The 112,415-nt window shown below is 46.2% G+C and overlaps 8 protein-coding genes, 1 long non-coding RNA gene and 1 pseudogene across 16 annotated transcripts; 3 read left to right on the top strand and 7 right to left on the bottom strand.

Annotated features, from left to right (window-relative positions):
* Positions 1-6,853: 6,853 nt before the first annotated feature.
* Positions 6,854-16,660, bottom strand: LOC137534821 (zinc finger protein OZF-like). 6 transcript variants are annotated; one of them, XM_068256476.1, is made up of 5 exons: positions 16,614-16,660; positions 11,203-11,316; positions 9,189-9,323; positions 8,981-9,104; positions 6,854-7,989 (listed from the first exon to the last, which is right to left on the bottom strand). In XM_068256476.1, the coding sequence occupies exons 1-5, from the start codon at positions 16,656-16,658 to the stop codon at positions 7,094-7,096; spliced, it is 1,314 nt and encodes a 437-aa protein (XP_068112577.1). In that variant the 5' UTR covers positions 16,659-16,660; the 3' UTR covers positions 6,854-7,093. The 6 variants fall into 6 exon arrangements, with proteins under 6 accessions (XP_068112577.1, XP_068112581.1, XP_068112579.1 ...); XM_068256480.1 differs by lacking the exon at positions 16,614-16,660 and adding an exon at positions 16,277-16,485; XM_068256478.1 differs by lacking the exon at positions 16,614-16,660 and adding an exon at positions 16,281-16,485.
* On the top strand, positions 16,626-59,094 carry LOC137534827 (uncharacterized). The gene is made up of 3 exons (XR_011024383.1): positions 16,626-16,691; positions 26,106-26,215; positions 59,018-59,094. It is a non-coding gene; the product is annotated as an uncharacterized lncRNA (long non-coding RNA).
* LOC137534817 (zinc finger protein 585A-like) lies at positions 21,327-38,128 on the bottom strand. Of its 3 annotated transcripts, XM_068256471.1 has the most exons (8): positions 31,498-33,087; positions 31,278-31,403; positions 29,383-29,502; positions 29,046-29,177; positions 28,837-28,960; positions 28,657-28,748; positions 27,691-27,832; positions 21,327-24,280 (listed from the first exon to the last, which is right to left on the bottom strand). In XM_068256471.1, the coding sequence occupies exons 3-8, from the start codon at positions 29,458-29,460 to the stop codon at positions 21,948-21,950; spliced, it is 2,901 nt and encodes a 966-aa protein (XP_068112572.1). In that variant the 5' UTR covers positions 29,461-29,502; positions 31,278-31,403; positions 31,498-33,087; the 3' UTR covers positions 21,327-21,947. The 3 variants fall into 3 exon arrangements, with proteins under 3 accessions (XP_068112572.1, XP_068112574.1, XP_068112573.1); XM_068256473.1 differs by lacking the exons at positions 31,278-31,403; positions 31,498-33,087 and adding an exon at positions 36,276-38,128; XM_068256472.1 differs by lacking the exon at positions 31,498-33,087 and having other exon boundaries at positions 31,278-31,487.
* Positions 39,317-58,887, bottom strand: LOC137534818 (zinc finger protein 3-like). The gene is made up of 5 exons (XM_068256474.1): positions 58,822-58,887; positions 46,158-46,335; positions 44,838-44,935; positions 44,443-44,725; positions 39,317-41,718 (listed from the first exon to the last, which is right to left on the bottom strand). The coding sequence occupies exons 2-5, from the start codon at positions 46,189-46,191 to the stop codon at positions 40,439-40,441; spliced, it is 1,695 nt and encodes a 564-aa protein (XP_068112575.1). The 5' UTR covers positions 46,192-46,335; positions 58,822-58,887; the 3' UTR covers positions 39,317-40,438.
* Positions 59,095-92,139: 33,045 nt separating the features above from the next.
* Positions 92,140-97,582, bottom strand: LOC137534822 (17S U2 SnRNP complex component HTATSF1-like). Its single transcript, XM_068256482.1, has 3 exons — positions 97,541-97,582; positions 95,600-96,119; positions 92,140-92,666 (listed from the first exon to the last, which is right to left on the bottom strand). Exons 2-3 carry the CDS (start codon positions 96,093-96,095, stop codon positions 92,239-92,241), a joined length of 924 nt encoding a protein of 307 aa, XP_068112583.1. The 5' UTR covers positions 96,096-96,119; positions 97,541-97,582; the 3' UTR covers positions 92,140-92,238.
* A 3,287-nt stretch (positions 97,583-100,869) lies between these two features.
* On the top strand, positions 100,870-102,307 carry LOC137536919 (histone H1B-like; annotated as a pseudogene).
* Positions 102,308-103,107: 800 nt separating this feature from the next.
* LOC137536917 (histone H3) lies at positions 103,108-103,518 on the bottom strand. Its single transcript, XM_068259094.1, has one exon. The coding sequence runs from the start codon at positions 103,516-103,518 to the stop codon at positions 103,108-103,110; it is 411 nt and encodes a 136-aa protein (XP_068115195.1).
* A 1,633-nt stretch (positions 103,519-105,151) lies between these two features.
* On the bottom strand, positions 105,152-105,562 carry LOC137534826 (histone H2B 1.1-like). The gene has a single exon (XM_068256485.1). It carries the CDS (start codon positions 105,549-105,551, stop codon positions 105,171-105,173), a length of 381 nt encoding a protein of 126 aa, XP_068112586.1. The 5' UTR covers positions 105,552-105,562; the 3' UTR covers positions 105,152-105,170.
* Positions 105,563-105,972: 410 nt separating this feature from the next.
* On the top strand, positions 105,973-106,299 carry LOC137536916 (histone H2A type 1-like). The gene has a single exon (XM_068259093.1). It carries the CDS (start codon positions 105,973-105,975, stop codon positions 106,297-106,299), a length of 327 nt encoding a protein of 108 aa, XP_068115194.1.
* A 1,767-nt stretch (positions 106,300-108,066) lies between these two features.
* On the bottom strand, positions 108,067-108,378 carry LOC137536915 (histone H4). The gene has a single exon (XM_068259092.1). The coding sequence runs from the start codon at positions 108,376-108,378 to the stop codon at positions 108,067-108,069; it is 312 nt and encodes a 103-aa protein (XP_068115193.1).
* Positions 108,379-112,415: the final 4,037 nt, after the last annotated feature.

The following is a 112,415-nucleotide window of genomic DNA, read 5'->3' as shown; positions in this document are numbered from 1 at the left end:
GTGGCCATGTGCAGTGCGCTGGTCAATGTGGCTGATAGATAGATCCTGCTCACATCATTATCTGATCAGAGAGGGATCTTTCTGACTGAATCCCTCCACACACTACACACAGCATTTCAATAGATTTCAGCACAACATCTATTGAACATCTCTGCACCCCGCCCGATGGGTCACCAGGAGCGTACATTTGAAATAACCATGAGCAAATTTTAGCCCAGGGTGAAGCCGACCGACAGCTCACCCTGCTGCAGGCTTATTCCTGGGTGGTGTTAATGCTATTCCACCTCCAAGTTGTCACAACTTTGGGGGATTACGGAATTCAGGCACCAGCTACTGCCGGCGGCTGAATTACTGCTTTTTATTTGAACTCTGGCTAATGCCAACACCGAAATTAGTCACTGAGGGCTACTATAGCTTTAATTCTTATTACTGCCTATGGTGGCGCCCAAATGACTGGGTCAGTGCTGCACTGAAATTAGCAGAAGAGTCTCCCAGAAACTGCGGTCATACAGCCACTATTCCAGGCACCTTGCAGCAACCCTCCTGACTATAATCTAATGGCTCAGGCTAACCCTATAATGCCCTCTAACTGCAGATCCTAAAACTTGCAGTCATACAGCCACTATTCCATGCACCTTGCAGGAACCCCCCTATCATCTAATGACTCAGGCTACCCAATAAGGTCCTCTAAGACTAGCCCCCCCCCCCCCCCATTTTTTTCCTAAAAATGTCTTTTTTGCAGCATACATTTTCAGTCAGTGGTAACATATGCTCAGCCCGTGGGGGGGGAGAGGCAGCTGCCATGCTGGGGGGTATAGCAAAACTTGTTAAACTGTAGAGCGGGGAGCTTACCTTCTCTTCCTCCGCTCTCCGTGTCACTGCCTGCAATGCTGCCCTCTATACTTTGGAAGGGAGAGGGGGAGAGAAAGAGAGGGAAGAAGGGAGAGTGTGTGTGTGTGTGTGTATATATACAGCCCTGTCTGTTGCAGCTGGCCCTTGCTATACTGTGGCAAGCCCAGCACGGTCAGTGCATCCCTTTCACTGCATCTGTGTGACTGCACATTTCATTATACCAGTCAGTGAGTGCATATCTTTCACTGCATTTCTGTGACTGGAGATGCCCCTGATGAGTCATTGATGACGAAACCGGTAGGGTGGGGTCTCAGGCGCGGTGTGCGGAGACGCTGGTTGAACGGCGGCAGAGAGGACATCCTTCTTTTTGAATATGTGCATTGTTTTAAACTACATGTGAGTGCAATACTGTTTTACTCTTTGTAATATTAAACGGCATTACGCTATGGCTGGCCTGTCTTTTGAGTCTAAGGTGCAGCATTGAACTAAAGGCTGAGAGCCCAGACAAGCGAATACAGCTGGTCAGCATTGGATCAGCCATAGCAGCTGGTGAGCGTTACACTCTGTCTATTTTACCACTGTGGTGTGGGGATTGACACACTGAGCACTGAAGGTGACTGCATGGGGTTGTGCAAACAGGATTACGCTATGTTGTTGTATCCCTGTCTCTGAGTGATATACAGGAGGAGCGGATACCGTGTGAGAGGGGAATCATATCACATCATCCAAAACCGTTTCTGCTGATCTGTCAATCAATCAGCCATTTCTGTTGGTAAGAGTGTTCTGGCATCTTATATGTGTGAAGAAAGTTAAGCTGACTTTGGAATCGAGTGGTTTGTGTGGACTTTATGAACTATTGCCACTGTGCAGACTGAAGTGTCTGTAGAGTTTGGCAACATTGGGACAATTGTATAAGATCTATGCTGGTTCAAGGAGTTTAACTCCAGGTTATGTGCTGGACTCCGTGAGGAATATTAATATTGTTGAGATCGTGGAATGTTGAGCGCTGTACTTTTTTGTGCAAGTAATTAGACCTGCCAGGTAGCCTGCCTCTGCCTTTTGTTTTGTCCATATTGGGGGGGGGGGGGGTGAAGTGAAAGGTATGCACTGACTTGACTAATACAATGTACGGTTACACAGGTGCAGTGAACAGGTATGCTGTGACTGCTGGTACAACAATGTGCGGTTACACAGGTGCAGTGAACAGGTTGCAGTGACTGGTATTACAAATGTGAAGCTGCCTGTCACACACACACAAAGGTACCCTAAACAGGTGCAATGACTGGTGGTATTAAAAATGCGTGCGCTCACGTAGGTATAGGTAGGTAGGTGCACTAAACAGTGAACAGGTGCAGTGATTGGGATTACAAATGTGCAGCTGCCTGTCACACACACACACACGGACTGTAATGACAGGTGCAATGACTGGTGGTATTAACAATGCGTGCGCTCACGTAGGTAATGATATAGGTAGGTAGGTGCACTGAACAGCGAACAGGTGCAGTGATTGGGATTACAAATGTGCAGCTGCCTGTCACACACACAGGCAGTCACTGAATGTGCTGGGCCTGGTAGTGGCACAGTAGGAACTAAGGTGCCAAAGGCCAGCTGCGACTGACTGACAGGGCTGTATATAATGCAAGTGGGCCACAAAAAAAATAAAAAAAAAATAGAACACAAGAACAGCTCTCAAAAGAGCTGTTGTGGGGTGCTTTTTTAGCAATAAGAATCAGCAAGGAGCAAGCTAACAAGCCTACAAGAGCCTAAGCTTTCCCTATGTGAGTGTGCAGCAGCTCTCCCTTCTCTAATTACTGCAGGCACACGAGTGAGTCCACTGCCTGACGCTGCCTGCGTTTTATAATGGGGGGTGGGGCTCCAGGAGGGAGTGTAGCCTGATTGGCTACAATGTGCCTGCTGACTGTGATGCAGAGGGTCAAAGTTGACCCTAATGATGCACTACGGGGGCGAACCAAATTCCCACAAAAGTTTGCGGTTCTCCGCGATCGCGAACCATGGAAGTTCGCCGGCGAACAGTTCGGGCCATCTCTATGCGGGACCAATTACGGTCCGAGACAATGCAGCAAATCTGGACTGCCCGTACACGTTTTTAAAACGGATCCCCCTGAACGCAGACGGATCCGTTTTTTTTTTTTTTGAGTGAAGCTGGCTTCTATTTTCAACATTAGTATCCATGGCTCTGTTTTTGATCCGGGTTGAAAAACACAGCCACGGATAAGTTAACGTACCAAGTGTGAACCTAGCCTTACTGCAGATCCTGGAACTGCAGTCATACAGCCACTATTCCAGGCACCTTGCAGCACCCCCCTGACTATAATCTGATATAATTCAGGCTAGCTTCTATATCAGACTACCCTATATTGTCCTCTGACTACAGATCCCGAAACCGCAATCATACAGCCACTATTCCAGCGAGCGATGTTAAAACAGCGCAGGAGATTTGGGCGCAGCTGGCGCCACCGTAGGCTGTAAAAGGAATTACGGCTATCGGTGCTCAGTGAGTAATTTAGCCGTATTACATCACTCCCCACTATCAATGGCGGCCTGGAGGGGGAATAGTAATTAACGCCACCGGGCGTTGTGCAGGAGCAGGATCAGCCGTATATTGGCTTTATCCTGCGCCCAAATCTCCCGGTGGCATATTCATAGGTATGCTATTACAGGCACCTTGCAGCAACCCACAAACTATAATCTAATATGACTCAAGTGACCCTATATTGCTCTCTAAATGCAGATCCTGAAACTGCAATCATACAGCCGCTATTCCAGTCACCTTGCAGCAACCCCCTGATTATAATCTGATATGAGTCAGGCTACCTTCTAAGTGCAAAGTGTAAAACTGCTATCGCATAGCTACTAATTCACACTCAATTCTTGCCACCCCTAATAATGATATGACCCAGGCTGCCCTCTCACTGCTGATGCCACAAGTGAAACAATTGAATTCAGTCAGTGATTATTTTGCACACTTTGACAAACTTTACCATGATAAGATATGACCCAGACTACTCTATGCCTGCATATCATGAACTTCCAACCACACAGCCATTAACACACACAACTCTCAGTATCCTTACTATGATTTGATATGACTCAGGCCCCCCTCTATCTGCATTTGCGAGCAACTAACTCATTACAATGGTCTTATATGATCACGACTGCCCTCTAGCTGCAGAGACAGCAACTGCAGTCACACAGCCAGTATTTCACACACCTCTCACTATATACAATACAATACAATAACATTTCTATAAAACGGGAGGATAGGAGGATGCCCTGGAGGGTACTCATGCAGTGGCTTGTGAACCAATGGGTAAATATAAAAGAACATATATAATAAAAAATACAGAAGATATATAACGATAAACCAATAGATAAGTAATGGTTGCTATCGATATATACACCAGTGGTGAATATGATAGTTTCAACAAATTATTGTTAAAAAAATATGGAATGATCCTACCTTAATAAGTAGTCACCCCCAATATGTAAGAAATTAATGCTTTAATAGGGCACTTAAAATGACAACGCATTTCGCGGTTCAAACCGCTTCATCAGGTCGTGTGTTGTGCCGGAGTAGAGATTTCCCCAGGGTCGGGCGCCTGCAACATTAACATTTCTATAGCGCTTTTCTCCCATAGGACTCAAAGCGCTTAGGCTCTCTCAGATTCAGTAATTGACGTGACCCATGTTCCCCTTTAAAGTGTACCCAATGTGGGAGTCATATCGGGGCTGCCATGTTTATTTCCTTTCAAACAATACCTGTTGCCTGGCAGTCTTGCTGAGTCACAACCATGAAACAAGCATGAGGCTTGTCAGAGCGCCTGATCTGCATGCTTGTTCAGGATGTGTGGCTAAACGTTGTAACCCGGGTCTTCCTCTAGTTGCAACTTCATGCAGCCATTAATTCACAAACATCTCATCACACCTCACTTTGATCTGATATGACCAAGTGGACAGTAGCAACTCCACCACTTAAAAAAATACTATTGTGGTCCACTACACTATTGTATGTTTATAGAGTACCTGTGTATTCATTGTACATTTGTCAGAAGAGTGAAATGCACTAGGACATATCTGAATTTTGGACAGATTTTGGACTGAAGTTTGGTTAGTAGAAACTATTGGACTGTCTAGGTACTTTGGCTGTGAATCAGCCATTGATTGGTACCTGAGGGTTTTTTAGGCTAGTTTCACACCAGGACGTTGCGTTTTAAGGGACGTTATGGTCGCATAACGTGCCCCCTAACGCAACGCCTGGTGCTCTCTGGTGTGGACGTCGGATGTGAGCCGCGTTGTGCAGCTCACTCTGGCGTCCGTGATGCCGTGATGCGTACTCTTGGACGCATGCAGCATCACGTGGTCCCGCCCGGCCAATCGCCGCACAGAGCGGCCGCTCCATGAAGTAAACACTGCACGTCACTGAGTGCAGTTGAATATTAATTAGCCATGTGCCCGGCCGCTCTCCGCTCCTCCCCAACATTACTGAGCATGTGCAAGCAGTCTAACGCGGCTCTGCCGCGTGTAAAGTACTGCATGCAGTACGTTGTCTGGTGGCGCAGCGTTACAATGTAACGCAACGTGGGCACTGTGAACAGCCCATTGATTTTGCATTGCTGTGTGGTGGGGTGCGTTACAGGCTGCTCTAACGTGGCCTGTAACGTCCCACTGTAAATCCAGCCTTATAGTACGTTTTTATGTTCCTAGGTGGCTTTTCCTGGCTTCATTCTGTCCAGATATATCCTATGGATATATTCTGGTACCCTGTTTAATTGTATTTCTGCCTTTAGTTGCTTATGCTTTATACTTTTACTATTGTGTGGCACTATCTTTTCATTCCTTTCATCACCCTTTAAGAGTGGCTTTGGTTCGTTCTGTCTCATTCTTTGTTTTATTACACTGTGTTTTTCATCAACTCTATTTTTCCATCAGTTCCAGTTTAGGTCATTTTTGATCAGAATGTAAAAATATTTTAAAGATTGTGTATTTATTTTTAGATATACATTGTATTTATACAGCCCAAAGAAGGGTCACTAAACGCGAAACAAGTCGGCACGGTCACCTAAGAAAACACAGTTATAATATATAAAGTTTTATATAATTTCAAGCTTTAATGGGCCTAAGTTGCTTATTATCCTTATTGCATGGATAGGTTTATCACTACTGAAGAAAATATTTATGTATTTTTGCATTTAATAATATTAAACATAAAAGTCTATTTTTTTGCATTTGGTTTCTGGAGCACTCCTTTTACCTGCATATTCTTGCAATCCATAGATTTTAGACTAAACAATTTCCTTAAAGAGATTCTCAGGGATTAATTTACATTTCAAAAGCACTACATGGATGGCAGCGGTACATTCCAACTGGCAGAATAGTGAGCACAGGAGGAGACAGGCTTTCTCAGCACCATTGTAAACGTCCATTCCGGGGAGAGCTTTTGAAAAGGATTTTTAAACCATGAGGAGATGAGCTAGTCCAAAATCTGTCAGGATCAGTCAGCTTTATACTGGATTTTATAAATGAAAGCTACATAGGACAAAAAAACAAAACAAATTGATGGTGTCGTTACTCTGGGACACATGTACAACTAATACACATGTATTTTAAATAATACACATTTTTGCGTAGTGGTCCTTTAATAGCAGACAAGGCTTACTGCATCACTAATAATGGGATGTTTACAGATCTTTTAGTAAATCAGAACACTTTTTTATCATTACATAGGCAGCCCTCAACCTGGATCATATCAAACCCTAGTGAGGATTACTGACTGCACCTGAAGTTACATCCACTGACAGAACTCTGTGAAAGCAATTCAAGCGGTCTTGTGGTAATTTAAAAAGTTCTGACTGAAGGTGTGCATGACTGAAGCCACAAACCTATCAGCAACACTACAATCTGATATGACCCAGGCAAAACCTTTATAAGAAATAATCCCCCAAATAACACTGGAAGTCATTCAACAAAAAAGTAACAAAAATGTCACAAGAGTCACCATTTATTCTGGCTTATCATTGGCTCATGCATTATGTGTCCGAATGTTTTGTTATTTATTGTTGTCAGGGACGGGGAGGGTAATGATGTCAACACCGCTGCATCTGATTGGTCCATTTCCAAACTGCGTATGTTTGCACAGAATCAGTACACAGTTTGCATTAATTGCGCATGTGTGTCTTTTGATGTATCCCTAGACAAGGACACTCCAATGGCAATCTGGCAACTACTCTGGATGATCGCTATGTTTACGTCTCTGGTGCCTGAGAAGGTTTCCCTGCTCTGAGAAACATAGCCCACACTCTGAGCATGAAAATGGCTTTTCTCCTGTGTGAACTCTCCAGTGTTTATCCCGTTTTAAACTAGTTAAGAAGGATTTCCCACACTCTGAACAGGAAAATCGACGCGTTTCCGTCTGCACATGTTCAACAAGGCTTGCTTTGTCTGAAAACGTTTTCCCACACACGGAGCAGGAAAACAGATTTGTACTCGCGTGAGTTCTCTGGTGTCTGACAAGTTGCGAAGGCGCTGGAAATGTCTTCCCACACTCTGAACATGAGAATGGCTTTTCACCAGTGTGAACTATCTGATGTACAAGACCAGTGTGAACTCTTTGGTGGCTGCGTTGCTCTGCTTTTGACGCAAATGATTTCCCACATTCGGAACAGAAATAAGGCTTCTCTCCAGTGTGACGTCTTTGGTGCATGAGGAGGTCATATTTCTGTGAGAAACATTTTCCACACTCTAAACATGAATAAGGTCGCACCCCTCTGTGGTTCCGCTGGTGCCTTAGAAGGTTTCCTTTCTCACTGAAGCATTGCTCACACTCTGAACATGAATACGGCTTTTCACCAGTGTGAACTCTCTGGTGTGTCACAAGTTTTGATTTTTTTTGGAATGATTTCCCACACTCACATAAAAAGGACTTTGTGACGGGGTGATCTTTGGGGTGCTCAGTAGGACCTGGTTTGGACGATGAGGATTTCCCACAACCGGGAGGTGAAAAAGGTTTCCCACATTCTGAGCTAGAGAAGCCCAGCTCCCCAGTGGGCTCTTTCTGATGCATCTGAAATTTGTCACCTTCAGAAGACCAAAGTTTCTCATCACCTCTGTGTGACATGTCTGCAGAATAGGAAAGAAAAAGAGACTGTGAAATCTGAAATGTGTTTATGCTGTAGTCATCAACAGAAAGACAATCAAAGATAATTGTGCGCACTACCTGTGCATTTTGTATAATTTTTTTGTACAAAGTGACAAATGTTGCACAGAACAGCAATATGGTGCAATTGTACACGTGCTTAGTAAGTGGAGATGTTCCCTTTGTATTTGTTACCTCTCCCTCAGTGTGAGTACCCCTACCTGTACAGCCCACCATACAGCCCCAATATTCTGTGCAGCACTTTCTGTGAGGCATATACCTTCCTCCGTGGCTCCTCTTGAGTGCAGGGCTGTGTAGTTGAAGTCAAGAAGTCAGAGGAATTTTTGGTGTTGGAGTTAATGGTTACATAAACTGAGGAGTCGGCCCTGGTTGTGTGTCCCTGTTCTTTCTATGTGCAATGGTGGCCATGGCCCACCCTAAGCTCAGCAACCTTGTCCTGATTGGTGGCTGCCGAGCTGGGGGCGGGCCACAGTCCCGCACACAGAGGTTTACAAAGACTTTTTACAGTCTTCGGAAACATGGCTGCCGCAGACCCGAGGAGGGGGATGGAGCGTCATCTGTGCCCGAAGACATCAGGATAGGTACATATTTAACCCTGGGATACCCCTACCCCCCATATGATCTCATTAAGAAAGTTAACCTCAAGTACTCTTTAAATATATGTATTTCTCTACAATGAATATGTTATTGTAAACTTCAGTCCCATCCTGTACATCGAGTAAAGCTTATATTAATTTTAATACATAAGAATAGTAGTAAAGAAATAGTGGATCGGTGTGGTTTGAATAATGAAAATACATCTTTGGTCTGATAATGTCTTTATGGTATGCACAATTAGGGGTGTGGGGGGAATGGGACTGAAGGTATGGCAGGGCAGTCCCTTAAAGGTGTCCCTCTTTCTTATCTCAAAATGTTGGGTGAGTACAGTAGCAAGAAATGAAAGTCTCCTCTTACCTGTAGATGTCAGGAGCGGCCAATTCTCCATCATGACGTCATGATAGAGGTCCTTGTGTCCTTCTACATACTGCCATTCCTCCATGGCAAAATAGATGGCGACATCCAGAGACCTTATAGGAACCTATCACACACATTGATAGTCACCATAGAGACATGCCCCTTTAGTTTTACTGGATAATGTCCCATAATTCCCAGCACTGCTCACCTCTCCTGTCAGCAGCTTTATCATCTTCCTAATGACTTCCAGGACCTTCTGTTTGTTTGGTTTCTTAGATCTCAGGGAATGTGCAGGGGGCACTGTGATGGTTACATAATCATCAGACTTCAGCAGAGGAAAACTCTGCAAAGAAAAATCAACAATAAATTCACATAACCCTCCCAAAATCCTACTCACTCCTCCAGTCCGGTGTGCATATCTCGCAACCATCCCAATTTGCCTGGGACAGCCCTGGATTGGGAGGCATGGTCCGCGGCACCTTTTCCTTGTGTCCCAGTGCGCTCCCTGTCCTGTGCTCCCCCAGCTCAGTTTATGCAGAGTATAGGAGCAGTTGTAGCAGTGCTTCTCTCAATTTCTTGGGTCGCCAGCAATGTGTGTCTATCCTCGCAATAACGAGATGAGCACTGCTACTACAGCACTCGATACACTGCATAGACTGTGCTGGCACTAGCACCACCAGGGAACCACTAGACACCAGGGAAGCTCTATGGAGTAGAGTAGAGAGGAAGGGGGGATGCCCTAGACCACCAGGAAAGATATATTAGGGGAGCAGCGGAAGCCCTAGACCACCATATAAGCCATATGGAGTGGGGGGAAAACCACTAGTCATCGAGTAAGGTAAATTGGAGAGAGAGGGGAGGAGCTTTATGGGGGGGGGGGATCCCTAAACCACAAAGGAAGCCATATGAAGGAGGGAGCACCACTAGACACCAGGGAAGCTATATTGGGGAGAGAAGAAGCACTAGGCACCAGGGAAATTTTATTGGGGAGGGGGGAGCAATAGACTACCAGTGAAGCCATATGGGGGAAAGAGGGGGGAAGCACTAGGCAAGCTTATATTGAGGGGAGCACTAGGCACCAGGGAAGCACTAGGCACCAGGCAAGCTATATTGGGGGGGAGTCTATATTGGGAAGGGGGTGGGCACTAGGCACCAGGAAATCTATACCGAGGAGGGGGGGGGGGGAGTCACCAGGGAAGCTACATTGTGGAGGGAGATGGGGGAGAGGGATCACTAGACACCAGAGAACTGTATAGGGGAGGGAGATGACTAGACACCAGGCGACTGTATATAGAGTGTGCCACATACAAAACTGGGGTGTGACTAAAGATGTGCCAGGGGTGGGTCTTAGTGTCCCTTTCATATGACCTCCTAGATCCTTCTTATCCCTCTGATCAGATGTGTGTTTTATCAATAGAGATGAGTGATGTCATGTGACCTCCCAGAATCCTCCGCACCCTCCTGGTGACTTTATTAAAGTGAACCTGAAGTGAGTAAAAAGTGTGATAAATACCTAAGTAGAGGGAACGCTCTGGATACCAAAGAGCCTTCCCACCCATTCCTCAAACAGTCCCATCGTTCTCACACCTTTGACCTGCTAGGTTGAATAGGTCTTAAGTACTTCTTGGGCAGCCTTCAGAATCACTTGTGCTCCCAAGTAGTTCAAAGACAAGCACATCTGTATTGCACGCAAGCGAGTCCAGACTTGCACACATGCAGTACAGATGTGCTCATCTTTGGAAGTACTCAGGGATGCCAGTAGCTTCAAAGGTTGCCCTATAAGTACTGCAGAGCTAGCAGGTCAAATAGCTTTAACCAGTGATGGCACAGGGACAACAGGACAGACCGAGGATCAGGAAGGCTCTATGTATCCAGAGCCTACCCCAGGCATGGACAAACTTGGCACTCCAGCTGTTAAGGAACTACAAGTCCCACAATGCATTTGTCTTTATGAGTTATGACTGTGGCTGCCAGACTCCTGCAATGCATTGTGGGACTTGTAGTTCCTTAACAGCTGGAGGGCCAAGTTTGCCCATGCCTGGCCTACCCTCTACTTAAGTAAGTATCAAACCTGAAGTGAGTTTCCTCACTTTTTTTGCTTTAATACTGAGAAGAATGACATCATGTGGCTTCCCAGAATCCTTCTCACATCCATGGCTAGCGGTGTGCTTTTTTAACGCAGATAAGAGTAATGTCATGTGACCTCCCAGAATCCTCCTCACCTCTCCGGTCAGCAGGGAGATGACCTCCAGGGTGAGGTGTAATATGCTCTCCGTCATGTGACTCCAGTCCTCCTCCATCCTTGTGTCCATGTGACCTGCCCAAAAAGGTCCTCCCTGTAGTTGGAAAATATGCTGAGGGTTAACTGGTCTGCACTGAGATTAATTATTTCCACACAGTTTCCTTCCACAATTCCCACAGCATTTATTATACCATTATTGCAGGCCTTATAGATCCTCGTAACTGAGGTAGCCAACGTTATATGTTAGATGTACCCCTGTTGCACATGGAAGGCCCCTCCTCCCTTGTCCTGCTGTCGAGAACATTATTTCAAGTTTGGGTACTTACATATTAGGTTGTGGACCAGCGCGCCTGCTCTGCATTTCCTTAGCTTAAAGGTCTAGTGTCAGGTAAGCTAGCAGCTGATTTGTCACAAAACAAACAGCTGATCTCTTCCACGGACAGCAGCTCAGTGGCACTAGTCTACTTTAGGGGACCCAGCAGAAAACCTCATAGGGAAATTCCACTAACCTGATTGGGTGGACTGCACCCTCTCAAACAGCTAAGTTTCCAATAGGTTGTAGTAAACTATGCCCACATTATTTGGACAATCAGAACACTTTTTGCTGTAGAGGCTGCTGTGATTGGAGAATGGTTTCCTATGAGGTTTCCTGCTGGGTCCCCTAAACTAGACTAGCGCAGCTCGGTGCTCTAAATAAACTCTTAAGGCCTGGTTCACACTGCAAGAGCTTTTTAAAAGGGGTTCTGTGGAGGGGGTTAAAAGGACAAAATCTGACACTTATCTGGGACTTCTATTCGCCCCCTGCACCTGTCATGTCCCGCTCCATCCTCCTCCAAACCTCTGTTCCCCGCCGCCGGTCCTGGTCTAATCTTGCGTCTACCTAGACTGCGGCTGCGTGCAAGCTCTCTCCCGCGCGCGTCATCAGAAGCTTACTGCGCAGTGCAAGAAAATGTTGTACTGTGCCTGCGCAGTAAGCTCCAATTCATGCGTACGGGAGCAAGCACTATTTGTGTAATTAGACGAATATTAGACCGGGACCGGCGGCGGGGAACGGAGGATCATAGGAGGACATGACAGCAGCAGAGGGCGGATAGAAGCCCCAGGTAAGTGTCGGATTTTGTCTGTTGAGCCCCTCCACAGAACCCCTTTAAGCAATAGCGATTTGAAAAGCTTTTGCTAATGCAATGCTATAGGTGATTAAAATCACTTCGCTCAGGTGAGAACATACACATTACCAAGAGCTTACAAAATCCTCTTGCAGCGTGTACCATTAACAAGCGCTTACTAAATTCTCTTGCAGTGTGTACCATGTCTAAAATTGCACACCAGGACCCTCGCCCGTGTACTTCAGCTGCTGGGCACTCGCTTCGGCTACCACCTCCACTTTACTGAAACAACTGCAAGTTTACTACAGTAATTCTCTTTGGTTAGTTTCCTGCTGGGTCTCCACACCCTCAGGAGAGACTGATCTGCCATCCATGGAATCAAGCTTCTCATCTTGTGTCGAATCAGCTGCTATCCCACCTCTCACTAAACTTTTCTGTGATTGGGGTGGGGGGGGGGGGGGGGGATACAAAGCTAGTGTCCTGTCCAAACTATCCCCTCCTCAAACTGACACAGATATTGGAGCTGCATATGGGGGGTATTGCAGCCTTGTGGGGGTCATGGAAACAGCGATGGGGCACCAGTAGAAAACCACAGTAGCCTCTTACAGGTAAAAAAAATAGCCATTTATTACTGCACTACAATCCCCAGCCAGCCTTTCTATATCCAGTATGGGGGCACTACAGTCCTCAGCAGCCCTTATTACTGTACTACAAGTCCCAGCTAGCCCTCCTATAGCCTGTATGGTGGCACTACAGTTCCCAGAAGCCCCTATGACTGCACTACAGAATCCCCAGCCAGCCTTTCTATATCCTGTATGGGGGCACTACAGTCCCCAAAAGCCTTTTATCACTGCACTGCAAGCTCCAGCAGACCTCCTATAGCCTATATGGTGGCACTACAGTTCCCATCAGCCCCTATTACTGCACTACAATCCCCAGCCAGCCTTTCTATATCCTGTATGGTGGTACTACAGTCCCCAGCAGCCCTTATTACTGCACTACAAGCCCCAGCCAGCCCTATCTGGAAGTACAACCCGAAATAGTAAGAATATTTTGACGTCCTGCCCTATCAATTGACCCTACTAGTATAACTCATCAACATAAAATAACTAGACAGAACAGCCACCATCAGAAATAACTACTTACAACACAGGAGAAAATGTCTGATCTATACTTCCTCCCTTATTATAGTCAGTCTCTATGCCTTCTGTCCGACCAAGCTCACATCGCCATCTTGTGGGACGTATGCTAACTGCAGCCCACATTCATTTTCCTGTACATTTTCACACAGGAGATGCTTTGGAACTTTACCAATAAAAAACCCTTTCAGCTCACAGCTAAAACAAAAGTGTGCTTTCCTAAAACAGAAAGAATTTGCGATAATTCAGGTTGGAGTGAGCTTGACATGTCTCTCAGAGCATCACTGCTGAATATATGCAAATTAACCATTGTACCCTTAGAAGCTAAACACACCTCCAGAACCGCTGGAATGCAATGATGTGTCAGCTTACAGCTAAAATTAGTCAAAATAGTTTGTCCATACTCACTTACATTTGATATTTGTTTCTAATACTCATTCTTAGAATAATTTCACTTGCTGGATAATACACATGTATTATTAATTTACACACCACTTAGCTGCCCATACTATAATGATATGGCCCTAGATGCCATATAGCTGTAAATGCTGTAATTGCACATGGCCACTAATTCGCACTACTATCGCCAACTCTGACTTTGATCTGATATGGCCCACACAGGGCATGGACCTCCTCCATGATACTTACTGACAGTTTATATGTGGCATTTGTGCCCCCATATGCAGAGGCGGGACAAGGTCCTCCAGCACCCAAGGCTGAGACACCAAAGTGCGCCCCTCCATCCCTCCGCCCCAGCCGTCACACACTGATTGCTATTAGACTGAGAGGTGCCACGGGGCCCACAACCTCCCCAACACCTTAATATCTAGTTATCTGGCTTGCAGTCACTGCCATGTATCCCCTTTTCTTATTTCTTTCTGCTTAAAAACAATTAGGAATGACAGCTGAATGAATTGTGCGCCCCCTCCTACACTGCGCCCTGAGGCTGGAGCCTCTCCAGCCTATGCCTCGGCCCGGCCCTGCCCATATGGCTAATATTATGTGACCTTAGTGGTGGGGTATTAGATGGTCTTTGTCCCCTCCCTTCTATGTACTATCTCATCCATCAGTAAGCAGTATTATGTGGTCTTGGTCCCCCTACCTCTAAATATCGGTATTAGATTGCCGTCCTTCCCCCACCCCCAGATAGCTTTCTTTGCTTGGTGGTCTAATGCCTCCATACTTACAATCCAGGACAATGAGATTTTGTGCTTCCCAGAGGTTCTCTAGATCCTTTTGCAACCTAGCAATGTCATTAACGTTCCTACTAAAAGTAAGGCCCTACACAACATTAGTTTCAGTTCATTAGTGCTAGTAAAGACAGGTTCTACAGAGGAATTAGTACATTGTTTCCAATAAAGGGAAGCGCTACTCAGTAGAAGTATAGCATTCCTAATAAAGAAAGTAGTATTGCGTCAAATGTTCGCATCCAATTCGCTATTTTTGATTTTGGAAATACATTGTATTTTCACAACATGGTCAATGATATCATAAAGTAGCCGCTTTTATAATATGTTTGCAATTTTTTTTTGCTTAAAGAACCGTAATTTGCTGTTAACTCAAACAGCACGGCAGTACAGAGCGCGCTCTTGTATCGTGCATGCGCCCCATCCGCATTGAGGTGTATGCGATATACAAAAGCACGCTCTGTACTGCTGTGCTGTTCGCGTTAACAGCAAATTACGCTTTTTTAAAAGCAAAAAACTACGTTTTCCAAAATAATTTTCAAAGGCTATTTTGTTGAATTCGTAATAATTTTTGCACAAAATTCATGCAAACAGAAAAATATCACTAAAAGGGAGGCCCTACCCAGTATTGGTATAGTCTTCCCAATAAAGGGAGGCCCTGTCCAGTGTAAGCAGTGTTCCCAATAAAGGGAGGCCCTGTCCAGTGTAAGCAGTGTTCCCAATAAAGGGAGGCCCTACCCAGTATTAGCAATGTTCCCAATAAAGGGAGGTCCTACCCAGTATTAGCAGTGTTCCCAATAAAGGGAGGCCCTACCCAGTATAAGCAGTGTTCCTAATAAAGATAGGCCATACCCAGTATTAGCAGTGTTCCTAATAAATGGAGGCCCTCCCTGCCCAGTATTAGCAGTGTTCCCAATAAAGGGAGGCCCTACCCAGTATTAGCAGTGTTCCCAATAAAGGGAGGCCCTACCCAGTATTAGCAGTGTTCCCAATAAAGGGAGGCCCTACCCAGTATAAGCAGTGTTCCCAATAAAGAGAGGCCCTACCCAGTATTAGCAGTGTTCCTAATAAAGAGAGGCCCTACCCAGTATTAGCAGTGTTCCCAATAAAGAGAGGCCCTACCCAGTATTAGCAGTGTTCCCAATAAAGGGAGGCCCTACCCAGTATTAGCAGTGTTCCCAATAAAGGGCGGTCCTACCCAGTATAAGTTTAGTTCATCCACTCCTGAAGCTCAGCTAAGCATGTGTTTAGTTTTGGAATCGGGTCTGTTAAGTCAGGTTTGAATGATACATATTGCTGGGTGTCATCAGTTAAAGCACACCTGAACTGAAAGGGATATGGGATATTGGCTAGCAGTGTGTCTGTACAAACCTCAGACTGAACTGCTGCCTGAAGGTACTCATTATATGTGTGTACTCAGCTTGAAGTGAGAGGGATAATGAAGCTGCCATACATATTTCCTTTTAGGCCCCTTTTACACTTGTGGCCTGCGTTGCCCCGCAAGAGCAATGTAAGTCTATGGAGACTTGCACACTTAAACCAATGCGATGCGGTGCCCGAAAATATCCACACAGCTGCATTCCCGACGCAAAGTCTGCAGTGCGTTCCTGCATGATCCATACCTACCGCATAGACTATGCAACAATGCAAGTCAATGGGGGACGTAGTAAGTGTAAACGATGGGAGCGCGGTGCGAAGTGGTGCGCATGCTCAGACCGATGGGAATTTCAGTGACATAATTCCTGCCTGCCCAGTGGGGAGTACATCACTGAGCGGGGGCGGTGCTATGCATATGACCTAGTTGCCGCACAGTGGTGCTGTGGCATATGAAGGCTGGTTTCCATGGTGCAATGCAGGGGGCGGTGCTAGGCATATGACCTGGTTGCTGCACAGTGGTGCTGTGGCATATGAAGGCTGGTTTCCATGGTGCAATGCAGGGGGCGGTGCTAGGCATATGACCTGGTTGCTGCACAGTGGTGCTGTCATATGAAGGCTGGTTTCCATGGTGCAATGCAGGGCTTGCACAGCAAACTACAGGTGGACACACATCATAGGATTTTTTAAATTTCATTTCAATTCAAGGACCACAATTAATTTTTCTGATTAACTGCAACATTTGAAAAATCTGACCAATGTACCACACACCTATGTTCAATTTTTCCCCAATTCAGAAAAAAATTATTTAAAATGCTTGGGTGTATATACAGTACTTAATAAATTGACAATCTACAACACACTATTCAATTTTCATAAAAATTTATCAGAAAAATCCACCACTCCCGATCAACTTATATTGAATAAAAATGGGATCGGATTTCTTGCTCAAATAAAAAAAAATGCTTTTGATTTTTTGGGGAAATACAATAATTTTTGTAAAATCGGATCATTTTATTGTATCGTGTGTGGCCACCTTTAAACAATCCAAATTGCCTGACTGTCCTGCTGATCCCCTGTCTCTGATACTTTTTAGCCATAGGCCCGACCCTGAACAAGCATGCAGCAGATCAGAAGTTTCTGATTGAAGTGAAGTCTGACTAGATTAGCTGAATTCTTGTTTCCGGTGTATGATTTAGACACTACTGCAGCCAAAGAGACCAACAGGACTGACAGGCATCCAGTATTGTTTAAAAGGAAATAAATATGGCAGCCTCCATGTACACCTCTCACTTCATTTGCTTTTGAACTAATTTGAACCACATTCAAGCAACATGACACAGAAATAACCAACTGCACCTAGTATAGAAAACAGTCTCATCTCCTTCTCTTTTTCTTACACTCAAAGAACAAACATAAGGGTTGATTCACTAAAGAAAATAGCGTGAGTAACGTCCTGTTACTCGCGCAATTTCCACAGCGTGCTTTATATGTATTGTGCTGCACTCTACGCGCGCTATTGGCCATCTATAGCGCACATAACTATTGTCAAGTGACAGGCAGCCTATTGGGCCAATCAGAGTGCAGGGATAACATCCTCTATAGTGATTGGACCCGAAGGGGCTCAGGGCGGGAGGAGAGGAGCACTCCTTTTTTTCCTGGAAGGAGGTAATAGCATTCACTATGCTGCACTACCCACAGCAGATAGCCTATAGCTACGCGACCAATAGAGAGCGTAGCGTGCAGCACAATACATTTAAAACATGCTGTGGAAAAAGTGAATTATCCCCAAAGTGCAATAATAAGACTCCTGTCTCTGTTTCCTCCAAGGTTTTCAGGGTCTTCCATTTGAGTGCACCATCTCATTTCTCTTTTCTACTGAGGACTAGTAATTCCAAGTTGATGCAAATTCTATCATACATTTCTCCAAATGTATTCAGCTTGGAAATGGACTATTTCTCAATTATTTTGCATCGTATGAGGTCCATACCTAAGCTGCATAAAATAATCATAACATTTGCATCAACTAAGAATCTTCAGCAACTCATTTATCGTCATCTGTTGACTAGGTGTTTTTCTGTGCAGATTGCAAAAAATACAACATTCAAAAATGTTATATTTCAAAATGAGTTTAAAGAGAAATTCCACTTAATGCATATACAGTATAAATTGTACTTCTATGGAAGTTTAATGAACACATTACAGAATTTAACAGCGTTTTGACCCCCCAAATATTTGAATAACAGGTTTTTCTCCATTTCTGAGTATTTAAAAAAAAAAAACCCTCACAACTCAGGGCTGGTGCACACCATGGGGAATGATTCTCTAAAGCGTGATAACTGATATCACAGCAGTTATCACACAAGCTGTCGCGCGCAAACCTTTGTGCGCAGCAGCTTGTGTGATAACTGCTGTGATAGCAGTCATGAACAGCGTTACTTTGCGTGATAAGTGAAGGTATGCACACGATCACGTGCGCTAAAGCACACGTGATCGCGCGCAAATGTTTGCTTATCACACGAAGTAACGCTGATCACTCATAAACCTTTGCGCGCGGCAGCTCGTGTTGTAACTGCTGTAATAGCAGTTATCACGCTTTAGAGAATCAAGCATCAAGAGCGCTTCTGAGTGCTTTTAAAAATGCCAGCGCTTTGAAAAGCGCTTGGCTAATGTATGTGAATGGGATGGATCACACCAGAGCGATGTGCTTTTTTCTCAAATGCAGCATTTCTGCGCTTTTCTGAGGCGATTAAGCCTCAATGTTAAGTATAGGAAAGTGGAAAATCGCTCTGAAAAGCGCTAGATCAGAGCGATTTTCCAAGTGTTTTTGTTACAGAAGCTGTTCAGTTCCAGTTCTACTGTAACAAAAAATAAAAAAAGCTACACCAAAACACTCCAAAAATCGGAGTACATTTGAAATCGGCGCCGGTAGACTTCGGCGCAGGATACAGCAGTATATAGCTGATCCTGCTTCTGCACAAGTCCGGGCCGATTTAATTACTATTCCCCCTCCAGGCCGACATGGATAGTGGGGGAATGAAATAATTCGGCTTCCAGCGATTGCTGGAGGCCGAATTATTATGTTTTTCAGCAACTTCGGCTCCGTCTGCTGACGGAGCCGACGTTACTCACTGAGCGCTTCAATAGGAATGATTCCTATTGAAGTCTATGGAGGCGCCGGCTGCGCCCAAATCTAGCAGCGCTGAAAAGCACTTTTCCTTGCAAAAATCGCTAGGCACATGCCTAGAAAAATCACTTCAAAAAGCGCTGAGCGTTTGCGATTATGCTAGTGCTTTTTGGTGTGCACTGGTCCTCATTTCTTTTTAGAACACTAAAGCTGCGGTTCTCAGGTGACAGTCTAGCTTTTGTACATTGCTCCCTAACCTCCCCTTTCCATCTGTCTGCTATGTAGTGCACTGCTCTGTCGGCCCTCCTTCCTCTCTGCAGCAACAGCACTCGTCGCTAGCTTATTGGCTAGCAGTTTACCTGTACAAACCTCAGCCTGAACTGTTGCCCGCCACCCGAGAGTGCATCGTTACATGTGTACTCAGCTTGAAGTGAGAGGGATATGGAAGCTGGCATATTGATTTCCTTTTAACCACTTGAGGACCCAGCATTTACCCCCCCCTTAAGGACCAGCGTGTTATTTTATGATCTGTGCTGGGTGGGCTCTGCAGCCCCCAGCACAGATCAGGTTGCAGGCAGAGCGATCAGATCGCCCCCCTTCCCCCCCCCCTATAGGGATGATGTGCAGGGGGGGTCTGATCTCTCCTGCCTGCCTGGGTGTTGCGGGGGGGGGGCACCTCAAAGCCCCCCTCTGCTGCGAAATTGCCCCCCTCCCTCTCCCCCCGTCCTGTGCAGCCTGTGACAGGCTGTCCTCTGTCACATGGCGGCAATCCCCGGCCGCTAATTGGCCGGGGATCGCGGATCTGCCTTATGGCGCTGCTGTAGCAGCAGCGCCGTTCAATGTAAACAAACGAGACATACGTCTCCTGCGTTTACATTTGGTCTGCGAGCCGCGATCAGCCCCGCTCCGTGATCTAACAGGAAATGGCCGCTCGCGCGAGCGGCCTTTCCTGATTAATTAGGGAGGCACCTGGCGACGCAGATGTGCGTCGCTGGTCCTCCAGCTACCACTTTGCCGCCGCACGGTATGAGTGTGCGGTCAGCAAGTAGTTAATCAATGCAGATTGCCTGGCTGTCCTGATCATCATCTGGCTCTAATACCTTTAGCCATAGACCCTGAACAAGCATGTAGATCAGATGCTTCAGGTGTGTGATTCAGACACTACTGCAGTCCCCAAAAATGTTTTCCTTCTAAATTTGCATTGTTTAGAAGGAAACAAATATGGCAGCCTCCGTATCCCTCTCACTTTAGGGGCTTGATTCACTAAACCTTGATAACTCATATCACGGGCGCGCAAACGTTTTTGCATTTTGAAAAAACTGGAAATTTGACTTTAGCCAAAAGTCTGAATTATAAAGGAGTGATTATGGGGACCGGGGGGGGGGGGGGGGAATGAGGAGACAAACAGACAATGCACAGGTGTTTCAGCATCGAGGGAAGGAAGTGTGGGGAAATGCACAGAGTTTCTAACAGAAACTGGTGTATAGAAGAGCAAAGTTTTGCCTCCATCACTGGATTATTGTATCTTCTGTACCGATATGTACAGCGCTACGGAAGATGTTGGCGCTATAAAATAAAAAAATAATAATAATAATAAAGAGTTCATAATAAGTAACAAAAGACCTGCTACATGAAGCAATGGTAACATTCCTGAGCACAGGCAGTGCATGGCCATTTTCCCAGTAGTAATGGCAGTGGGGCAGCACATGCTACCCATTTAGCGCAGCCAGGGTTAGGGGCACATTGCTATGGTAACGCGTGGTACACTAGTGGTCTACCACATGTTACTCCCACAATACCTGTTGCGGTAATAGAGTAATGTGCGCTGCCCCTTTTATTAGTACCGTAAAAGTGCTGTGCGTTCCCTGCTTCATGCATCAGGCGCAATAGCCCTCCTGCTTTGAGCAACCAATTATTCTACCAGCACCTGGGATTTTCCAGGCAGTCTTTACTCCAGAGAGAGGAGAGTTGCCATGGTTACAATGTGGAACAATTTTTATGCTTATTACCAGTTTTCACCAGGAATTCTCAGCTGGCTACAAATCAAATTGGAAAGATGATTTTTTTTTTTTTTAATAGCAATTACTTCCAAGCCGACCCATGCAGTACTGATTTATGGTTATGGCAATTTTGTAAAAAAAAAAAAAAAAAAAAAAAAAAATAGATAGAAATTTCACTTCAAAAACTGCTTTATTCAGTTTCTGGGTCCTTTTCAGCCAATAATTTATATTTTCCTGTTGGCGGATAATGTTACTATTGGATGTGAAGTTCAGTATAGAGCTGTATAACGTCAATCAATTAATCAATCAGCTGATACAACAGCTTGTCCCCTATTGAGGCCAGCCACACACACATCTCGCAAGCAACTGGTCTGTAGCAGCAACCGGTTTCCTATCTTACACAACACAATCAGCTTCTCATCAATAAGCTAACACTGATTTGAGGTTTATCAATTGGGCGTGCATCAGAAGCTCATGGAGAGATCCGATTAAGGTGACTGAATATGCCACAAAACCATCCTTAATTGTTTGTCATTGAAGAGGTGGAGTCATCTGTCCAAACATAATAATTTAAAAAAGTAACTTTAAAGCACCCTGCACACTGCATGTGATTCCGATTATTTACATGCGATTCCGTTTAATCGTTGCTGCATGCTGCATTTTTCAGCATTTTTCTGTTGATAGCATTCAGGGAAAATTGGAATCGCAAATCGGAATCACAAATCGGATTTGCAGTGTGCAGGAAGCCTTTCACCTATTTATATTCCGAGTAGCTGAAAATCAACACACACTTCACATTAGAGAGTCCAAATCAAGCAGCACTACAGAATCCTCATCCTGGGTTGCAGGCGGCGCATGCGTCTTCTGATGCTGAGTCAGACTGTCTCTCTGTGTAAAGCATTTGCCACACTCCGAACATAAAAATGGCCTCTCACCGCTGTGACTCCTCTGGTGCCGAAGGAGATCATTCTTCAGCAAGAAACGTTTCCCACACTCTGAACAGGAATAAGGGCGCTCACCGGTGTGGATTCTTTGATGCCTGTGAAGGTTTCCTTTCTCGGTAAAGCATTTCCCACACTCGGAGCACAAAAATGGCCTCTCTCCGGTGTGAATCCTCTGGTGTTTGATGAGTTTCGAATTTGTCCGAAATGACTTCCCACATTCTGAACACGTATAAGGGCGCTCGCCCGTGTGAGTCCGTAGGTGCTTACGAAGGTTGCCTTTCTCATTGAAACTTTTCCCGCACTCTGGGCAGGAGAACGGCTTCTCGCCACTGTGGACTCTCTGGTGTCTCACTAGTTTTGAAAGTAACTGAAAGGAGCTCCCACAATCTGAACACGAAAGTGGACTGTCACTGGTGTGAGTAGTCTGATGCTTGGTAAGATTGGATTTCGATGAGAAGGATTCTCCACATTCAGGACAGGAGTACGATGCCCTACTGCTGTGGCTTTTCTGGTGCCTGAGAAGGTCGATCGTCTTTAAAAACCCTTTCCCACACTCTGTACAGGGATAAGGACTTTCAATCGTGTGTGTTTGCTGATGTGTGAGCAAGTTGCCTTTCTCACTGAAACATTGCCCACACTCTGAACACATAAATGGCTTGTCAGCAGGGTGAACTACCTGATGTTCAACAAACTTTGCTTTTGTCCTAAATGTCTTCCCGCATGCAGAACACGAGAATGACTCTTTAGCAGTATGAACTCTCTGGTGGTTGGTAAGGTCTGATTTCGATGCAAAGGATTTTCTGCACTCACTACATGAAAATGGTCTCTCCCCTGTGTGGCTTCTATGGTGTCTAAGAAGGTCATTCCGTTGGGAGAAACATTTCCCGCACTCTGAACACAAGTATGGGCGCACACCAATGTGGGCTCGCTGGTGTCTGAGAAGGTTGCCTTTCTCACTGAAGCACTTTCCACACTCAGAACAGGAGAAGGGCTTCTCGCCGGTGTGAACCCTCTGGTGCGTGACCAGCTTTGAATTGGTTACAAATGACTTCCCACACTGGGAACATGAAAAGGGCTTTTTCCCAGAGTGACAACGCTGGTGAACAACAAGAAATGATTTTGATGAGAAAGACTTCCCACACTCAGAACATGGAAATGGCCTCTCTACAGTGTGGACTCTCTGGTGTGCAACAAAATCACATTTCTTTGTGTACGACTTGTCGCAGTCTGAGCATGAATAGATCTGCTCCCCACTATGGACCTTCTGGTGTCTTAAAAATTCAGATTCTACTGTAAATGATTTCCCACACTCTGCACATGAAAAAGACAGCGAGTGAATTTGGATGTGGGCCATTAGGTCGGCTTTCTCTTCAAACCTCTGACCACACTCGGGACATGAATAGACCCCTCCATCCATGTGAATGCTGAGATGCCTGAGAAGTACTGACTTCTCTGTAAAACATTTCCCACACTCTGAACAAGAATAAGTCCGCTCTCCACTGTGATATCTCTGATGTCTAGCCAGGTGTGAGCTAGACCGGAAACACTTCCCACACTCTGAACAGGGGTACGGCCGCTCATCTGTGTGCATCTTGTGGTGAGTGACCAGATGTGACTTATACATAAAACGTTTCCCACACTGTGAGCAGGAAAAGGGACGCTCATTTGTGTGCAATCTCTGATGAGTTAAAAGATGTGATTTCCACATGAAACATTTCCCGCACTCTGCACATGGAAAAGGCCGGTCACTCGTGTGTATTCTCTGGTGTATGAGGAGAAGACCTTTCTTATTGAAACATTTCCCACAATCAGGGCAATAGAATGAACTCTCTTTGGGAATGATCTGGTATGGGAGGAATTCTGGGCTCAATTGAAATGCTGTATTATCTTCAGCACCTGGGAACATCTCATCCACTCTGAGAAAAGAGTCCTCCAAATTAGACGGATCTGCTGCTGACTCTGCAGTGTGACATGACGGAGGGATATCTGACGTAACAGATTGTGATTTTTCATTGGACATCTCACCGCTAGAGGGAGCTATTCCTGTATCAGCACTGTGGCCTCTGTGATGGGTTTTTCCAGTTATAGGAGAATACTGTGTGACACCACTGTCTTCTGTCCCATTGTCATCTGGATGTGACATAAGATGTCCCTCCGAGGTGTCCCCAACATACCGTCCATCTGTTGGAAAGAAGTGTTACACTCTTCTTAACAGACAAGACAGATAAGGTAGCAATTATATATTTCATATATCAGAATAGCTAGACTGCTTCACTTCCTTTATTAAGGAATCGGGAGCCTCCCACCTATACAATATGTTATCTATCAACAACAGGTGTTTATCATAGCTGTGCAAGAATTAATCAAAGCTCTCTAGTTGGACTTGAAGGAGGGATGTCTTTTTCAACCAAACTAACTATGTAACTGTGTAACTTTGTGAATTAACAAGTAACAAGATCCAAATAACCTTTGGATGTTTGCACAATCATTGTATAATAATGTATAATATAGATGGTCCTTTAGATTGTCAGTCTTTGACAGCCCCCCCCCCCCCCCCCTTCCACTTAGTGTGTCCTTCTTAACCCTCCTGGCGGTTTGTCAAAATCTGCCAGGGGGCAGCAAATACGTTTTTTTTTAAAACCTCGTCTCGCTACATGATAGCCGCTGCTCAGCGGCATCCCCCCCAGCCCCTCCGATCGCCGCCGGGATCTCCTGGAGGGCCATGGCGACGGGGTGGGATGACGTCTGGGGGGGGCGGCTGCAGCGACGCGTATAGTGGCGGGTCGGCGGGTAATGGCGGCGATCGGGCACTGCACGCAGCTAGCAAAGTGCTAGCTGCGTGCAGCAAAAAAAAATTATGCAAATCGACCCAGCGGGGCCTGAGCGGTGCCTCCCGGCGGCATAGCCCGTGCTCAGCACGGGCTTACCGCCAGGGAGGTTAATCATGAAACCCCAGCAATGACACCCTTCTCATGGACTAACTCAGACTTGATTTGCTGGGTCTCTGTAGAATCACATGATCATGCATCTTATACCCTATTTGCATGTACAACCTTGTGTTATGTTGTATAATGTTTTCTACCTCTCTGTCTGTCACTCCTTGGTCCCTTACCATCCTCCCGGGCCATCTGGATCCTCCGCTAGATAGTTATTCAGCCAGTCGGGGTCAGTCAGTGCAGGCGCAGATGGCCATGCGCACTCCCCCATCACCAGGAGCATTCTGTGCCTGCGCAGTAGTAGCATGCTGCTGGCTAAGGGAGTGAGATAGGGGGCGCACGGCCGTCTGCGTCTGCACCAACTGGCCCCGACTGGCTGAATTACCTGGCCGCCTGCGCCTGCACCAACCGGCCCCGACTGGCTGAATTACCTGGCCATCTAGCAGAGGATCCAGGCAGCCCGGGTGGATGGCAAAGGACCAATCAGCATGAACAGGGCTGGAGGAAGCCTCAGGTAGATTTACTCAGATTTCCTTTAAACCCTATTCTCTATTTTGCCCCATTTCACATTTATCTTACCTGGTTTACTTATTAAAAGTAAATAAATGTATTAACGTCTTGCCATTAAAGTGACACTGAAGCAAAAAAAAAAAAAATGATGATATAATGAACTATATGTGTAGAACTGATAGTAAATAGAACAATAGTAGCAAAGAGAAGAGTCTCATATTTTTATTTTCAGTCATATAGCTTTTTTTTTTTTTGCACCATTCTCTGATATTTGCAATTACAAGCCACACTCTGTATTTTAAACTATGAAACAGAGCAGAGCTAATGACCCTTTGAAATCTGCCTCTGTTTCTTTGATGTATAACTGCTTCAGAAAATAGGACTATCTCAGACCCAAGTTGGGTTGGAGGGCTCAGATAAGTTCTTTTGCATAGATAACAGCTGAAGTTTCTTCCTGTACTGGAAACAATATGAGACTTATTTTCTTTGCTACCAATGGTCTTCTTCTTAGCTGTACTACACATACAATGCATAATTTCATATGTTTATTTTCACTTCAGATTCTTTTCAACAGCAGTATGAACATTTCACAATCAAAAATGTAAAAGTTCCAACATGACCACTGATGAAACCATAACAGGAATGTCAGAATAAAGATCTGGTATGAAAGGTAACCAAACCAACTATTCTATGCTGATGTGAATAAACTATTGACAGTATTTTAAGGAAAAGAAATAGACCCAACTAAACATGTACCTGAGACATGGATCTCTCATATGGTGTTCAGTGTCTCCTCATTTGTTGGTACTATGATGTTACACTGAGGAATAGAGATGGGCCTTTCATATGGTGTACAGTATCCCCTCCTCATTTGTTGGTACTATGATGTTATACTGAGGAATGGAGATGGGCCTTTCATATGGTGTACAGTATCTCCCCCCCATGTGTTGGTACTATGATGTTATACTGAGGAATGGAGATGGGCCTTTCATATGGTGTACAGTATCTCCTCCTCATTTGTTGGTGCTATGATGTAATACTGAGGAATGGGGATGGGCCTTTCATATGGTGTATAGTATCCCCTCCTCATTTGTTGGTGCTATGATGTTATACTGAGGAATGGAGATGGACCTTTCATAGGGTGTACAGGATCTCCTCCTCATTTGTTGGTAGTATGATGTTATACTGAGGAATGGAGATGGGCCTTTCATATGGTGTACGGTATCTCCTCCTCATCTGTTGGCACTATGATGTTATACTGAGAAATGGAGATGGGCCTTTCATATGGTGTACAGTATCTCCTCCTCATTTGTTGGTGCTATGATGTTATACTGAGGAATGGAGATGGGCCTTTCATATGGTGTACAGTATCTCCTCATTTGTTGGTAGTATGATGTTATACTGAGGAATGGAGATGGGCCTTTCATATGGTGTACAGTATCTCCTCCTCATTTGTTGGTGCTATGATGTTATACTGAGGAATGGAGATGGGCCTTTCATATGGTGTACAGTATCTCCTCCTCATTTGTTGGTACTATGATGTTATACAGAGGAATGGAGATGGACCTTTCATAGGGTGTACAGTATCTCCTCCTCATTTGTTGGTGCTATGATGTTATACTGAGGAATGGAGATGGGCCTTTTTATATGGTGTACAGTATCTCCTCCTCATTTGTTGGTGCTATGATGTTATACTGAGGAATGGAGATGGGCCTCTCATATGGTGTACAGTATCTCCTCCTCATTTGTTGGTGCTATGATGTTATACTGAGGAATGGAGATGGGCCTTTCATATGGTGTACATTATCTCCTCCTCATTTGTTGGCACTATGATGTTATACTGAGAAATGGAGATGAGCCTTTCATATGGTGTACAGTATCTCCTCCTCATTTGTTGGTGCTATGATGTTATACTGAGGAATGGAGATGGGCCTTTCATATGGTGTACAGTATCTCCTCCTCATTTGTTGGTACTATGATGTTATACTGAGGAATGGAGATGGGCCTTTCATATGGTGTACAGTATCTCCTCCTCATGTGTTGGTGCTATGATGTTATACTGAGGAATGGAGATGGGCCTTTCATATGGTGTACAGTATCTCCTCCTCATTTGTTGGTACTTAGTATTTACGGTTTATTACACACCTGTGCTGATCTCTGTAATTGTATCCTCCTCTTTAATTGTTCTCATGACTCCAGACTTCCCCATAGTCTTCCAGTCATTCCAGACCAAAATGTCCTCTTCTTCCTCCATACACTCAACCGTCAGTTTGATCACGTCCTCTGCCTAAAACCATGATTGAAAATAAAAAATTTATATATGAAAATACATTCTTTAATCACTCAAAAAAAAGACCCTGTCAGGTCTGATACAGGCCTTTGTATGATGCAGGATTATGCAAAGTGTATTCAAATGTATGCAGCTTGAAAATGACCAACTTAATCCTAATAAGGTGGAATTTGGTTGGTCAGTTTTCATTAATATACAAAGTTTGCATAATCTGGCATTAACCGAGGATTGTTTGAATCTCATTGATCGTCCCTACCCATAATTTCTGCAGCAGCAAGCGTGGAGGGGGCTGCAACACAAGCAGTCACTTTGAGTTAGGCCTCATTTCTATGAGCAGTTGATAGGCAGTGAAAAACCTCTCACAACTGCTCACTGCTGCCTAGTAACTGCTTGTTGAGTACATAGTTTATCTGCTCGTAGAAAAGTGGCCTTAGAGGCACCATGGGGGCCGACTCCAGAACCTTCCTTAAAGTGTCCTCTGATGGACAACCAAGAGGTCTCTCCCGATTTGCCCCTTGTAAAAGGGAACCTGAAGAGATGTTTTTCAAGCAACATACCAAAGTAATCAAAGATGAAACCCTTTGCATAAGTACACAGCTCAGGGCGCTTTCACATGGGCAGCTGAACTGAACACTCCGTGAGGAGTTACCAAGCAGCAGCAAGCAGTTGCCAGGCAGCAGCAAGCAGTTGTGAGAATTTGACAGTCTTTTCACTGCCTATCAACTGAACTGCTCATAGAAAAGGGCCCTTACTGAAAAGTTTCTAAATCAGCCCCATAGTCTGATGCCATTTATGAGTTTTAATCATTCACTCCCACCTACCTGATAATGGTAGGGGCTGGTGGGATCTTCCTGTGGACAATCCTGAGAATAAAGAGGACCTTTGCATCTCTCTGGTGGGTTACTGGATCCACCTGTAGGAAACACACTGAGTGATTACATTGTCTAGGTGGACCCTCCGTACTGCTCTCTCCTTTACAAGAAATGAAAGTCTCCTCTTACCTGGTGATGTGAGGGGTGTCTTGTTCTCCATCATGACATCCTTGTAGTGGTCCTTGTGTCCTTCTAAATACTGCCACTCTTCCATGGAGAAATAGAGGGTGACATCCTGATACCTTATAGGAACCTGACACACACAATCATACAGTCACCACTCAGAGACATATCTCACTAAAACTGTATAATGTCCCATAATTCCCACAACTTCTCACCTCCCCTGATAGCAGATGTGTGATCTTATTGGTTACTTCTAGAATCTCATTGCTGTTGTTCCTCTTTGTTCTGCAGGAGTGAAGCGGTATTTTAACCGTGACATGGTCTCCATGCTTCACTGGAGGTAAACTCTGTATGGAAAGACCAGTGATAAGATTATATAACACTGCCGGAGGCTTCCTCACAGCTCTGGTCTGGTTAGGTGTGTATTTTAGTAATGAAGATTAGAGTGACATCATGTGACTTTCCAGAATCCTCCTCACCTCTCTGGTCAGGTGTGTTTTTTATTATTAAATGTAAGAGTGCTCTCATGTGACCTCCCAGAATCCTCCTCACCTCTCCAGTCAGCAGATAGATGATCTCCAAGGTGAGTTCCAATATCCTCTCAGTCATGTGACTTTGGTCCTCGTCCATCCTCTTTGACACGGTCACGTGACCTGTATAGGCTGCTTCTATCTGTAGAGGGATAGTGTTAGAATTAGCTGCACAATTAGGCTACATTGTGTTATTTTTTGTTTATGTTTACTCAATAGTTTTTCCCAGAGAAAAAATAACATTCTCATTAGTTTGTGAAAAAAGCACACCAGGTGTGATTTTGTTTCAGTTTCCTACACAGCATCATTGCACACGAGTCGGGTTATTTCGGCCCCCACTCTGCGCCACGCAGCACCTGATTTAGGTGCCGCTATAGGCTGTCATTTTAATCAGCCTATAGCGGTGCAGCCCATATTATGATAAAGTACTGTAATTCAGGAGGCGGCAATAGTGGGAGCTGCTCCTCTGGCCCCTCACCCGTACATGCACCATCTTCTCCACCCAACCAGCAGCTTTTTGTAATTCCCGTCAGTGTCTCTGTACTCACACCCACAGCCTACATCTCCTGACATGCATCGTGGCAGGTGCATATGTGACAGGAGTTACATAAGCCAGAAGTAGATGGCGATCGGGTGGAGAAGATGGCGCTTGTATGCCCCAGGGGCCAGAGGAGCAGAACCCCGTAAGTAAGTACTGATGTTCCACCCAACGCCGACACACACCGTTACAAACCTTCCTTATGGGCAGTTTCGTTTCCCCCCCTAAATCCAGTTCTAAGGTCAGTAACTCTTCCAAAGACTTCCCTCAAACAGTGGACAAATAATGACCTGAATGGTTGAATTACCTCTGTAGAGTGGAAAATGTCAGCACTATATAAGGGCACAATAACAATGTACTGTACATATCCAGTGTCATGGAAGTAATGGATGCAGAGTTTGCAACCACACAAGGGCCCTTGGACCTAAAGGGACCTCCTGCATTAGTTATTTTTGACGCTGTAGTGGTAAAGATCACCTCTATAGGTGCTTTGAATAGTGGTAATCATTAACAAACCATTGCTATCCCTCTGCTCACACGTTCCACTTTTAGTCAACCGTATGATGCAATTGTTACACATACGGTGCAGCAGATTGGGGAAGGAGGCAGAGTCTTATGTAATGTGTACCCTCGATAATGTGATGTGTAGAACCCCTCCCGGGTTCACCTATTTGCCACCATGCTTCCTCCCACGACTCAAATATTCTCTCTATCATTGCCGGGAGCACCTGAACCTGGTGACACATGTGTGACATCCTACATGCCATCAGGTCACAGGGTACAGGCATCTGCCAGTAATGTAGAGAAGACTTGGGACACTGGAGGAGATGCACAAGCAGATAGGTGAGCCCAGGGGGTACACATTACACATGGGGGAGACCAAATGGAGGTTTGTCAATCTTTAGTACATGGAACTGCATTGCTACCACAACTCACCCAACCGAGCCGGTTTGAGTGAGATCTTTCCAGTATGCCGGATGGATCGAAATTGCGATCGGGTGGCCACATTGCAGCAGCAATCTCTGGCAGATTCAATTATTATGATTGAATCTTCTGGATATCGATGCCATAAATCAAGTAATGTGGGGACACCTTGATGGACTCTGACAGACATTTCTATTCACCCCTCAATAAACATCAAACCAATATCAGACAGTTTAGCGATTTAAAACGGATACGTTTTGCAGGGCATTGGGCAGTACAATAAAAAGCACAGTAGAAATACAATACATGTTTTATTAGATGTCGGCTAAAATCTGATGGAGATCAATTGCTGTGATCATGTGCAGCATTGCTCTTTAAATCCCAAAACATTATTTATCAGAGAGCAATAGTTTTCAGATTGGAGGTGTTATTGACCCGTGCAGAGCTGTCTTTACCTCTCTGTTTTTTTTTCAATGAGATCTCTATTAGCTCAGTGATCTTCTATAGGACGATCTCTGCCTGGGAGGGGGAGTCACACAGCTCCTTCCCCCCCTCACCCTGTGGCCATCCACATCACACATCTGCAGAAGAGAAAACGTCACAGCAGCTTTATGATGGGGAGACACATTCACTAGATTACTCGGGTTATATATGGAATAATATTAATATTATTACCTCTTCTGCAGCAGCTGCCAGTGCCACCAATGTCTGCCCTCTGCTACTCCCCCTTCAGCTCTCACTTCCTGTCAGTCTATGCGTTCCACCCGGCATAATTCACGCTGCCATCTTGTGGAGAATGTGCTAACTGCAGCCAATTTGACGCATGATTGAGAAACAATGAACTGAGCTTATATGGAGTGCTCAGGAAGCATTAATGTATGCAAATCAGTTATTTTGGAAGTTTTGATGATATAAAATTTAATAGTTAAGGAATATTCCAGTAAAATCTAAGCATGTCTTGCCAGTCACCAGACTTAGCACTGTGATGTTCTAGCTATAGTACGCCTCTTGTAGACTCTTCCTCGCCTGACTGCCTTCTAATGTCAACCTACGATGCAGACTTGCTTGTAAACTACGCCAGTGTGAATTTACACGTCGTAGTCCACAACTACGCATTGTAGTTAGTAGGCAAAGTTTAAAAACTATGATTACGTATTTACGCGTAGTCGTAGTACAGCTATTCGAAGCTTCGCCCGCTACGTATAGTTGACGTATGTATTGCGAAGTCAACTACGCGTGCGGTAACCGCGTCTCTATGGATCATTGTTTGTAATTGCGCATGCGCAGAAATATTATTGCCCTTCTATACGTATACAATTCCGCATTGGAAGAAGGAATGTACGCATATATTAGTTCACGCATGCGCATATTGAGCGGATTAATGCAGAAATTCTTCCGCATAAGGGCATAAGCATCAACATACACTACGCTTCGCACTACGCGAAGCTTTCTTATTTTTACGCGTAGTCTACGAAATGCAAACGTAGCGAATGTTTTGATTTCAAAACTGTAGATTACGAAGCTTAATTGCGTAGAACTACGCGTAGTTCCAGCGTAGCGAAGATGGCTGACTACGACCATCCCTGCTATGATGTATCATTTATATAGTGCACAATGAAGTAAGCTAATGCAGCGCGCCTGTCAGTGTAGCTATGTTAGAGTCCAGCACTTGTCCAACTCTGGCGACACCCACAAACTCCAGTGATACACATGAACCAGCAGTATAATGCTAAGCAATTATTTTTTTTTTTTTTGGGGGGTGGGGGGGGGGGGGATCCGGATACCCAGTAATACAGATAAAATAAACAATTTACCTTCTAGCAATATGTTCTAACAGATAGGTCATAGCATCTGAACTCACAGTTATGGCAATAACGGAATACCAACAGTTGCTTGCAAAGGAATGCGATAGAGAATGACACCTCCAAAGTCTCTGGAAAGGGTTTGGCCAACAACACCAGAAAAAAAAAGTCAAATCCCAAAAATCACAGTAAATCATTAAGTGCACTTTAAATGACAAATGTATAAACAGTTTGTTATAATCAAACTCAGATAAACATTTAAGCTAATTTCCCTAAACATTGGCCAATGTTTGTCTAATCAGCAGGCCGGTAGTTGGAGCTCAGTATTTGTAATCCACAAAGGTGTAGGGGAAAGCTTCACTCAGGAGTAGAGATGTAGCGAACGGTTCGCCAGCGAACGGTTCCGGGCGAACTTTGGGGGTTCGCGTTCGCCTGGACCAAGCAAACTTTTGCGGAAGTTCGATTCGCCCCATAATGCACTATGAGGGTCAACTTTGACCCTCTGCATCACAGTCAGCAGGCACATTGTAGCCATTCAGGCTACACTAAGCCCTGGAGCCCCCCCCCCCTTATATAAGGCAGGCTGCAGCGGCCATTAGCCTCACTCGTGTGCCTGCTAGAGACAGAGTAGGGACAGCTGCTGCAGACTTGTTCTTCTAGGGACAGATTAGTTAGGCTCTTGGTCTTGCCTTGCTCCTGGCTAATTATTATTGCTAAAATAGCACCCCTCAACAGCTCTTTTGAGAGATGTTTTCCAGATGTTTTTTTTTGTGTTGCTTACTGACATTATACAGCCCTATCTGTTGCAGCTGGACCTTGGTAATTGTTATTACTGTGCCAGCCAGGCCCTGCCTAACTATCTATACTGGGACACCTACCTATGCCTACCTAACTACTGGGGCACCTACTTACCTACCTATACTAGGGGACCTACCTATGCCTACCTACCTATACTGGGTCTCCTACCTATGCCTAGATAACTACTGGGTCTCCTACCTATGTCTAGCTAACTACTGAGGCACCTACCTATGCCTACCTACCTATACTGGGACTCCTACCTATGCCTACCTACCTATACTGGGACTCCTACCTATGCCTAGCTAACTACTGGGACACCTACCTATGCCTACCTACCTATACTGGGACTCCTACCTATGCCTAGCTAACTGCTGAGGCACCTAGCTATGCCTACACTCCCTATACTGGGACTCCTACCTATGCTTACCTACCTATATTGGGACTCCTACCTATGCCTAGCTAACTACTGGGACACCTACCTATGCCTGCCTACCTACCTATACTGGGACTCCTACCTATGCCTACCTACCTATATTGGGTCTCCTACCTATGCCTAGCTAACTACTGGAACACTTACCTATGCCTACCTACCTATACTGGGTCTCCTACCTATGCCTAGCTAACTACTGGGACACCTACCTATGCCTACCTACATACAAGAAGATAATAAGGTCGTTGCTTCATTGTGGACAGACCAAATTTGATCAGCTGGACAGTCACTGTTGTTCTATCATTGAGCTACCACAGCCCGGCGACCATATGGGCTGGAAAACCGCCATGGCCTGCACTCTCGCCATGATGTGCACCAGTCCAGCACGGCCGTCACTACGCAAACAGCTGTTTGCGGTGCGTTACACAGTGAGTTTGGTGCGTCAGTGTGAAGCAGAACTCTAATTACACTCCCTGATTGATGTATACACATGCAAGATGTTTGAAAGTACTTTAGGCCTGCATTTTAGCATTCAATGTCATTTCTGCCCTTAAGCGTCACATCCAGATTTTTCCCCGGGACTTTGGGCATGTATCCCACTCCGCCATGCCTCCCTCCAGGTGTTAGACACCTTGAAACATGTTTTCCATCACTTTTGTGGCCAGCAAAAATTTTTCTATTTTTCAAAGTTCGCATCCCCATTGAAGTCTATTGCGGTTCGCGAACTTTTCCGCAAACCGAACCTTCCGCGAAGGTTTGCGAACCGAAAATCGGAGGTCCGCGACATCTCTACTCAGGAGAGCAGCAGCAGGAAGATGACACAAGATGGATTATTAAATACATATGAACGATCCTCTTCTGATAGGCCTGGACACCCCAGAGCAGATTGTTAGGCCAATATGAAAGTTTTTGTCTCTAGTGCTAACTAGAAACTGCGTTGCATAAGACCCTGGGAGGCCTAACCATGTGGAAGTCACAATCCAACAGGAATCACTCACTCAATTCTGGCTCTGGGAACCTGCAGGGCTGCAGTGCAGGCAAATGATAAGACATACCAATAAACTGGATTCACTATCAGCCAGTCATTGTGGTGAAAGTAGCTTGCTTACAGTTCCTTCAAATGAAGCAGCTATGTGAATTAGCCTGTCACACTACTTCAGAAAGGATGCAGTCAGTCACAGGACACTGTAGAGAAAGGATTTCACCTCCAGATAGATCAGCAGCTCTGAGTAAAGCTCTCCTCTTCATAGCTCTATCAGTTCTTTCTCTGCTATCTCTCCAGACAGTTCAGTTCTGTGTGTGGAACACTGTGTAAACCCCTCAGATCTCTCAGCTCAGGCTCACTCTCCCAGTTTCTAGCAAGAGTTTTCTCTCATTGGTTACAAATCTCCACAGTATAAAAGCTGCTCTCCTATTGGTGACAGGCATTCCCCACCTAGATGTAGGAGGGAAAACTGCAAAAAGCAAACTAAGCAATTAACTGTTTCAGAGCGGCTTCATAGAACTCCAAATCCCAGATATGAACACACCGAATATACTTTGTATATGTACTGAATAGCCATGTTGGCAGGATGGCTACACAAATATTCAGATTTGTCAGGAGTCCACAATTAGCGTACCTATTATTCAGCCGCCGGGAGATTTGGACGCAGGGTAAAGCCAATAAAAAGCTCACCCAGCTCCTGCAAAAGTCCCGGCGGCGTTAATTACTATTTCCCCCTCCAGGTCATCATAGATAGCGGAGGAAAGATGTAATTCGACAGCTAGCTATTGCCGGTGGCTGAATTACAGTGTTTTTTTTTTAGTAATTTGTGCCTAGTCTTTTGACGGCGCCCAAATTACTTACTAAGCACCGCTATAGCTGTAATTCCTATTACGACTATGATGGCACCGGCTGCACCCAAATCACCTGCACTGTTTTTACAGCGTTTGCACAATTAGCAGTATTTGGTAATCATATGAACTCCAATTAGCAGTCCAGTGAGGCCTCCCCCCCCAAAAAAAAAGTATTAGATAGTCAGATATGCACCCCAGAAACACACCTGAAATAGTATTAGGCAGCTAGAGCCACCCTACCACCCCTCCAGGTATTAGATAACCAAAGGTACTGACTTCAGTATTCGTCCCCCAGTATAAGGTGGCCAGAGGTACCCCCCCCCAAACAATAGGTAGCCAGAGGTGCCCCTCGGTATTAGGTAGCTGGATGTGCCCACCCAGCATTAGGTAAACAGAGGTGTCCCTTCCTCAGTAAAAGCCAGACAGAGGCACCCTCTCTACCAAGGAATTAGGTAGACAGAGGTGCCCCCAGTGTAAGGTATCTAGAGGTACCCCTCTTTCCAGGAATTAGGTAGACAGAGGCGCCCCCAGTATAAGGTAGCTAGAGGTACCCCTCAGGTATTCAGGTAGTAGTCAGGTTTTCCTACCCAGTATTAGGTAACCAGAGGTGCTGCTTCCTCCAGTATTAGGTAGACAGAGGTGCTGCTTCCTCCAGTATTAGGTAGACAGAGGTGCTGCTTCCTCCAGTATTAGGTAGACAGAGGTGCTGCTTCCTCCAGAATTAGGTAGACAGAGGTGCTGCTTCCTCCAGTATTAGGTAGACAGAGGTGCTGCTTCCTCCAGTATTAGGTAGACAGAGGTGCCCACCAGTATAAGTTAGCCAAATATACCCTCTTCTCCCCAGGAATTCAGTAGACAGAGGTGTCCCACAGAATAAAGGTAGCCATGGGTACTCCCTCAGGCAGTGATGTAGCAACAGGGATTGCAGAGGTCTCAACCCCACTGGGGTCCTTGGGCCAGAGGGGCCCCATAGGGCCCTCCCTCAACCGCAGAATTAGCTCTTTATTGGTCCTGTGCTTGTAATGATCACTTCTATGAATGTTTTGAATGATAATTATCATTAACAAGCTGTTCCCCATCCCCTTCTTGCACCTCAGACACTGTAGTTGTCGTCCTTGGCAGGTTTTGGTGCACCGTATAAATTGTTATGTATAGAGTGCTGGGGGAGGGGGGTTGAACGTAAAGCTTGCACTGGGGCCCACAGCTCCTTAGCTACACCACTACCCTCAGCAATGAGGTAGCCAGAGGAGCTCCCCAGTAATTAGGTAGTCAAAAGTGCTCCCTAGTATTAAGTAGCAAGAGGTGCCCCCAACATACGTCAGCCAAAGGTAGCCCCCCATAGCAATTCGGTAGTCAGTAGTGCCCCCCAGTATTAGCCAGTCAGAGATGCCTACATGAAGAATATAAGCTAGTGGAGTAAGTCATCACTCCAGGCTTCAGCAATGAGATCATCTCCCTTCTCAGCAGGGCTGCCAGGCTATGTGCATTGCTTAAAAATAAATAAATATGGCAGATTCATATCCCTCTCACTTCAGTTGTCCTTTAATAAAACCCATTTTCTGGTAACATTAGACAGATACATCTCTTCAGCAGACCCATGTATAACCCTGTGCATGGGATAAAGACTCCCCTCCCAGTAACTTCCAACCTAAAATAGTCTGGAGTATTTGTTCCTCCTACTTTGAGTGTCACATCTGATTGACCTGCCCACAGCTGAATACAAAGAGGAAAGGATGAGAGCTGCAATATAGTTTGACAATCACATTTGGCCCATCAAGCTGGGCTTTATTGCCATGGAGATCCAAAGGAAAGGAAATGGGGCGGGATTTTCCAAACACTTTTTTAACCTCTGTTTCACATTATCCAAAGCTAAAATAAGGTTATTTCCCTGGTTGTGATCACAGATGGTCAATGAGATAGTAATACTCCCAGCTTGCATGCATGCTTATTGCAAATTGTATGTAGCGTGGAATTGAGCCTTGTTAAACCTAAGTACATGCCAAAGTCTGCCCCCTCAGCCCAAATCCCCGCCCACTCCTAGTGGCTTTATAACACAAGCTGACCTACTGAGGGAGCACTCAGAGATCTACTGAGGGAGCACTACTAACTCACTGAGCAGCGCCATCTGCTGGCTCACTGTGCGTTTCTGCACTCTCTGGGTATTCTTAGCTTTTTGTTCTGTTTATATCACATTCTGCACACAGAGCAGGAAAACAGGAGCACTTTTATTTTTATATATATATATCAGGGCTGTGGAGTCGGTCCAAAAATCCACCAACTCCGACTCCTCAGTTTAGGATTCCACCGACTCCGACTCCACGACTCCGACTCCTCTAATTTGCATATTACATTTTTGTTGATTAAAAGTATGTAACATGAAATTCGTCTCTTAACTGCCAACGCTTAGGAATTTTACAAGACAACTGAAGTGAGAAGGATATGTAGACTACTATATTTATTCCCTTTAGACTAAAACTAGTCCTTGGTAAGAGTACTTGTAAAAGGTACAAACCGGAACAAAGAACATCTATCAGGCCCTAGGCAATGTAAGTGTGGGTACATGTAAGAATGATGTGCAGGTACTCTGCAGGGGAATGAGGAGATTGTAAACAGACAACACCTCTGTGTTCAATGTGCACAGCATTCTCAGTGGATTCCCTGCAGCTCTGTGGGGAGTGCATATGTAGAGTATAGTACTACTGTGTAACAAAGTAAACCTGAGACAGATGAAATTAAAGTTTTATACATACCTGGGGCTTCCTCCAGCCCCCTTCAGGATAATCAGTCCCTCGTTGTCCTCCTCCACCACCTGGATCTTCTGCTAGGAGTCCAGGTACTTGAGCCAGTCAGGCGTAGTGCGCATGCACACACTCCGCCGCCAGGAGCATACTACACCTGTGCAGCACTATTGCGCAGGTGCAGAATGTTCCTGGCTGTGGGAGCGGCATGCGACCGGACAGCGCTGACTGGCTGAATTACCAGGACTCATAGCAGAAGATCCGGGTGGTGGAGGACAGAGAGGGACTGATTAGCCTGAAGGGGGCTGGAGGAAGCCCCAGGTATGTATAAAACTTTACTTTTCATCCGTCTCAGTTACCCTTTAATTTGTAGTGACCAAACCAAATTTTAATAACATATCACATTATTTGATTTCATCAGCAAAGGGAGTGCATGCATTTGCATAAATCAGCATCAATGCAGAATTATTTCCATGTCATTGACCATCTCTATTAGTGACACAGCTACACATCAGGCTTTATTCTTACAGCATAGATGTTATTTAGTATATATAAGAGATTCCTGTGTACACATCATATATACAGTCACAATCAGATATGTATATCTGACCTTAAAAATACAGGGACTGCTTTATTGCAGCAGCACAAGTAACTAATTTTGATTGGTTTATTTCATTTTTGTGGACTAAGCTATTACTGTATATATACTGTATATATACATTATTTTTAATGACTAATATCTGAGAAATAGAACATTTTATCATATTTTCTATTTTAATTACAGTTACAAATTCATTAGGAGTCGGAGTCGGTGCATTTTTTCCCGACTCCGACTCCGACTCCAGGCACCCAAAATTGCCCGACTCCACGACTCCGACTCCACAGCCCTGATATATATATTATCTTTTTATTAAAATATATGGCAATAAACATGAATACTGATAAAGGGGTCTACATGAAAAGGGCGCCGGTAAAAAAGGGCGCCTCATGGAGCCCATATACATACCAACTTCGGCTACAAAAAAGGCGCCTGGTGTAGCCCATATAAAGTTTGGCTACAAAAAAGACGCTTGGTGCAGCCCATATAAAAACTTCGGCTACAAAAAAACCAAGGTGCCTGGTGTAGCCCATATAAAAACTTCGGCTAGAAAAAAACTCCGGGATGTGTTAATTACTATTCCCTCTCCAGGCCGCCATGGATAGTGGGGGAATGAAATAATTCGGCTTCCAGCGCTTGTAGCCCATATACAAACTTCGGGTAGAAAAAAACTCCGGGATGTGTTAATTACTATTCCCCCTCCAGGCCGCCATGGATAGTGGGGGAATGAAATAATTCGGCTTACAGTGCTTGTAGCCCATATAAAAACTTCGGCTACAAAAAAAGTCAATAATATGGGCTACAGAGGGGCACCTTACTGTAGCCGAAAAAAATATGGGCTACAAGGGGGAGCCTGCTTGTAGCCGAAAACCTTGTAGCCGAAAAAATATGGGCTACAAAGGGGAGCCCACTTGTAGCCTATATCAAAACTCGGGCGCCCTTTTCTACACCTTGTAGCCCATATTTCCAGAAATAACATTGATGTCTATGGCGGCGCCCTTTTCATACAGGCAGCTCGGGCGCCCTTTTCAACCGATCCCCTGATAAAGATATGTAAGTTGCTTGGTGCACTATTATGTTTTCTAAAAGCTCTCAAATCCTGTGAATCACACACAGTAAAAGATAAGAGCCTTTTAGGTCCTTTTACACTTAATCAGTTGGTCTCAGTTAGACTAAAAGAAAACTAATTTTCAAAGTATTGTCCATGTTTCCCTAGGCCTCAGTTCCCACTATGCACATTTTAACTGAAAGCTTTTTCACAATGCACTGAGAAAAAAAAAATGCATCCTAAGTGTAAAAGGACCCTTACTGTTATTATTTTCAAAAATTTCCAACACTCAACAAGGGAAATGTGGTCTGCTGTGTAACAGTTTGTCCTCCCGCATCTCCACACTCAGAACAGGAAAAGCAGCTTTTAGCTGATGTGAACTCTCTGGTGACCGACAAGTTCTGACCTTGATCTGACTGATTTCCCACACTCTGAACAATGATAGGCCCTCTCACGGGTGTGAACTCTCTGGTGAGTAACAAACTGTGACTTGATTCTGAAAGATTTCTCACACTGTGAACAAGGATAGGGCCTCTCGTGGGTGTGGACTCTCTGGTGGATAATAAGTTCTGATCTATTTTTGAATGCTGTACCACAATCAAAACAACGAAACCGCCTCTCAACTGTATGAATTCTCTGGTGATTAACAAGTTCTGATTTTGATTTGAACGATTTCCCACACTCAGAACAAGCAAAGGGCTTCTCGCCGGTGTGAACTCTCTGGTGAATCACAAGTTTTGACTTTACCCTGAAAGATTTCCCACACTCAGAACAAGGATACATCCTCTCATCAGTGTGGACTCTCTGGTGAATAACAAGTTTTGCCTTTGCTCTGAAGGATTTATCACACATGGAACAAGCATAGGGCCTCTCACCAGTGTGAACTCTCTGATGAATAACGAGTTTTGACTTTGCTCTGAATGATTTCTCGCACTCAGAACAAGCATAGGGCCTCTCATCAGTGTGAACTCTTTGGTGTTTAACATGGTCTGACTTTGCTCTGAATGATTTCCCACACTCGGAGCAGCCATAGGGCCTCTCACCAGTGTGAACTCTCTGGTGAATAACGAGATCTGAGTTTGTTCGGAAAGATTTCCCACATTCTGAACAAGGATAGGGCTTCTCTCCGGTGTGGACAGTCTGGTGTTTGAAAAGTTCTGGATTCGTTTTGAACGATTTCCCACACTCAGAACAAGTATAGGGCCTCTCACCAGTGTGCACTCTCTGGTGTGTAAGGAGTTCTGATTTACATCTAAAACATTTCCCACACTCTAAACATGCCACTGGTGACTTCTGCGAGTGTGATTTCTGGTGCACAGCAAGAGACGCTCGAGATTTACACAATTTGCTGCATTCAGGACATGGAAATCTCTGATTGTCTCTGAGCCAATCACAATGTGATGTTTCAGATGGAGAATCCTGCAGATTGGATGGAACTGGTGCGATATCAGCTCTCTGGCATGGCATATGCAATGCCACAGATTGTATTTTCTCATTTTTTGAAGTTGCGTTTCCTCCAATGTAATGTCTGTGATGGGAGCTTCCAGTAACAGGAGAACGTTGTGTGACACCATTATCATCAGCAGCATCATCTGGATGTGAAATAAGAGGTCCTTCCATGATGTTCCTGACATCGTGTTCCCCTACTGGAGAGAAAACAATACAGTTATATGCAAACTGCTGTTTCATATTTCGCAGTCAGAAGTCATGTATGTTGGTCTTATAGTCACCGGTGTCACTTAAATCTGTCATAAAACCGTCACAGCAACAATTATTATTATTATTGATCTATATAGCAAGCTCATGGTGAACTAGAACTCCTAGGAGTGTGTAAGGGGCTACAAAGGACCAAAATACCCTCTTACTTAAATGCTATGCAAAAGGTTTCAAGTCCTACCCCCATAGAGCCACATTAATCCATGCCATGCACTGGTGAGGATCAACCAATCTGAAACAGTCTGTATGCATGTTGGATTATTGTAGCTCTGTACAATTTCAAGCTGACACATCATTGCATTCCAGCAGTTCTGGAGGCGTGGTTAGCTTACAGGGACAACAAAGGGATGAATTGAATATTCAGTAGTGATGCTTTGTGGGAAACATCATATTCTCACTTCAACCTGCAATATTGCAAATACCTTCTGTTTTAAATTCAATGTAGAGAAAGAGGGTCTGCACTAAATGCTTTAACTGGCAGTAAATAAGCTGTGCACTTCTCAAGGTGTGCTCCCGCAACAGGTAAATCAGTGCAAAGTAGTAGAAGGCAGGCAAGGCATCAATCCTTGCCATTAAGATTTATTTAGGAATCAGCATACAGGACATACCAACCACGTAGGATGTACAAACACCAGCCTTACAGCCGTTTCACTGAAGTACTGCTTCCTCAGAGACCAAAGGTATACTTTGATTTACTTTTGATTTATATAGCGCCAGCATCTTCTGTGGCACTGTACAACAGCATACAGGGTATAACAATACAAAATAAACAATACAGCATTTAACAAAACAAGACAATCGCGGAGTACAACTGATACAATGAACAAATCAACTACAGATTTTTTCATAATGGTGGAAGATATACACACATATTACACAACATTGTGAGACAAAAGAGGAAGAGAGCCCTGGCTAAAAGGTCTTACAGTCTAAAGATTTAAGAGATAGGACAGTAGGTGAAGGGTAGCTGTGCATTCGATTGTAGAAATGGTGGCCAGTGGCCGAACTGTCCTAGGTAGGAGAGTATGCTTGCCTGAAGAGGGGCGTTTTCAGGCTGCGCCTAAAAAGAGTAAGTGTGGGTAAGAGGCGGATGTGTTGAGGGAGAGTGTTCCAGAGGAGGGGAAAGGATCAAGAGAAGTCTTGTAAGCAGGAGTGAGTAGAGGTGACTAGAGGAGAAGACAGGAGAATATGGTTAGTAGAGCGGATACTGCGTGTAGGATGGTATCTGGAAATAAGTTTATTTAGATAAGAAGGAGCAAGGTTGTGGAGAGCTTTGTAGGCGAGAGCGATTTTATATTGTATCCTTTGTATAACTGGCAGCCAGTAAAGGGATTGACAGAGGGGGATTGGGCAGGAGAAGTGGGAGGAGAGGTTGAAGAGTCGTGCAGCAGAGTTCATGATAGACTGTAGAGGGCTAAATGGTTGGCAGGGAGGCCGCAGAGGAGAGAGTTGCAATAGTCTAGTTGTGATAGGTAGCTGGTAATGTCCTATGTGAGAAGGTGGAGACTAGAGGAGGATGGTTTGTCAATGTGCGGTTTAAATGAAAGACTTGGGTCCAGTATTACACCTTGGCAGCAAGCCTGGGGGAAAGGCATTATTGAAATTCCATCAACAAAAGTAGTGAAATCAGGCAGGGCTTTTGAATTGTGAGGTGCTGAGATTACCATTTCAATTTTGTCCATATTGAGTTTTAGAAAATGGGAGGACATGAAGGAGGAGATTGCATTGAGATCAACAACTATGACACATTGCGGGAACAGTACAATAGTGACTTATGCAGGGGGATATGAAGGCAGATATATGTTTTTCCTTTGAAACAATGCAAATCCCTTGGTTGTCCTGCTGATCCTCTGCCTCATACACTTTCAGCCAACTGTAAAATCCTACCTTACGCCAGTTTACACTCAGATTCATCAGTGATGCAGCATCTTTACTGCTGGTAGGGTGAATCACTGTGGAATGTTTTTATCCCTCTCTTTGAAGTGAGCATGGACATCACATGATCTCCCAGAGTGCTCTGGGGTAGAAGGCTGCATGACATCATTGCCTAGGTGAAACATCACTGGAAGGGAAGTGCCACAAACCAACAGGCAATAACATATTGGGCCTGATGTCCTAAAGTCTGTTAATGTTGCTGTGTGCATTGAGCACATGGATATTTCACTGTTACTAGTGCAGGGGGAGCACCGGCCATTAACCCATAGGAGCCATGCACAATACTGGGTTAACGTGTGCGTTGCTATGGTAACACCATAGGGTGACTGTTAAGGGCTCTGCCTCTGACACAGTAGACCTGGGTTCAAATCTCAGCTCTTCCTGTTCAGTAAGCCAGCACCTATTCAGTAAGATGTTCTTGGGCGAGATTCCCTAACATTGCTACTGCCTACTGAGTGCGCTCTGGTGACTGTCCCGCAAGCGCTTTGAGTCAGATAGGAGATAAGCACTACACAAATACAGGAATTATTATTTATTATAATCTTAGCATGTTACCACGGTAATGCACGTGGTGCTATTGGGTTTACAATCAGTGCCTCCCCACTAATAACATGTGCCCTACCAACTTTACCATTTACCAACTTATGTCATTATTTTCTTTTAAGTTTGCAGTTACAGAAAACATGAGAATATTTCTGTGTTTGGAAGTAATTACTTACTTGTAATGATATCTACAGAATATTTCTCCTCTTTAACATTCTCCATCGTTTCTCTGCCCCTCATGGATTGCCGATCATTCCTTGCATATGTCTTCTCATCTATAATTGTCCCAGTCATGTTCCCCTCCTCTGAAGATAGATGATCGCCCCTCACCCATGCCTCTTCTTCTTCCTCTTTAATTGTCCTCCTCATGTCCCCCTCGTCTGCAGAATACTGATCATTTACCATATACGTCTCTTCTTCCTCTTTAACCTCAATTTTTATAGTGGTCAGTCCATCAACCTAAACTCACAACAAGATCAAAATACATTTTAACATAGAGCCTGCCAAAATGAGTTAGGATAGAAAAAAATAAGCTCATCTATTTTTCAGCGCTTATGAATCTTACACCTACCTGATAATGGTGAGGGATGGTGGGATCTTCCAGTGGACAATCCTGAGAATAAAGATGACCTATATGTCTCTCTGGTGGGTTCCTGTTACTGGATCCATCTGCAGGAAACACACACACTGACTGAATACATTGGCCCCAATTCACTAAGCTTATTTTTGTCTTTAACAGTGTTTCTGAGCTATTTCTAGTGTTATCACTGTGGTGATAAGGCATTTAGTATTCACTAAACAATTTACCTCAGGCAAACCTAAACTTAACTCTTCTGTCTTTAAAGGACAACGTAATGAGAGGGATAAAGAGGCTGACATATTTATTTGATTTTAAAGAATACCAGTTACTTGGCTATCCTGCTGATCCTCTGCCTCTAATTCATTTAGCCATAGACCCTGAACAAGCATGCAGCAGATCAGGTGTTTCAGACATTATTGTCAGACCTACCTGACAAGATTAGCTGCATGCTTGTTTCTGGTTGTGTTCACACACTACTGCAGGCAAATAGACCAGCAGGGATGTCAGACAACTGGTATTTCTTAAAAGGAAATAAATATGGCAGCCTCCATATTCTTCTCACTTCAGTTGTCCTTTAATTTAAGGAGAGATCTCTTAAGTTAATGTTTCAATCCTTAAAATAACTACAGAATTCTAAAGTTAAAGAAGATGTAAAAATAACTACAGAGGAGGTAACTTAAGAACTGAAGTGATAAAATAACTCTCTCACTGTAAAAAAACTTATCTCTACGCAAGCTTCTTTAGGCTGATTTAACACTGAAAATACCGATCGATGTGTGGTCGTTTCTCTTGCCTTATCTAAGGCAGGATCTTAGTGAATTGAGGCCTTTGTCTCTAGGGGCTTGATTCACTAACCGGCGCTAAGTGTTAGCGCCATAGCGCCAGTGTGAAAAGCCACTTAGTGCCCCATAAGTAGCTTTGCGCACACTAAAAGTCATGCAAAGTTACTTTACGCATAGCAGCGCTCAAAGCGCGCCAGTATTAGTGTGCAATAAAGTCACACTTGCTGCATTAATGCGCCGCTTCGGGGGCACCCGATGTGCTGTTTTCGTTTACAAGGCAGCGGTTGCGACGTTATCGTCGCACCACGCTGCGCGCACTTTGAACGTGACTATGCAAAATGTGTGGCCACTATCCACTTAACTCAGTGGTTTGCGCCCGCTGGGTGGTAAGGCTCACTAACCGGCTTAGAGCCGGTTAGTGAATCAAGCCCTATGTGTTTATCAGATGATGGAGGCAGGGGAAGGCGGATTTAGGTGGACCCTCCATACTTCTCTCTTTTTTTTAAAGGGAAAGAAAGACTCCTCTAACCCAGTGATGTGAGGTGCGTCTGATTCTCCATCATGATGTCCTTGTGTTCTTCTAAATACTGCCACTTTTCCGTGGAGAAACAGACAGGGACATTCTAACATTTCCTCTCAGTCACATGATTCTGGTTCCATTTCATCCTCATTGGTGTGGTCATGTGATCCGCACAGGACACTCCTCTCTGTAGATTGATAATAAAATGAGAATTATCTGAACTGTAATAAAAAAAGGTGTACACCGCTTCATTTCATAACTGCAATATATCTGCGCTGCAGAAGATGTCAGTTACATAAATACTTATTAATGATATGGAAGGTTTTAAAGGTGGCCATACACTGGTCGATTTGCCATCAGATCGACCAACAGATACATCCCTCTCTGATCGAATCCGAATCTGATCAGAGAGGGATCGTGTGGCTGCCTTTACTGCAAACAGATTGTGAATCGATTTCAGCAGGAAATCGATTCACCATCTGTGAAGCTGCTGCCGCCTCCCCCCACATACATTGTCTGGTCCGGCCGGCGCGAGTCCCCGGTCTCCGCTGTCTTCTTCTCTGCACTCGGCTCCTCCAGCTGCACTTCACTTCCTGCCCAGGGAAGTTTAAACAGTAGAGGGAGCTCTACTGTTTAAACTTCCTGTCCCTGACAGGAAGTAAGTGTAGCCAGCCGGAACCCAGCGGAGAAAGAGCAGCGGTGACAGCGGGGACTCGCGCCGGCCGGATCAGGTAATGTATTGCCACTAGCGTCGGTTGTCGGACATTCGACCGCTGCTATCGACGCACTCCCGACCCGCTGGCGATCAAGCAAAATCTTCCGCACGGACAGGAACGATGGAAACAATCGATTTCGGTCGGAAATTGATCATTTGGTCAGCGTTTGCGTATCGATTTCACAGCAGATTCAGTCACAGTGATCGAATCTGCTGTATATCGGTGGGAAAATCGTTAGGTGTATGGGCCGCTTAAGACTCCTCCTCAAAGGTCAGTCAGTGACACTAGTGAAGCAAATGCTCACCCCCAGCCAGCACCCTGCCAATTTATATTGATCTGCAGACAGCCAGTCAGCCAATGAAGTGCAATAGTATACACCCGTGTCTGCAGTACCAAATCTAGCAAGAGCTGTATACCTTCAGCAGAAAACAGGTGGGGTTCGATCACACATAATCTTAGACCATGTGAACAGTAGGCGGCACCATGTGCAGGTAAACCTCTCGCACCCCCTCCCTACACTATCCTGCATTTGCATACTAGAAGCTGCAAAATGGAAAAATATAGAAAATGGGCTTGTTTCAGACAAATAGCATGCCTTATCAAAGTTAACACACCTTATCAGAGTAGCATAGCGAGCACTACAAACTTATGCCTGCTAATTGGCAATGATGAGAGCTCCACTCGTCTTGCCCTGAGCCCCTGCGGGTTCGTAGCGCTCGCTATGCTACTCTGATAAGGCATGTTCACTTTGATAAGGCATGCTAACTTTGCTTAAGCATGATATTTGTCTTAGTGAATCAAGCCCTATGTATTCAGTCAGCCAGTGACATCATGGACTCCATAAACTGATGTGGAAGATTTCAGCACTACATAAATATACAGTACAAGTAGCAATAATAATGATGCAATAATGATAACACTAAACAGAGCCACAAAATGACACAGAAGATAAAAGCCCTGTAAAAATCCTTATTAATCATACGCAGGATGAACATTTTGGGCAGATTTGTATACCCCACAAACAGGTCATCAGTATACATTTTTGTTGATTGGATAATGGGGATAGATACAAAGAAGATGTACAAAGCTAACAAATCTACAGTTCAACTGATCAATGATATGATTTTGACTAAAACCTGATTGAGTGCAATGTGGGGCATTGATAGTTTCTCCCCCAAAGATTTTAAATCTTTGAATAACTATTTGTCAAATTGGGCTGTGATTAACAAACAGCTAACGCCCATAGGCGTCAGCAGGTCTTAAGTGGGTTACCATGGAAACGGCTGCTCGATCGAGCGGCCTTTCCATGTCAGTTCACGGAGGGTGTCTCCGTGAACAGCCGGAGAGCTGCCGATCGTGGCTCGCCGGCAAAATGTAAACACGCGGGGAAGAAATCCCAGCTGTTTACATCATACGGCTCTGCTGCGCAGCAGCGCCGTAAGGCAGACCGGCGATCCCCGGCCTCTGATTGCCTGGGGATCGCCGGCATCTGATAGGCGGAAGCCTATCCTTCAATGCGCAGGACGGAACTTCGTCCTGCGCATTACGGAGAGAGGGAGGGAGGGAGGTAAGGAGGCAGAGGGCGGAAATGGCTGCGGAGGGGGGCTTTGAGGAGCCCCCCCCGCAAAATGCAGATGGCTGGCGGCGATCAGACCCCCCCAGCAGGACATCCCCCTAGTGGGGAAAAAAAGGGGGGGGGGAAAGTCTGGTCGCCCTGGCTTCAAAGCGATCTCTGCCGTGGGCTGGAGAGCCCACGCAGCACAGATCGGGCCAGCATAGGCTGGTCCTTAAGTGGTTAACATGTACAGTGGCTTTACTTCTGCACTTTTAAAAGTCCCTGTTAAGTGGCAGTCTCAACTAACTGGCATGCCGGCAGTCTCAACTAACCGGCATGCCTGAGGGAATAATGGGGACTGTTTTCTGCAGTTTTGAGGCTTTTTAAAATACACACCAAGCTTCCAGCTACATCTAGCAGCCTTCCTGCAGCACCTAGTGGGCTCCCAGCTGCTTCTAGCGTGTGTGCGGGGAAGCTGGAGGCTGACAGGAGCCCGCTAGGTGCTGCAGGAAGGCTGCTAGACATCGCTGGAGGCTCAGTAAGTAATTGGGGGGGGGGATGGGGGTTGTGCTTCTTAGGCCAGTTGCTCAGGCAACCGGCAAACACCAGGCAATCCTCGCTGGTGCCGGATACTAGGGACTCTGCTCTGCTGTACTAAGCAAAGGGTGATCTTATGCACAGCCACACATGGGCCAGTTCACACTTAACCTCCTTAGCGGTAATCTCAAATCAGGTTCAGGACTGAAATCCGCAGCTCAGAGCCGTAATCCCGTGCCTAAGTGAGTTATATGCTGCGGGTGCTGCAGATTTCTCTGTAGTATGTTTTTATTTCTTGTTTTTAGGGTCTAAAAGCTTGTGAAAAAATTGCACAGCTTTTAGACCAGGCATGGGCAAACTTGGCCCTCCAGCTGTTAAGGAACTACAAGTCCCACAATGCATTGCAGGAGTCTGACAGCCACAGTCATGACTCATAAAGGCAAATGCATTGCGGGACTTGTAGTTCCGTAACAGCTGGAGGCCCGAGTTTGCCCATGCCTGTTTTAGACCCAATAGGCTTCATTCACTAAGACAAATAGAACGCCTTATCAAAGTTAACACACCTTATCAGAGTAGCATAGCAAACTTATGTCTGCTCATTGGCAATGACGAGAGCTCCACTCGTCCTGCCGAGTCCCTGCGGGTTCATAGCGCTCGCTATGCTACTCTGATAAGGCGTGTTAACTTTGATAAGGTGTGCTAACTTTTATAAGGCATGCTATTTGTCTTAGTGAATCTGGAAATATCATAACCAGGGCTGTGGAGTTGAAGTCGGAGGATTCATAAACTTATGAGACGGAGTTGGATGATTTTTGTACCGACTCCACAGCCCTGATCATAACGCCAGGGAGGGTAAAATGCAGTTAGAAAGCAGCAGCTTCTCATTCAACAGCCAATCAACCAGGAATCCTATATAATAAACAAAGGTTGTAATTATGCATAGACACACTGGTGGTTGTGGTGTGTGCGTGCAGGCTTTAGTGTGTGTACATGCAGACCTTGGGCGGTGGTAGCGTTCATACTGTAGGCGGTGGTTGTGGCATGTGCATGCAAGCTTTGGATGAAGGTGACATTCACGTAGGTGTCGATAGTCATGTGACTGCGCAGGTCCGTCATTTAGTATATAGGATTACTGGCGATAATCTATTTTAGAGGACCCAGCAGGAAACTTCATAGGGAAATCTCATTAATGTGAATGGCTGGACAGCATCCTCTGCAACTTTTAGGTTTCAGATAGGTTGCAGTAAACTCCGCCCACACTATTTAACCAATCACAACGCTTTGTACTGCAGAGGCTGCTGTGATTGGAGAACTGTTCCCTAAGAGGTTTCCTGCTGGGTCCCCTCAACTACAATAATACCAGATCATTTGGACATTTAAAAAAGATGTATATACAAATATGAAGTACTCCTATCAAATGTATATGCACCAAGGGATACTTGGAGATGGCGCTACTCTACAGTAGGAGTTGTCTTGGCCACGGCAGGCATTACTGAAGTGGTACTTAAAAGGAACCTTAACTTAGAGAGAAACTTTTAAACAATACCACCAGGGCTGTGGAGTCGGAGTCGGGGCAATTTTGGGTGCCTGGAGTCGGAGTCGGGAAAAAATGCACCGACTGACTCCTAATGAATTTAAACTGTAATTAAAATAGAAAATATGCTAGAATGTTCTATTTCTCAGATAATAGTCATCATAAATAATTTATATACATACAGTAATAGCTGTGCTTAGTCCACAAAAATGAAATAAACCAATCAAAATTAGTTACTTGTGCTGCTTCAATAAAGCAGTCCCCGTATTTTTAAAGTCAGATATGCACTTCTGATTGTGACTGTATATATGATGTGTACACAGGAATCTCTTATATATACGAAATAACATCTATGCTGTAAGTATAAAGCCTGATGTGTAGCCGTGTCACTAATAGAGATGGTCAATGAGATGGAAATAATTCTGCATTGATTCTGATTTATGCAAATGTACGCACTCTCTTTGCTCATGAAATTAAATAATTTGATATGTTGTTAAAATTTGGTTTGGTGACTACAAATTAAATGGTATCTGAGAAGCATGAAAAGAAAAGTTTTATACATACCTGGGGCTTCCTCCAGCCCCCTTCAGGCTAATCAGTCCCTCGCTGTCCTCCTCCACCACCTCGATCTTCTGATATGAGTCCTGGTAATTCAGCCAATCAGCGCAGTCCGGCCGCATGCCGCACCTACAGCCAGGAGCATTCTGCACCTGCGCAATAGTGCTGCGCAGGTGTAGTACGCTCCCAGCGGCGGAGTGTGTGCATGCACACTACGCCAGACTGGCTCAAGTACCTGGACTCATAGCAGAAGATCCAGGTTGCGGAGGAGGACAGCGAGGGACTGATTAGCCTGAAGGGGGCTGGAGGAAGCCCTAGGTATGTATAAAACTTTAATTTCATCTGTCTCAGGTTTACTTTGTTACACAGTAGTACTATACTCTACATATTCACTCTCCACAGAGCTGCAAGGAATCCACTGAGAATGTTGTGCACATTGAACACAGAGGGGTTGTCTATCACCCATAAACCTGGTTCAGATTGTGCATGAAGAATGTGTAATAGAGGAAGAATCTCCTTATTCCCTGCAGAGAATCACTCTTACATGTACCCACAGTCACATTGCCTAGGGCCTGATCCATGTTCAGATGTCTAATAGAGAAAGAATTGCCTCATTCTCCTGCAGAGTACCTGCACATCACTCTTACATGTACCCACAGTTACATTGCCTAGGGCCTGATAGATGTTCTTTGTTCCGGTCTGTACCTTTTACAAGTACTCTTACCAAGGACTAGCTTTAGTCTATGACTAAAGGGAATAAATATGGCAGTCTCCATATCCTTCTCACTTCAGTTGTCTTTTAAAATTCCTAAAGCGTTAGCAGTTAAGAGACAAATTTCATGTTACATACTTTCAATCAACAAGATTGTAATATGCAAATTAGAAGAGTCGGTGGAATCCTAAACTGAGGAGTCGGAGTCGGTGGATTTTTGTACCGACTCCACACCCCTGGTTTCCAAGCAGTCCTGCTGATCTCTTTGGCTGCAGTAGTGGCTGAATCACACACATCTGAAACAAGCATGCAGCTAATCCCATCAGACTTAAAGGACAACTGAAGTGAGAGGAATATGGGGGCTGTCATATTTTTTTTTCCTGCTAAACAATAATGGTTGCCTGGCAGCCCTACTGATATATTTAGTTGCAGTAGTGTCTGACTCACGCCAGAAACAAGCATGCAGCTAATCTTGTCAGATCTGACAATAATGTCAGAAAGGGCTGAGACACACCAGAAAAGCTCCCCAAGCGCTAGAGGTTTCAAAAGCTTTTCCCAATGTAATGCTATGGGAGTTTTTTTTTACAAAACCTCATCGCTCCAGTGTGCATAGACACATAGGATAACATTAGCAGGTTTCAAAAACTCAAAACGCTCAGAACAACTCCTCTGGTGTGCCTCAGGCCAAACACCTGATCTGCATATGCTTGTTCAGGGTTTATGGCTAAAAGTATTAAAGGCAGAGGATCAGCAGGACACCCAGGCAATCTGCATTAATTAAAAGGAAATAAATATGGCAGCCTCCACATCCCTCTCACTTCAGTTGCCCTTTCAGTCAGAGCACCTGATCTGCATGCTTGTTGAGGGGCTGTGTGGGGGGGGGGGGGGGGGAGAGAGAGAGAGAGAGAGAGAGAGAGAGAGAGAGAGAGAGAGAGAGAGAGAGAGAGAGAGAGAGAGAGAGAGAGAGAGAGAGAGAGAGAGAGAGAGAGAGAGAGAGAGAGAGAGAGAGAGAAACAAGCTGTGTCACTCAGAGGAAAAGCAACAAGCAGCAGCAGCCAGCTCCAGCCAACCAACAGATCCTAACACCAGCAGAGAGTAACCCCAGAACTGACCAAACCTGCAGAAAACAAGGTAAGGGCATTTCTGCTGAATATTACTTATAGAAATAGGAAAAAGTTTATCAAGGGATTCACAATGGAAACCATATTAGAGCCAGCAGATCAAAAGGCAAGCCAGGATGCAGATAAGCCCAGCACATCTAGCAGCAGGAGGTCTGGCACTCGGGAGATTGTTTACTCTCCTGGCAATAAAAGCAATGATGCAAAGAAAGAAGAAAGACTGAAGCTAACTAAAAGCATGCCAGAGACCCTGTTTGCTGACTATTCCTCTAACCCTAGAGTAAGAACAAACCTGATATTTTTTACACATGACACCCAAGCTTGGCATACTGCCATCTGTGAAAAATTTGAAAAAAGCATTAAAAAAAATGGCATCACGAATGGGAGACAAATCAGAATAAAAGACAAGGAGGACCCAGAGGTTACTACACTTACAGTAACTGTATACCACAATGGCAGTGTCTTGATCCAGGGGGCAGAACGTTACTTAAATATTTTCGAAAAGAGTTATCCTGATATTGAAAGACTTGCAATTAACTTTAAAGAAAACCAGACAAACTCTGTCAACACAAACAATGGTCGTAAATCATCTGCAAGGACTGCTCCTAGAGAGAAGGCTGAAGACCAATCTCCAAAACAACAGCCCCTCTCCAGAGACCAGACACCAGGCTTCTCACACCCCTCCCTGGAGACTCTCAGAGAAAGTCTGTCCCAATTAGAAAGGGACTTCACCCTTTTCAGGGAAGAAAGGAAAAGCAGCCAAGGTGTGAAAAATGCAAATGATCAACTGAGAGAAGAAATAGCCAGGATGAAAGCTGAGCACACTGCAGCCTTGCATGATATCAACATTTCCCTACAAAAACTACAGGAGGAAAACTCACAACTTAAAGAGGAGATCAGGAAATTAAAAATATTAAAACAGCCACAAAAGTTAGAGGAGACAACAAAAAGCACAAAGGCCCCCACAAAACCTATGCCGACCAAAGACAGTGCTCCGCACATCACACAGGATACAATAATCACCCAAGAGACTAGTGACAATCACAGCCATCCAGCCCCCTCTCCAAATACTGCCAACACAGCCTCATCCAACAACCCACAGCCCAAGCCTAAACACCAAGCAAATCGCTCCTATAAACATCGCAGTCCTGACATTGTGCTGGTTATAGACTCTAATGGAAAATACCTGGACATAAGAAGACTCTTTCCAGGGATGCATGCCATCAAAATCATCACTTCAACTATTGAACAAGTAACACAGGTCATTAATGAGCCTTATTTCACCGACCCAAAACATCTCATCCTGCACACCGGCACCAATGACATTATACAAGAAAACACCACAGACCAAGAAACCATCACATACAAACTGTCACAACTGGTTAAAAGGGCACAGCAGAAATTCCCCAGCACAAAGATTATCCTCTCTTCCCTGCTCCCAAGAAGAGACATTCCTCACCAGACAATTACACAGATCAATGCAGAGCTGGCCTCCAGTCTCAGATCCTCACCAGACATACAACTGGCACAGCACACCACAATCACAACCGACCATCTGTACAACAACAAGCACCTTGACAAACAAGGAGTCAGCCGCCTAGCAAAGGAACTAAAGGACATGGTGCTAAGTAGACCCCAGAGACTCCAAGAAAGCCCCAACTCAACAATCAGACAGCAAACCACAATGTCCCAACACCAGAGAGAGAGCCCACAAGCATGGAAAACATGTAGGAAACCGCCTGCCCCACAATGGCAACACAAAGCGACAGAGGGTAGCATCATGGCGGAAATCAGAACTTTGCTTATCAATATACAAAGCAGATTGAGGTGACACCCACAACAGTGTCCACCCTCCCCCTGAAAATACTGAGTCCTATGAAAATTTCTGCTCATTACAAGGTAAACCGACTCAAAATGATATCCCTTATCATCAGTAGCTGGAACATCCAAGGGCTGAACGCCTCAGCTTTTGGATCCAAAACAAATGATCCAGACTTTAAAAAGAGACTTGAAAACATTGATATCCAAATCCTCCTGGAGACATGGACCCGGGCAGAGGATGAATCTTTCGTACCCATGGGGTACTGGGAATTCTCCATATCTGCCCAGAAAAACAGGAACATTAAACAGGGCCGCCGTTCAGGAGGCATACTAATCTGGTATAAGGAGGAGCTCACAGAGCACATCAAAGCAATCAAACGAGGAGACAGCCACATCTGGATCAAAATAAACAGCTCCATCCTCACCTCTCAGTCTGACATGTACCTGTGTGCAGCATACATCCCCCCAACAGAGTCCCCTTACTACAAACCTGACATCTATGAGGTCCTACAAAGAGAAGCCAGCCACTTCCAGTCTCAGGGCAGAGTGCTCATCTATGGAGACCTCAACGCTAGAACAGGCACAGAGAAGGACTATCTGACCTCTGAGGGAAACACATACATACTTGGAGGAGAGAGCTACTACCAGGAACCAATGCAGACAGCAAGAAACAGCTATGACAAGACAGTAAACAAAAGTGGGAAATCCCTGTTGAACCTGTGCCGGAGCCTCGGCCTATACATAATGAATGGGCGAACCAGGGGTGACTCTCTTGGGAGATTTACTATGAACTCACATGTAGGCAGCAGTGTGGTAGATTATGCTGTCACAGACACAGACCCCATAAACATCAATGCCCTCATAGTCACCCCTGAAACACACCTGTCAGACCACAACCAAATCCTGCTGTACCTGAAATCCACCGATAAACCAACCACACAGCAACCTCACCAGAACGGTCTCTACAAGCTGCCACCATCCTTCAAATGGCCCAAAGAGTCTGCCATCAAATTCACCAACATGACCAACACTGCCAAAATCCAAGAACTGCTGACAAACTTTCATACCAACCTATATGAACTGAACAAACAAGGTGTCAACCATGCAGTGAAGGACTTCAGCAACATCTTATATAACATGGCAGTAATCGCCGGCCTCAAGCAGACCAACTTTAAGAGATCCACAAATAAACAGTCCCAAAAATGGTTTGACAGTGAGTGCAAGGCTCTACGTAATTCTCTAAGGGCAGCCTCTAACCAAAAGCACAGAGACCCCAACAACCAGGACCTAAGGGAAGCCCATGACCACCTACAGAGACAATACAAAGACACCCTCAGGCGGAAAAAACAGAGCCACATCTCCCACAAACTCCAACAGCTGGAGGACTCCCTCCAAGACAACTCATTCTGGGAGACCTGGAACCACATTGGGACAAAGCCCAAGAAAAGCCCTCTCCACATCCAAAATGGCCACATCTGGCTCCACTACTTCAGGGACCTCTACAAAGACATCCCAGAAAATGCCCAAACCCCGGAACAGAAACAAATAGCCGCAAAGCTGAAGGACATGGAGGAGACAATCAAGGACTTCCAAAACCCCCTGGATACACCAATCACGATGGAGGAAATAAGAGAAAGAACAAAGCTGATAAAATGTAAGAAGGCTAGCGGTACCGATGGCATCCTGCCAGAGATGATCAAATACAGCCCCCCGGACATACATGAGGCACTCGCAAGACTATTCAACCTTATCCTGAGTGCGGGCTCCTTTCCTCAGGCCTGGAGTGAAGGCCTCATAACACCCATCTACAAGAATGGGGACAGATATGATCCAGCAAACTACAGAGGAATCTGTGTCAGCAGTACACTGGGGAAACTGTTTAACAGCATCATCAATAAAAGGATCCTCTCCTTCCTCACACAGCAGGACGTACTCAGCAAAAGCCAAGCTGGGTTCATGCCAAACCACCGCACAACCGACCACATCTACACACTGCACAGCCTTATCAAGACTCATGTCCACAGCTCACGTGGCAAAATACACGCTTGCTTTGTGGATTTTAAGAAGGCGTTTGACTCGGTGTGGCACCCAGGCCTTTTCCTAAAACTCCTAGAGAGCGGAATAGGAGGTAGAATCTATGATGTCATCAAGAGTTCATATACTGGGAACCAATGCAGTGTGAAAGTGGACGGGAAGAGAAGCGCGTTCTTCAAGCAGGGTCGAGGAGTCAGGCAGGGCTGCAGTTTGAGCCCAACGCTCTTTAACATATTTATTAACCAACTGGCTGTAGCCCTGGAATCCTCCCCAGCACCAGGCCTCCTCTTGCATGACCACGAGGTGAAGTTCCTGCTGTATGCAGATGATCTCCTGCTGCTCTCCCCAACAGAAAGGGGCCTACAGGACAGCCTGGCAGTACTGGAGAGTTTCTGCACCACATGGGCACTGCCCATCAACCCAAAGAAGACAAAAGTGATGGTGTTCCAGAGAAAAAATCTAAAAATGCCCACCTCCTCATTTATATTAAATGGCTGCCCACTGGAGACCACAAACAGTTACACCTACCTGGGGCTGGAAATTAACCAAACTGGGAGCTTTAAACCAGCAGTAGAGGCCCTGAAGGAAAAAGCCTGCAGAACGTTTTATGCCATCAGAAGGCAACTTTACCACCTAAAACCACCGGTGAGAGTCTGGGTAAAGATATTCAACAGCATCATCACCCCAATCCTGCTCTATAGCAGTGAGGTATGGGGCCCGGTCACCTACCCTGACCAATCAAAATGGGACTCCAGCCCAACAGAAATCTTCCATCTAGAGTTCTGCAAGTATCTTCTCCAAGTCCATCGCAGCACTTCGAACTCAGCTTGCCGGGCAGAGCTAGGCAGATTCCCACTATGGCTGACTATCCAGCAGAGGGCGCTCTCATATTGGGCGCATATACAGAGCAGCAACCCCAGCACTTACCACCATAAAGCCTCACTGAGCCAGGGTGGGGAGGCCATACCACGCTCTCTGAAACAAAACGTCAAGAGCCAGCCCAGCCAAGACCACCAACACAGGCTGACAAAAGCCCAAATAAAAGGAATGATAGAAAGCTGCAAGGACCGATACATAGAGGAATGGAGAAGTGACATAAAGAACTCCCAGAAACTCACTATCTACCAATCACTACAGAGGGAGTACACAATGGCCCCATATCTGGAGAGGCTACACCACCACAAAGATAGACAGGCCTTGAGCCTGTACCGTCTGAGTGCCCACAACCTGGAGATAGAGACAGGACGACACAGACAGACATGGAAGCCCCGGGAGGAGAGACTGTGCAGGCAATGTGACCAGGGGGTCCTGGAGGATGAGGCCCACTTCCTGCTACACTGCAGCAAATATACACCGTTGAGGACCGCCCATTTCCAAAGACTCTCCGCCCACATTGCAGATTTCACCTCCACAGATGAGGAGAGGAAACTCTACATCATACTGGGGGAAGAGGAAGAAACTGTGCAAATAGCTGCCCGGTATGTCACGGCCTGCCACCAACTGAGAGGAACATGATAACACATGGACTGTATAACCCCATACTCCCCTCCCCTATGGACTGTATGCCTATACCCCGCTCCCCTATGGACTATATACCCCATCCCCCCATACCATCCCGTACATCCTCCTATGGACTGTATACCCATGTCCTTCCCTTATTCCCACAATCCCCCCCCCCGCCCACATTAATGTTCTATTTTGCTTTGGCAATGCTAAATGTATTTGGTCCTGCCAATAAAGCTTTTTTGGATTTGGATTTGGATTTGGAGAGAGAGAGAGAGGATCAGCAGGAGAGTCGGGTAACTTGTATTATTTTAAAAGGAAAAATCCATATCCTTCTCAGTTTAGGTTCCCTTTAAAATAATGTTGATAAACACTGCTCTATATGACTGATCTCTGTATGGAAGATGTGTGTGTGCTGGAGGTTGTCGTAAAGCCCACTCCTCTGTCATGCCACAACAAACACCACATTTCTGTCGCAAAAAAAGGAAATTATATACATGGGTAGCAGCTGCTTGTCATTCTAGGGGGAGACACAGGTGGATAACTGTGTGTAAATACGAAATAATAAGTAAGGTACAATGTTACCTTCTCTGCTGATGCCAAATCTAGAGAAGTCTGTCCTCTCTACTCCCCGACCCAAATCTCACTTCCTGTCTATGCGTTCCACCTACCTAGGAACTATCGCCATGTTGTGGAGAATATGCTAACTGCAATCCACAATGTTTGACAAATCAAAAAGGTTGAATTTAGTAAAACTGTTTTTTTCATGACCTCTTTACAGAAAGTATGGACAGAAGAAAGGAAAAAAACTTCCAACTCCCACTTAAATGAAAGCTATTTTAAAGCATAGGATTGAGGTAATATTCAGATATTACAGGAAATGCCAATTTCTTGACACTTCTTGTGTCTGTATATTTGTGTCTGTATATTTATTTATGAAGCAATATTGCATACTTACATTAAAGCAGAGGAGTCAAACTCAAATACAAAGTGGGCCGAAATTGAGCTCTGGGAGGGGCGTCGCTAGCCCTGTTTTGGGGGGGGGGGGGGGGGGCACGTGCCTCCAATCTATCCTGGGGTGCCACGGATCTCCGCCCGACCCCCTCTGGCAGCGGCTCCCTCCAGCCGCCGCCACCGCGTCACTCAGACCTCAGGATCAGGCGGCGAGCCGGCGACCAATCGTGCGGGCGCTAGGACCCAGCGCCCGCACTGATATGCGGAAGTGACATCACTTCCGCATATCGAGCGGGTTCGTCCAGCGCCCGCTCTTACTGGTCGGGTCGCCGCTGATCCTGAGGTCTGCTACAAGGTAAGGGGGGTGGGGGGAGCAGCGGCGGCGGCGGGGGGCCTCCCTGGCACTCACTCACTCCCTTAAGGGGCTCCCTGGCACTCACTCACTCCCTAAAGGGGCTCCCTGGCACTCACTCACTCCCTAAAGGGGCTCCCTGGCACTCACTCCCTAAAGGGGCTCCCTGGCACTCACTCACTCCCTAAAGGGGCTCCCTGGCACTCACTCACTCCCTAAAGGGGCTCCCTGGCACTCACTCACTCCCTAAAGGGGCTCCCTGGCACTCACTCACTCCCTAAAGCGGCTCCCCTGGCACTCACTCACTCCCTAAAGGGGCTCCCTGGCACTCACTCACTCGCTAAAGCGGCTCCCCCTGGCACTCACTCACTCCCTAAAGGGGCTCCCTGGCACTCACTCTCTAAAGGGGCTCCCCCTGGCACTCACTCCCTAAAGGGGCTCCCTGGCACTCACTCACTCCCTAAAGGGGCTCCCTGGCACTCACTCACTCCCTAAAGGGGCTCCCTGGCACTCACTCACTCCCTAAAGGGGCTCCCTGGCACTCACTCACTCCCTAAAGCGGCTCCCCTGGCACTCACTCACTCCCTAAAGGGGCTCCCTGGCACTCACTCACTCCCTAAAGGGGCTCCCCCTGGCACTCACTCACTCCCTAAAGGGGCTCCCTGGCACTCACTCCCTAAAGGGGCTCCCCCTGGCACTCACTCACTCCCTAAAGGGGCTCCCTGGCACTCACTCACTCCCTAAAGGGGCTCCCCCTGGCACTCACTCACTCCCTAAAGGGGCTCCCTGGCACTCACTCACTCCCTAAAGGGGCTCCCCCTGGCACTCACTCACTCCCTCCCTAAAGGGGCTCCCTGGCACTCACTCACTCCCTAAAAGGGCTCCCTGGCACTCACTCCCTAAAGGGGCTCCCTGGCACTCACTCACTCCCTAAAGGGACTCCCTGGCACTCACTCACTCCCTAAAGGGGCTCCCTGGCACTCACTCCCTAAAGGGGCTCCCTGGCACTCACTCACTCCCTAAAGGGGCTCCCTGGCACTCACTCACTCCCTAAAGGGGCTCCCTGGCACTCACTCACTCCCTAAAGGGGCTCCCCCTGGCACTCACTCACTCCCTAAAGGGGCTCCCTGGCACTCACTCACTCCCTAAAGGGGCTCCCTGGCACTCACTCACTCCCTAAAGGGGCTCCCTGGCACTCACTCCCTAAAGGGGCTCCCCCTGGCACTCACTCACTCCCTAAAGGGGCTCCCCCTGGCACTCACTCACTCCCTAAAGGGGCTCCCTGGCACTCACTCACTCCCTAAAGGGGCTCCCTCTGGCACTCACTCACTCCCTAAAGGGGCTCCCTGGCACTCACTCACTCCCTAAAGGGGCTCCCTGGCACTCACTCACTCCCTAAAGGGGCTCCCTGGCACTCACTCCCTAAAGGGGCTCCCTGGCACTCACTCACTCACTCACTCACTCACTCCCTAACTCACTCACTCACTCCCTAAAGGGGCTCCCCCTGGCACTCACTCCCTAAAGGGGCTCCCTGGCACTCACTGACTCCCTAAAGGGCCTCCCTGTCACTCACTCACTCCCTAAAGGCCCTTCCTGTCACTCACTCACTCCCTAAAGGGCCTCCCTGTCACTCACTCATTCACTCCCTAAAGGGCCTCCCTGTCACTCACTCACTCACTCACTCACTCACTCACTCCCTAAAGGTCCTCCCTGTCACTCACTCACTCCCTAAAGGGGCTCCCTGGCACTCACTCACTACCTAAAGGTCCTCCCTGTCACTCACTCACTCCCTAAAGGGCCTCCCTGGCACTCACTCACTGCCTTAAGGGCCTCCCTGGCACTCACTCACTGACTGAAGGGCCTCCCTGTCACTAGAGTTGGGCCGAACCTCCGATTTTAGGTTCGCGAACCCTGTTCGCGAACTTCCGCAAAAGGTTCGGTTCGCGAAAAAGTTCGCGAACCGCAATAGACTTCAATGGGGAGGCGAACTTTAAAAGTTTAAAAAAATTCTATCAACTGGAAAAATGATAGAAAACATGTTTCAAAAGCTGTAATACCTGGAGCCACACCTAATTGAGTGAAATACACATCACTGCTGGAGGACCCGCCCTCCTCCAAGCAAGGTCCTTTATACCATTTGCCTGCCTACACTAATTAGTTATGGGACAGCTGCTACACACTCTGCTAGGGAGATTTTAATTGCCTTCTACCCTTCTACCCTCCTCCCTCCTCCCTAAAGGGCCTCCCTGTCACTCACTCATTCACTCCCTAAAGGGCCTCCCTGTCACTCACTCACTCACTCACTCCCTAAAGGTCCTCCCTGTCACTCACTCACTCCCTAAAGGGGCTCCCTGGCACTCACTCACTACCTAAAGGTCCTCCCTGTCACTCACTCACTCCCTAAAGGGCCTCCCTGGCACTCACTCACTGCCTTAAGGGCCTCCCTGGCACTCACTCACTGCCTGAAGGGCCTCCCTGTCACTAGTGATGGGCGAACACCTGGATGTTCGGGTTCGGGAAAGTTCGCCGAACATGGCCGAGATGTTCGGCATGTTCGGGCCGAACCCCGAACTTCCCGAACATCCCTATTTTGGGGGCCCTATGGGGTCGCAGGCATAAGGGGGGAGCATGCCCCGATCGCGGGGGGGGTCGGAAATTCCCCCCACCCCCTCCGCTAGCGCTCCCCCCTCTGCCCGCTTCCCCATTCAAAAGTTTCAAGAAGTACCTGTATAGCGGATGGCCTGGCAGTGGCACTGTGGAGTGAGGAGGAGTCCGGAGAGTGACGAGTTGAGGGAGGCCGGGCAGCGGGCGTGAGGTCAGAGAAAGGGCGGAACTCGCCCTTTCTCTGACCTCACGCCCGCTGCCCGGCCTCCCTCAACTCGTCACTCTCCGGACTCCTCCTCCTCCTCACTCCACAGTGCCACTGCCAGGCCATCCGCTATACAGGTACTTCTTGAAACTTTTGAATGGGGAAGCGGGCAGAGGGGGGAGCGCTAGCGGAGGGGGTGGGGGGAATTTCCGACCCCCCCCGCGATCGGGGCATGCTCCCCCCTTATGCCTGCGACCCCATAGGGGGGCCGTATTGCGGCCTGTTCGGCCGAACAGGGCCCTGTTCGCCCGAACAGGGGCCCTGTTCGGCCCTGTTCGGGGGCATACAGAAGTTCGGGGCGAACCCGAACTTAAAAGGCCGAACACCATGAGGTGTTCGGCCGAACTCGAACATCACCCGAACAGGGTGATGTTCTGCAGAACCCGAACAGTGGCGAACACTGTTCGCCCAACACTACCTGTCACTAGAGTTGGGCCGAACCTCCGATTTTAGGGGGAGGGTCTCTTCTGCCAGGGAATTATACTATTTTAAAAACCAGTATACATCATACCATAGCTGGGAATACATACATGAGTATACATCATACCATAGCTGGGGATACATACATGAGTATACATCATACCATAGCTGGGAATCGAACCCAGATCTCACTGTGTGGTAGGCACGTCACCCTAAGCACTGTACCACTACAGAAGTAAGTGAAGCTAGCCTAAAATTTAACATTTATGCTCAATGCAATAGAACCATTAGGTTGCTTAAAGGAGAACTGTAGTGAGAGGTATATGGAGGCTGCCATATTGATTTCCTTTTAAGCTATACCAGTTGCCTGGCAGCCCTGCTGATCTATTTGGCTGCAGTAGTGTGAATCACACCAGAAACAAGCATGCAGCTAATCTTGTCAGATCTTACAAAAATGTCAAACACCAGATCATACCATAGCTGGGAATCGAACCCAGATCTCACTGTGTGGTGGGCACGTCACCCTAAGCACTGTACCACTACAGAAGTAAGTGAAGCTAGCCTAAAATTTAACATTTATGCTCAATGCAATAGAACCATTAGGTTGCTTAAAGGGAAGGTTCAGGGAACTCTTGAAAAAAATAAAAATCCCTATCCACTTACCTGGGGCTTCCTCCAGCCCGTGGCAGGCAGGAGGTGCCCTCGCCGCCGCTCCAGAGGCTTCCGGTCGTCTTCGGTGGCCGACCCGACCTGGCCAGGCCGGCTGCCAGGTCGGGCTCTTCTGCGCTCCATGGCCGGGCTCTTCTGCGTCCCACGCCGGCGCGCTGACGTCATCGGACGTCCTCCGGGCTGTACTGCGCAGGCGCAGTAGTTCTGCACCTGCGCAGTACAGCCCGGAGGACATCCGATGACGTCAGCGCGCCCTGCAGGGTGGCCTCTTGAGCGCGTCCCTGTGGCTTGCAGCTCTTGAGCGCTTTGAGTCCGACAGGAGAAAAGCACTATACAAATGTTTGGATTATTATTATTACTGCAGCCAAATAGATCAGCAGGGCTGCCAGGCAACTGGTATAGCTTAAAAGGAAATCAATATGGCAGCCTCCATATACCTCTCACTACAGTTCTCCTTTAAGCAACCTAATGGTTCTATTACATTGAGCATAAATGTTAAATTTTAGGCTAGCTTCACTTACTTCTGTAGTGGTACAGTGCTTAGGGTGATGTGCCCACCACACAGTGAGATCTGGGTTCGATTCCCAGCTATGGTATGATCTGGTGTTTTGACATTTTTGTAAGATCTGACAAGATTAGCTGCATGCTTGTTTCTGGTGTGATTCACACTACTGCAGCCAAATAGATCAGCAGGGCTGCCAGGCAACTGGTATAGCTTAAAAGGAAATCAATATGGCAGCCTCCATATACCTCTCACTACAGTTCTCCTTTAAGCAACCTAATGGTTCTATTGCATTGAGCATAAATGTTAAATTTTAGGCTAGCTTCACTTACTTCTGTAGTGGTACAGTGCTTAGGGTGACATGCCCACCACACAGTGAGATCTGGGTTCGATTCCCAGCTATGGTATGATGTATACTCATGTATGTATTCCCAGCTATGGTATGATGTATACTGGTTTTTAAAATAGTATAATTCCCTGGCAGAAGAGACCCTCCTCCCTCCGGTAGGAGGGGGGAGGGTGGCCAATTAAAATCTCCCTAGCAGAGTGTGTAGCAGCTGTCCCATAACTAATTAGTGTAGCCAGACAACTGAGTCAAATGGTATAAAGGACCTAGCTTGAAGGGAGGGTGGGCCGGTTCTCTAGCAGTGTGTTTGACAATAACATGTCTGCTGACAGTGAAATGGAGGCTAAAAATTTTGCTCAATACAGCATTATGGGGCGAATCGAACTTCCGCAAAAGTTCGCCTGATGCAGGCGAACGCGAAAGCCCAAAGTTCGCCTGGAACCGTTCGCCGGCGAACCGTTCGGCCCATCTCTACCTGTCACTCACTCACTGCCTGAAGGGGCTCCCTGGCACTCACTCACTGCCTGAAGGGGCTCCCTGGCACTCACTCACTGCCTGAAGGGGCTTCCTGGCACTCACTCACTGCCTGAAGGGGCTCCCTGGCACTCACTCACTACCTAAAGGGGCTCCCTGTCACTCACTATTGGGGTCCCTGTCACTCACTACCTAACTGGAGGCGCCTGTCACTCACTAGCTAACCTGGGGGTCCCTGTCACTCACTACCTAACGTGGGGGCTACCATATTAAGGGGGATTCTGCCTATTTATGTGAAATGCTGTCTATTTATGTGCCTCATGACTGCTGAATTTGTCTTGTTGGGAGCCTTATGATTTGTTGGGGGCCTCAAGATTGCTGAATTTGTCTTGTTGGGGGCCTCATGATTTGTTGGGGGCCTCATGATTGCTGAATTTCTTGTTGGGGGCCTCATGATTTGTTGGAGGCCTCATGATTGCTGAATTTGTCTTGTTGGGGGCCTCATGATTGCTGAATTTGTCTTGTTGGGGGTCACATGATTGCTAACTGCGAGACTATGGGAAAAGCTGAATCCTTATCATATGAGACAATAGCATTAAACCTACTTTTTTAGCTTTTTAAAACAGAAAATAAAACTGGGAGGTTCTAAAAAATTGAATACATTTTTCAGGCGTAGGATGGATGAAATTGTTAATCTTCACAGTTTATTTTCAACTTGGATTTTCCATAATGTTCATGTATGAGTTAAAACGTTTGTACAGTATTTAGTTTAAATTGTGGTTGCCACTTTGCGATAGATAAGTGACTTTTGGGTTGCAGTTTGGGCACTCGGCCTCCAAAAGGTTCGCCACCACTGTCATAATCTAATGTCCCACCATTGCTAGGTTCATGTAAATTTGTTTCCACCCGGCCGTTACCACACCTATATTCTGGTCCATGGCCCACCCATTTTTCGGTGCGGCACGATAAGCACACCGCACAACGTGATCCTCATATTTTTGGCACGCTAGCTGCAGTGTGCTGAATTCTGCTGCCTACAGTATGTACAGTATACGCTGTTCTCTAGTTGCTGCACTGTGTGCTGATTTACCTCCAGTGTGTACAGTGTAAGGTGTTACTCTGTGCCTTTACTGATTGTAAACCAGCTATATTGTATGCTGATCCCTGCTACTTTCAGTATGTACAGTATTTTTTTTTTTTTGTAACACTGTTTTTTATTGCTTCATTCAACAAAAGAGTTACATGGCAGTATAAACATATAAAAGTGAACAAAGAAACAGGTACTGATATATGCATATCAATTTTGTTTTTGATTTTCCTTTCCCTTAGAAACCGTCAGAAATGAACTTTTATAAGTTTATCTTCTGGCCGACGTGGGTCACCCCCCAAATTGGTAAAAGTATCTTGGGGAAAGTGTAATCAGCGTCACCAAGCTGTAGGGATAAGATTTGTGGTCAGGGTGAAACCTTCATAGGGAGAAGGAGTTGAAGTTCCAATCATAGGGCGTGGCCACATATATCAGATGATTATTTCAGTGAGTAAAAAACATACAGAATAGAAAACATATATTCATAATGAGGGGGGGTTGGTGGTGAGTCACAATGTTCAGGTAGTTTGTTTATACTTATTTCAGTTAAGGTGTAGTGGAAGTAAGAGGGTCTCATACCATCTTATATCCTACTTATTGGGGTCATCAGGCCGTTGAAGCCATTGTGCCTCCTTACAAATATAGGTTGGTTCAGTTCCTCCGGGTACACTCCATTGTTAAGTAGCTTTTGCAAGTCAGGGGGGCAAGTTATCTGGGGAAAAGTGCTCCCAAGGGTCCCATATTCTGTGGAAGTTAGTTTCTGTGTTCCTTAGGGAGGCAGTTAGCTGCTCCATGGATTTAGTCCAATTTATTTTTAGTTTAATATCTGGGATGGTGGGTGGAGCTATTTTTTTCCAAGCAGATGTAATTGAGAGCCTAGTAGCGGTTAGAATGTGAGTGATTAAACGCATAGTGGATTTGGGAGTATTTGGTATAGTTTTTCCCAGAAGCATATGGAGTGGATCCAAAGGAACCGAGACCCCTGTAACCTGTGATATCAAGTTCTGTACCCCTATCCACAGGGATGTAATCGAGGGGCAGGACCAAAGGATGTGTTCCAAAGAACCTTTATAACCACACCCCCTCCAACAGCAATCTGGAGTGTTGGGGTATATTCGAGATAAAACCTCTGGGGTTAGATACCAGTGGAATAAGATCTTATAAATATTTTCTTTTATTTGGGTACACATGGAGGTGTGCCGGGCATTTTCCCATATATCAGTCCAGTCTTCAGTATCTATATTCCTAGAGAGAGCGGTCTCCCATTTTTCCATGTATAAGTGAGATGGAGAGAGAGTTCCTGATTTGGTCTGGAGGAGGTTATATATTTGTGAGATGAGGCCTCTCTGGTATCCTATGTGAAGGCAAATACGTTCAAATGGGGTGGAGGAGGAAAGTGAAGGGGCTCTTTTAGTGTACTGTTGTAGGAAATGAGCTATTTGATTATAATCCATAATAGTCTGAGGGGTGAGGGGTTTTTTTTCTTCTATTTTGGACCTAGAGATCAATTTCCCGCTCACATAATCAGTCCAATTGTTCAGGTTGAAGTATCCGTAATTAAACCATCTTGCCATAAAGGGTTTTGAGAGTCCCGGGGGGAAGGAAGGGTTGCCTAATATAGGGAACAGTGGGGATGGCGAGGATCTCAGGTTGGCTAGAGACATGACCGATTTCCATAATCGGATGGTGAATGATATAGTTGGCAGAAGATTGGCCTGGGGAACTTTCGGGGGGGGGGGGGGGGGGTATCTGACCATATGAAGGAGGCTAGGGATAGTGGTAGAACACTAGTAGCTTCTATAAGGCCCCATTTAGAAAATACCCTAAAAGAGGACCACTCTGTCAACTGTCTGAGGTGAGAAGCCTGATAGTATGCTTTTAAATTTGGGAGACCTAGGCCTCCTTGTTCTCTCAGAGAGATGAGGACAGTTTTAGAGACTCTGGGCTTTTTGTGATTCCATACAAATTTTGAAAATTCAGACTGTAGCCTAGATAATTGAGATGAGGGAACCTGAACTGGGAGGGTCTCGAAAAGGTACAGCAAGCGGGGTAATACATTCATTTTTAATGCGTATATCCTTCCAATCCAAGATATCTTATATGCGGTCCATTTGTGGAGATCTTGAAGGATTTTTTGAATAAGTGATGGGAAATTATGTTTGTAAATTGTGGAGTAGGATGGGGTAAGGTTGATTCCTAAGTATTTTAGAGTATGGGTCTTCCATTTGTAGGGAAAGGCTGATTTTAAGGATTCAAGGAGGTGGAGCGGGAAATTAATTGGGAGTGCTTCTGTTTTGTCTTTGTTAAGTTTAAAACCGGAGAGAAGTTCATATTCGTTTAATGTGTCATGGAGGGCAGGGAGTGATAGAAGAGGATTCGTAATGGAGAGCAATATGTCATCTGCAAAGAGTGATATTTTGTATTCAGACTTACCTAGGGATATTCCTTTGATGTCTGCATTACATCTTATAGCTGATGCTAAGGGTTCTATGCTAATGGCAAACAGGAGGGGAGATAAGGGGCACCCTTGCCTGGTACCATTTTGTATCTTGAATGGTTGAGGAGAGTTTGAGGGGAGTTTTACCGTCGAGGAAGGGGAGGAGTATAAAAATTGGAGCATTGTGATGAATGGGCCTTCAAAGCCTTGGTGTTTGAGGATCTGAAATAAGAATGGCCAGGATAATCTATCAAAGGCCTTCTCTGCATCCAAACTAAGGAGCAGAGAAGGCCTCTGGTTTTTGTTCATAATGGAGATGAGATCTATTGCTCTCCTAGTATTATCACCAGCTTGTCTTCCTAATATGAACCCTACTTGATCGTTATTGATCAATTGTGGTAAGATGGGATTTAGGCGGTTGGAGAGGGTTTTCGTGATAATTTTAAGGTCTGAGTTTAGGAGGGAGATAGGTCTGTAACTCTGGGGGAGTTGGGGGTCTTTGCCCTCCTTAGGGATTACTGTGAGGAGGGAGTTTAGCATAGAGGTGGGAGGAGTCTCTCCTTCCATAATTTTATTAGCTAAGGTACATAGATGGGGTAGTAGGATATTTTTAAATGTTTTGTAGTACGAGTATGGGAGCCCATCTGGTCCAGGAGATTTAGAGGATGGTAGTTTTTTAAGAATTTCTGCAAGTTCTGCTATGGTGATAGGGGAATTAAGTAATGTACGATGAGCTTCTGTGAGTTTTGGTAGATTTAGGGGTGATAGGAAGGCTTCTACTTTATCCGAGTATGCAGGATTGTTAGATTGGTCAGGGAGATTGTATAATTCTTCATAAAAAGTGGTAAAAATTTTGGATATTTTTTGTGGGTCATAGTGCGTGGTGCCGTCCCTATCTTTCATCGAGTAAATTATTCGTTGGGAGCTTTTAGGGTTAAGTTTCCAGGCTAAGATGGTGTGGGGTTTGTTGCCCCTTTCAAAAAAGAGCTGCCTAGTCCATCTGAGACTTTTTTCAAGGTGGATAGTCTGAAGAGAGCGTATGTCTTGCTTAAGCTGTTGCATATTGTCACGGACGATTGCGGGGACGCAGGCGCGTCCTGGACGACCGTGAAGAAAAAGCAATCGCACTCGATTCCCTGCATCGATTGCGCTTCAAAACGGTACAATCCGGGTTGAGTGTGTAGGGGCAGCTGCAGTCTTTTCTCAGCAGAGAGAGAGCCCCAGCCTAAATGCTGGTTGGCCCTTTTGATATGCTAATGAGCCTGGGCCCAGAGAGTCCCTGGCTTCAAGCTGTGCTGATGGCCCATCCATCAGGTATAAGGTGACAAACACCATGACAGAACCAATTTAGAGTGAGGAAACTCAGACACTCCGACTCCTTTTCCCAGCAGGGAGCCGACATGTGGCTTGCTGCTGCCAACTTCAAAGAACCTTTGCCTGGGAATGACCTGGTATAAATCCCAGGGGTCTCTCATATTCCATAAACTGCTATATGTATCATATTTTCTGTGTTGCCAGGCTGGCAGACCCTCCAAACTAACAGAGCAGGTAGGGCCCTGCCTGGCGTTGGTTCTGAGAACATTTCAGAACCTTCTGAGGTAAAGACTGCCCGTTAGGCAGTTCAACAGTGCCCTAATGGTACCACAGGGGTCCCACCCCTCATGTTTGGTATCAGACTGCTGGGTACATCGAGGCAGACCTGAAAATATTAGTAAATCTGCCCTGACCTGTACGGTTCTGTGAGATAGAGCCCATATATGGTTAAGGCATGATTTCTGGTCTCCAGGACAAGGGCAGGACTCATCTCATGTTCTAAGGGGGTGTGTGGGCCCGCCCTCACTCCCTCCTACTGAAGCAGGGGCATAAGAATGGCTGAGGACCCAAACTCAGGGTCCTCCACACTGAAACATCTTGAACTCATGAGATGCCAGCTTGAGGATATGCTGGCATCCACCTGGTCTGAACTCTGAACTCTGGACTTTGAAACCAAGGACTTTATGATTCTTCCCACAATAAGGACATCTTTCCAGGAACTAAGTATTTTTCTCCCTTCTTTTATTTTTCATACTGGCTATTACTGTTTTAATAATTGTTGATTTTCATAATTGCCTGTATATATTAATTATTTATATTGCGTGAATAAACGACTTTCCCCAAGTCATTCACTGTTTCGCTACCCTGCTTATCAGCACACACAGAAATGCTCCCGGGTCTCTGAAGATACGCTACTGTTTGTTTGTTGTTGGCTAGACAGAATATCGTGTGTTTAACCGTTTTATTCGCAGGATTAGTCAGTCAGTTAGTGGGCCCCACGGTCCCATAGTAACCGCGGTGGTGGCAGTTTACTCTGAACTAGGGTGTGAGTTGTAATCACCCGTGTCTCACAGGCTCCCTTCTGAGTTTTCTGCGGCTAATTCTTAACGGTTCCTGCGCATTGACTGCGACCAGAGTTCGCACGATCTGTGCGCTGGCACCGTTTAGAAGGCTAAGTGCGGTCAGCCACGGAGGGCTCCTGTGACACATATTATGGTAGTGTTCTTGTGAGGGGTTACTTTTATATTTTGCTTGAGCTTGAGATAAGGCTGCTTGAAGGGATAGCAATTTCTGGGATGAGGACTTTTTACGCCTAGAGCCTTCAGCTATGAACTGTCCCCTGATGAAAGCTTTATGAGCTTCCCATAGGATACCATATGATGAGACCGAACCTTGATTTTGTTGGAAAAATGATCGCAACTCCTCAGTAATCCCAGGTAGTAGATTTTTGTCTTTTAGTAATGTTTCGTTTAGTCTCCAGTTCATGGGTTTATGTGGTGTGTGCAACCAGTTTAGATTTAGAGTGACGTTCTGATGGTCAGACCAAGCTGTTGGTGTAATCTCTGAATTCAGAAGAGAGGGGAGTAAATTAGAGTTAGAAAAAAAATAGTCTAGACGGGAATGTGAGGCGTGTGGTGGAGAAAAAAACGTGTATTCTTTCTGTGTGGGGTTACCGACCCTCCAGAGATCTATTAACCTGTATTTTCTCATCAGTGCCCTGAAGTTACGGGAGTTGCGGTCATGAGTGGAATTTATAGTAGCGTTTTTGGAGACACTCCTATCCATAGTGGAGGAGAAAGCTAAGTTAAAGTCTCCTCCAATAAGGAGGGTACCTATTAATGCTTTGTGCAGTTTGGTAAAAAAGGAGGACAAAAAGGTTATTTGTTGCGTATTGGGTACATATACATTTGCCAAAGTGATGGGTTTTCCCGCTAAAGTTCCTATTAGTATAATATAATGACCTTTAGGATCATAGATTGTTTTTTGTACCTGGAGGGGGAGATTGCTTTTGCACAGAATAGCCACTCCCGCTCGTTTGGTAGTACTTGAGGCTAGATAAACTTCCGAGTAAAGCTTATCTCCTAGTCGAATTGTATCAGACGAGCGGAAATGAGTCTCCTGTAGCATGGCAATGTCTATATCCAGCCTTTTAAGGTCCTTCAGCAGGGAAAACCTTTTCTGGGGGGAGTTGAGACCCTTTGTATTTAAAGCAGTGCTGGGCCGAAATTACGCTTGAGCGTAATTACGCATCGTAATTCAATGTAAATTTACGTGTAAGCGTTACGCGTAACTTACGGTCTTACGCGTAATTATTTACGCGTAAGACCGTAAGTGGTATCGTAATTACACTGTCTACCGTAATTGCTAGGCATGCGTAATTTTACGAACACTTACGCGTAATTTTACGCGTAATTACTAACGTAAAATCTCCCATTTTCTAAGAGTAGCCAATCAGTCAACATCCTAAGCAACCAATAGTATCTTCTCCCGCCCTTCAGTATAAGTGTACGTTTTGACGCATACGAATGATATGTACGCAATAACTGTCACATTGACGGCTATTGCATACATATCGTCCGCATGCGTCAAAAAATACGCATTAATGGGTATTACAGCACTACGCGTAACATCGTAGTGTAAGCGCCTTCATTACGGTATCCTTACGCGTAATTGCGTAAGTTTACGCGTAATTACAGTGATGTACCGTAGATAATTTCCTACGCCGTAACCGTAATTGGTAATAGCGTAAAATTACGCGTAATGATCCGTAAGCGTAGATTTTTCCATTACGAGCAGCACTGATTTAAAGTAATGAGTTTAACCATAATCCAGCATGTAGAGACTTGTGAGGAATAAGACTAACTTTGAACACCGTGACTTAAGTAGGGGAAAACCATTAAACCTAAACAAAAGAAAATTAGTTAACAGAAACATAAACATTACCATCCATAACCTTAAACAGCCACTGCAGATCATGTGGCCGCAAGTAGGGACAACCCAAGATGGTTGTCTGGGTGAGGGTACCCCGGAAATACCTGGGACCTCAGGGGACCCGGTAGGTCCGGGAGTGAGCCTCCGAGGGCGGATGATGGAGCACCGAGACCGTTGTCTCGAGTCCCATAGCCCATGTTAAGCATATCAGTCTAGTACCGGTGATAGCGAGAGTATTTCCAGATTAGTGGTAAGCAAGAAGCACCTCAATAGGTGTTCCCCATAGGTGAACTGAAAGTTAAGTGAGTGTTCCTTTCTTTTTTTTTTTCTTTTTCCTTCCGTTTAAGGTTTTGTGTTATAAAGCATAATTTTTTTGCGAACAGTTTATGTCCCAGGTTATGCCAAAGACATCAGGGAGTTAGCTAGGGTGTGCTTCCATAGAATCCGAGTCCTGTGTGTAGGTGAGGCTGCGGATCGGGGCCTTGGTCCATTCTGATATATGGCGGACCTTCCTAGGGGGAGAGAGCGCCAAAGGAGAGCGGAGACGTTGGGAGGGATCCGGTGGTGGTGGTCTTAGGCCCATCTGCTTGAGGAAGAGAGGGGCATCATCTGGGTCCGTGAGCGAGAAAGTCATACCATTTCTGATAACAATAAGACGGAAGGGAAAACCCCATTTGTAGGGGATGTTAGACTCCCTCAGAAGTTGTGTGATGGGTTTAAGAGCCCTGCGTTTAGCTAACGTTATAAGTGAGAGATCATTGAAAACGTGTATGTCATCTCCTTTGAAAGAAGTTGAGGGTGATTTGTGTAAAGCCCCCAAGATGATCTCTTTAGCCTCATAGTAATGCAGTCTTATGATAATGTCCTTTGGCCCCCTTGAAGTAGCTTGTTTATCACTTAGGGATCTATGAGCCCTATCCATTCGCCAAAGTTCATCTGGTATGTCTGGAGCTAATGTTTTGAAGAAATCAGTGAGATGAGCTTTAATTTGGTCTGGGGTTACAGATTTAGAAATCCCTTTTATTCTGAGGTTTTGTCTCCTCTCTCTATTTTCCAGATCCTCATGAGCAGTACGCAGGGATTTGCAGTCAGATTGGGAGAGCTGTTGCTCTTCTTCTAAGTCTGCTTGTTTCTGTACTAAAGCATCATATTTGTCTTCCAGAGTGTTTACTCTATTTCCCAGGCCTAAAATGTCCGCTTTGAGCTCTTTTACTGCTGAGAGCATGAGCTGTTGGAAGGATTCCTGCAGGGAATGATAGTGTCTGTCCAGCGCAGCTTCTAAGGCTGCGTTTGTGACTGGAGCTGTGTCAGGATTTGTGTGGGCCTGTATGCCTGGCGGATCAATGTGCTCTGCGTGGTCGGCGCCATCTTGATTACCTGGGGGGCGGACAAACCGATCCATCGTGCCCTTCTGTGTTGCCGTTTTGGGTGGCGGTTTTGAGGGCATCTGCCGCAGGAGAGTCTCCGCTATCGATCCCGGTAAGAGCCGCGCTCAGGAAGCTTTGTGTGGCTGTGTGCGGCTAAGCGGACAGTGGTACGGGCTGGAGCTCCGAGATCAAGCGGCCATTCCGGAAGCGCCGCGCATGCGCCCTCCCAGTATGTACAGTATTAGCTGTAAAGCCTGGCACACACATACAATTTTGATTAGCCAATTTTAGCTCTGTTCATAAAATTCATTGTCTGTTGGCCCACTTACTGCACGGGGGTGGTAAAATTGGGGGTCAGTAATTGACCAATCAAAATTGTATGTGCGTATACATCTTTGATCTATGCCTATACTAATTGTAAATTATCCAAATAAAGGACAGGGGGCTCCATCCAATATTTCGATGGGCAGGCCCGTTATCTGTAGCTTACACCGCTGCTAAGTTCATGTACATTTGGCCCCACCCATGGCCACACCCACTCACTGCATGGTCACGCCCATTTTTTTGCCGCGGCGCGCTGCGCCGCACCCGCCTCTTGCCACCCGCCATGAGAATAATAGTAATGCGGCAGCGCTTCACCAGAAAACTATCGTAATGTGTCGGACAGTGTTTCACCAGAAAATAAAACTATTGCGGCAGCATTTCATCAGAACATAGTCATAACGTGGGCAGCATTTCACCAGAAAATAAACGTATTGCAGTAGCATTTCACCAGAAAATAAACGTATTGCGGTAGCATTTCACCAGAAAATAATCGTAATGCAACACTATTTCACCAGAGAATAAACGTATTGCGACAGCGTTTCACATAAAAATAATCATAATGCGGCAACGTTTCACCCGAAAATAATCGTAATGTGTCGGACAGTGTTTCACCAGAAAATAAACCTATTGCGGCAGCATTTCATCAGAACATAGTCATAACGTGGGCAGCATTTCACCAGAAAATAAACGTATTGCAGTAGCATTTCACCAGAAAATAAACGTATTGCGGTAGCATTTCACCAGAAAATAATCGTAATGCAACACTATTTCACCAGAGAATAAACGTATTGCGACAGCGTTTCACATAAAAATAATCATAATGCGGCAACGTTTCACCCGAAAATAATCATAATGTGACAGCGGTTCACCAGAAAATACACGTATTGCGGAAGCATTTCACCAGAAAGTAAATGTATTGCGGCAGCGTTTCACTAGAAAAGAATCATAATGTGGCATCGTTTAACCAAAAAATACTTGTATTATGGCAGTGTTTCACAAAAAAATAATTGTAATGTGGCAGTGTTTTACCAGAAAATACACACTGTACATACATGCACACACACACACACACACACACACACACACACACACACTGTACATACACACATAAACAGATACTGTACATACACTCATGCACACACACTATACATACACTCATGCACACACTGTATACTACACACATGCATGTGCACACTGTAGTGTACACCCACACACTATACATACATGCACACACTGTACATATACACATGCAGACACTGTACATGCATGCACACACACACTGTACACATATTGTACATACACACACACTATACATACATTCATGCACACACTGTACACACACACTATACATGCAGGCACTCACTGTACACACACTGTACATACATGCATGCACACACATACTGTACACACATACTGTACATACACATTATACATGCATGCACTCACTGTACACATGCACACACTGTACACACACACACACACACACCAGGTCTTCACCAGAGCCTTGACGACAAGTCTATAGCTGCCTGTCACACTCTCTTCTGTGAAGCTGCACCACAAGACAAGAGGGGGAGGGTGGATCTGTAGTAGTCTACACACTGTGAAGCTACGTCCTGTAAGCTACTGTAAGCTTGCACCCCGCTGTGAATCTCCTGTTTTATCTTGGTTTGGCGGCTACAGTCCGGCGTTAGAATGGCCTGGCTGCACTTGAAAAGGAGGGAGGCGGAGCGGTTTTAGTTGATAATTGATGTTAGTTGCCTTGTGTAGCTCCATTCCCCCTCCGCTCTTACTAGAGCAGTTCCCAGGGATCCCTGCAGCCAAGTACTGTGTGTATAGAGGAGAAAAAAAAATGCACACACAGCTTCCCGATACCCACGCTCTCTGGTACACATAATCTGTCGGCGGGGGAGCGCCCCCCTCCCCCCACACCGCTCCAGGCCTCTGCCTTGTCGGCCTGGTGTACCAGGCGCCCCTGACCACATCTCTCCCTTGTAAAGTTCTCTGGTGTCTAATAACCCCCCTCCATACCCTATACAATTCCCTGATGTTTAGTGGTCCTCCTTCTCCTATACAGTTTCCTGGTGTCTAGTGGCCCCCTCCTTCCCCTATACAGTTCCCTGGTGTCTAGTGGACCCCTTCCCTCTCCTATACAGTTTACTGGCATCAACTGCTGTCCCCCTTCCCATATGGCTTCCCTGGTGATCTAGGGCTTGCCCTCCAATATAGCTTCTCTGGTGGTCTAGAGTGGGTCAAACATAATGCAAAGTGGGGAAACAACCTGAGGGCAAATCTGATGGCTCCCAGGGACACGGCCAAGAGTTTGACATGCATGCATTAAAGGTAATAATAAAATCAATGTATTTTGTCTTATAGAAAAGATGAAAATGAAAAATACATGTTATAAAATAGCCGGGTATTTTTCTCCTCTGAATAGAGGGGGTTTTGCTCCTCAAACACTTGGAGTTCAATTGTGAGTACCACAAATGCTAGCCATGCACAGGGCTTGATATCTATAAAGGGCACAAAGGCCTGGGCCTTGGGAGGCTGCTGCCAAAGGAGGTGGCTGTATATGGAAGAAGAGGCTGTTGCATATGGAAAAGTGCAAGTGAAAAAGAGTGGCTGCAAGTGAGATGAAACATATGCTAGAAAAGAGCTGCTGTTCATGGAAGCTGAGCATGAAAGACAGTGACTGCTGTATGTGGATGTCACACGTGGAAAAGGGGGTTTCACATGGAATGGAAGAGGGGCTGCTGTACATAGAATGGGATCTGGAAGAGGGGCTGCTGTACATAAAATGAGATCGGTGTTGCTTGCAAATTTTTGCATTGCTTTTTCGCATCAAAAATGCTATTTTTTGATTTTTAGAAAATGTTCACGTAAATAGCTTGTATTTACGTGTAATAGCAAAATTGCAAAAAAATAAATAAAAAAACAACAAAAAAAGTTACTTCACCGCTAAAAAGCAGAAAAAAAAAAAAGATATTTTACCGCAATTTTTTTTTACCACAAAAATTTGAAAAGTCTATATTGTTACTGCCAAAATCTACAAAAAGCGCGGAAAATGCAAAAAATAACAAAACGTATTTTCAATGGCATCGTCACTTGAAAATCAAATGTAATATTTTTGCAAAAATGAATGCAAAAAGAATATTGGCATTTTTGTTAATCACTGAATGGGATGCACAAGAAAGTTGGCCCTTGGGGCACAAAATGTATAAATACAATTTGGCCACACATATTGTATCTGTAATTGTTTGATGGCAGTTTCTACTGAATTTTTAAAAAAAAAATAAGGATCACTTTAAGCTTGATGTTCTCTTTGGGCGATGGCTTTGGCTTTTGATTATCATGCTCACTTTGCTTCCGCCTTCCGCCCTTTGAGATGGAACTATAGCCCTTGACTTTCACCTGCTTGTCTTCTATAATTTTGTTTCTTATCTTCTCAGACAACTCTCTGCTTTCCTTTCTCTAGCCCACGTTCGGTGTGGGGGACATGATGAAATCAAACAGTGGAAACCTATCTCCATTTAAATAGGCTGAAAGAATGGCATGGAAGACTAGATATGTTCTACCCCGAGGCGTAGCTATGGGTGCAAGGGGGACATATGTCCCCTGGCATTGCACTGTGATGGTGTTCAGCATGACCGCTGCACCCCCACGTGCGTGATAGATCATCTCCCTGGCCACACAAAGTGCCCTCACTTATCTCCCTCCCTCTGCAGAGGAGTGTAGAAACATTAATAACAGCAAAAGACTCACCGGCTCCAATGTTCTGGCAATGTCATTATCTCGCCTCTGCAATATGCCCAGCATCCTCTCCTTGGTAATACTGGCGTCATGTGACAAGAGATACCGCTGTTACCAAGGAGAGGACGCTGGGCACGATGCAGAGGAGAGATGACATCATTGCTGGAATGTTGATATCAGTTATTATACATCATTACACATCTGGCCATCTAAAGGGAGGAAGGGGGCGCATTTGACCATCTAAACGGGGGGAAGGGGAGGCTATCTCTAAGGGGAAAGGTGGCACATATGACTAACTAAACAGCATTTGTACGTTTTGCTCTACCCATGACCACGCTATGTAAAGTGACAGCCCTGGGTGAGATCATTTTACTTTTCCAATGAGGCCACCATCAAAATGATCAAAACACCAATTTTGCCCTCAGAATGATAAAAGATGAATGAATGCCTATGCACAGTACAGGTGGTGGTAGGGCACGGAGTGGGTAAGGGGAAGGGTGTGTTAAATATGTGTAACCATAGATCATGCAGAGGGACATTTCTGCAGCTCTTCCCTGTAGTGCCATGTTCTTTATGTACCATGCCTGCATTATTACACGTCCATCCATGATACCACCCACTGTGCCCCTGTCTTCTGAGCCCAACAAAATTAGTAGCATGGCAGGATCCTGAATTATGTGGGACATATTGTGAAAAGGACACCTGAAGTAATAAGCTGCCATATTTATTTTCTTGTAAAGAGACACTGGAGCGAAAAGTAAAATTAATTGGTTTTGTAGTACAGATAATTACTAGAACATTAGTAGCAAAGAAAATATTCTCATATTTTTATTTTCAGTTATATAGTTTATTTATTTTTTTATAACATTGCATCATTCTCTATTATTTGCAGTTTACACACTACTCAACATTCTAACTGATTTTACAGGCCAGTGAACTATTGAACTGTCCTCTGCATGAAAACAAACAATACAGTGCCAGACACTTGAGATAATAAGCTTCAGAAGACAGAGCTCTCTGTGACTTTGAAACACTCTTTTGCATAGATATCAACTGGAGTTTCTTAACTCTTCCTCTACTGGAAACAATATTAGACATAAGTTTCTGCTCCTACTGTTTTATTCCTTAGCTGTGCTACACATACCAATCATATAATCATTTTTTTTTCGCTTCAGTGTCCAATACCAGGAGTCTGGCAATCCTGCTGATCTCTTTGGTTGCAGTAGCATCTGAATCACACACCTGAAGCAAGCATGCAACTAGTCCAGTCAGGCTTCAGTCAGAACACCTGATCAACAAGGTTGTTCAGGATTTATGGCTAAAAGTATGAGGCAGAACGTCATTAAGCTAGACCAGGGCATTAGAAGCATAACAATGGTAACTCATGCTACATTTTCCATGACCCAATCATGGCTCTATAATTCTGAGTAATGGAGTAATATCCTCCTCACCTCCTCTTCTGTCCCTGCCAACATTTTCCAATGTTAGCTTCATTGTTTGAGAATTATATATATTCAGGAAAATAAGATTTAGATTGGTTTGTCTTTACGTGTTTAGACCTCTCTCACTCATCCCTGAGTGTCCCTGTCAATTGGGTTAGATCAGTCTTAGGTTTGTTAAGTTTGAGAGTTGTTTTATATGTTGATGTACAAAACTCTAACAAGTTGTCACCTCCATACATTTCCCCATTAATCGACAGATACCTCCCCACCCGGAACCTCCTCTCCTCCCAGGAGATCCTCTTATCCTCTAGCTTGGTCACCTCCTCTCACTCCCAAATCCAGGACTTCTCACAAGCGTCCCTCTCCTCTGGAACTCTCTCCCACAGCCTGTCCTAACCTGAACACCATCAAACATAGGGCTTGATTCACTAAACCGTGATAACTCAAATATCACACCTTATCAAACATATCACACCTTATCAAAGTTAACACGCCTAAATCAGAGTATCATAGCGAATGCTACGAACCTGCGGGTGCTCATGGCAGGACGAGTGCTATTGACAATTTGCAGGCATAAGTTTGTAGCGCTCGCTATGCTACTCTGATAAGGTGTGTTAACTTTGATAAAGTGTTATATCTTTGACCTTTGCAGACAAGCCTATAATTTGTAGAAAGTTGCAAATGGGCTTACGGCTTCATCTGCTAACTCTTGTGTTTCCTTCCCCATTGTTTCCAAACCACTACCTTCTAGATTGTAAGCTTACAAGGGCAAGGGCCTCCTCCTATTGTTTATTCTTTTGTTGTAATTTATTGTAAGTGTATTCTAGTGATATCTCAAACCACACATTAACTAAGTATGTATTTGTACTTGTATTGCTGGATTGCCATGATTGTACAGTGTCTTGAACTTCTCATGTATATATGTTCCTCAATATTTGTTTTGCAGTATGTACAGTGAAATGAAATATTAGATTCATAATTAATACTAGACAAATGCTGTTTGGTCTCAAAATGTTGTAACAGGTCATGCATATGTGATAATTGTATGCAGGCGATGATCAATGCCCAAGATAAGGAAGAAAAATACATTTGTGAACAACTTTTATCCCCTCCCAAAGTGGGAGGGTTGGCCTAAAGAAAAAGGCAGGACTTGGAATCCCAAACCAGATTCCCAATTCCAACATTCAGACATTGGGCTTGATTCACTAAATGTAACACACTCACACAACACTGGTTACGTTTAGCATGCGCACGTGCGCTCTTGTTATGCGTGATACGTCTAACTGCCATGCCATGTGCTTGTAATGTAACCATGATATTTCACTAGTGTAGCCGCTACTATATTAATGTAGTCACAGCAGCACTAGTAAAGTATATTGCGGTCGCACTAGAAGCACATGGCGCAGCAGTTAGAAAGATCATGCGTAACATAAAAGCGCACAGTATGCAGACAGGACTCCATGTAGTGTGCACACATTACATCACAAGTGTATCAAGCCCATCTTCTGGAGTCCTGTGAAGGTAGCTGTTTCAGCTGGAACTTCCAAATACTTTGACTTTCGATAAGGACTTTGTATTTCCACAAAAGTATTGACCTCTTCAAAATTAAGTATTCTATACCCCATTTTCTCCTGGCCAAGCGGTTGTGACAGTTCTCCCCAGGGCTGTGGAGTCGGAGCAATTTTGGGTGCCTGAAAAATGCACCGACTCACACTCCTAAAGAATTTAAACTGTAATTAAAATATAAAATGTGATAAAATGTTCTATTTCTCAGATAATAGTCATCATAAATAATTTATACATACAGTAATAGCTGTGCTTAGTCCACACAAATGAAATAAACCAATCAAAATTAGTTACTTGTGCTGCTTCAATAAAGCAGTCCCCGTATTATTAAAGTCAGATATACAGATCTGATTTGTGACTGTACAGTATATATGTGTACACAGGAATCTCTTATATATAGTAAATAACATCTGTGCTGTAAGAACAAAGTCTGATGTGTAGCCGTGTCACTAATAGAGATGGTCAATGAGATGGAAATAACTCTGCGTTGATGCTGATTTATGCAAATGTATGCCCTCTCTTTGCTCATGAAATCAAATAATTTGATATGTTGTTAAAATTTGGTTTGGTGACTACGAATTAAATGGTACCTGAGACGGATGAAAAGAAAAGTTTTATACATACCTGGGGCTTCCTCCAGCCCCCTTCAGGCCAATCAGTCCACCTCCACCACCTGGATCTTCTGCTATGAGTCCCGGTAATTCAGCCAGTCATCGCTGTCCGGCCATGTGTCGCCCCTACAGCTAGGAGCATTCTCCATCTGTGCAATAGTGCAGCGCAGGTGTAGTATGCTCCCGGCGGCGGAGTGTGTGCATGCGCACTACGCCAGACTGGCTCAAGTACCTGGACCCATAACAGAAGATACAGGTGGCGGAGGACAGCAAGGGACTGATTACCCTGAAGGGGGCTGGAGGAAGCCCCAGGTATGTATAAAACTTTAATTTCATCTGTCTCAGGTTTACTTTGTTACACAGTAGTACTATACTCTACATATGCACTCTCCACAGAGCTGCAGGGAATCCACTGAGAATGTTGTGCACATTGCACATTGGTTCAGATTGTGCATGAAGAATGTGTAATAGAGGAAGAATCTGCTCATTCCCCTGCAGAGTACCTGCACATCACTCTTACATGTACCCAGAGTTACATTGCCTAGGGCCTGATAGATTTTCTTTGTTCCGGTCTGTACATTTTACAAGTGACAGGCTGCCTTTTGGGCCAATGAAAGTGCGGGGATAATGTCCTTTAAAGTGATTGGACCCGCAGGGGCTCAGGGCAGGACGAGTGGAGCTCTCGTCATTGCCAATTAGCAGGCATAAATTTGTAGTGCTCGCTATGCTACTCTGATAAGGCACATTAAGTCTGATAAGGCATGTTAACTCTGATAAGGCACACTAAGCGTGCAATAAGGGAAGCAAAAGGAGATAGCGGGCGTTACAGGAGGTAAAGCTCGCTATTTGTTATAGTGAATCAACCCCTAAGTGTGTGGAGTACCTGTATGCAGTGATGATCATCTGAGCTAGGATATCCGAGTTACTCGGATATCCTAGCTCTTTTTTCACTATTCGAGCTCGAATACCGAGCTCGAATAGTATTAGCTATCCGGGCTGTGCTATCCGAGCGCACTCGGATAGCAAGCAGCTATCCGGAGATATCCTAGCTATCCGAGCTCGGATAGCGTCACGAGCTCGGATAGCGTCACGACAGACGTCACCTCGAGTCCTCACAAGCGAATCAGAGGGCTCCCAGCCCTCTGACTGCAGCCAATCACAGAGGGGGAGCCTGGCCAAGCCCCCCTCTATAAATAGCGGACGCCATCTTGCCTCACTCGTCCTGCTTGCGATTTACTGACTGATAGTACTGAGAGACTGCTCCAGTGCTTTTTGTCTGTGTGCAAGTGCATTGCTATTGTTCTAAACCTCGCGTTTTTACACTCCAACACTTGATATTCAACTGTATTGCTTTGTATTGTAGATAGATTGTATTTTAGGCAGTTTAGTTTGTGTGATTACTAGGGGGACTAGGGAGGGAGAGAGACTGTCACTGGTGCTGCTGCAGGCCTGCAGCCTGTGCCTAGGCACGGCAGCCTGCCCTGCTCTGTGCTCTAGTCTCTAGTTGCCTTACCTGTGCTCTCACCTGTCCTACTCTACTCCTGTACTACTACTACTACTTCTGTGTTAGATAGATTTGTACTATTTTGTAGTTAGCAAGGCCAAGCTTTACTGCTTTACCTGTCCTGCTGTATCTGCTCTCTGTAATCTAGTCACACCTGTTCTATTATTTAGCTAGATTATTCTATTGTTTAGTTAGTAGTACTGTAGTGTACTGTACTCTAGTCTGTGTATAGGTACCGTCAGTCACCGCTTTACCTAGGGTCTTTGTGTGCGCAGTGCACGTCTGCACTGTCTGCTCCCTCTCGTTAGTGCTACACCCGTCCTATTGTTTATATATTACTTCTATTGTGTATTCGCTGACTTGTACTGTAGTCTGTGTATAGGGACACCGTCAGTCAGCGTCAGCTAGGGTCTTTGTGTGCGCAGTGCGCACTTTCTCGTTAGCGCTACACCGATCTCTGCTGTAGAGTACACCTGTCCGTCACCTCACACACCCACCACCACCAGTCCCACCCCATTAAAGTACCCCACTTGTCCCACCCACCTTTACATACATAAGTTTTTTTTTTCATTTGTATAATATTAAAAATATACAATGTCTGGCACTGGCAGCCGCGGTTTGGGCAGGGACAGCAAGGGCATCACCAAGAGAGGAGGTTGTGGGCGTGGCAGCCGCGCCACCACCACCATGCGCAGTTCTGCGTCTGCACCAGTGGCTATTCCGCCATTAGCCACTGGCCGTGGACGCCTTGGCCGCCCAACAGCTGGGAGTCACGCTGCAGAGACACAGCAGCAGCAGCAGCAGCGTGTGGCCCAGATGTTCCTCCCACCGCCAGGTTGTAGCCGTCCTATTGAGGAGAAGGACGCAGACGCTGTGGTGGAACTGATGGTGGATGAGCAGGCCACCATTAGCTCTGGAACCGAGTCCTCAACCCCCGCCACCACTCCTGTTCGCAAGAGCAGCAGCAGTCGACCAGCACTGCCTGGGGAGCAGGAGGAGGAGTGCAGTTCTCCAGCCCCAGCGGGCGACATCAGCACCCTGTCACTCAGCACCTTGTTATCCCCAAGCGCAGTGGGGTTATGGAATGCTGTTGCGGAAGAATTGGCGGAGGAAGGAATGGTCATGGGCACTTTGGGGGATGATGCTTTGGACAGTCAGACAGTGGTGACTGTCCATCCGCCCATGCATGCAGAAGGGGAGTTTGGGGGATCCCAGCAGGACATGTTTGCGGAGGGGGAGGATGATGATGACAGGGTGAAGGACAAAGACTGGGTGCCAGGTCCTGGGAGTGGGGATGTCATCAGCTCTGAGGAGGAGGATGCGTCTGCGGGCCTTGCTAGAAGGATCAGCATCGCAGGCATGGGCAGGATCACAAGTGGGCGTGGTATGCAGGCCACACAGCGTGCTGATCAGGAGACGAGTTCTGCCAGTACCACCACCAGCCGCACCAAGAACCCCCCCCCCCCCCCCCAACCACCACAGGGAGACCAGCGGCAGCAGCACCTTCCAGCCGAAGGGGCAACTTCACCTCCCCAATATGGAATTTTTTCACCCTTCCATATTTGGAGTGCAAGTATGCCACCTGCAACCAGTGCCGCAAGCAGCTCAGCAGAGGGAAGGAGCCCTCTGCGTTTGGCACCACCTCTCTGGTCAACCATCTTGCAGGGAAACACTTTCACGCGCATGAGGAGTTCGTGAAGTTGAGGAAAGCTGGCAGTGGCAGACCCGCCACCACTGCGAAGCCGTCGGCAGCAGCCACCCGACCTCCTCCACCTCCTCCAGCAGCACCACCAGGAGTGTGTCAGCAACGCACTGCTCCTCCTCCCTCTGCAACTCCTGCCGCCGACACTGAGGCCTGTTCTGGCAGCCAGACCTCAGTGGCCTCCTCTGCTCCCTCCACTGCTTCCCGTGCCAGCAAAAGGCCTCGCCAGACCCTGCTCAGCGACACCTTCCAGGGGGTGGTCAGGGTTCTGCCTCCCAGCAGCCGTCGCGTGCGTCAGCTGAATGGCTTGCTGGCACGGGCCTTGTGCTCCCAACTCCTGCCTTATTCCCTTGTGCAGGAGGGGAGCGACATGCGTGCGCTCCTGATGTGTGCAGCCCCCGATTGGCCAATCCCCAGCCGACATTTTTTTTCACGCACGGCCATCCCTGCACTTCACCGCTCTGTGATGGCCAATGTCGGGAGAGGGCTGGATCATGCGGTGGGTCAACGGGTCCACGTCACCATAGACTCGTGGAGCAGCCGGTTTGGGACAGGCCATTATCTGTCCTTCACCGCGCATTGGGTCAGCTTGGTGGAAAGGGGTGAGGAGGGGGGAGCAGCATCGGGCACTGTCAGAGCAGCAGCACCAAAAACGCAGTGGGTGGTGCCACCATGCAGTGTCAGCGGAACAGCAGCAGGTTCCTCTCATCCGCTTCCATCCTCCGGCACACCAGCCGACACCCCCCGCCTCAGCAGCAGCGTGAAGCCCTGCCACTGCCAAGCGCTGCTGGAATTGGTCAGCCTGGGGAAGACCAAACTGACGGCGAACCACGTCCTGGCCAAACTCCGAGAGCAGCAGAGGAATTGGCTGACCCCCAGAGGCCTCAGAGTCGGAGAGGTGGTGTCCGACAATGGGGCAAACCTGGTTGCTGCCATCAGCAGGGGAGACCTGACCCACATACCCTGCTTGGCGCACGTCCTGAACCTGGTAGTCCAAAAGTTCCTGCGGACCTACCAGGGGATGGACCGACTCCTTGAGGCAGCAAGGAAGGTCGTGCGTCATTTCCGGCTCTCGCCTGCAGCCGTAGCGAGCCTGGAAGAGGTGCAGAAGGAGCTGCACCTGCCGCAGCACCGGCTCATGATCGATGTTCCAACTCGCTGGAACTCCACCCTGGTGATGTTGGAGCGTCTGGTTGAACAGAGGCAGGCTGTCAGCCAGTACCTTGCACGTGCAACAGTTGCCTCCATCACTGCAACTGGGCGTGCCGCCACCAACCTCCCGTCCATCATCTCCACAGAGGACTGGGGGCACATGCAGCAGGTGTGCTCAGTCCTGGCACTCTTTCTGCAGGCCACCAACATGGTCAGCAGGGACCATGCAATGGTGTGCGAGTGGGTCCCCTTGGTGTGTGTGCTGGACAGGGCCCTGTATTCACTGGTGGAAGTGCAGCCTTGGACCAGCAGGAGCTGCAGGCAGCTTCACAGGCCACCTCTGAGGAGGAGGGCTCGGAGTTGGTGGAGGTCCCTGACCTTGCTGCTGATGAGGGGGAGCAGCAGAGCGCAGCTGGACTGGTGCAGGGGTGGAGAGAGGATGAGGTGGAGGAGGCAGAGGAGGACAGCAATGTGGGCTCTGGGGCTGCCGATGATGTGCCAACAGACGTGGCCAGACTCTTCCCAATGGCAGCGCACATCCTGAGGTGCCTGCGCAAGGACCCAAGGGTGATCCAGATGAAGCAGAGGGAGGACATCTGGATCTGCATGATGCTGGACCCACGTCTGAAGGCGAAGCTCAGCCAGTTCCTGCCTGCAGGAGGAGACCGTGCGCAACAAATGAGGGATTTGCAGCTGTCCCTTGTTGAGCGCTTGGAGGAAGCCTTCCCTCAAACATCCACCCCCACTGTCCAGCCAGCAGAGAGGCAGCAGCAGGTGCCTGCATCCACCAGCAGCAAGCACACCACAGACCTGCTGTCTCTGACCCAAGAGCTCTACATGAGTGTAGAGCTGCCAAGGACTAGAGAGGAGGTGCCTGCAGCAGCATCCTTCTCCAGTCACAGGCAGCGCTTGACCTGCATGGTGGCTGACTACATGGGGTCCTTCAGTGGGCTTCACAGCGTGGCCCCTGTTGATCCCATGGAGTATTGGGTCAAGCACCTGCCGATCTGGAGCGAGCTTGCGCAGTACGCCCTGGAAGTGCTCTCCTGCCCCCCTTCCAGCGTACTGTCAGAGCGTTGCTTCAGTGCAGCCAGTGGAGTCGTCACTGAGAAGCGATCTCGTCTGTCTCACAAGTCTGTGGACAGACTGACGTTTCTCAAAATGAACCAGGCTTGGGTGGAAGGCGAATTCCTGGCCCTGTTGTCGGCGAGAGGGGGACATGAAGTGGCGCACACACACATTACACCTGCTGCTGCTGTATTTCTTCCTGATCTTTGTGTGTCTCCACTGCCAGGGAACACATTACAAGGTGCTGCTGCCCATGCGCCACCAGCTATTACGCTCAACAATAGCTGCATTAATTTGAAAAAAAAAAAAAATTGTAATTATTTTAGAGGTGTCCGGGTTGAAAACTGTGCTGTCCCAATTGTGTATTGGACACAATGTGGGCTTCATGACCGCTGTCTGGAACCTCATGCTGTGTATTTACGGCCCTGGAACCACCGCTAGGAACCAAGGCCTACTATGTCTCGCTGCCTGCCCTCCTGCCTGCTGCCAAATGCCAGTCTGCCACACACACTCATTCTCCTCACGCTGCCTGCTGCTGTATTGCCTCCTGCTGTCTGTGTGTTTCCACTGCCAGGGAACACATTACAAGGTGCTGATGCCCATGCGCCACCAGCTATTATGCTCAAAAATAGCTGCATCCATTTGAAAAAAACAAAAAAATTGTAATTAATTTAGAGGTGTCCGGGTTGAAAACTGTGCTGTCCCAATTGTGTATTGGACACAATGTGGGCTTCACGACCGCTGTCTGGAACCTCATGCTGTGTATTTACAGCCCTGGTACCACCGCTAGGAACCAGGGCCTATTATGTCAGTCGCTTCACACTGCCTGACACACACTACTCCTCCTCCTGTAGCTGCATTGAGCTTCTGCTGTCTGTGTGCTGCTACCACTGCCAGGGAGACAGAAGAAGAAATATTTTCTGCTGCCACCTGCCCACCCACTCTCCTACCGAGTACCGACCGACTATTACCACACACTACAAATAGCTGCAAGCCTGCACAGTGTTCTCCCCAGGCTCTTTTAGCCGGGCGCTCCACCCGGCTAGATTTGGTGACCACCCGGCTGTCATCGGCTCACCTCCTCCTATGCTGTAAGCACAGTTGCCCTGCATTTTCAACTCGCCCCACCCGGCTACTTTTTCATGCCACCCGGATACTATTTCATGCCACCCGGCTGGAAAAAAATTCTGGGGAGAACACTGCTGCAACTACTTCCTCCTCCTGCTGATGTCTGTGTTTTACCACCGCCAGGGTACACAGAAAAAGGCGCTGTGGCTTGCAATGTGCCACTACCTACCTATTATGCCATCAACACAAATATAACTATGGAAGAAGAAGGAGAAGGAGAAGGAGGAGGAGGAGGAGGAGGAGGAGGAGGAGGAGAAGGAGAAGGAGAAGAAGAAAATGAAAACTGTTACAACAACCATTTTGGACACACCTTCTCATGCAAACACTTTTCATGAAGTTAATTTACTATTTTTGAGACCTTTTTTATAACTACTACATCACCACATAATCACTTGATGTTTTTCTTCATAAAAAAGGTGGTTTCATGCATCATTGACCTCCAATACAAGTTTTACAAGCTATTTAAGGCCAGCTCAAATATTTTACTCGAATACAGACTCGGATAGTGATGTCGGATATCCAAGGTCGAATCGGATATTCGATTAAATCGGATATTGAACTTCGAGTGAATTCGGATAGTTTACTATCCGAATTCGACCAAACTCAAATAGGATAATGAGGTATCCGGGCAACACTGCCTGTATGGCATGCATTGCAATATGAGGAACCAATGTATCTATTTTTATATTAGTGATTTCTCAAGTTGAATGCCATTAATTGGCTGAGAAGCTCCTCCCTGCAGAACAACAAAAGACAGAAGATACTTGCTTTCATGTCATTCTCAGTTTATTTGTTCTGATGAGAAACAAGCTCTGACTTTGTTGTGAATAGAATCATACACTCAGATTAAGTACAGGACCTCTCACAAGCATAAATCCTCTGGTGAACTTCACAATTTCACTTTTCTTCATATTCAGAAGCAGTAAAGTGTGGTACCATGTTAGCCATCAGTAAAGAAGTTTTGAATCAGGATGATACCATTTATTGGCTAACTTAGAGATAAAGAGAAAGGAAGCTTTTGGCAAATAAGCCTTCGTCGTACTTGGTTTCTGCATATACTGACAAAATGTAAAAAACGCAACTTATACAGTGGGATGCAAAAGTTTGGGCAACGTTGTTAATCGTCATGATTTTCCTGTATAAGTCGATGGGTGTTGCGATAAAAAATGTCAGTTAAATATATCATATAGGAGACACACACAGTGATATTTGAGAAGTGAAATGAAGTTTATTGCATTTACAGAAAGTGCGCAATAATTGTTTAAATACAATTAGGCAGGTGTATAAATTTGTCATTTTATTGATTCCAATACATTTAGAACTAATTATTGGAACTCAAACTGACTTGGTAAGCTCAGTGACCCCTGACCTACATATACAGGTGAATCCAATTATAGGAAAGAGTATTTAAGGTGGTCTATTTAAGTATTTAAGGAAATAGTAAGTTTCCCTCCTCTAATTTTCTCTGAAAAGTAGCAACATGGAGGTCTCAAAACAACTCTCAAATGACCTGAAGACAAAGATTGTTCACCATCATGGTTTAGGGGAAGGATACAAAAAGCTCTCTCAGAGATTTAAGATGTCTGTTTACACAGTTAGGAACATATTGAGGAAATGTAAGACCCCAGGCTCAGTTCAAGTTAAGGCTCGAAGTGGCAGACCAAGAAAAATCTCGGATAAACAGAAACGACGAATGGTGAGAACAGTCAGAGTAAACCCACAGACCAGAACCAGATCGTTCAACCATTTGGCGCACTTTACACAAGGAGATGCTGTATGCAGAGGTAGCCTTTTCTCTGCCCACAGCACAAACAGAGCCGTTTGAGGTATGCTAAAGCACATTTGGACAAGCCAGTTTCATTTTGGAATAAGCTGGTGTGGAATGCTGAAAATACAATTGCGTTAATTGGGCATAACAAGGGGCGCTATGCATGGAGGAAAAACAACACAGCATTTCAAGAAAAACACCTGCTACCTACAGTAAAATATGGTGGTGGTTCCATCATGCTGTGGGGCTGTGTGGCTAGTCCAGGGACTGGGAGTCTTGTCAAAGTAGAGGGGCGCATGGATTCCACTCAGTATCAGCAGATTCTGGAGACCAATGTCCAGGAATCAGTGACAAAGCTGAAGCTGCGCCGGGGCTGGATCTTTCAACAAGACAACAACCCTAAACACTGCTCAAAACCCAGTAAGGCATTCATGCAGAGGAACAAGTACAATGTTCTGGAATGGCCATCTCAGTCCCCTGACCTGAATATAATTACAAATCTGTGGTGTGAGTTAAAGAGAGCTGTCCATGCTTGGAAGCCATCAACCCTGAATGAACTAGAGATGTTTTTAAATAGGAATGGTCCAAAATACTTTCAACCAGAATCCAGACTCTCAATGGAACCTACAGGAAGCGTTTAGAGGCTGTAATTTCTGCAAAAGGAGGATCTACTAAATATAGATTTCATTTCTTTTTTGACAACAGTGCCCACATTTATGCACCTGCCTAATTTTGTTTAAACAAACAATTATTGTACACTTTCTGTAAATCCAATAAACTTTATTTCACTTCTCAAATATCACTGTATGTGTCTCCTATATGATATATTTAACTGACATTTTTATCGTAACAACCAAAAATGTATACAGGAAAATTATGATGATTAACAACGTTGCCCAAACTTTCACATCCCACTGTATATACAGACATACAGAGGAGAAACATTCTTCAGCAAACATACATAAATGTAATTATTTCCTTGACTGTCACTTCAGGAGTCTTTCACAGGCATCCTGGCTAAATAGTTAAGATCAACAGTTTCCTAAAAAACATAACATAAAACAGACTGTTGATGGGAGACATCGTAAATCCCAAGTTCAAAGGTGATTGGGCTGGTGCATGTAGTCAGCCTGAGTCTGTTTTATGTTATGTTTTATAGGAAACTGTTGATCTCATTTAGCCAGGGTGCCTGTGAAAGACTCCTGAAGTGACAGTCAAGGCATTTAATTACATTTATTTATGTTTGCTGAAGAATGTTTCTCCTCTGTATGTCAGTATATATACGCTGTGTTTTTTACATTTTGTCAGTATATGCAGAAACCAAGTACAACGAAGGCGTATTTGCCAAAAGCTTACTTTCTATTTATCTCTAAGCTAGCCAATAAATGGTATCATCCTGATTCAAAACTTCTTGCTTCACATTCAGATAACGTGTAGGACCACCGATCAGCGTGATCTCTCTGATGGCTAAAGACTTCTGACTGATATGAAATTATACAGCAGCGTGACTTGTCTGATGACTAGCAAGTTCTGACTTTGACCTAAAAGATTTCGCACACATGCAACGAGCGTATGAACTCCCACTGGAATGAACAGTCTGGTGCCTAACAAGTTCTGACTTTGCTTTGAACGATTTCCCACATTCTAAACAAACATTGGGCTTGTCACCGGTGTGAATTCTCTGGTGTATAACAAGATCTGACTTTGCTCTGAATGGCTTCTCACACACAGAACAAGTATAGGACTTCTCGCTGCTGTGAACTCTTTGGTGTTTAATAAGTTCTGAATTTCTTTTGAATGATTTCCCACACTCAGGACAAGAAAAAGGCCTCTTACCACTGTGAACATTCTGGTGATTATAAAGCACTGACTTTAATCTGAATGATTTCCCACACTGAGGACATACATAGGGCCTCTCACTAGTGTGAACCTTCTGGTGAACAGCAAGTTCTGATTTTGATTTAAATGATCTATCACAGGTGGAACACACATAAGGTCTCTCACCAGTGTGAAATATGTGGTGAATAAGAAGTTCTGCATGTCTTCTGAATGATTTGCCACACTCAGAACAAGTAAAAGGCCTCTCACCAGTATGCGCTCTCTGGTGTGCCACAAGCACTTCCTTTACTATGAATGATTTCCCACACTCAGAACAAACATAGGGCCTCACGCCGGTGTGAACTCTCTGATGAATAATAAGATCTGACTTTCTTCTGAATGTTTTCCCACATTCAGAACAAACATAGGGTCTCTCACCGGTGTGAATTCTCATGTGAGTAACAAGGTCTGATTTCCATCTACAATATTTCCCGCACTCTGAACATGCAAATAACTGTTTTTGAGGATGTATTTTATTCTCTGGTGTACAGCAAGAGATGCTTCATGGGATGGAAATCTCTGACTGTCTCTCTGTGTGGCAATATGTGATGGTTCATAAGAAAAGTCTTCCAGAATAGAAGGATCTGTTGATGTCTCAGCTCTATAACATGACAGAAGGGTATCTGGAGTGACAGCTTGTGATTTTGTATTAGACTCTTCACCATAAGAGGGAACTGTTCTTCCTACTGCTCTGTGACCTCTCTGATGGGTGTTTCCAATAATGGGAGAAGATTGTGTGACACCATTATGTTCTGCAGTAACATCTGGATGTGACATAAGATATCCCGCTGAGGTGTTCAAAACATTATGTCCTCCTGCTGAAGGAAAAAAAAATACTGTTACACGTGTTACTGATTTATGTTCTTTAGTCAGTCATCATGTATGTTTCTCTAGTAGTCACGTGTATTACTGAGCTCTTTCATAGGACTGGAATAAACATCTCACCTGTAGCCCACTGAGGAAAACTGTACATACCGGTATATGAAAATTCAGTGGAAAACAGATGGATCTCTAATATAGTGTACAGTATCTCCTCCTCATTTATTGGTACTGTGATGTTATACTGAGGAATGGAGATGGGCCTTTCATATGGTGTACAGTATCTCCTCCTCATTTATTGGTACTGTGATGTTATACTGAGGAATGGAGATGGGCCTTTCATATGGTGTATAGTATCTCCTCCTCATTTGTTGGCACTATGATGTTATACTGAGGAATGGGGATGAACCTTTCATATGGTGTACAGTATCTCCTCCTCATTTGTTGGTACTATGATGTTATGCAGAGGAATGGAGATGAACCTTTCATATGGTGTACAGTATCTCCTCCTCATTTGTTGGCACTATGATGTTATACTGAGGAATGGAGATGGGCCTTTCATATGGTGTACAGTATCTCCTCCTCATTTATTGGTACTGTGATGTTATACTGAGGAATGGAGATGGGCCATTCATATGGTGTACAGTATCTCCTCCTCATTTGTTGGCACTATGATGTTATACTGAAGAATGGAGATGGGCCTTTCATATGGTGTACAGTATCCCCTCCTCATTTGTTGGTACTATGATGTTATACTGAGGAATGGAGATGGGCCTTTCATATGGTGTACAGTATCTCCTCCTCATTTATTGGTACTGTGATGTTATACTGAGGAATGGAGATGGGCCATTCATATGGTGTACAGTATCTCCTCCTCATTTGTTGGCACTATGATGTTATACTGAGGAATGGAGATGGGCCTTTCATATGGTGTACAGTATCTCCTCCTCATTTGTTGGTACTATGATGTTATACTGAGGAATGGAGATGGGCCTTTCATATGGTGTACAGTATCTTCTCCTCATTTGTTGGTACTATGATGTTATACTGAGGAATGGAGATGGGCCTTTCATATGGTGTACAGTATCTCCTCCTCATTTGTTGGTACTATGATGTTATACTGAGGAATGGAGATGGACCTTTCATATGGTGTACAGTATCTCCTCCTCATTTGTTGGTACTATGAGGTTATACTGAGGAATGGAGGTGGGCCTTTCATATGGTGTACAGTATCTCCTCCTCATTTGTTGGTACTATGATGTTATACTGAGGAATGGAGATGGGCTTTTCATATGGTGTACTGTATCTTGTCCTCCATTTTTGGTTAAAAGTAATTTCATAATGGCACACGATCCTCTTCTTTTCTTGTGTTGGGTACACTAGATGATGTGGTTGGTGCTCTGAAGATATTATTATGAAGAGCAAAAAGGGATCGTTAGCACTCTTATGCCTATGGGATGTTTGTAACCTTTTGACAGGACAGACAGTGGTTTAAGTATAGCGATCTGTGATGAGAGGCATGGCCACAATAAGACGAGCATGAAGTTTTGTGATTGCTCATCTGTGACGTTGGCAGCTGCCCGTTACTTGGTAGTGCTCTTCTTCATGTCAGTGAACAAACAGCTGCAGCTGTATGAAATTTTTGAAATAAAAAAAGACAGTGATATTTTTTTTTCTCCCCCACATCCTTTTCACACCTATATGTGAATATTAATAGTTCATGCTACTTATTGGTAGTGCAGTCTGTTCTCTTGTTCCTATGTTAACTGATGCCATTTCCTACTTACGCCATTAAAGAAGTGTGCATTGTGCATTACATGAGTGATGATTGCAAAGCTCTGATAATGTGTGTTTTGCAAGTAACATAGTTATCCATGTACCATGGGCAGGGTTGGTTCTAGTTACAATTGGGCAAAATACCCCCCTCATATAAGAGGCATTGGGGTCTCCTTTGCTTCTGGTAGCAAATTGACCCCTGAGATGGCTGTTACCCCACCTCCCCCAGATCTCCTGTCAACATTACAGTGCTCCCCAGAGCCCCTGAAGGGTTTATCGGCAGTGTATCATCTCTCATGTCCCTCTCATGGTTGGCAAGCTCCATTAGTCCTTTCACTCCTGTCTTCATCTTTGCAGGGGTGCCCCTCCTCCATGTCTCTGGCGCATGTTATTATTAGGGATGATTAATGAGATGCAGATGTTTCCAAAATCATGCAAATTGTTATGCAAATGTATGCAGTTTGAAAACAAACTAATCAATTTAATAAATGGATTGGTCTATTTTCAAGCTGCATACATTTGCATCAAAATGTGCATACATTTGCATCAACTCGGAATTATCTGCATATCTGTGATCATCCCTAGTTATTATGTAATTACATGCTCCGGGTCACTGAGAAGATGCGGCCAGCTGGGATGAAGACAGGAACACATGGAGTAATGGACGGCCAAGCCAGGTGATTCGATACATTGACAAAACTTTGCAGTGGCCCCAGGACCACAATTGGATCTGGGAGCGGGGGGCTGGCAGCCCTGAGGCAATTGCCCAGTTTGCACGTATGGAAGTGTGCAGTGCGGACTGCGCAACGCACGGTACTCTGTTGTTAGTACCGATAAAATTATCTGCACTTTTTTGCTGTAAGATAGTGAACTGAGTTAGAAGTAGGGATGATCAAAGATATGCAAATTGTTCCGAGATGATGCAAATGTATACAAATGTATGCAGTTTGAAAATAGACCCATCAATTTAAACCCAGGTTTAAAACTGATTGGTCCTTTTCCAAGCTGCATATATTTGCATAAAAATTTGCATAATTTCGTAACAATTTGCATCTCATTGATCATCCCTAGTTAGAAGCACTGTGACAAGATAGCATGTTATATATAAACCCAAACAAATGTGAGCATACTTCAGTATTTCATGATTATTACTTACCTGTGCTGATTTCTACTGAAAATTCCTGTTCTTTACCGTTCCTGATCATTTCACTGTCCTTCATGGATTGTTGATCATCCCTCACATACGTCTCTTCTTCTTCCTCTTTAATTGTCCTCATCATGTCACCCTCCTCCATAGACTGCTGATCATCCCTCACATATGCCTCTTCTTTTTCATCTTTAATTGTCCTCATCATGTCACCCTCCTCCAAAGACTGCTGATCATCCCTCACATACGTCTCTTCTTCTTCCTCTTTAATTGTCCCCATCATGTCATCTTTTTCCATAGACTGCTGATCACTTCTCACATATGTCTCTTCTTCCTCTTTAATTGTCCCCATCATGTCACCCTCATCCATAGACTGCTGATCATTCCTCACATATGTCTCGTTTTCTTCCTCTTTCATTGTCCCCATTATGTCACCCTCCTCCATAGGCTGCTGATCACTCCTCACATATGTCTCTTCTTCTTTCTTTTTAACCTCAATCTGCATATCAGAGAGTCCATCAACTGAAACCTACAAGATGAAGAACCACATATTTATGCACTGTTAGGAATAAGGATGATCGCAGATATGCAATTTGTTCCAAGTTGATGCAAATGTTTATGCAAATGTATGCAGCTTGAAAATGGACCAATCAATTTAAACCTGGGTTTAAATTGATTGATCCATTTTCAAACTGCATACATTTGCATAAAAAATTGCAGAATTTCGGAACAATTTGCATCTCATTGATCATCCCTAGTTAGGTAGAACTTCGGTAGCAAACTAAAAATAATCTCATACAGTTTACTGCCACTTTGAGAACCTCAGTTTTTACCTACCTGATAATGGTAGGGAACAGTGTCATCTTCCTGTGGACAATCCTCGAAATAAAGAGGGCCTGTACATCTCTCAGGTGGGTATGGCCAGATGCCTTCTTGGTTGTGCTCTGGTGGCTGGTAGTGTTCTGCGACTGCACAGTTACTTTAGGCTTATGACTGCTCAGGCACAGAACATGAGCAGGTGCACGGCCAGGGCTGTGCATGTGCAGTAGTCACCGTCTGGCTCAGTCAGGGGATTTAATGGAGCTGATGTGGGAGAACGGACAAGACCGGACGAACACCAAGGCAGCCCACAGACTACATGGGGCGGGAGGAAGCTCCAGGTAAGTAAAAATCCACTTTTTTGAGGGAAAATTCAGTGGTACTTTAAATATTGTAATGTAGATGGTCTACAGAAAAAACATCTTCATGTACTTAAAGTGACTGACACCCCCCCACCAAGCAGAGCTTTACTAACCTGGGGCTTGTTCCAGCCCCCTGCAATCTGTCAGGTCTCTCATCATCATCATCTGGTCCCCTCGATCGTGCTCCCACCACTGGGAGCGTTCTGCGCATGCACAGTTCAATTCTTTTAATAACTGCACAAGCACAGAATGCTCCCGCGAATTTTTTTGTAGGGGCAGAATTTTTTGCAAGAGAGGGAGCTTCATCCAATATTTTGCTGGGCAGTCCCACGTACACCACTACTAAGTTTATGTACATTTGGCCCCTCCCACGACCACATTGTGTTGCATGGTCACACCTATTTTTTTTTTTCAGAGCGCAAGGATAGGTGTCGGTAAAAAAGGAAATCCTTCAGTTCTGGAGGTCATAGTGAGGTTGCAACCACTGCATATTTCATCAATCATTTGCCTACAGTATTTGTGCTGGTATTTACCTCTCTCCTATGAGACCTCCGATAAGCGCAGTGATTTTCTATAGGACGATCTCTGACTGAGAGGGCGAGTTCCAAAGTTTATTCTCCTCTCAACCCCAGCACACACACATATCTGTAGAAGATAAAACAATACACTGTACATGGGCAGCATCAACTTACTATAATGGGGAGCTACAAGGGAGGCTTTGGGTGTAATTATATAGTAAAACAATATTCATAATATTACATAAAGTTACCTCTTCTTCAGCAACAGCCACCCGCCGCCGCCAGTCCCTGCAATGTCTATCCTCTGTTACCCCCCCTTTCAATTTCCCTTCCTGTCTCCGGCGCTCCACCTGGCATAATTCACATCGCCATCTTGTGGACAATATGCTAACTGCAGTCCATATTGACAGAATAAAGACAACATAGCATAATCGTGTATCTCTAATCTCTTGTCTACATTTAGTTAATATAGGTAATATTCAAGTTACTTTTCAGAAGGCACCATTCTCTGACAGATACTGCGTCTGTAGATATGGAAATCTATATTACATACAAATTAAAGGGAACCTGAAGTGAAAGGGATATGGATGCTGCCATATTTATTTCCTGTTAAACAATACCAGTTGTCTGGCTAGCCTGATGATTTTCTGCCTCAAATACTTGAAGCCATAGACCCTGAACAAACTCACCTAATCCTCCTTCACTCTGTGTCCTTCTGACTTCATCCCCGCTCGCACCTCTTCTCTGTGATCAGGCAGCATGTGGCATGAGTATATACAAGCAGCTGGGTCATGGAAAAGAGGTACCCATGAGGGTGTTGATGGAACGATAGGGCCTGAAGGAGTAGCACACTGGCTGGACAGGTGAATTTGCGCTTCTGCAAGTATTCTGCAGGGGCCCAAGAGGATCAGTACTCCACTTGCTTCAGAAAAAGCTCTTTTGAATGAAACAGCCGAACTAGTGCCCTGCACACACTGTCACACAATCCACCAGGCTTGTGCAACCTTGTTCACTGTAATGTTTACTACCAAGGTTTCAGCATGCTAACTAAATAAAGCCACAGCAGTGCGGGACGTTTGCCTTTCTTGTTTGAACATTGATCTACGCTGTGGTCCAGAACATACGGTAAGGGCAAATGATGGATGTAGCTGCTACTGTGGAACCAAAGTTGGCAGTTGCGGTGCCCTTCACATCTCTTGATCTACAGAGCTGCTTGTTGATTGGGTACTTTATTGGTTTGGTAAAATGCTGGATGAGGGCCAGGCTTGTGAGGGTGCTGGGTTCAGACATGGATTAAAATGTTATGGAGCCCTAGGCAAGGTAGTAGATTTGGAGACCCTTTTGGTTAGCTGAAGTGGACAGAGGTCAAAGAACATGATGGCAGGTGGGCCACTTGACACCCACTAGGCCCCAAGCACCTGCCTAGGTTGCCTAGTGGATAATCCTGCTCTTGCTAGGTTATGGTGTGTACACACTTGAAAGATTAATAAAAGATCTTAGACCAATTTTACCACCATGTAGTATGAGAGCTTACTCTACATAGTCTATTCTATTGAGCTGAACTCCCCATCAGATAAAAATCTTTGCAAGATGCTGCACACAAAGATGCTGTACACATTCAAAAGATCAGTATCTGCAAAAGATCCGTTCCTGCAAAATGCATTCATAGGGCTTGATTCACAAAGCCGTGCAAACGGCACTTAACGTGCTAACTGTTTAGCACACCCGTGCTAAACAGTTTGCACGGCTTTGTGAATCAAACCCATAGTCTATTATTTCTGCAGATCTCATACACACCTTGTTTAACAGACATTCATCTGCAGATCAGATCCACCAGGATGGATCTTCAGATGATTGTTCAGTGCACCCACCTCATCACTGCATATACCTACCTGTTGTGTTCAGTGAACCCACCTCATCACTGCATATACCTATCTGTTGTGTTCAGTGAACCCACCTCATCACTGCATATACCTACCTGTTGTGTTCAGTGAACCCACCGCATCACTGCATATACCTACCTGTTGTGTTCAGTGTACCCACCTCATCATTGCGCACCAGTCCAGCACGGCCATCACTACGCAAACAGCTTTTTGCGGTGCGTTACACAGTGAGTTTGGTGTTTCAGTGTGAAGCAGTACTCTAATTACACTTCCTGATTGATGTATACACATGCAAGATGTTTTAAAGCACTTTAGACCTGCAATTTAGCATTCAATGTAATTTCTGCCCTTAAAACGCTGCTTTGCGTCAAATCCAGATTTTTCCCTGGGACTTTTGGCATGTGTATCCCACTCCGCCATGCCCCCCTCCAGATGTTAGACCCCTTGAAACATCTTTTCCATCAATTTTGTGGCCAGCATAACTTTTTCTAGTTTTTAAAGTTTGCCTCCCCATTGAAGTCTATTGTGGTTCGCGAAAGTTCACACAAACCGAACCTTTTGCGGAAGTTCGCGAACCAAAAATCAGCGGTTCGGGCCAGTGGTAGGCTGGTAAAGTGTTGGCCGATAAGACAAGTACTGGTCAATAAGATAAGTATTGGTCAATATATGCAAAAATTCTGAGTAGACACAGGATTATAAAAATTCTGAATGCAAACCTAGGCAGTAGGCAACACACAGCAATGTTATCTGTATTAACACTAGGGGACCACTTCCCATTACACTACTAGCGCCACACTTGTTGCTATGGTAATGAATGTCGCATCACACATTGCCATAGCACTGTACCCATTATGCAAAAAACATATGTGGCACTAGAGGAATGAGTGGTGCTCCTGTGCTGTTAGTACTGATAAAAAGTGCTGGTGCAATTTATCAGGCTTTTGTGCATCGGGTCCCTAATGTGCTGGCTAGTAAAGTCAGTCCTCAGGTCCCAGCAAATGTGTCAGTATAAATATAGTACATAAGACCAATTCAGCTTCTGATATGGTAAACAACTTTTCTCAGTTCGTTGGATAGAGAAGAATAATGCAAGCCAAATTAGCCCATATGTGAAATAGGCACATCCCAATGGCAGGCAGCAGAGGAGAGCTCAGCCTGTGCTAGCATCCGGGACGTTTCCCAGCCTAATATTGCCCTCCAAGGGTCAGTAGCCCCCCAGCCCCGTATAATGTGTGGCGGGGATCCTCTCTTTCATATTGCGGGGGGCAGTGACAGGAGACCCCGTATATTAGACATGTTACCCCCTGATAATGATGGAGACAGAGGAGATCGGGGGAGCAGTGAGCAGAGCTGGACATATCAGAGCGGGATTTCCCGGCCACTGTCGCCGCTCATAAGTCCCCCCGTGACTGCAATGGAGGAGGGGAGACCCCTGCCAGCCGGGCGGCCGCACACAGGGGGCGCACCGCTACTTTCCGGGGGGAATAAACCCACTTTTCTCCCGGAGAGGAAACACAAGCAGAGAGCCGAGGAGTGACAGCTGTGTGGAGAGGCGGGGCGGCTGAGAGTCCGGATCTCACCAATAGGAAGACGGGACGCGCTACTGTCAGCAGCCAATGGCAGCGCAGTCGGAGAGAGTATATAAGCGCTCACTGGCGCTCACTTGCAGTGTTACACTTTGTAATATAACTAGGAAGATGGCAGAGACCGCCGCCAAGAAGAAGCAGACTAAGAAGGCGGCAGCCGGAGGAGGAGTCAAGAAAGCCAGCAAGAAGCCTTCAGGCCCCGCTGTGTCCGAGCTCATCCTCAAGGCCGTGTCCGCCTCCAAAGAGCGCAGCGGGGTCTCCCTGGCCGGCCGCCCTGAAGAAGGCTCTGGCTGCCGGAGGCTACGATGTGGAGAAGAATAACAGCCGCCTCAAGCTGGCCATCAAGGGCTTGCTGACAAAGGGCAGCCTCGTCCATGTCAAAGGCACCGGCGCCTCCGGATTAGAGATGGGAAGTTCGGATCTTTTCAATGATCCGGATGATTCGAATTGGATCATTGAAGAGATCCGGATCTTTGATCCGAATCTCGGATCATTTTACTACCGGAAGCATTCGGGGGTGAAATGAACAGCAGGACAGGTCTGTGGACAGGAGAAGGGGAGGGGGTGGACACAGAGAAGGGGAGAAGATGGACAGAGGGCAGGGAGTGGACAGAGGAGGGACGAGCAGAGAGCAGAAATGTTTGCACGTAATACCCACATGCTGAAGTCATATGCTTTACATATATTTCACATATATGCTCATCTGTACACTCTGAAAGAAAAGGTCTCACAGTGAAAGAAAGCATCCCCAGAAGTGAAGTGCAGCTGTTTAGTGCCGAGTGCAGCAGGATCATATTGCCTTTCAATCACAGTGCCTGCAAAGTTACTGAGCTGTGCTGAGCCAAAAGTTTCCAATGTGATCACTGTGCAGCACTGCGGAACAGACAGCCTATAATGAGCAGCACATTGCAGCCAGTATGTGTGCTCTACACATATCTGGCAGTGGCACCCATGTCCCCTCTCTCTCATCTACCTGTGGCTGCAAGGCTGGCTCCCCTCCAACTCAGCTATCCATCCCCGCTCTGCTTCCAAGACCCCGACGCCCGCTGAGAGGGGGCGTGTCGCTCATGGCCCCGCCCCTTTTGCGATCCGAATCACTCATTTTGATGATTCGGATGATCGACTCATAAAATAGATACGGATCAAAGATCCGAATCGTTCATGATCTGGACAACACTACTCCGGATCCTTCAAGATCAGCAAGAAGGAGGCAGCCGGCAAAGAGCACAAGAAGCCGGCACAGGCCAAGAAGAAGCCAGCGGCTGCCGCCAAGCCTAAGAAGCCGGCTACTGCCAGGAAGCCCAAAGCCGCCAAGTCCCCGAAGAAGCCTAAGAAAGCCCCCAGCGCCGCCAAGAAGAGCCCCGCTAAGAAGGCGGCCAAGAAACCGGCGGCAGCTGCTGCCAAGAAGCCCAAAGCTGCCGCTAAACCTAAGAAAGCCGCCAAGAGCCCCGCTAAGAAGGCAGCCAAGCCTAAGGTCGCCAAAAGCCCGGCAAAGAAGGCAGCAAAGCCCAAGAAGGCCGCTCCTAAGAGCCACCCACCTCTCATCTGAAGGGCTGTGACGCTTCTATTTTAATTCTCAGCGGGTAAATGGTGTAACCGGGTACCTGGGAAGGTTAGCTCTAAACTACTTCCAGGTGATCTGCTTCTCTTCTCCGTCCTATCATTGATCCTAGTCCGCTCAGGGCTGCAGCAGCCAGCAGTAGCAGCCACGTGTTACTATTCCGCACCGGTTGCAGCGGATTACACCGCACGGCCAGAGCAGGTACTGGACAACTGAATTCTTGTGTGAAGCCAGTTCTATACAATGCTGCTTCAACAATTCGGTAGAGCACATTTTATCTACACAATTTAATATTGTTATGCAACAGAAAGTTGCGTGTAGCTCTGGCTCGATTGCTGCAAGTCACGCATATCTATGTGAATGACAGCCCAGTTTTGGAAATTGGGATAGTGCTGTAAAATACGATCTCTGCACAGGAAATAAGTTGTGAGGCTAACCCAACATGCAGTATACTATAAAACAAATTCTGCATGTATAATAGCTATCCCCTGCAGCGTCAAGTATGCGATCTTCCCTCCTGTAGAAAAGCTTCAGCACTGCTCTAAGGTGCACATAGCTGGGCAATACACAATTTTACCAGCTCCACCTAGAAGGTACACGTGATCTCATGGTATATGGAAATTGTGGCATTTCTGTTTGGAGAACTGGGCTGTGTACAACGCTCCTAGTGAAACATTACAGTGTTTAATATTATCCGCAGGACTTGTACTAAACAGCTCTGTGTAGAGAATATAGGTGGCTCTGAAAAGAGCCTTTGTTGGGTCGGTAATATAGGAACACTGACGCGCTTATGCCCTCTCGCCGCGGATCCTGCGGGCCAGCTGGATGTCTTTGGGCATGATGGTGACCCTCTTGGCGTGGATGGCGCACAGGTTGGTGTCCTCGAAGAGCCCCACCAGATAAGCCTCGCTGGCCTCCTGCAGAGCCATGACGGCCGAGCTCTGGAAGCGCAGGTCGGTCTTGAAGTCCTGGGCGATCTCCCGCACCAGGCGCTGGAAGGGCAGCTTGCGGATCAGCAGCTCGGTGGATTTCTGGTAGCGGCGGATCTCTCGGAGAGCCACTGTACCGGGCCGGTAGCGGTGAGGCTTCTTCACTCCTCCGGTGGCCGGGGCGCTCTTCCGGGCGGCTTTGGTGGCCAGCTGCTTGCGGGGAGCTTTCCCTCCGGTGGACTTGCGGGCGGTCTGCTTGGTTCTGGCCATCGCTCAACCAACAAATTCTTCTCACGAGTGAGAATAGACTAAGGAAAGTGGCCGGGAAGCGCCTTTTCATACAGCCCGCGCCTCTCTGTCATTGGCTGCCTCACACCACGCCCTCTGCATGCCATTGGTGGCACGCGACTACGCGGAGAACCAATTATCTTTCACCCTATTTACAGCACATCAGCCTTTACATGGCCTGCCTCCTGCTGCGTGGGATCCAATTACCGGGCGGCTCCACCTAATAATCCCGCCCAGAGCGGCCGCTGTCTGGCTGGGAACTCACGCCGCACGCTCTGCATGCTAAAAAAAAAACATAGCTATGCAGCGCTTTGGGCTCTGATTGGCCGGAGCGATCAGGTGCTTTTATCTGAATGGCTACTGGAGAACATTTGTTATTTTTCAAATGTACCGCCACAAGATTGCTTCGTTACACCAGCCCGCCATTCTACAATGTTACCTTGTTAGGCTCTTTGAATTCTTTACTACATTTCCTATCATCTTGAATGTCCAGTCATACCATTCACCGTTTAAGAGAGTAAAAGTGGAGTGGACTATTGGACGATTCCTCTTCGTTCCCCTGTAGATCTGTATGTTACACGTATTAGCAAGCATTATGGTTGTAGTAACAAGTGGCGGCTGATCGGCTGGGCTGTGGGTCCCTCTTGTGGAAACCTCCCTCACCCCCTGTGCGGGGCATCAGCCAGGGCTGTAATAGTAAGTCTCCTGGCTCCACACACACACACCGATCTAACACCGAGCGAAGCGTGACAGAACTGGTTTGGCTGGAGTGACCGGATTTCCCAGCAGATCGGATATCTGGATGGTTTGGCGCACCATCCATTATCAAATTCACGGAGATTCCTTTTACTTCATGTTCTTGTAATAAATATCAAAAGTACTGTGAATGGAAAATGTACTCAATACGGTCAGTTGAGGGGCTGCGCTTTAGTGATATTTACCACCACCACCATACACGCACGCTGCCTGACTGTTACATTCATTGTATTGCACAGTATTCCTGTCCTGGATAGAGAAGTTACCATATCTATGATCTAATGCTTTCCGGCTGGGCCGCTTCTGGTCAAGCCCGCCAGCTGCACAGACTCGTCAGGAATCAGTACAGATTAATGCACAACGCCGGTGCGTCCGCATTATTCCATTATAATTCCATAAAGACTATCGGCTTCTCTGAATAGACGCATAGGAAACCAGTTTATTCTGTATTAAGTTTAATTTCTTCCCCGGAGAGACTCTGGCCCACGTTTATACGAGAGACTTCTGGTCTACTGGGAAATGCAGCAGTTAATAGCTGCAGGATGGACCTATGGAATTCACTGCTCCACCAAACTAGGACTTGCATACATGTAAAGCCCCACACGGCTGGAGGAGGCGAGTAACTTCAGCGTGGAAATCCTCCTGCCAGCACAGTCGATCTATAAGTTGGAGAATTAGAATACTCGGGGGAACCCTGTACAGCAATTAACACATTGGCAGTACACCGCTCTGTAGTGAATGAGGGAGTGGCTACTAGTAGAGACTGCAAGTACTAGGTAAAGAAATTCTTAACAGTGAGTTAGTGATACAGCTCCGTAATGAACCAGTGGGTGGCTCTGAAAAGAGCCTTTGGGTTTTCTGTATAGCTGGGTTAGAGATTACTTGGCGCTGGTGTACTTGGTGACGGCCTTGGTGCCCTCGGACACGGCGTGCTTGGCCAGCTCTCCCGGCAGCAGCAGGCGGACGGCGGTCTGGATCTCCCGGGAGGTGATAGTGTGGCGCTTGTTGTAATGAGCCAGGCGGGAAGCTTCCCCGGCGATGCGCTCGAATATGTCATTGACGAAAGAGTTCATGATGCTCATGGCCTTGGAGGAGATGCCGGTGTCAGGGTGCACCTGCTTCAGCACCTTGTACACGTAGATGGCGTAGCTCTCCTTCCTGGTCTTCCTGCGCTTCTTGCCGTCCTTCTTCTGAGTCTTGCTCACCGCTTTCTTAGAGCCCTTCTTGGGCGCCGGGGCGGACTTGGCTGGTTCAGGCATAGCTGCGGATTCTCAGTAACTTTGCAGAGTGCGGAGACACAATAATGAGGAGCAGCGCCGCCTCCCCTCCTTATATAGGCGGCCTATGCTAATCAGGCTGCAGGAGAGCTGACTACACTATTGGAGAGCGTCACTAGCACCGCCTACATACCGCCCCTTATATCGGATTGGCTGGATGAGAAACTTTCGCAATTGAAAAGTGCAACAAAGAACTCTAGATGCAATTGGCTGCTAACAAAGACAGCCCCGCCCCGGCATTTCCTGATTAGTGGATAACCAGACTCACATGCTATTGGCTGAGTTGAATAGCAGCCAATCAGGGGGAAGCGCGGGGCGGGCAGCAGGGTATATAGTGCAGGAGGAGGGGCGGGTTTGGTTATTCTTTTGTTGGAGAGTTATTATCTGTATTCTTGAATTTATCATGTCTGGAAGAGGCAAACAAGGCGGCAAGGCTCGTGCCAAGGCCAAGACTCGCTCCTCCCGGGCCGGCCTGCAGTTCCCAGTCGGCCGTGTTCACCGTCTGCTGAGGAAGGGCAACTATGCGGAGCGGGTGGGGGCCGGAGCTCCGGTCTATCTGGCCGCAGTGCTGGAGTATCTGACCGCTGAGATCCTGGAGCTGGCTGGCAACGCCGCCCGGGACAACAAGAAGACCCGCATCATCCCCCGCCACCTGCAGCTGGCCGTGCGCAACGACGAGGAGCTCAACAAGCTGCTGGGTGGGGTGACCTGTCAGCCAAATAGAAGTTGAGGCATCCTGATCCTACTGACTGTAGCACAAAATGCTATATAAAATGTGATAGGACTGTACAGTAGCTTCCTTCCTGCGTGTGAATAACCCGCAGGTTGGTAAAGAAAGCTGCTTCTATAGATCTATAGGGGGTAATGTATGGAGGCGACAAAGCACTTGTATAGCAAACACAATAGTGTTCCTAGTAATATAATTAATCTGTGTGGCAATGATTTCTGTTTAGGATGCGTCTCCTGACGGCTTCTTTTACTAGAAATCCAATTATATATACTTGGATGTGAACTCTTGCACAGGAAAGCTCATTTATTAAGCGGCAACATATTGCGCAGCGCTAGACATTAGTTTAGGTTACAGACTATTTAGGGGTGACAATACGGCAATATGACAATACAAGAAAAAACAGATCACGCAGCTCAATATGAGTACAAGCTAATGCTTCGTCAGTCACTGGATGGGAGCATGGAGATTACTCAAATGCACAGTAATGGAGGTGCATGATCAGGTAGGACACAAAAGGAGGACCCTGCCCAAAGAGCATAGAGAAATGCACCTAGTATGTCTAATACCCCAATTGTAATTTGATCTCTCCCCTGTTACCTGACTGTCACGACAGATAAGTTCATTTGAAAGCACAAGGTATTATGTCTGCTTCTATGACAGCAGAAAGAATCCGTGAAAATTGATTGTAGGATTTAAATCAGCTGCCTGTAACAAATACCTTATACTGTTCGGTATATTAGAGGAAGTTCAATTAGTGCAGAGTAATGTTCTGACTGAGACTCTCTGACAGTTATTGGCTGTCTGATGAAAGAAACCCCCTTACACTGTGATTGCAGAAGGCAGAGGAGTTGCTATGATATGCCGATATACATTATCCTGCGATTACCATTTTCTCCAGCAAGAATGTGTAGAGGAAATGGAAACCTGTTTTGTGGTCTTTGACGTAATATAGACTGACTATAGTGATGTGTGGTAAAAGCGCCTTCTGTGTCTATTATATGCGGGAAAGGAGAATACGTTCTGATTGACATTAGTATGAAAGGACAATGTTCTACCTCTTTTGTTCCCCCATCGCATAGCTCTCATATCATCGCAAGATAAGCACGGCGATGCCCGTGGCGAGGAGCAGATGTGAGGGAATACTCAGTACAATGCTATGGTCAAGCAGTGTGATGAACGAGAGGAAATCTGTGAACTAATAATTTCGAATATCCCGCGGGTATAACGGTCTTTCCCGCCATTTCTGCAATGCCCACAAAGCAAAATCTCCCAGAATTAATCGGTCACGATTTGCACCACTCACGTCTATAAATTATACATGAATATCCCACGAGAATCCTTTACCGCCGGCGGTGCTTCCAAAATACAAATAAGTACTTTCCTGTGTTTCATTTATGAATGTCACCGATCTTTCGGTAGCCGTCATCAACGTGTTCCTGCACTGCAATCATAGGATCTACGTGTGACGTCACCACTCCCCAGTTACACAGCAGTATACAGATGCAGCTGGTGAGCTCATCTGCAAGATGAACTGGTATGAATAAGCAGCAGTTTACCGGGCTGCTCAGTGTAATAACTCACGCCTGCTCGGGCCTCCGATATTACCATTGGACGCCCGATAGGTGCTAATAACCGCTATGGAAGTGCGCTACAGCAACGCTGCCTGCTCGCTACACTGCGGGGATATGACAGCACTTTTATAGAGAGAGTGGGTGGCCCTGAGAAGGGCCTTTTTGTTTTAGTTGTTAGATCGGGGAAGTGATCAGTTTAGCCTCCGAAGCCGTAGAGGGTGCGCCCCTGGCGCTTGAGGGCGTACACCACATCCATGGCGGTGACCGTCTTCCTCTTGGCGTGCTCGGTGTAGGTGACGGCGTCCCGGATGACGTTCTCCAGGAAAACCTTCAGCACTCCGCGGGTCTCCTCATAGATGAGGCCGGAGATGCGCTTGACACCCCCTCTGCGGGCCAGGCGGCGGATGGCGGGCTTAGTGATGCCCTGGATGTTATCCCGGAGCACCTTCCTGTGCCGCTTGGCGCCTCCTTTCCCGAGTCCCTTCCCGCCCTTTCCTCGACCAGACATGATAGAAATGATAATGCTTCTTCTCCGCTGTAGAGATGAACTGCTCAGTGCTGCCGCCTCCTCTTCTCTTATACAGTCTGAGCGGACCTGAGAGGAGACTGCGCTGAAGAGGGCGGAGCCACAGGCAGATCTGGAATATATTCTAAAATATCTTGTATACGTCTAGTGTCTTATGAGTGCTGGTTATTCTGGTTTCTCCACTTTTAACATGTCTTCCGTTTTGCAGCTGCGCTACATACAGATCAGGTTTTATATGTGCGGTAATTCGTTCTGTCACCTCGGACACCAATATAAGTATAAATTTAATATAATTACTGCTCTATTCATCTCACAATGGACATACAGGTACTATTACTATTATTGATTTATAAAGCCAAGATATTCTGTGGCGCTGTACAAAGTAAGACACGAACATGGGGTACATAATAATACAGATTTACACCAATATACAAGAAAGATAAATAATTAGTAACAAAATATAAAAATGATACAAAATACAGAATACAAAATACAGAATTGGTAATGACAGTGATAAAAGTAACATGATAAATAAAATGTATCCAAGATACAAAAGGGGGGGGGGGGGGAGCCCTCTCCTTGCCAGCTTACAATCTAAATCTAAAGGATGACATCTAGCAGCACTAAATTCTGATCTATTTGTCCCTTCAGGACACCCCCCCCCCCCCCCCCCCCCAGTAAGTAACTGTGACAATATCATCACAAACCTCCTGTATTTCTTATGGAGGAACTGTGACTCACAAATCGTCACCAATTTATTCTGAGAGTAAAGGTGGCCATACACTGGTCGATTTGCCATCAGATTCGAACAGATAGATCCCTCTCTGCAGGGCCGTTTCTAGGGCCGTGCGGCCCGTGCCGCTGCCCTGGGCGCAGAGGAAGGGGGGCGCTGTGATAGCGGGGGGAGCCGGAGCCGCGGGGAGGGCAGCCCGACCTCTCCCTCCCTCTCCCCGGGCCATGCTCCCCCCTCGGACTGCAGGCAGCAGAGTTAGCGCGCAGGGAAGTGCTGCTGTACAGTTACTCACCTCCCTGGATCCGATCGCCGCTCCCGCCCTGCTGGTCTCCTCTCTGCCTAGCCGCTGATACACACGCGGCTGCTTCCTGTGTAAAAAGGACGCAGCGACAGCGTGTGTATCAGCAGCTACATTGCAGAGAGGAGACCAGCAGGGCGGGAGCGACGATCGGATCCAGGGAGGTGAGTAACTGTACAGCAGCGCTTCCCTGCGCGCTAACACTGCTGCCTGTAGTCCGAGGGGGGAGCATGGAGGGCGGCACGGGGAGAGGGAGGGAGAGGTCGGACTGCCCTCCCCGCAGCTCCGGCTCCCCCTCCGCCATTATGGAGGGGGCACCTACCTACTTAACCTATACTGGGCAAGCTACCTATCTATCCTATACTGGGGGGCACCTACCTAATCTAACCTGTACTCGGGGGCAGCTACCTATCTAACCTATACTGGGGGGCAGCCACCTATCTATCCTATGCTGGGGGGCAGCTACCTATCTAACCTACGCTGGGGGGCAGCTACCTGTCTAACCTATACTGGGGGGCAGCTACCTATCTAACCTATGCTGGGGGGCAGCTACCTGTCTATCCTATACTGGGGGGCACCTACCTAATCTAACCTGTACTGGGGGGCACCTACCTAATCTAACCTATACTGGGGGCAGCTACCTATCTAACCTATGCTGGGGGGCAGCTACCTGTCTAACCTATACTGGGGGGCAGCTACCTATCTAACCTATGCTGGGGGGCAGCTACCTGTCTAACCTATACTGGGGGGCAGCTACCTATCTAACCTATGCTGGGGGGCAGCTACCTGTCTAACCTATGCTGGGGGGAAGCTACCTATCTAACCTATACTGGGGGCACTTATCTAACCTGTATTGGGGGCACTTACCTACCTAGCTAGCCTATACAGGTGGCAACTATACTGGCTACCTATACTGGGGGCACCTACCTAACTAACCTATACTGGGGGTACCTACCTATCTAACCTATGCTGGGGGCAACTATACTGGCTACCTATATTGGAGGCACCTACCTAGCTAACCTGTACTGGGGGCACCTACTTATCTAACTTATACGGGGGGGGGGGGGGGGGGCTGCCTATCTAACATATACTGGGGGCAACTATACTGGCTACCTATACTGGTGGCAACTACCTGGCTAACCTATACTGGGGGCAACTTTACTGGCTCACCTATGCCTGGCCACCTATACTCGGGGGGGGGGGGGGGGGGGGGGGACCTATAGCTGGCTACCTATACCGGGGGGAGGGGGGGGGGCGCAATTTTTACACCCTCGCCCTGGGTGCATTTTAGCCTAGAAACTGCACTGCCTCTCTGATCGAATCTGATCAGAGGGGGGGATCGTATGGCTGCCTACTGCAAACAGATTGTGAATCGACTTCAGCATGAAACCGATCACAATCTGTGGTGGTGCTGCCGCTGCACCCCTCCCCCCATACATTACCTGCTCCGCCAGCGCGTGTCCCCGCTGTCTTCTTCTCCGCTGGGCTTCAGGTTCCGGCTGGCTTCACTTCTTTCTATCTGGGGAACTGCCTGGCGTTCTATTAAGATCGCCAGGCAGGCTGCGGGAGGGTTTTTTTTGAATAAAAAAAAAACTATTTCATGCAGCCAACTGAAAGTTGGCTGCATGAAAGCCCACTAGAGGGCGCTCCGGAGGCGATCTTCCGATCGCCTCCGGCGCCCAGAATAAACAAGGAAGGCCGCAATGAGCGGCCTTCCTTGTTTTGCTTATATCGTCGCCATAGCGACGAGCGGAGTGACGTCATCGACGTCAGCCGACGTCGTGACGTCAGCCGCCTCCGATCCAGCCCTTAGCGCTGGCCGGAACTTTTTGTTCCGGCTGCGCAGGGCTCAGGCGGCTAGGGGGGCCCTCTTTCGCCGCTGCTCGCGGCGAATCGCCGCAGAGCGGCGGCGATCAGGCAGCACACGCGGCTGGCAAAGTGCCGGCTGCGTGTGCTGCTTTTTATTTCAGCCAAATCGGCCCAGCAGGGCCTGAGCGGCAGCCTCCGGCGGTACTGGACGAGCTGTGCTCGTCCAGACCGCCCAGCAGGTTAAGTAAATGGCGGATAGAAAGAAGTGAAGCCAGCCGGAACCTGAAGCCCAGCGGAGAAGAAGACAGCGGGGACACGCGCCGGCGGAGCAGGTAATGTATGGGGGAAGGGGTGCAGCGGCAGCACCACCACAGATTGTGATCGGTTTCATGCTGAAATCGGTTCACAATCTGTTTGCAGTAGGCAGCCATACGATCCCCCTCTGATCAGATTCGATCAGAGAGGGATCTATCTGTTGGTCGAATCTGATGGCAAATCGACCAGTGTATGGCCACCTTTACTCTCACAATTAATCGGTGACGATTTGTGAGTCACAGTTCCTCCATAAGAAATACAGGAGGTTTGTGATGATATTGTCACAGTTACTTACGGGGGGGGGGGGGGGGGTGTCCTGGAGGGACAAATAGATCAGAATTTAGTGCTGCTAGATGTCATCCTTTAGATTTAGATTGTAAGCTGGCAAGGAGAGGGCTCCCCCCCCCCCCCCCTTTTGTATCTTGGATACATTTTATTTATCATGTTACTTTTATCACTGTCATTACCAATTCTGTATTTTGTATTCTGTATTTTGTATCATTTTTATATTTTGTTACTAATTATTTATCTTTCTTGTATATTGGTGTAAATCTGTATTATTATGTACCCCATGTTCGTGTCTTACTTTGTACAGCGCCACAGAATATCTTGGCTTTATAAATCAATAATAGTAATAGTACCTGTATGTCCATTGTGAGATGAATAGAGCAGTAATTATATTAAATGTATACTTATATTGGTGTCCGAGGTGACAGGACGAATTACCGCACATATAAAACCTGATCTGTATGTAGCGCAGCTGCAAAACGGAAGACATGTTAAAAGTGGAGAAACCAGAATAACCAGCACTCATAAGACACTAGACGTATACAAGATATTTTAGAATATATTCCAGATCTGCCT

This window comes from Hyperolius riggenbachi, chromosome 10, assembly GCF_040937935.1.
Source record: "Hyperolius riggenbachi isolate aHypRig1 chromosome 10, aHypRig1.pri, whole genome shotgun sequence".
Taxonomy (NCBI): Eukaryota; Metazoa; Chordata; class Amphibia; order Anura; family Hyperoliidae; genus Hyperolius; species Hyperolius riggenbachi.
This window is presented reverse-complemented; position numbering and strand designations above follow the sequence as displayed.

Excerpts from the sequence above, each read along its gene's own strand:
- LOC137534821 (XM_068256476.1), bottom strand. The coding sequence starts at position 16,658 with ATGGAAACCAGCCTTCATATGACAGCACCACTGTGCAGCAACCAG. Across the intron at positions 9,324-11,202 it reads TCTCCCTGCTGACCGGAGAG|AGTTTTCCTCTGCTGAAGTC; the intron begins GTGAGGAGGATT and ends TTTTCTTTGCAG. Across the intron at positions 7,990-8,980 it reads GCCGCTCCTGACATCTACAG|ACATGTCACACAGAGGTGAT; the intron begins GTAAGAGGAGAC and ends CCTATTCTGCAG.
- LOC137534817 (XM_068256473.1), bottom strand. The coding sequence starts at position 29,460 with ATGGACGAGGACCAAAGTCACATGACTGAGAGGATATTGGAACTCACC. Across the intron at positions 28,961-29,045 it reads CACATCTGCTATCAGGGGAG|GTTCCTATAAGGTATCAGGA; the intron begins GTGAGAAGTTGT and ends TGTGTGTGTCAG. Across the intron at positions 24,281-27,690 it reads AATTACAGAGATCAGCACAG|ATGGACGGTATGTTGGGGAC; the intron begins GTGTGTAATAAA and ends TCTTTCCAACAG.
- LOC137534818 (XM_068256474.1), bottom strand. The coding sequence starts at position 46,191 with ATGATGGAGAATCAGACGCACCTCACATCACTGG. Across the intron at positions 44,726-44,837 it reads CCATCCCTCACCATTATCAG|GTTGATGGACTGACCACTAT; the intron begins GTAGGTGTAAGA and ends TTGTGAGTTTAG. Across the intron at positions 41,719-44,442 it reads TTCTGTAGATATCATTACAA|TAGGGGAACACGATGTCAGG; the intron begins GTAAGTAATTAC and ends TTTTCTCTCCAG.
- LOC137534822 (XM_068256482.1), bottom strand. The coding sequence starts at position 96,095 with ATGCAGATTGAGGTTAAAAAGAAAGAAGAAGAGACATATGTGAGGAGT. Across the intron at positions 92,667-95,599 it reads TTCAGTAGAAATCAGCACAG|CAGGAGGACATAATGTTTTG; the intron begins GTAAGTAATAAT and ends TTTTTCCTTCAG.
- LOC137536917 (XM_068259094.1), bottom strand. The coding sequence starts at position 103,518 with ATGGCCAGAACCAAGCAGACCGCCCGCAAGTCCACCGGAGGGAAAGCT.
- LOC137534826 (XM_068256485.1), bottom strand. The coding sequence starts at position 105,551 with ATGCCTGAACCAGCCAAGTCCGCCCCGGCGCCCAAGAAGGGCTCTAAG.
- LOC137536916 (XM_068259093.1), top strand. The coding sequence starts at position 105,973 with ATGTCTGGAAGAGGCAAACAAGGCGGCAAGGCTCGTGCCAAGGCCAAG.
- LOC137536915 (XM_068259092.1), bottom strand. The coding sequence starts at position 108,378 with ATGTCTGGTCGAGGAAAGGGCGGGAAGGGACTCGGGAAAGGAGGCGCC.